We start from the raw sequence: 144179 nt of genomic DNA on the forward strand, positions 1-144179 counted from the left end.
CTTGTTCTTGCAAATTCAGTTCTTGGAAATTCATTTGAAGCTTGAAAGTTTTCCATTCTTAAAAGTATTTGACTCTACTCTACCCTTGAGTAATATTAACAAAAGCCTTGTGTCTGTATGTCTTATATCACATGATCTTCATTTCTCTGAAAAGTTCGAAATTGTTCTGATTCAGTTTTTGCTCTGTGATGACCATTATATTAGGGGCAGTTAAATGAAAATGAGACAGATGGGAAAAAAGTAAGTAAACTGTTTATTATTTCAAAAGTAATTGCCATAACTGTTAATACATTTATCCCACTGTGTGACAAGATGGTCAATGCCTTTATAGGAAAATGTTTGCAGTTGCCTACGGAACCATGATTGTACCCAGGTGTGCACCTTTTTGTTTGAAGCAAATTGACGGCCACGAATGTCTTTCTTCAGGGCTCCAAAAATATGGAAATCACATGGGGAGAAATCAGGACTGTATGGAGGATGTGTATGATCTACGCTGCAGAAGTTCCCAGCAAAACTTCTGCAGCATAGTCAAAACAACCTTGGTAACATGTGGGTGGGCATTATCCTGGAACAGAATAATGCTGTCTGTCAGCATTCCTGGGTGTTTGGATTTGATGGCACGCTTCAATTTTTGCAAAGTTTCTATGTACCGCTGTGCATTAATTGTGGTGCCGTGTTCCAGAAAGTCAACAAGCAGCGGACTCNAACATGTGGGTGGGCATTATCCTGGAACAGAATAATGCTGTCTGTCAGCATTCCTGGGTGTTTGGATTTGATGGCACGCTTCAATTTTTGCAAAGTTTCTATGTACCGCTGTGCATTAATTGTGGTGCCGTGTTCCAGAAAGTCAACAAGCAGCGGACCTCCATAGTGATGGTGGATGCGCACATGACTTGCTGACCTCACTTTGAGCACGTGTAACAGACAAATGGCACAGCAGTGAACGTTCACGCTTTTCCTTCCTGATTCCCAATAGAGGGCACTTCTATATATACACCTAACTTCTGTGCCACACTTGTTATATATTCTGTCTCATTTTGATTTGACTGCCCCTAATATTTGAAGTGATTTTACTTATTTGTTCAGAAGTGTAATCTTAATTTTTTGCTTTATTCAGGTTAAATTCAGTTTCGTACACCAAAAAATCTCTTCTGTTTCCACATTTCTAGTGACAGCTTATAGTAAAATTCAACATAGAAGAATACTCCATTCTAAAGTTTTCATGTTCTATGGGTTTCTGATTTATGCAAGTTCTGTTTTAGACAGGTTTTATGTATTAATGATAGTCTTCATTTAATTTTAAAAAATTTTAATATTTATTAATTTTCTTTGAGATTAAATTATTGCAGAAAGCATTAAACATTTGTTTATGAATAAATTTTATTCATTCAGAAACTTATTAATTTTATACATTCAATAATAAATAAATCATTATTGTAAGAATAATAAATAAATCATTATTGTAAGCCATATTGAAATTTTTATGCCATGGTGTGATACCATAATGTATGAATAATTTCAGTATTAAATAGTAATGATAAAAAATGACATTACATTTAAAAAAAAGCTAATTTAAGAATAACAAATTATATAAGTTAAAAGAAATTCAAGTAAATAAGAAATCATAAAGAATATTTTTCAAATATCATAAATATTAGTTAAAATCAGGGTTTAAAGTTATTCAGTTCAAACTTTTTTAAAGTTGAGCCTCGATTTTGGGGTCCGACGCATATGTGGCCAGGGCTGTGGTTAGCCTCCCGTGTCGGATATCCGCTTGGTGTTCACGCAGGCGGGTGTACAAGGAGCGTTTGGTCGAGCCGATGTATAATAGGTCTGCGTTCTGTCTATTGTCTCGGAGTGGGATAGAATATATTCCGGGGAGTCTGGTGCGATCAGGAGGGTCTTCTCTAGTTGAGCCTCGATTTCGGGGTCCGACGCATATGTGGCCAGGGCTGTGGTTAGCCTCCCATGTCGGATATCTGCATGGTGTTCACACAGGCAGGTGTACAAGGAGCGTTTGACCCTCCTGATCGCACCAGGATCCCCGGAATATATTCTATCCCACTCCGAGACAATAGACAGAACGCAGACCTATTATACATCGGCTCGACCAAACGCTCCTTGTACACCCGTCTGCATGAACACCAAGCGGATATCTGACACGGGAGGCTAACTACAGCCCCTAAACTTTTTTAAATATTTCTTTATCTTCAAATTGAGTTCTCAGAACTAAAATTCCATATCAAAGAGATTCATTCATTCATGTATGTTCTGTCCTAGGACAGGTCAGTGGAAAGCAGTCAAATTATAGAATTCTCTTTCTCCAACATTCTCTATTTCAGGCTTCCTCTTTTATTTCTTTATAAGTTTTGCCTAGTAAAACATCATCTATCAATACTTTTCTTTTTCTTCCTCTTTGTTTCCTTGCATCAATTTTTCCTTCTAATGCCACTCGCATTAATCCTTCTCCTCGCAATATATGACCTAGTCAGTTATTTTTTCTTCTTTGTATTGTTTTTAAAAGAAATCGCTGTTCCTGGATTAAATTTAAAACATCTTCATTCTTAACCTTTTCTGTCCACTTGATTTTCTCCATTCTTTGCCATAACCACATTTCATATGCTTCAAGGTAATTTGTTTCCTTTTTCCTTAAGGTCCAAGTCTCTGCTCCATATAAAGTTATGCTCGAGGAAAAGCATTTTATTAACTTATTTTTAAGTGTTTGGTTCATTTTTCCAATAAGAAGGTTCTTCTTCTTATAAAAAGCCATTTTTCCAGCCCTGATCCATTCTTTGATTTCTTTTTCACATCTGCCATTTCCCTGAATAATGCTGCCAAGATACCTAAAATGTTGAACTTGCTCTATTTTGTTTCCATCAATTAGGATTTTCAAATCTTTGCTAATTAGCTTTCCAACTTTCATCACTTTTGTTTTAGCTATGTTAATTTTCATTCCAAATTTTTTGCAAAAGTTTTGTTGAGTTTTGTTACCAAACATTGTAGAGTTTGTTCATTTGGTGCAAGTAAAGCAATATCATCTGCAAACCTAATACTTTGTATTAATTGGCCTCCAATTTTAATTCCGAGGCTGTCCTCACTTATGGCTTCATTCATTAATTCCTCAAGATAAATGTTAAAAAGAGTAGGTGAAAGTGTACACCCTTGCCTGACTCCTTTTCCAATACTGCATGGTTTGCTTTCTCCAGTTTTTGTTCGGATAATGGCAGATTGATTCATATAAAGTGAAGCAATGAGTCTTCTATCTCTCCAATCTGTTCCTATTTTTCTTAAGATTTCCATTAGCTTTGTCCAGTTAACCATATCAAAAGCCTTTTCCATGTCAATAAAGCAAATGTACGTATCCTTATTAACCTCAATGTTTCTTTCACAGATTGTTCTCAAGAGGCCAATAGCATCCCTTGTTCCTTTTCCTTTTCTGAATCCAAATTGTTCTTCACATAGAAATGTTTCAGCCTTGTTGTAGAGTCTTCTGTTAATGATTTTAAGAAGGATTTTTGAGGCATGTGAAATTAAACTAATTGTTCTAAAATCACTACACTTTTTAGCTTTTGCTTTCTTTGGTATAGGTATCAAAATACTTTGAGCAAAGTCTTCAGGCCATTCTCCTGTTTTATATATGAGATTGCATAAGTCTGTTATTTTCTCGATTCCTTCCTTGCCTAACCCTTTTAGAAATTCAGCTGGTATTCCATCTACTCCTTCTGACTTTTTGTTTTTCAATTCTTTAATTGCCAGTCCAACTTCATCTTTTATGATAATAGGTCCTCTTTCATCATTAGCTATTTGAGAAGATTTTTCCAATTTTAACTCTTTAGGTTTGGTGTTCTTTCCATAGAGATCTCCAATATATTCTTTCCAATGGCCCATTATATCAGTTGGGGTTAAAAGTGCTTTTCCATCTTTGTCTTCAATACTTCAATAATCAAAGAGATAGGACACTTTAATTTTTTTTTATTTTTTATTTTTTTATTTTTTTTCTTCTAAATTTTTTTTTATTAAACTTTACATTATGAAGATTGTTTTCCTTATCTATATTTGTTAAAACATTAATTTTTTCTTAACAAACTTTTATATTCTGTTTAAGACCTCATCTGTTAATATATATTAGTTTCTTTTGTATAAATAGATAGATAAAAAAAAAAGGAAGCTTTGACCTACACTTTTAGCAGATATTACCTAAAATAGAATGTAGAAGTATGCTGGAAAGAAGCAGATATTTTAGGAAAAACTAGATCAGGTGAAAATTTTAAAAACAGGGCTGTGGAGTCGGAGTCATGGAGTTTTGATGTTTTAGCTGGAGTCGGAGTCGGTAGATTTTTACGCGACTTCCACAGCCCTAGCAGGGCTGTGGAGTCGGAGTCGTGGAGTTTTGGTGTTTTAGCCGGAGTCGGATGATAAGGAAGAGTCGGAGTTGGAGTCAGTAGATTTTTACACGACTCCACAGCCCTGGTTAAAAATAAAGCTGTGGATTTTTAAGAAGTCTAAAAGAAAATATTTTTAACAAAGATGCCATTTGCCTTCTATTCCTTTGAAAATGATTGATGGATTAAAATAAAATCTTAAATTAGGGAAGATAAATGAATAATTTATTTTTTAGTGGGGCATGTTCTAACTGTCAAGGCTACTGGCATAACAAAGTGCGCAGGAAAAGCACTTTTTTATCTGCATAAAATTTAAGTGTTGATTGATTCTGACTAACTTAAGGCATTAAAAAAGTTCATATTTGTTTTAACTAATATCACCAGAGGTAATAATAATAATAATAGTAAAAATGCAATATTCTGCACCAAAGTGGGGAAAACTACCAATGAATTGCTCTAAACCAGAAGTAAAAAACAATCAACCATCCTTGTCAAACTCCAGGCTAATAACAGATTTTAACTTAAGTTTCAAAAAAACTGTCCTGAAGATTTCAGAGGATGTGTACCCTAACCAGAATTTGTCACAATTAAGCACTCATAGTCTCTCAGGTGAGTCAACTAACTTTGACCCTACTTAACAAACTGGACAATCTACAAGACATCTCTACAACAGTCCTATGAAACAAAATCTCCAACTTGATTAACACTTCTAATGATATACTTTTTAGCCAAATGATCATTATAAAAGAAGATCTTGACCTTATATCCGTGAAACTAAAGAACAGCAGAAAAAAAATGGAAGAACAAATAAATAACCTAAAACAACAGGTTGGCAAATTATAAGTAAATAAGGACTGTATTCAATTTAAAATGGACTCTTTAATTAATGATCATCACATTAATTTTACAAATAGACTTTTATTCTGATAACATTTCATTGGGTAACCGTTCTGTCACATCTGAAGAAGAACTCTGAAGAAGTTGGAAAACATTTGAGCCATGTTCATTTTTTATATTATATGCACTGGAAGTTGGTTTTGTGTCTGTTCTTACATATTTCTCAGTGTGGAATGGTGTATAAATTTATACTTCATTAAAAGCAAATTTTCTTTTTTAACAGGAAACATTTGTAATGGTTAAATTATTTTACATAGGTAATTTTAATATTAAAATATAATATAATCGTTTTTTTTTTTCTAATTTTTCATATTGATATATTAATAAATACTACGGAGAAATATCTTCACATAGACTGGAAAGTAACTTATTAATGGAAGCATCAATCCACTTAGTCTTAAACTATAAAGATGAATGTTCCATTTTTTAAGATCTCGTCTTGATTGAAAACGTTCATCTTTATAGTTTAACAATACTGGAAATAAAAAAGGCTCTAAATAGATTGATGCTTTAATTAATAAATACTTATTGACAAATTAAGCTGGCTGGCTGATCTTAGAGTACTGAGAATGCTCTGCTTGCTCCTTTCTGTTTGACAGGTCAGAGTAGAGAAGTTGTTTGGATCACTTGCCTACTGTGATTAGTTGATTGCTCTCTTTTATAGTGATTATGTCATTAATCTATTCCATATGCTCAATAGAGCAACCAGCCAAATTTGCAATATGTATGATCATAAAAAAACTTTACATAATCAGCAATAATTTCTTAAAATAATATAAAAAGTTTAAAACAGTATTACTGATTTTGTAAAGATTCCTTAGTTTTGTTCTATATACTGTATAGTAAGTGAATTACTAAGCTAAAAATATCCTAAAAAATTATTTGAATTTTAAACTAAATTTAGTACATTTGCAGTAGCTGACACTGATGCCATTTGATATAGCCTGATTCATAGGATCAAGATGCTTTCAGTAAATTTTTCCTATCTTTTACATCTTTCAAGATATATCTCTTTAAAGTTTTTAATTATCTGATAATGATATCAGACTACTGTTATTATATGGCAGACATCAAAGCAATTATGCTTGACTCTGACCAACACAAATTTTATTATTTTATAATTATAAGTTTGAGCTATTAGGAAGTTTGCACATTGATATTTTCCATTATAAAATGCTTCATTATAATCTTATGAACAGTCATAACAGGAGAATTTGCTTATACTTATATGTTTACATTATAAAATAAGTTTGTAATGGTAGTCAATTAGAGTAATCATTTGCTTATAATGGAGCCAATAAGATGTAGTGAAATGTTCATATAACTTTATCAAACATGCTGATTAAGAAGTGATTTTGATTTTTTAACACTGGATAATGTCTGCAAGGATACTTCAAATGATGAAAATGAATTATGGAGGAATGTCCATGCTGTATTATTTCAAGATGTACTGAGGTAAGAAATACAAACTACATATGATAATTAAATTGATAGAAGCTGATATATATTTGTATTTTCAGATTAAAATTTTATAATTTAAGATTATCAAAAGAACATAATGTTTAATCAGATAAGGAAGTGCCTTAAGATCATCCAATTTCTTACAACAAAGAGTGTCAAGAACAATTGAACATTGTCAATGGTCTCATTTTCAAAATTTAATATAATAAGTATAATAGAGTTATTTATTATTATGCAAATACTATCTATGATGTTTAATGTTAGATTATTTATAAACTTAATGTGTATAATGGAAAATATCAACTTGCAAACTTGCTATTTACAGATTTGTTGTTAACTTTAAGTGCCATTTAGCAGTCTGAGTGTCATTCTGGATAGAATGACTGACTTTCAGGTATAGACTCTAAAAACCATCTTTTATTTTTTCTGTTTGATGTCTACTGTTCTGTTTGAATATCTACTAAAGTTTTAAAAATTAAATGAATTCTGATTAATGCGTTTACATTCTGCTGAAAGCCACAATTGATTGAAATTTAAAATAATTTCTGTTCTATTAAAATTTACAAAATTTTAAAAACCAAAATGTGCATTACATTTATTTACTAATTGTATTGTATTATTGAAAACAGAAATGAGAATATGATTGTCATTGTTTTTATATTCAGGTGTCAATGTTAACAGAATTAGTTTAATCAAAACTTATTCTGAATGTTTTTATTGCATTTTTTTTTTAAGACATGTAGAGTCATTTTTTTAAGGATAATATAAGATGACATATATAATTTTCATTAAGTTGTCAACCATATTCTAGGCAATTATATTCTGTAATCTGTTGAGCATAAATTGATTATTGCATTTGTGTTTTGTTACTACTGCTATTTTATCACATAAAAATAAAATTCACAACTGTAAGACAAAAACCTTAACAGTCAATTCAAAGAATACTTAACAATCAAAAATAATTTCTTCTGGATGCATTTTTGTTGTGATGAAAAGTTTCATTATAAAAAGTTGTTTTGATGATTATTATTCTATTAGTGTTATTATTAATGAAAATAATCTTCAGAACATAAATTTGAAATTTTATCTATTTATATGTTCAAAATAAGAAAAATTGTAATTACTATTTAAATTTTTAATGTATTTTTAATGTAAAATTGCTATAAGTCAAACTATAATAAAATAGATTTATGTATACAGTTAAATTTATTTGTTACAGAGATTTTTTATAATTTATTATATCTTTATTAATACTGAAAATAATTCTTATATTATTTCATGATTTTTGGTGTTAATAAAACCTTTGTAATGCTGTAATATTGTCAGTTCACTATTTCTTATGTTGGCAGCACAATCAATAATTCCTAATTTTGAACATTAAAGTTTTGACTTATATTGATCACTTTATTGATTTAATGAAAGTTTTTGACTCTGCTTATTGCTAAGTTAATCAATCAACTTATGTAACTTTTGATGGCAATAATTAACTAAAAAAAATTACTTAGGCATACAGTTGAAATTAAATTATATTTATCTTTTATGTAATTACTTTGCTTTCAAATGCTTATAGTTGTGTTATTAGCTGTTTATTTTTTCAACTTTTTTCCATTTCATGTATAAAAAGCAATGTATGTCATTTACTTCAGTATTTGTTAATGATAGAACCAACAAATTTAGATTGTATTGTTTTACAAAGGATACCTTTGCTATATGCCATTACAACAGCTTTTAGAAACTATTTGGAACTCTCAGAGATCTTATTCTTTTTTCTTAGCTTGAAATAAAAAGGCATAACTTTAAAATTGACTGTAACAAGTTTATAAAATGTTTTTGCACTGTTTACAAGTCGTATTAAACCAATATTTAATCTAGACCTTGATTTCTTTATCTGAACTTGCTTAATGACTTGACTATATTTTAATTCAAAATTCACACCTACTATTTTTATAACTGTTTAGTATTTTTAGTGTGTTTATTTGCCAGAAATTTTTATTCAAAAAGATTATTCATTGAAATTTATTGTAGAATTTTGGTATCCTTATCAGTTTATATCATTTAAAATAACTTTTTTTTGAACATTCATATAAAGAATTCTGTAATCTTGAAAATATATAAGTTTACATATAAATAGAACATATCTTTACTTTTATGTTGTGTATTTTAGATTTGAGTTTTGAATTATTGATCCATTGTTGTAACAATAATATAATCATTTCTAAAAATATAAAAGATTTTCAATAAGCATGTTATTTTATTATAAAGTAAGCAAATTATTGATGATAGTTTTTATGAATGAATTGTGCATAGCATTGTGTTCTCACATAGGAGCTGATGACTCACTATTGATCTTCCACTGTTGGGAAGTATTATTTAAATTGTTACAATAAATGAGAAACCTTTGAATTGAATCCTGATACTTACATTAAATCTTTTTGAAAAATCATTGCTTGACTATAGTTGTTACTAGAAGACCAGAAAATACAAAGGAGGAAAGAAATACTATGTGACGGCTTTTGACATAGGGTTCTTTTTGATGATTAAGTATTTTTTAATGTTGTTGTTATTGTTGTTGTTGTTGTTTTGTAAACTTTATTGTCAAATTCAAAGAATACTGTATGGCCGGCACATTTGGTTTGTTATGTTTTCTTTTAGCTAATGTTAATTTAAATGTTAATATATAGAATAATATATAAATTGACAGTTTTGTACACAATCTTTATTAATACAATATTTTAGCTTTTTTGTTTGTAATAAACCAAATTATAACATTTTATTAATATGTGATTTTTTTTTTTTATTTTGTTGGAACAAAGAGCAAGCCCACTGTTAAAATTTTCATAGCTTACCACTGCCTTTAAGCCAACTGCTCCTTAGATGATCAGTGTTTCTTGAGACAGAATTTTTATTCCATACAACTCATTGTTTTTAATCCACCTTAAGCCAACCACTCTTTTACATGACCACCTGAATTCATAATCTCTTTGTGTAAAATATCCTTTTTGATATGACCAGTTTTATCATCTTATCTAGGATGATGAAACTTAAATAATGGGCATATACAATGATCAATGTTGGGCATATTGCATTGTAGCATTAGGTCTAAAAGTTTCTCTTAATTTTTTTCCAACTTCAATATGTCCATTTTCTTTTATTTGGTCTTATTGTTGAGAATAGACATATTTTATTAATATCATTAGTAACAACTTAGCTTATGCTTTATTCTTTTATGCTTATTAAACTAAATAATACAACAAAGCCAATGAATTTAATCATTTCATTAATACGGATAGATAAAATGATAAGTAATGATGGGCAAATTTGGGTGGGATTTGGACAATAAAAAATTATGACAATTTACGTGACAAAATTTTTTTTCTGTTTCTTTGATAAAAATAAACTTGGTGCTTTGAAACAAAATGTAGAAAACAGTAATAAGGGGCTGTCCATAAATTATGTAAGGGCGATTTCGGCCATTCTAGACTCCCACCCACCCCTACGTAAGAAACGTAATATTTTCTTTGAACCCCTCCCCTTCCCTATCTTATGTAATATTTTGGCATGATTTTATAGAAAGATTTTAACCAAAAAAATTTTTTTTATGAAACCTTAAAAACCTTAGGTCCAAAATATATAATTATTAATTAGTTAATTAATATGTATTATTATTTATAAAAGACTTTATATGAACAAATTTAAAAATAAAAAAATTTAATGAATTCGAATGAACTATTTATTTTAAGAACTTTATTTTTTAATTATCAACAATATTATTATCATCATCATTATTCAACATCATAATATTTATTTTTATATTAATTTTAATTTTCGCAAAAGATGCAAAAAACTTTGTCAGATCGACCAGCTAGTGGACATGTGAACAGAAACGTCATACAAAATAAAACAAGAGAGAACAGAGAGAAACCACATTACGTTGTCATATTGATTACATCTTGGCTAAGGCCAAGAAAATAAACTACATGCTGCTAAAATGTGTTAGGTGCACCTGGGGACTAAATAATAAAGCTTACAAAACTCTATATAATGAGGCAATACAACCAATGCTACTTTACGTGGCCTCTAGCTGGGGTCACGTAACTAGTAAAAATTCAATAGCAAGTAAATTACTCTCTCTTCAAAGACAGTTTGCCATCAGAATTTCAAAGTGCTGCAGAACTCTTTTTACTAATGCCTCTCTGATACGAGCAGAGCTCCTTCCTTTGCCACTGTGTATTGAAGAAACAGTTCTAAACTACTACATCAGAACCACAAACATCAATGTTCAACAACAGTTTCTGCTCCTATCTACGCTGTTCATATGCTTCCACACTGCAATTACCCTACTAACTGCAATCATCATCCTGTTAGCAGGGTTATCCCCAGGGTGCATCTGGTGTCATCTGCTTCCTCCTTGGATAACCATGCTGACATTAATATCTACACAGATGGGTCCAAAGGCCCCCTTCATGTTGGTCAAGTGTCTGTATCTTCCCTCAAACTGACATATTTTGTCCAAATATGTCAAAAGGTACAGATACCCCCACATGCCTCCATCTATCAAGCTGAAGAAGATGCTGTGTACCAAGCTGTTCAGTGGGCCACTTCACTACCTAACAAAACTCTTTCTGTCAACATTTACAGTGAATCTCAATCTGTCCTAAAAGCCCTGTTAAATTCCAATTGCAATAGCAATAAAATCACATATATCCAGCACCATATTAAAAATCACATTAATAAGATAACTTTTATATGTGTTCCTGGCCATACTGGCAAAACTAGGAAATGAAAAAGCTGACTTTGAGGCTAAGTCAGCTGCAAAGGACACTGACTTGGACTATACTCTCATCCCTCTCTCACACAGCAGCCTTAAAAATTATATTCATGTCAACGCTATACAAAAGTGGAACCAACAATGGTTGAGCAGTAAAATTGGTAGAATAACAAGAGTTTATTTTCCTAGTGTTGAATGTAGGTTCTCATCACTACTTAGAGATTTAATGTTTGCTACTGCACAACTACTTATTGAGCACGGTAATTTTAGAAGCTACTTGACGATGTATAACCGGGCAGAAACTGTTTCTTGCTTTTGCTCTACAGAAAACGTAGACATCGTCGACCATATGATCTATCATTGTTCAATTTACAATCAAGATAGACTTATTCTGAAATTAGAAATCTTTACGCTTGGTTTCAGGAGGCCATGTCCACTCGATAAACTTGTTCAGAAGCCACTGTTTGATGCCTTTTACAATTATGTTCAAAAAATATGGAAGAAAAGACTATTTATAATTTCTTATATCTAGTTTTACATTTTAGTTTACACTAAAAGCCGAATACTAATTTTATGTTTACTTTGTATCATGTATTTTGGTTTATGTATTCTTAGTGTTATACACTGATAAGAGTGGTGCACTTATTCTAATAAAAAACAAGAGAGAGAAACCACCACATGGCCTTTCTCTCATGACAAAAAATGTGTAGAGTGTGAATCTGCTAGCGTTATTACTCTATCACGTCACATGAGACAAGAAGCGTTCTTAATAGAAACAGTCAAATTGAAGCCAAATTCAAAACGCCACCACTCAACGAGATCAAAAAATAAAAATAAGAATATTACATAAGACAAGATCTATAATCCCCCTACCCCTTAGTAAGAAATTGTAAGAAATCCTTGACCCCCCCCAAAATACCTTACGTAATTTATGGATGGCCCCTAAAGATCATTTGGTATTATTTCAAAGTTCCAAGCTTACCTTTACCACAGAAAAACTCCTAAGAAAAGTAATTTGATTGTCATCTAAATTGTCATAATTTTTTACTTGATAAAATTTTTTATATTTCAGATGTTTTTGTTTGAATATCAATTGTTTTTAGGTTAATGGTTGTTTTATTACATCAAGACATGAGATGATGGCATACGTTTCAACTTGCATTCTGTGACAGCTGCCCACTGAACGCTTTTAGTACACTGTTAGAAAAATTGCTATAAAAGTTGTAATCTGCATAAATTTGAGCTTTTGTTATTCTAGATAACACTTTGAATAAAAATAATTTGTTTTGATACAATTTTATTCTTACAAATATTAAATTAATCAATAAAAGTAAAATACATCTAAAGGGTAATGCCCATGAACTTTTGACCTATTGACCTTGAAGTTTTGTGAGCACCTTAATGATGATGAAAAATGATTCGGTTTAAAATTTGAGCTTTTTAAACCATTTAGTTTTTTCTCCAGGAGAATCTGTAGTACCAGGTAAAGAAAATCAGCTTTTTTAGTGATTATTTTGTACTTTTCAATTACTTATATTCCAACAAATTTTTTATAGAAAAACCTGAAATTTTGCAGTCTTCCTATAGAAAAACAATTATCTTTCAAACAAGATATTTAGATTTACTTTAGGCATTTGGAATGGAGAAAATGACCCCTGAAAATTGGCAATTCTGGTTTCTGTATATACAATCAATCAGTGACTTTTTATTTGGAAGTCATCGCCATGACTCTCGATAAATTTTCTTGCAGTGTAGTTTTGATCAGTACATAGCATTTTTAAATAGTTATTGCTATATTGCCTATATTGTACATGTTGTATTGTATAATAGCCTGTGTAATGTTACACTAGAATGCTACATAGGTATAGCATAGAATGCTATATCAGTGGGGGGAACAACATGTGGCTTGTAGTGAATTCTGGCTCCTGAACATATGTCCAGCTTTTTGTCAATTTCAAAATATATATATATAGTAAATAATCCATTGTATAATACATAATCATTTAATTAGGTTTATTCTAACATTTTATTATACACCAATTCTGTGTGCTTTCCATTGTATTATTTTTGTGTGTTTGTAATATAACCTTTTCAGTCATTTTACAGTTTTTTTATATCAACTAGCATTTTTAACAGTCAGTCAACAAATGTTTTTCAATCCTGGACAACAAGTTGATTGTGATTGACTTGTTGACCAGGCTAGTCATGAATCATAAAAACTTAGAAAATTCGGTCTCTGTGCCAAGCATGTTTACATTTTATTTGGCGTACCATTTAAAAAGGTTGCCCATCCTTGGTCCATACTAAGAAGAACTACTGTATAATATTACTTACAGAAATCTGAATCTTTTACTTTTTTCCATTCCCTTTAAGACCATCATTCCTTGGTATGACCAGTTTTTCTAAGTTTTGGAGATAGTTGGCTTAAAGAGGTTTAATGTGTTATAATTGCAAATATATCTTTAACAATTTGCTTTTGATATGCTTAATGCTACCAATGTATATTGTAGAAAAGTTGTACATTTTCAATCACTATGAATAGTTTTTACAGTCTTAATCTATAGTCAGATTTGTATACAGTAGATCCCCCTATAAGACGGTAGATACGTTCCGTTCTTTATGAATCAATTTTGTAGGAATCATAGTTTACGGACTACGGCTGTTTGAAAGGTTTTCTTTCATAAAATTAATCGATTCTAGACTAATTCGACTCAACATTTCCAAAATACGTATATTTTTTTGAAAATAATCCGTATAAACTACGTTATAAACAAAAAATTGTAGGATTACTTACCGAGTGTGTACCCTTTGACTACGCTCGTTGCTAAAGCTTGGTTTCGTCGCGGAACAGCGCATCAAATTGCGGCCGCGATTTCTGATATTATTTTTCTGCGAAAACTTCGTTGACCTTTGGAGACATCATTAATATAAATAATTTTTATGGCCGTTAAATAAGAAATGTTTCTTTCACAAGAAATGTATAAAATTACAGTACTAAACAGACGATAGGTCGCCTAACTCGCCGTAGCGTGACGCTAGACGGCGAAAAATATATATTTAATTATAATAAAGTTACAATAAATTAAGTTAATATATAATTATATATACAGTACCTAATTTATATATAATTAATATATAATTATATGTACAGTACCTAATTTATATATAATTTATATAATACTGTCCAGACGATAGAAATCTCTCCGTAGCGTGGCGCTACGGACGGCGGGTAAGTAGTTCGGCTGCCCGATGACGTTTTACGTATTATAGGAGTTATTTTTACCGTTGTATACGGATAATGCCACAATTTTTATAGGAATCATAACTATAGGAAACGCTTTTATAGGGGGATCTACTGTATATACATACTTGTCTGTTCTCATTCATTTATATCAGGGTCCCAAAAGAGGAGGGCCACACATTACTAATTTTGACAACAGCAGTGGACCAGAGTGATTTAATATCTCACTCACTCACTCACTCACTCACTATATCACTATACAATTCAATAAAATAAAATAACTTACTGGAATATAAACTTAAAGTAATCAAACACCTTAGTATTTCCAGCAACGAAGTATTTAATAAAATAAAAACGTTTTCGACTATATTTAATAATCTTCTTCAGTTAAGCCAATTTAAAACGAAAACGAACGTAAAATAGAACGCAAGCGATACAACGGTTTAAAAATTAACATTAATTACAACAAAATAAAATAGAACGTAAAAAACAAAATTAAATTATAAATAAAATATTAAGAAATTAATCGTGGTAAAAAATTAAATTTAAAAAAAATTAATCATCATGGTAAAAAGATTTCCATGTGCAGGATAGACTTTCTGCATCTCTATGGTTGATGCATCCTTTGTTAATATTGCCTTGTAAATTTCAAGTTTTTCAATATGTTTAAGGACTTGTTTGTTGGTGGCTGTCCTAATTATGGATGCTTTGTCCCAATGTACATTAATATCTTGATGTTAAGCGAAGGCTGCAAGGACGGTATTGTCCACGTTTTTAGTAATAGAATACAGTAGAGCGTCGTTTATCAGAATCAATTGGGGACTGGGGTTGTTCGGAAGATCGATGTTTCGGATAACCGATTATGTACAAAAAAATATATTAATTTATCCCATCTTGACATTTTTCTCCATTGCATGTCGCTTCGCATTGAATTTTCGTCGATGTTAAGCCTAACGAAGACTATTGTATTATTAAAAATTAATTTTTTTATTTTGTACGAACAAAATAAATATATTGAAAAATATAAAAACAATAAAAAATTATACTTCAGTAGTTAATTTAGTATCAAAAATGTAAAATATTTTAGTAGCCCAAGACATGACCAAAGATTGCAGAGCACTGGCGAAAATTTAAATTTGTCGACTGGAATTCTTTTGGATAACCGACGCTCTACTGTACTTATGTTCTTTAATCCTCTGTTTTAAAAGTCTCATAGTGGCACCAACATAAACGAGATCTGAATTAAAACAGGGGTCACTTAAACGAATAGAATAAATTCCTGTACTATTGTTACAGTTTCCTTTCTTCTTATCATTTTGTAAAATTCCATAAATTGTAGGATTAACGACGATAAATAATTCTTAAATTATTCTTGTGAGATACTTTTTTAATCATCGATTGTAGAAAAGGTATATAGTTGAGAACTACTCTTCATCCTTGGCTCTTAGTTGTAGGTTGCTTATTTGTTTGATTATAAAATTTATCAATAAGAGCGTTAATTTCACTTATACGATATCCCTGTTGTACAGCTATTGTACATATGTAATTTAATTCTCTGTGTGTGTCAACCATACTCGTACAGTAAGTATAGGCCTGCTTTATCCATGATCGAAAGGCTGCATTCTTAAAATTCTGAGGATCAAAGGAATTTTTCGGTATAATAATAGGTAGATAGCTAGGCTTTCAATAAATATCTGGCCATATTTCCCCATTTTTACAAGTTATGGACAGATCCAGAAAATTTATGTTAATATCACTTTTCTGTTCCAATGTTAAAGTCACACTATATGGGTTGTTATTCGTTTTGTTAAGGAAATATTGAGCGCTATTACTATTCCTCCAAATGATGAAAACATCATCCACATATCTTGCATATACAAGTATGTCATTTATAAAGACGGGCAGTACATTACTTTCTAATCGTCGTAATACTAGTTCACATAATAATGGGGATATCGGGCTCCCCATTGGAACCCCTCTTTCTTGTAAATAAGTGATCCCTTCAAATACAAAAAACGAAGTATAACAAATTAGGTGTGCAAGCTCTTAAAATATGTTGGTGATACTTTGTTGCATTATTAATGTTAGTAAGAAGGAAATCTCTCAGCTCACAAAAGCAAGGCGGTAATTTTATAGATGGAAATAAAGATTTAAAATCCATCACGGACATAACTTCATTATCTTCAAGGTTAATGTTTCTGAGCTTGTCCACCAGTTGAATAGAGTTATTAATAGCATATGGGTAATCTTGAATCCTTGGTTGGATAAAATTAACCAGTTGTTTCTCAATTGCAAAAGTAGGGGATCTGCATTTCTCTATAACAGTTCACCTTTGGTTTACAGTTCACTATACCCTTGGTTTACACCACAGTTCTGTTCCTACAAAAGCCGGCGCAAATCGAATTGGCGTAAAATGGACCCATATTTACAGTGAGGTGTAGGGTTAGGTTATACATAAGTGAAAAATAAGCAAATAATTTTTTTTATTAATACGATATAATAGAAACTACATATAAATTTAATTTTTAAAATGTATTTTATCATAAAATAAAGTGAAATGTTTTTATTTAAAAATTTTAGTTTCGGATCTCTTACATTTTCGGAAAAAGTATCCATCTTTAATTGTTTACATTTTTGTTTTCTTTCATTAAGAATTTCAGAATATGGTTGAATGGATGCGATGATGCTCCTTTTTACATTTGCTCCATTTATTGTCTAACTCACAAAGTTCATCTGTCAAACTTTTCATAGTTGAACGGATACATTAACCTAACGTAGAGCTACAGATGAGTGGAGACACTGATTTGTCAACCACCGGTCGCCGTAGTGCATATATAAGGTCAGTTTGAGTGGAAAAATTGAAGGTGGCTAAGGAGAGATAGATATTGTCTGACTGACAAGAAGTAGATTTGTCTCACTATTGATAGTTTGTGATCACCGGAAGTGCTACTGCATCATAAGGTTTTTTCCTGAATGAACTGATACGGGATACATTCATTCACGCTATGGATTCGGACGTCATTTATTGGACTATTAAGTTTAATAATTTGACTCGTGTGTACCTAAATGTTTAGTATTTTAATATTAATTTAATGCAAATGTATACATACCCAATAATATTAAACAGAAAAAATAAATATATTCAATAAAAATCTTTGTTTTAACAAATGTACAATGTCACAGCTTGGAAAATACGTCAACACTGAAATGAATATCACTCTAGCATAGGGAAAATCGAAGAATTACATTGCAAAATGGCAAATTGTGCAGTGGCAGTATTGTGAATTGGCATAAATTGAGCCAGTGTAAACCGAGGGCTACCTGTATATATGTAAATTAGAATAATCATAGAACTTCATCAAAAATCAAGAAAACACAATGAACACAAATAAAATACATTACAAATTTTGTTCATTTTGGGAAGTACAGATTAGAAAACTATGACAACTACCTTAGGAAGTAAATAAATGTTTGATTTTGAGAAAATGGATCTCTGTTTTTAAGTAAATATTGCCCTTTTAAGTAAATATTGCTTACTTTTCTTTGCTTTAGTTTGAATTATTGAATGCAAGTAAAATATTTTTTTAAATTGCCATTTTTTTAATTGTCTAGAAGCAACATATGCTGGGTAATGCTTTGCTGTGGGCCATAATTTGAGGACTGAATTTATACTATTAATATTTCTATTATCACAGTTTTTATAATAAATGCGTTTTTAATGAGGGAAAAAATTTAATTTTTGAATTGCTTTTAAAATGCATATTCTTTCTATATTGAAATTATAAAACAACAAAATTGTGCAGGATTTGTGATTTATTAAAAATGTATATAAAAAAAAATAGCCTGAATTAATTTACATATATAAATACATTATATCAAATATAAATACTTGTTTACTTAAGTTGAAAAAATCAGAAATTAGTAATTATTTTTAAAAAAGTAATTGGTAATTGTCAAACTATTTTTCATCTTAACAAAGATTACTTTTCTTTTTAATTAAAATGATGCAGAGTAATAGAATTGAAAAAATTTAATAAAATTGTTTTGAAAAATTTAAAATTGTTTTGACTTCAATTACATTTTTTGATTTTGGTATCACTATAAATTGTATAGTTTAACTAATATTAAGGGATTTTAGTTAATTTTAATTGATATGAAAAGAATAAAATCATGCTAATTGATAAAATAAAACTTTTAAAGAAGCTTGATCTGCAAAATTGAATAATAAAGTCAGTTTTTCAGGTCAAAAATAGATTGTAATTAGACCTTACTTATCTGATAACTGATTGTTTTTTAGCTAGTACTGTAAAGCTATTGCTTTATTAATATAGTGTTCAGAAGCATTAACATTTATTTGAGGCTATTGTTTTTAATGAAAACAGTAAGAAATAGCTTGTATTGTTGTTGTTAACAAATTTCTCAAAATTTCAGAGACAAGAATTTCTACTTTGTTACCATTGTCATGCTTGAAATCTTCAAGCATATCTCTTGTTAACATTTTTTTGAAGCACTCTGCACAATATATAATTTATTATTATTATTATTATTATTATTATTATTACTAATTATATAATTTAAGAAATGTAAAATAATAATCTATATGTAAATTTGATATTATTTATTTTAGTTCCAATGGTCAAGTGTCATCAAGGCTTTGCAAGTCAGCTCTCTATGAAAGTTTTAAAGAGGTTTGCCACATATTTGAGAGAACAGATTTGCTCAACAAAACATATGGGGAAGTGAAAAATTCTGCAGCTAATTTTCAAAAAGCCAAAGAAGTTCTTTTTGAAAGATTTCAGACTCTAGGAAAAGGCACCTGGATTCGAAAACCACCCGAAGAAGAAGAATTTATGTAAGATGGGTAGTCCATCCTCCAGAAAATTTCATCGGCATTAATTTTTTTTGTTCTCTTCTGTAACAGATCATCGTTTCAGATTTGAATCCTTAGGGCAAGTTTACTTGACTTTGGTAGCTCGAGTACTTGCTAGTTTTAATCTCTTTGCAAACATTTAGCGAATAAAGGTTGGCATTGCCATAAAAATCATCTGAAGGACCGCATGTTGAAACTTCTCGCCATCCCATCGTAACGCCAAAGAGATGTGTATATATATAGTAATATATATATAAGGATCAAATTACTGTGATTGCATTATAAATAGGAGAATGAGAAAGAGAAAATTGAATGCAACTACAAGAAAGTGATCTCACTAACTAGCAATCTTGTGATATTCCATGGATAGCATTGCAGGTGACCACAAAAATAAACAAACAGGACCTGTGAATGAAGCAAAATAGGGGTAGGATATGTTGTCACAAATAGATTTCTAAAATCAGCACTACTTTCCTTCCTTGTAAGTAGATAATATATTGAAAATTAATACTTTAGAAATTAAATTTATACATTATGCAGTATAAATGTGCTTTGAGGGAAAACGTGCCAACCTTTAGCTGGTTATGATTATTGCAGTTCAACCTATACTGTCTTTTGATAATTATTTGGGGGGTGAATAATTCACAGTGACAATATATTTAATATTATTAAATATATAAATATAAATTACTTTCTCTCTCTATCTCTCTCTCTACGTATATATACATACATATATATATATATATCTACACATATGTATCTTCTCTCTATATCAATTTAGGTATTTTAAACAAACATAATTAAAAGAGAGATTTTTAAGAAATTGCAAGAACTCACAAAAATAAATCACATGAAAAGGGCCAATATTCAGTCACCAATTAAAAAAAACAAAAGGTTGGAATTTCGATCTTTTATGTTCACTCTGTAGATAGTTACTTTCTGCAGTTGCCAATTTCAAATTTTGACTCTGTGGTGATGGTTGTATTTTCCATTTCATATCACAGCAAATCTTTCCCCATTACAGCACTTAAAAATCATTTAAATATATCAAAACATTAAAAAAACTCATACTAAAAATTATACATTTTACATTTTTATTTATCATATGATGTTCCTCCTAAGATCTGCGTTTTTGCATTTTTTTCTGTAAATAATGTTTCATTTCGTTCAACAATTTATTACTGTGATAAAGTTAAAAAAAAAAAGAAATTCGAGATTTTTCTTGAATCCACAATTAATATTTTTTGAAACTTTCATTTAACATTTTAATTAGCAGAAGATTATGTAAAATAGGTTAATACAAAACAAAGATATAAAATCACAATTTACACATGTTGTATAGTATTTTTCATTGTCTTTTTATTTAAGATTTCATATTTGATATTTTCCATTTTGTAATTTTTTGTGTAACTTCATTGCAAACGATAAGCACAATTTTGCTCATTTTTTCTGTGTGTTTGTGTAAAAAAAATTAAAAGTTCTCTACGTGTATATTCACTCGTTAATAATAATTTTTTTATTATTATTATTATTACTTGTTATTAGTTACGAATTTTTTGCATCCATCTCTAATTATTTATATACCTTAATTATTGTTTTCAGAACTATTTCAGTATTGTTTTCACAAGAAAATTGTGTATTTCCTTTATTTCTTTCATACTTTTTGCTGTTGTTATTCTAATCTTTAAAGAATTGTTTAATGATATGTTCTGTGTGATTAAATAGATCAGCAGAGATCTACGTATACAATCCTGAAACATTTTATATCATTAAAAGAACCAAAAAAATGCCAAAAATAAACAATCAACTAATCTTGCATTGTCTTGAATTCTCAAGAATACGTCGGTATGCAAGTAGAAAATAAGTTTTATTCCACATTAATACTGTAAAGTATATTAATTAAATCATTTAATGTGTCACCCATTCCAAATAGGGAATATATCATACAGAAAAAGCCGTCACATCATCATTATTCTGTAAGATGATAATATTTCTAAGTGGAGATTTTACATATGTCAAAATAAAATACGTCCTTTGGTTATTTGCAGTTAACTGCAACACACTGCAGATATAAAGCTTCAGTTTACAGGTAGCCATTTTTCCTTGACAGAAGCATGCAGTTTTTAAGAAAAATATACTTGTTAGAATTCTCCACTTAGAATACTACTCAGCGGCCTAATTTAATGGAACACGTTGAGTTTAAATAATATACTTTTAACTAATATCGCGGATATTCTGATTCGAGGATGTAGATAATACAATAATAATAATTTTTTTTTAGTTGAAAGCTTATTAAATTAACTAAAAGTATTAACAGTACTTGAAAGATTAGAATACAGCAAAAATAGAGGAAAGGAATAGAGTGAAATCAGTTTTAAAATCGTTCCAATGAAAAATAAATTGATTTAACTTTTTAAAGTTAAAAGGAAACTAAGAATTAGAGATCTTTATTTGTCATTATTTATATATTTTCGCATTATTTGGACGATTCTTTACAACAGTTCAACTGCTTTTTGTGTGTCAGATATTTGTAATCTGTTCCTTGCATTTGAATGATGGGCTTAAATTTTATTCAGTATCTATAAAAGAAGCTATTTTACTTGTTCTATATTATAATCAAATATACTGGTCACGAGTTAACGAAGAAATCATATTTATTTAATAAATTAATTGCTTGGACTCAAAATTTGAAGCTATATCAAAAAGTTAGCATTTTAACAAAAGATACACTTACAAGAAAAGTAATCCCTCATGATCTGTCATTCATTCAGCAATTTGGGAATTTCTATACGCTGTAAAAGCCTTTAAAATACGTTCTAAAAGTTTAAAAATTAAATAAAAATTTATGTTAGTCGGTGAACAAATTTAAAAACTACATTAAAAATAGTTTTGTTTGTTCCCATAAATGCGGAATTATAAGAGCACCGAGTTTGGACATGTACTGTACATAGAAAACAATGTTGTATCATGGTTGTATACCAACTAATTTTTATATTATTATTATTTTTTTTTTTGGTTTTGTTTTGTTCTTGTACAATCTGTATTATTTGTGCTTAACGCAAATTACTTTTACTGTATAACTTAAGAATTTATTCAATTTTCTGATCCTTTGTTTCCTTAAAAAACAAGAAAAAGAATTATATATTATATATATATATATATGTATNTTGTGTAACTTCATTGCAAACGATAAGCACAATTTTGCTCATTTTTTCTGTGTGTTTGTGTAAAAAAAATTAAAAGTTCTCTACGTGTATATTCACTCGTTAATAATAATTTTACAGTAGTACTGTACTTTCACAATTTTGGTATATAAGACTCAAAGGAAACGAAAAGGAAAAAAAAAGTAAATTAAAAAAAATAAATTAAAAATGTCAGTGACGTGGAAGAAGTGTAAGTCATTGTTAAAATATTAGAAAACTTGTAGATTGTTGCATTAAAGAACTTAAGAAACAATTTTTTTTTCTTTGTCTTCTATATCGATAATATGCACTTCTAACATGTAAAAAAGTTATCGTCGGTGTAGCTAATTGCTTGAAAGCAATTTCACAGTAATAAGTGGTTTAAAAATTTGATGAAAATCAAGTTAAATTATTAAAATTTTAGGCATTTTTTTAAAACAAATTTTCAAGTGCTTCGTGTGCTTTAAAAATGCTGAAAAATGGGTCCAGATTTTCTTTAAAATTGCCCGATAAAAGTGTACATAAATCGAAACAAAAACATCTGAGATGTAGAAAATTTCGCCAAGTAAAAACTTGTGACAATTTAGACGACAATCAAAATTTTTTTAGTTTTTCTTTGGTAAAGATAAGCTTGGTGCTTGGAAGCGAAATGTAGAAAAGAATAATACAAGTAAAAATCTTGTTGATGCCACTTCGAAGCGCCAAGCTTATCTTTACCAGAGGAAAACTAAAAAGTATTTGACTGTCGTCTAAATTGTCACAAGTTTTTACTTAGCAAGATTCTTTTTACGTATCGGATGTTTTTGTTTAATACTTGTATTATTACGTCAAGACATAAGATGAAAACATACAATTCGGTCGGCGCTCGGCGGCGCGAAAGTTTTTATAAGGATTTTTCTATAGGCGCGCCTGTAGAAAAATCCTTATAAAAGTTAATTCGCATAAATTTGAGCTTTTGTAATTCTGAGTAACATTTTGAATAAAATTTGTTTCTATGCGATTTTCTTCTTATAAGCATAAAATTAATCCGTAAAACTGAATTAGCTCTACTCTTCCCCATAAACTTTTACTTATCGACCCGGAAGTTTCATCAGTCCTTACTGAAAACAAGAAAGGCGTAAGTTTAAAATTTGAGCTTTCTAGACCCAATGGTTTTTTCTCTACGAGCGTCTCCAGCTCTTGATGAAGAAAACATAAGAAAATACAGCTTTTTTGGAGATTTTTGCACTTTTCAATTGCTTATATTTCGGGAACCACATTATAGAAAATCTTGAAATTTTGTACACTACCTAAGAAAACAGTTTTTTTTTTTTTCGAACGAGATATTCGGAATTACTTCATGTGTTTGGGGGACGGAGAAATCGATTTCCGAAAATCGGCAACTCTGATTCCTGTATATATAATCAGTCAGTGACTCCTGATTAGTATAATTTAAGAAAGAGCACACAATGTTCTTGAATATGCTTGAAAAATTCTCCAAAACAATATTTTTGTAATTTATCGAAATATTGTCTTAAAATTCCCCTAAAGTTATTCTCAAATTGGTTTTAAAAAGTTTAAGCGCACAAATTTTTAGTTAACCCAAATACACTAAAAATCTTTTCAAATATTCACGTTTAAACATATCTGAGCTGCTAAAATTATTCCGATAATGTAAAATTTCATCTAATATTGTTCGGAGATATTTTCATAAAACGTAAAGACCCACAGACGGGCGAAGAAGTAGCGTAAACTTTAAAGAAAGTTCATCATTTAGTCTGTTCCCTTGTTGAAAGCAGAATGATAAATTGCATAATTATTTGAAAAGCATAGAATATACATAAAATTAAGAACTGAATAATTTTCTTTATTAAATAAAAGAGTTTTATCGATTTAGGAGAATACATTTACATTTTCTCTGCTTTTTTTGAATAATGAACGTCGTAGAATTTTTGCATCATTTAAAATTTTACTTCGCTCGGTTAAAAAAAAGAAAACTTACAAATTTTATAACTAAACGTATTTTTATACACATAGTCATTTATGTTAGATTATTTATTTTTACCACGTGAAGTATTTGTAACGCTTTTTATATAATCCGCTACTCATCAAACAACCAATATTTATTGAAAATAAATCCGCTAGGTTGTCGAATGACGTTGTTGTGTAGGATACGTCAATATGACGCGAACGGTATTTCGGCGTCACGAACTATATGACATCAAAGCAGACGACGTTTTCTTTTTCTATTTTTAGAAGTATTGCTAGAATAATGTGTAAAATGAAATAATAATAATAAAAACGGAAGCGTTCCTAACAGTTTATTTTCTTCAAATTTTAAAATCAATTAATTAATTAATTAATTAAATTCGATGGAAAATTAAATTTTTAAATTGGCGAAAATAAGTTTTCTACAACAATTATTTTTTGCTTTAATTTAAAAGTAGATAATTAATTTATCATTCTTATAATCGCGCGATAAATTTGAAAAATTTCGTTTGATAAGATTGTCGTGATATAAGAAATGGCAACTCGGCAGATATCGATGATAATTTGAATATCACGTGACACTGGATAATTTTTAAACGCGAGAAAATAAAAAAAAATAAAACATTTTAAAGAGCAAATTATGATATTCATGGAAAGAATAAATAAAAAATCGTCGACCTGAAAGAAGAAAACTTTACACAACAATGATAAATAAGGAAAATGCGAAATGATGGTGGAAATATATATATATATATCGCGAGGTTTATAAACATAGCGGGTGGATGACGATTAAATCATCGTACAAATGGTTATACGTTAAAATAAAATTTTCATAGCGAAGATTAGTCATAACTTCCGTAAGAATCATCACGCTTCCTCTCAAGTCATTTTATTCAATTTAAATTTACACTTCTTGGAATTTAATCACTTCTCGAGGTTGAGTCAGTTTTTTTAAAGTTAAACCGGCGTAGGCGATATCGACACGTCATTCATAAAAGTTAAATCATTGAAGAACGATCGAATGATTAATGCATTCGTCATCTAATTACAAAATTTTTTGCTGCCATCTAGCGATGACATAATAAAATGATTAAAAAATCTTGTTTTTATGAATTTTAAACTTTAAAATTTTTAAAAATTTATCATTTATATTTGAAGAAAATTAAAAATTAAAGTAACTATATATATACAGCAAATTCAAATAAAATATAAGTTTTCGTTGAGAAAGTCATGAATAAATAAATATGTAAAATTTTATAAGTTTAAAATGAAATACACACGTAAAAATTTTATAAAATTTTAACATAAAATAGAAAGGTAAAAATTCAAGAAAATATATCCGATCTGACGACGACGATGATGATTGTATTGATGATAAATGCATTGATTAAGCATATTTTAATATTAAAACATATTTGTCATTTTTTTTAAAAAAAAGTTAAAATGTAAAAATGTAAAAATTATTAAATTATTAAAAGTTAAAATGTGTATGTAAAAATTATTTATAAATTCGTATTTGTTTAATTAATAATTAAAACCAATGAAATAAAAATAATAAAATATGATTTTTCTTTCTTCCTTCAAGATGGCGCAACAAAAAAAATTATAAACATTTTATTTAATGCCAATAAACGCGTATTCGCTAAAAAAAATTCAGATATAAAAATTAATATTAAATAATTGTTTGCAATTTTAGCGAATGTAAATTAATCTTTTGAAATACTTTTTTAAAAATATTTTAATAATATAAAAATAAAACCCAGACATGATTTTTCTTTACACCCCCCAGATGGCGCAAGTACGTTAAAAAAAGTAAAAAAAAAAAAATGCAATTTTTATAGACAGGCGTTATAAGGTAAATGTCTACCTCCCCCTTTCGTCTGGAAAGTTTTGTTTGGTGATTTCTGTCTGCTCTCCTCTCTCTTTGCAGATATCGTCTAGCCAAAAATGTTGTTTAAAATATTTTTAAGTGTATAAAAATAAATTTTTTTAACAATCAAAACTGTCTAGAACTGTACGGAAAAAAAAACCATAAAATAATTCTAATTTAAAATACTGTTTATACAAATGAAAGACGGGTCATTGAACTTAAACTTTTTTCTTTTAGTTTTTTAAATGCTGAATAGGGGCAGAATTCTGCAATATTTTTAAAAAGGAACGAGTGTAAAATGGATATTTTATATTTGGCGCCTTTCCGAGTTCGTTGGTTTGCTGTTTTAAAAGCTTGAACAGTCTGTACGTTTGTCTGTCTGCTGCTAGAGAAAGTAATGTTGAAGAAGCGATGAATTTCTATAAATGCCAGCTGTACTTTTTAAATTTATTAATGAGACTTGCAAACGATTAATCGAAGTAAACCAGACGGATGGGATTTATGTGCATAATACTTTGAATTGTTTATTCTTGAACGAGGTCGTCTGCGAGTTGTATCATTCGGCGTGATCAATCGTTAAACGAATCGATTTCTTCGATACGACGTTTACGTGTATCAAAACAGGCGAAAAATTATATTCCCATATCACGACCAAACACAGGAAATGGTAGGATGTTGACGACCTTTGTTTACCGAACGTCTACACAACTTTATTATTCATAAACTAATTTTCTATACTCTAGATTTATATTATAAACTTTTCGATTTTTAAAGCATAAAATTTAATTTAAAAATCTGAAAAAAATTTTTTTTGCGTGTTGTTAACTTTCGATAGTCACGTGAAGCAGTTTAATGGCGTTAGAAAAAGTGCCAAAAAAAACCCCCGAAATAAAAAATTCTGTCGTCAGATGGAGACACTAATTCGTAAATTCAAAAAGCGTCACAAACAGTTTAAAGTTTATTTTAAAAATAAATTAAAATTGTGAGTTTTATAACACGATGATTAATTAATATAAATTTAATTTAATTAATACATTTTTAAAAATTTATATAAAATTTTCATTGTTTATTACTCTAAAAGTTCCGCCCTTGTTTAAAATGAATGTAAAAATTCCTAATGAAAGCAATACCGGATGCGATACGAAATTCTTACTTTCGATTAGTCATAAAATATGTGACGTAAGTTTAATTTTAATTTTTTTTTCTTATATCGCTTCCTTAGAAAATTCAAATTGTACGTGGAAACGACCAATGAATGAAAATATCACTGCGGGAATTATTTCCTTTTTTTATTTTTTATTTTATTATTTTTTTTACCTGAAGTCCTTTCTTCTGATCGCTTACTTCCGGTGCACGTGACCAAGGTGAGTCTTTCATTGTCTGGCACGGCGCGCCAGAGTTAGTTGGCCTCTACGTTCGTTCCGTTAACGAATCAATTTATTAAGAAACTATCGAATATATTAGTAAACGCGATCGGTAAAGAGAATCTTTCTCGTTCGAAATAGTAAAAATTTTTGTTTTAAATGCCACCACCAGCTTGACCGCTACGACCAATCAGATTGTTGATGGTGCGTCACGTGACATCTCCCATCTCCGTCCTCTGCTGTGCTGGATGTATGCGACAGGGGCAAGGTTTGTGTGGCGTCCATTCGGTGGTAAAATGAAGAACGTCTAATTGCCACAGTGGTAGCGGTGTCGTGGGAGTCTGTCCTAGAGTGGACGATGGCACTGGAATTAAGACTTCATAGCCCTTCGGGGCGCGAACCAGCAGTGTATCAATGGCCGTTGTCGGCATCGGTAAGTCAACGTCACTTTCAATGGATATGTTCTTATGTGGGGAATTAGCCCTTTTATAATGCATCTATCCGTTCTCGTAGGACAAACACGACGGGGCTATCGAAATCGTCGATACTATCAGGTGAGTTTCCTTCATTTTTTCTATCCTCGTTTTTCGTGTCCGAAAGTTGCGCGCACATTTTTTTTAATGAGCTTTTGGTTTTGGATTAGGGTGCACGCGCGTACAAACACAGGCACATACAAGCATACACATACATTTATATATATATATATACATACATACGCATACACACATACTCGCTCACTCACTCACTCAGTTCGCGCCCCACTGCTCCAGCTCCAGAAACACACTTGTCTGGATCGATTCTAATGTTAGTTTGGAAGCCATGGTCAGCTGGTTCGAGATGGATATTTAATCCACTTGGCGCTTCTTAGATTATAATTTTTTAAAAATTCATAGCGAAAAAAATCTATATATGTTTATATACAAATATATATCGCCGCCTCGATTTTTACATGGCCCGAATCGCTCTGTAAGAAAATCAGAAAAAAAATGTATTGTAAATTTCTGAATTTTTTTTTATTAATTAAATTGATTAAAAGACGCGAATTCGTTGTAAATGCAATTGATTAATCTATATTGGAATTTCTAGATAAATTTTTTATATATAATTTTCGTTTGCAACTTCCCCTTCCTGTCTTTGCTATTGTTTGATGTTTGTTACGTCAAAGATGGCGGTGCAGTGACGTCATATGACGTAACGACAGAACATCGAGTTTACTTTGCGTGATTTGGTTTTGCGAAAGTCTTATGAATGAATTCCCTTCTTCCTTTATTATTATTATTTTTTTTAATTGTATTTTTAAATACGGAATTTTTAGCAATTTTTTGTAATTTTTGAGATTTTAGTTTCATCAATCGGGGGTCGTTGATCTATTTTTTCAATGGTCGAAAGTTCGTTGAAGATGCTCCTTAACAGAAAAGGTCTGAGAAGATGAAGATAAAGATTTAAACATTTACCAATTTATGTTGTTCTCTATGAAATGTTCATTAGTTACAGTAATTTCTTTTATATGTTAAAAATGGTCGGATTTTTGTTGAAAGTGCAAACGTACATGGTACAGAAAAAATAAATAAATGCACTTCCTAGGCTAATTTTATCCAAAGTGTCATCGGCATCATCATTACACACACATTGTGTGTATATATATTAAAGATGATTTAAGTTTAATTTTAAAGTCTGTTTTTACTCAAGAAAGGGGGTAATATTTTGAAAATTGGAGTGCCAATCACGTTTATCGATTTTTCTCGTTTGATCTCTCATACAAAATTAAATTGGAAAATCCGGATTATACAAATACTCGAAGAATTTAAAAACGAAAGGGGGAAAAATTGTATAGGTTAATGGAACAAGTTATGTCAAGGACTGGGAATTTGTGGGATTTTCCAGGATTTCATAGGGAAGGATGCATATTTCCTTACGTTTTTTCTTTCATTTTTTTTTAAATTTTCGTCAGCTGTTTCCGCAAAGGTTTGTTTGGGTTTTTGCCAAGACTTGTTATTTATATATTTACTTGGACCGTTTCTATATATATAACAAGTGTTTATTTACTGGGTTTAAAAAGAAGAAAAAATCAGGGACGTTCCTTTCGGAGATTCACCTGGCCGTTTCAATTTTCATACTTCCAGTTTATCGCATTCTTTACGAAAAAAATGCGATTGCAAATGCATTTAAATGCTTCACACGTCATATTTTTGTCTATAAAAACTTCACGAAATCCTCTATCACACCGTTGACATTGGAAAGTTATGAATGAAGGACTTTCCCCTTCCAAGGTCTTTGAACACAACCCCGTATGCCCCGTTCGGAAAGGCTATAAACCTGCTTTGTTAAAGAATGTCTGGTGGTGGTTTTTCTCTCCTCGCATTTTTTAAATCATCTTCATAACCTAAAAAACAAAAGCGAGCGTGAATTTTGATACACATCTCCGTTTCTATCGAAACAAATTTGAAGAATAAAATAAGAATGGGGCCAAGGTTTGTACTTGGTGTAACATTTTTTCCTTCCTCATTTTTTTCTCGTGTGTATGTGTGTGTGTACGTGTGACTTGACTTAATTCGATCGCCGCTCATCATCATTATTATCATCAGCAGCAGCAGCACTCGATTTGATAGAATTTTAATTAATTATTTTTTCCGCCTCCAAAAAACCTCTAAAATGTATTTTCAAACCGAATTTTTTTTGGATTTTCTGTGTGTGTGGTGTAGACGATATTGAATTAGATATTATTTAACAGTTTGAAAACATTGAGGGTGGTCAACCGCCGATACAATCTAAACGCGTAAACGTTCTTAGCGGAAGAGTAAATAACGTTTATACTAAATATAATCGGTGCAGGAAGTATAGTCGATCACGTGTCGTATTTGCCTTGCTTACATCTCTGGCGCCAGTACGCATCAACGACTCAACACCAATCAATACCAAATACCGTACACTCTACTAAACGCAAAGTGGATATTTAAAACTGGGTTTTCGTTATCGTCTCCTCCCTCCTTAGGTCTGTCTGCCCGTCTCTAACTGTTAAGAACGGAAGAATTCGGTTAAAGAAATGTAGAAGAAAAAAAAACAAAAATAGACAAGTAGCAACACGTCTTGGCTCGCCTTTTCTTTACTGTTACACGACTGAGTCAGCCAATTTCGTTTATTTCAAGCGATGCAACGATTGTGACTAACGAGTAATCTTTACGAATGACGTCCGGAATATTCATCTCCTTGTCGGGTTCGATAGCTAATGACGTCATGGTAGTAGAGAGAAAGATCTGACGTCAGTGATGACGTCGTGCAGGTTTCCAGCTGATTCCACCACCGCTGGCAATAAATGTCGAGGTTTAAATGCGAAAATGTCTGTTTGCTCGTTTCCATAAATAGCCATCGCTTATTATACCGATAATTTGGCTTTTCGAATTTCGATGGAGTGTGGGCGACGTCGAACGCTTGACGACGCCATTCGGGAATTTGGGTTATTTTTTATTTTTATTTTAGTAATTTAAAGTACTGTATGTATTAATTCGCAGTTTGAGTCGAGAAACGACAAAAGCGGATCCTACGTGATTGTATGGCGGATATTATAATTAAAGGGTTTTTACCAAAGCACTCTTCGCTTCTCTGCGCGTCACTAATTCGTCTGAGTGACGTCACGCTCACGCCTGGGCGAGAGAGTAATTTCGAATGTCGTGGCCCTCTAGTTGGCAACTATTAAAAGGCCACCGACCACCCTTCCTGTTCGATTCGGGTTCGAATTTGTCATTCTTTTAAATAATTTTTTTTTTATTTCCAGTTCAGATTTATGAAATTAAAAACAAAAGGCGATGATACGTAATGAATTGTTTATACAAACACATGTTATAAATCAATACACATTCGAACACTTATCACATTCTCTAATATGTCAGTTTGACATATTGGAAATCGATGGACGACAAGTTTCTTTGCAATACTCTTTAAGTTTTCAAATTTATGAATGATTAGGAAACAATTAATTTGTATTCGATTTAAATTTTTAAATATGATTTTTCAGGTTTGCAAAAAAAAGTATTAATATTTTCCTTTTGTAATTTTGTAATAAATCCGTTATCTCTTCCTGGTGTCATTGAACATGGATGGTCCCATCCGTAGAATTATTTATTGTTAAACTACCACACCCCTTCGAAAGGTTAATCGATAATGTTCGAAAAACGTCATTAGGAAAGTCTACGCGTACGTTTTTTTTCTCTTCTCGGAGTTTTTTTTCTGGCATTTGACCTTATTAACGGGGTTATATTGTATAAACCTTAAAAATATTGTATCGAAGGTCATTTGACTGCACGGAAGTAATGCCGATAAGACTGTCTGTATATACAATAAATCACGTGTGAGAGTCGATAGGAAAGGAGGAATTTGTTTTTGTGTATAAAAAAGTACTGTGTGAAGTTGTGTTATGTTAACTGAATTCTGTTTTTACTCTTAAATGAAGAGCAGTTTTACTGTTACGACTCGAAGAGAAAAGCCGGATTTTTATGTTTAAATAGCATGGCGAGTAACATTATAAGGATTGCCTTGTGTGTGTCGGTTGCAATGTAAACAGTATACGAGACACCTTAACCGTGTAAACGCGTTTGTAAAGAAGCCTGCAAGTACGTTATCGTCTTAAAAAGAAGGAACTAAAGATGGCGATAGCTGTGTGAAGGAGTCGCAAAGTGTTGCTAATTAAATAAAATTGCAAATGATTAATCCAAAGAGGTAGCCGATAAACTGTGTATTTTCGTTCGGAAGCAGCGATGTTTTAAATGTTACAGTGCCGTCTAAAATAACCCTTGACGACGTTCTACGACATTGGCGTATGTACACAGACCCCTCCCGACGTAAACCGACTCTACACTGACTATCGGAATGGACTCGGTCGTGTTGCCTAGGGTGACGCATCCTCGCACACATGGATATTGTAGTCTTTGCACTTAAACGATTGCGATTCCGTCTAGAATAATGTAATAATTTTAGAAAATTCCACACGATTAATATTAATCCGTTATTACTTTATTAAAAAGAAGAATATTTTCGTTCGCTTTCCCTTAACTACGTCACGTATTACGATTACGTATAAACGAGGGGAAAATTCGGTAATAGAAAAGCAGATGTCACCGAAAAATAATAATAATTACTAAAATTAGACAATATATATATATATAAGGGACTAATTTAAATTTTCAGCATGATATAACATCTGCCGGAAGTGTTTAAAGTATTTTGAATATTCTTCCTACACGTCGTTCTGAAAAAATAATAATAATACAGTAATATCATTTTTTAGAGATTATCGATAAACGAAAATGATTAAATTAAATTTTGTTTTTCGATATTTTATTCCTGTTGTTTTTATCGTGCCGTATTTTAAACCTCGCCCGTGATATCACGTTGTTTGGTTGTTTAAGTGAAAGATCAATTTATTTATTTCTTTTTATATTCTACTTTAAAAAATAATAAAGAAGAATATTCGTATTATTTTAATAAATTGAAATTTAATCTTTTAGATAAATAATAATATCGCATTTCCTGCATTATACACATAACTAAATATATTGTAGTTCAAGGACGTTGTACCGTTTGATAATTTTCTTGTAATTGCTTTAAAAATAGATCGTGGATTGTTGTGTGTGCATTAAAAAAAAAGTCTTTTCTTTACTTCATTAAAATCGAAATCAATATAACGGCGAAGCGTGTCACGTGACCGGGGCACCCGTCGATCCTCTCCGATCACGTGACCGGGTCGAATGGGGAGGAAAAAATAAACGAAAAGTCGAAAGTATCGCTAACGGCTTTTTGAATATTCTTTAAGAATTTAAGTACGTTCGTTAATTTAGGCGACATCTCACGAATCGTACCGGCGTGTATTTTTTAAGTTCGTCACGTGATTGCACGCCACGCTTTCCTGAACGACACGTGAATGGCCATCCGCTTTTTCGACCTACAAATTCTTTACAGAGGTGTCTAGTCGTTTATATCTATTTTATATGCTGCGAAAGGTCTAAATATAGGACTATTAATCAGTACTTTGAATACGTTATCGTTAATAAGCTGCGACTGTCACGTGATTCGCTATCACGCTACTTCATTTTCAACACCGTTACGAGCACACTCCAGAAATCTCATTAAGATTTTATTGATATATAAATATATATAGGGAAATAAGTCGGTAGCCACGAAGATTTCGCATCTCGAATCTTGGTTAATTTTTCAAAGTACGAGGGGCCCAAATTAAAACGAGTGACGTGTCCAAAATGCCGAAACGCCATTTTGACTATTCATGAATGTTTTCCGATATAAATCGTATCGTTTGCAGAAACGGCAGGTGTTCGTTAGCAGCTGCCCTCCTTATTTTCAAAAAAGAAGTACAAACAAAGAATCTCTGCATAAACTTAATTGCACCGGACGTGACGGTTGCCTTAGGTAATGAAAACGGAAACTGTTTTCCTGTCTCACGCCGAGTGGTCCATAAAATCTCCCCGATAATCATATACTCATCGCTTTATCTTCCCGCCAATAATCTCATGCAATAAGGATATTTTACACGTATCACGTGCCCATTCACCTATAAAGTTTTTCCCGCCATTTTCGTTTAACTTCTGCAGTGTGTTTAATTAGAGCCGACCGGGTTAAAAACACGATTTAACACGTAATTAATTCACGTGGCTTGTCTTCCCCATTCTGTGATCGTGCGATTCATCGCTGGAGTAGTGTTTTAGTTTTTGCCAAATTCCTAATCTCTTTCATTCTTTGGCATACTGATGGCTATGGACTTAGGCATTAATGACTCATCGAATTGGCATAATTTTAATTATAATATTTACTAAGGAGAACCTGATGTTTAACGTCTCCTTTTTTGGTTTTCCCAGTCGTTTACTTTATGGCACACGAGAAAATTGCTTGTTTGTAGGTAACAAAACACACCTTTATTTCGAGGACAGAAGACGCTATACACCTTTGTTGGGGGTGGTAAAATTGTAAAAGACTTTTCTTTTTGTTCTTAAATCATTTACCTTTTAAGCGATCGCCTTCTAAACGCCTACTAACAGCCAGGTGCGATCCCTTTTCCTACACGCGATTGCTAACGCGACAGTCACATATTGTATACGGTGTTCCGACGTCAAACGTAACTGACCGCTGCACGGATTTGGTGACAAATCTATCACCGTGTTTCTCAGTCGTTTGGCACGAATGCCATTCGATGTGGTACAGCTGTCGGTTTTGTATAGATACCCGTTTCTTGATTTTTCCCACGGTTTTTACATATTGAATATACGCTCTATTTTTATAATATTCGTGTATTAAAAAATAAATGGCTGGAAATAAATCTTAATGAATGAATCAAACGTTGGCTCAAAGAAACCACGATCCAGTATTTTGGATCAACATCACCGTTTTAGTGTATTTGAAATGTTACTGAAAGACGTGGGATCAAATTCCACAGCACCAAAACAGCTTTTGTCTCAATATTTACTTTCTTTGGGTATACTAAATATGCACGCGGTTCATTCACAAAGGCTTATGCTATGCTTTGGGCATTACTACTATATTAATTCTAGATTTAAAATTAGAAAATTTTAAATCAATATAATAATATAATATAGTAATACAAGCAGGAAAATTATGCCGTTGTTTCCAATTTACTGACCGTCGCTAAAAATTTTATGCGATATTCGTGTCTAGTACCATTATAACGCTTACTCCGAGACCGTGTTGAGGTTAATCTCTGCGGGAGAATTAAGAAAGTTAAACTATTACGTCCCCCGATCGCCCTTTGGAGAAGAGGGTTCAGTTTCCTTCAAGGTAAAAAGATCCCGCTTCCAGATAGAATATTCTGATATACGTGATGGTACTTTAACGCTCGCTTTCGTTTGATGATAGAAAGGAACCGAAAGGCAATACACGTGGGTTAAAGCAAGTACGTTCACTTTCAATCATCGCCTTAGGTTTAAAGATTATTAGATTACAAAAATGATAAACTAGGTATAAACACAGAGTTTAATGGAGATATTCTAAACATTTATATTAAAAGTTCACTACAAACTTATAGTCGTGAGTAGTTTCGAATTACGCTAAACAAACGATTGAATAATGTTTGCGTAGAAGATACAAGAAAATTTCGCGTTGTTTACGGACTGTGATCCTTCAATGGGGATCACTGGACAAAGCAATGTCCGGTGTGACGAATAAAAGCCGAAGAACCGATGTCGAATGAGGGAGAAGTGGGGAGAAAAGAGAGAAAGGAAAAAAAAAAAGAAAGAAATACTAGACAGGTTAGTGCGGGCATGACAACAACCCCCCTACCCGTTAAGTGGTCTGCCTTGAAAATTCTTCCCCCATTCTTGTGTTCCAGACGCTGCAGCTGGTCTTTCACCCCCGTCAGTTCCCCCACCACCGCTTGTATGCCAATATAATTTCATGGTCGTCTTTAGTCGAAGGGGGAAAAGGTCTTTCAACTCAGAGCGACGCTCGCAGGTTCTCACTAAAACCGGACGTCATTAGCTTCTTGTGTTAGGGATTGTCGTCCGCTCTTTAAAGTGCTGATGAATCGTATACGGCATTTATATCGCCACTTTCGTGATTTTAATGCGCAGAAATATAATTATTGATATACAAAATTCTTTAATCAGTTTGATACTCTTTGCTTGAGAGTAATTACCTTCTTACCGTCCATGATTTAGCATTATTCAATTATGCGTTCCCCCTTTTTTTTGCTTCGCGGTTGTTTGCATTTTTTTACATTCTTTAAAGTCATTTTCACTTCGTCTGCATAAAAAGTCATTGATAATGAAAGTTTACAAGTTTTCGCACCATATTTATTGAAATCTCGCACGGTTTCGATTTTTTTTTTTTTTTTACATTGTAATTGTAGTAGTTTTTGTTCTAGCCATCATCGCTTTTAAAAAAGCCAGATTATACGTTATTTTTGAAAATCGCGCGATTTGATTCTTCCGCTCTGGAATTTAAAAGGTAAAATGACTCAACATTTCTTGCTTTAAATTTAATTTGCCATGAATATATATTCGAGGAATGTATTACGCTATGTCATCTTGCCAAGAATGTATTATTTTTCTTTTCAGCACACGAAAAATGCAATCCAGGATGCTTTTTTTTTTAATGGACATTAAAGTATCACCATACCATTATCTCCTCTGGGTTACTATTCTATTTAAGTTTCTAATGCCGAAAAAAAAATCCTAATAAAACTAGAACTGCCGTGAAACACCTGTCGATTCTTTAACAAGATCTATTGTTTGATTCAGTTTTTAAAATATATTTGATTAATATAAATATTTGTTACCAAATTTTTAAAGAGCTCTTAACAAAGAAGCGCTTCAATAAAATGCCCATTAGAAGTCACAAAATTGATTGTAACGTTTCTAAAGCTTTTGTTCTTCGTAAACCCCGAAGAAGCTTAAATTGTTGTCGAGCGAAAACGTTTGTTGCCTTATTAGAATTATAATTAATTATTGAATTAACATTTCTTATGTGGGGAATTAGCCCTTTTATAATGCATCTATCCGTTCTCGTAGGACAAACACGACGGGGCTATCGAAATCGTCGATACTATCAGGTGAGTTTCCTTCATTTTTTCTATCCTCGTTTTTCGTGTCCGAAAGTTGCGCGCACATTTTTTTTAANTTAAAATATATTTGATTAATATAAATATTTGTTACCAAATTTTTAAAGAGCTCTTAACAAAGAAGCGCTTCAATAAAATGCCCATTAGAAGTCACAAAATTGATTGTAACGTTTCTAAAGCTTTTGTTCCTCGTAAACCCCGAAGAAGCTTAAATTGTTGTCGAGCGAAAACGTTTGTTGCCTTATTAGAATTATAATTAATAATTGTAGTAACATCTGCGTAGAAGTATTTTCTAAAAATGCAATTAGAATTCTTGAGGAATTGGTCAGTTTCGGGCTTTAAAAAATCCCCAAAGCTATTTATTACAGAGTATTTCGCACAGTTTTTTTTCTAAAGAAATCTATCACCGTAACAGTAAATTCGTGTCTATTATCGGTTTTTTCATTATTGAAAATTATTATTATATTTTTTCGTCTACTCTCTGACGCTCCTATGCCCTTAAGACAATTAAAATACACTTATTTTTGTAACTGTAGCGACATGCCCTCTTGCAAAGAACATATTATAACTGCATGAAAATGTTATTAATATAATAACATACGTATTTTAATTATTCTAAATCCGTTTTATGATATTTATATTCCCACATTAACATGTTGAACCGAGGTTCTTAACCGTCCCGGATTCTCCTGGACAGCTAGGAATAGAATTCTACCCGGATACTTTACGGTACCACAAAAATGCTCCGTTATTTTAGTTGGTTTATATTTTATTAGTTGCATTTTTATATTATTACTTGTAGTTTATTTTTTTTAAAAAGTAATTATTATGTTTAGTATTATTTTTGCCTCGAAAACGTTCCGCGATAACACACAGATTAGTTTCGTATTGCACAAAAGTACCGCCCCATCTTTAAAAATAGAATTTTATTCCGCTACTTTAACGCCATCTGTTTGTGTTATTGTTATTTAAGTCTGAGGGTCTCTCTATTTTTTTTTCACCTTGTGAGTATTAAAAATTATTTCGAACGTTTCCTGTAACTGGACACATTCTAATTTTTCCTAGAATAATAATAATATACATAAAAGATTATTTGTTTGGCAAACGTTACTTGAAATATTTGCAATTCGTAACGACCATTAACAGATGTCTGTATTTGATGTTTATGATGTAAACAATAATAATAATTTTTGCAAAATAAATTGCATTTGAAACGAATTCCATTTTAAAAATAAAATTAATGTCAGAAGTGTTTAAAATATTTTATACAAATTAAAAAACTTTTCTGTTTATTCGTCGAATAAAGTTTTAAAAAAAGTTTAATTAAATATCAATAGATGGCGCTATTATACATATAACATTTTAACATGGGAAGTTTTATTTGAAAATTTGAAAAGTTTCAATACATAAATGTATTGATTTGATTTTTTTAGCTTTAATGTTAGTTTTTCTTTGAATCTATTTAGTGTTCATGTTCATTTATGAAAGATTGTGGTTCTATGTTAATTTATATAATTCATCTTATTTATATACAAACTGGAATATGAGATGAGGGATAAGAAGTATGATTAATTTCTTAACTGTTTGAGTAACATGATGCTTTTAAGCATTCTAAGAAATTTAACCCTTCAATAAGACATACTGCTTTGTTGTTTTACGGTAGCAGATTCTGTGCGTCAAGTGGTGCAGAGATGCTAGAATGAGGATTCATTCCACTCAGTTCTGATTCAGTTGAATATTGAATGGTCTTGATTGAATCTGTGGTTTTTCTGTTTACAGTAAATTTAATTTGTAACCTCTGTTCTTACAAAGAGTATTTGTATTAGAATTTTAATTCATAAGCCTTCCTTTATGATTTCAGATTGCTTTTCCTGTTTTGATAACTAAACATTTGTCATGTCCATATTTAAAAAAATAATAAACATAAAAAATTTTTAAAAATTTTAGATTTTGTAACCTGAAATAATAATGCATTTAATTGTCAATTCTTTCATATAAATTATTTTTAAAGTACAGAATTGTGAGTGTATATAACTATATAATTTAATGGGTTGTTTTTCATATTTATCATGACATGTTTTTTAGTATTATAATTGGAAGATATATTATATTAAATGCTTTGAAATATAGTATTCTTAAAATTGAAATTTTATTATGTAATTTTCAATTATTACATTAATTATCTCCTCGACCATACAAATTAGCAAAACTTGATATTGAGGAAGATAATTGAAACAAATTGTTTTATTCAAAAAACAGAAGTAAGAGGAAAGAACTCTAGTTTTGTTATTTGTATATTCTAATCTAGTGGTGCCCAAACTTTTCAATTAGCACACCAAATTACACACAAGTTGCAGGTATGTGGGCCACAAATATATTGTGCATTCTATATATTGCTATATTAAAATTATGCCTATTTCTGTCATTTATAAGTGATATGTCAAATATGTTTGCAGGCTGGATTTAGCTCAGAGGCCATAGTTTAGACACCACTGTTCTAAGTAAAACATTGAAAATTTCTGATATATTTTTAAATGCATATTCTTTGGAAATTTTTTAAATTTTATGTACAATTTTAAGTACCAATTTCTCTGTGTTTTGCTCCTGTTACCCATCTTGTTCCATGATGACTTTAAGTTAATCAAAAATGTTTTCAGAAATCAAAAATTATTACATTTAGAAGTTTTGTCTAGACACAAATATATTTCATAAAATATTGTATTAAAGAAGTAATTATTATTGGCATTTCTGAAAGTTCCTGCTTCCATATGTAAAGCTGTTTATGCAATACAGATGTTTAGCACTTTTTGTTTTGAATACATAAATAATAATTTTATTAAGACAATTTTGTGTTTAATAAAAATAAAAAACAGAAGAAATATTTATTAAGACATTTACATAATTAAATTATTTAAATGAAGACTGGAATTTAAATAAATAAAAGAAAAAGTAATTAAAAAAAACACCCTTTCACAAACATTTTCGAACTTTAGAGATAGTTCTTCGGGTAAAGAAATTCTGTTGGAATGCTTCGAAAAATGGAACATGGAAAAAGTAATTAAACAGTAATAATAATAATAATAATAATGATGTTATAATAACTTTCAATCAATTTGTTATAATTCTTCTAGAAAGATAGGCAGATATACTAATGAAATAAGAAAATAAATTATAAGATATTCAAAAATCAATTTTTGAAAATAAATTATTGATAAATGGAAAAAACAAATAATGAAGGAAGAACTATTTCTATATGCCTTTGTAACTATATATAATTGAAAGAAAGACAAGGTTATTAGAGATATAAAAACTTGTTAAAAATGATTATAAGATATGTCTAACGTTCAGTGTAACAGGCACTCTAGTTTTGATAACAGCTGTTTTGTCTTCTTTTGACTCATAAATCTGAATGCAGTTACAGCTGGTTGGTATCAGATTCAGTTCAAAATGTTTCTAATAGGCATAACACAAAAAATTTTTAGGTTAATTAAATATGTAATGTACATACTAGTATACCGTATATATAACTAATGTTTTAATTAAAAGTATGTTGTGAAAAGAATATCTAATATAATAATTAGTTTCATAATAAAAAACTTTCTTAGAACAAAGGCTAATATACTATGCCTGTTTTGGATTCAGATGAATGTTTAATTGGGATATGTCAAAGAAAGGCATTCAATTTGCTTTTTTTCTTTATTTTTTAAGCATTATGATTCTTTCTTTCTTGTAATTAATGTTATGCAATTTGACCAAAACACTTTAATTGATGCATAAAATTAAAATAGATTTACTTAAACATTTTTACAAAAACTACAAAATTATATGTTCTTGAGTCGCAAAATTAATTTTTTTACAGTATATGTTTATAATATATAGTATATACTGGTATATATAGGTGTGTAATAATATATACGGTATGTATGTATGTATGTATATATAAAATTATATTTAAGAAAGAGAGATTTAAGAAATATAACTTAAGCAATGTGTGTGGTAGCAGCTTGAAGAAAATTAAAACATAATTTAGAAAAAAAAAATATATATATATATAAATTTTCTTTTAAGTTTTAAATGTATGTAAGTTTTATAACTTTTATTATATAGCTTTCTTTTGAAAATGTTTTTTTTTTTTTTTCCATATATTTTTCCCCGTTTTTAATTTTCTTCAAGCCGCTGTCACACTGCTTATGGTATACAGGTTCCCCCTTCGAGTCACTGGTTCAAAGATTACTGCAGATAACCAGTTTTTCATGCACTTTCTTGTTGTATCCAAGTTTTGAAATTAATGTTCATTCGTTGGCCAAGGATTTTTTTAAAAGTTATTTTAGCATATGCTTCTGTATATTTATATACTATATATATAGTAGATGTACAGTACATAATAGATAATGATGATCTTAATTTTGCTTTATTTATTAAATAAAAGAACATATTTTTTTATTCAAAATTGTACAGTTAATATTAGAATTGTTATTGTTTATTAAATAACAAGCCATAATAGATTACATAAACCTTTATATGAGTTAGTTATCTGTTGAAACAACTTTGTAGTTTGATTGAGAAAGTGGTTAACTCTTTACAAGGTCAACCAGTATGTCAGTGCCCTCAGTAGGTATTATGTTTTTTTGTTTTTTTTTTTATCTATATATAAACATGCTATGTTTTTCAATTATTTAATTGTTTAAAAGCTGTTATGTTTACAAATTATGAAGACAATAACACTAATTTATGATAAAATCTCAAAATTTTGAATTACTTGTGTATAAAATCATTAAAATTTTTATAGTTGTTTTTAGATTATTATCAGCATCAATAATTTTTGGAATATTCCTTTTAAGATTAATTTTAAGTTTTTTTTTTGTTTTGGTAGAAATTGTGATATAAAGGTTAGTAATAAATTAATTTTGGTAAGTTTACAAGCAAAACTATCTTAAATCTAATAATTTAATGAAAATTTAATCTGATTTATAATAGGAAAGTTTTGTTTGTACATGATAAAATCTTTTTTAGTCTGAGGATTAAAGACAATAGAAAAATAAACGCAAATGAAAAAATTCTTGGAATTTTAATGTTTTATTTTAAATTTCAAGTATAGGCTAACTGAAATGGTTTTCAAAATTGGGCTAAAGTTTGAATTTTTCTGACAGTAAATTGATATCAAATAGTTGCTGAAATAATTATTATTAATGTTGCTCTTTTTTCAATTTTACTTCTTTATTATTTAAATTTTGATAAATAATAATAATAATAATTGTTGATAAATAATCAGAAATCTCCAAAACTCTAATCCAAACATAAATTATAGGAAAATTATGCTTTATTAGAATGAAATTTTAAATATTTAAAACTTAAACTGTGCTTTTGATCTTATTGGCCCCATCTTGAGGGTACAGTGTTGTTCTTTGAGAAGTAATTAAGCCTCTAAGGGTAAATTAGATATCCAAAAACACATTTGGTTTGTAAATATTTAAAAGTTCAATTGAATAATATGATTGTTTTTCTTGTAATTTGATAAATAATTAAAAATAATAAAACTTTTGTAAACTTTTGCATTTAACACTTTTTTTATTTATTAACTTTTACTTTAAAATTTTACAGAAAATCTATTTTATTGTTTAAAAATTGAATTACTTTTTCAGATAATTTACTGGAATTAAATTAAATTATCATCAAATAAATTTTATTTTTATATTTTTTAATTGTGCATAAAATAGTTGCATGATGCTAACATAGTAGATTTAAATTTCTGAATTATGATTTAATAGTATTATTATTATTAATATAGAGCAATTTATAAAAATTAAATTTATTATGCAGTAAAAGAAACAATGTATTTTTAGTACTAGTAGTTAAAAATATTGATGTTATTGTTACAAATAAATATTGGACATCTAAAAAGTTTATTCACCTTTATAAAGTGTCAGAAAATGAAAGGTGGTTTTAGATTATGCAATATATTTCTTTGGTTAGATTTAAAAAGTTTTTTGGCTTGAGGCATGACTTGGATATTTATGGTATTTTAATTAATATTCAACACTTAATATATTGCAAAATTATAAAGTTTAATGATTTTGTTATGACATTATAGATACATATATGCTATGTTTCTATATTTTTTAAGATAAACTACTACATCCTGAATATTTTCTTTTTCTTTTTTTGCTTTATCTACAAAATTCAATTTTGCTCTATATCATTATCATTTACCACTTTCAATTTTATTTTATATTTTCTTAAGAATCTCAGAAAAAATTATTTAAGAAAATTGGAAATGTTCCAATGCCTTTGGCACAATTATAAACTATAAATCAGTAAATAAAAACTACTAAAAGTACATACCAATTCATTATTCAACTTGGCTCTCCCTCCATAAGAACATATGAAAAGAAAATATAATCCTCTTGAAAAACAGCATCAATGGCTTCAATATCTCTAGAAATTATCTTGAGCAAAATTTATTTTCTAGTAGCTATATTGCATTTTGAAAATCTTTTCATGACATTTTTTAGTTCATATAATAAAGATATTTAACTGTTTTCAATCTTTTTCCTTACAGATTACAGATAGATAGTTCTGTAATAATCTGCCATTCTATAAATATAGAATATGTATTATGTTTCTATTATTCTGTTTATAACTAAAGATAATTTAGATTTGTTTATGGACTGAATGCATACATAGTGCAGATTGCCTATTTTAATCATTTTAAAGAAAGAACTGAGAATTAATCTTTTTTGAAAGAAATTTAAAAAAGTAAATGATAATACTGTATTTTCAGAGCTTTTCTTTATATTTACTTCAGGTAGGCCTATTGCTTTTAAATTTTCTGTTTTTGGTTCATACTTGACCCAAAGTATCTGCAACAAGGATCTTTTTAATTTTGAGAGACCTGATCTGTTTAAGTTTTAAAGCACCAAATGTTAAAAACTGTAATAAAATAGTGTTAAAAAGTGCATTATACTTTTTAAAGTTTTTTTTGTCAAATTTTATTATTTTTCTTTTTTTAAATATACTAAGATGGATTTCCAATTTGTGGGGTTCTGCTAATAAAATTGGGTTTCATAATAAAATCTGTTGAGTCTAGTGATGTATGAATGTGCCATTGCAGATTTGGGACATTAGGTATAATTGTTCTAGTCTCAGATATAGTTCTATTATGACATTCTATACACATACTAGAGTTATTTATAGCTTTAACAGTGGGAACTGATTTATTGGTAAAGGAATAAACTGAAATCACGATAAAATGTTTGAGTAGGTAATGAAAATCATCAAAACGATAAAACTTAAAGCTAGAAAATCTATGCACCCACTGTCATTTTCTATCTATAACTGCATATTAACTCTTGAAGTTTTCTAATTTTTTAAGAAGATTTTTTAAAAAATTGATTTTTTTAAAAAGAAGTATAAAAATCTGTACCATAAGTAAATATATATATTTGTTACTTATGCACCCAGTTGTGAAGTAAAGAATAGCTAGAAAATCATTAAAAAAAGCTTAAAGTGTATCCAATGTATAAATAATAATACAATCATTAAATATGTATTTAATTTGTTGATATTGCAGTTTGAGACTATTGAATCTAATGATGAGCATCACATCAGATGTCTGGTGGTATATACTTTGATACTAGTGATGGGGCGCTCGTGTTAGACAATTGTTGCCAAAGGCTTCCCATCATCTGTAGTGTTAGAGTTTTGCACTGCACTCGTTTTGTAATACTTTAAGTATTTTTCATATAAAAAAATATGGTGGGAATTATATAAATTTATAATGATTTAAGTATTGTGTATACCTCAAATTAAAATATCATGGAATGAGGAGTTTTGAAGAAAAATGTAACAAGTATGTCAAATGTTTCTAGTGACAAGGAGACCTTAAAAGGTACAAGATGCAAATCCAGCACTAGTGCTATTTAAAATATTGAAAGAAATGAATTTTAATCCTTCACATTAATTACCAGTTTGAATTAAGTAACAATAATTGCTTTCCATTATGAATCAGTTTTTTTTTTCTTTTTGCATTTTCAATAAATTGTTTTTGGCATTCTACTTGCTGTTTTATCTATAATCATTAAAAATTGTCAGGGTTCCAGCATTTTTTACTAAGGCAAAAAGACTTCCATTACAAAAATAAGTTTAAAACCATTGTACTAAGAAAAACAATAAAATAAATAAATTATACCAAATGATTTTGAGAATCCTATAAATGTGACTTGGCCAAATGATCCTGCTGGTTTCCATGAGAAGACCTGTTTTTAATATACAATCAGGTTCTAAAGGTGAAATTTAGACATTTTGAAAAAAAAACTTTATTGATAAGTAATGATGATTACAGTTCAGTCTTGTAGCTAATCACAATCAATACTAGTCATATGTTGCTACCTTTGCTGAAAACTTTCAATCTTGTGAGCAAAGAATGGCTGGGGGGTTTTTTTTTTTTTTGAAGAAAATCTCAAATGTTGTTCTCACATGGATATTGAACTCAACGGGTCATTGAACTGCATATTAGCAATATGGTTCTACATGGCACAAAATAGATGGTAATTGGTGCCATGTCTGGTTTGAGGTGGATGAAGCAGAACTTTGCAGCCCAGACTGGCCAGCTTCTGATCATCTTTGTTCTATGTGCTGGCACATTGTCATGGTGGTATTGGTTCTTTGTCAATTTTTGGAGTGAATGGGAACATTCAAGTTGTTGTATTAATTCTCTGGTGTCAACCATGCATTCTATCAGTTGTAGGAGAATGTCATTATCAATGATGGAATCACTGCCTCGATAGGATTTGTCTTGAAGCAAGAAATCTTCATCCCTGGATTTCTTGAATTAAATGTATTCTGTTGACTGTGTTCTTGTTGAATGCCTAGGGGGTGAGATCTTGAGATTTCATTGCATTGTGACCACTTTTGAAGCATATACTGTATATTCCATTGAAAATTTCATATAGTCAAACATTGCTGATGTGTCTATTTCCAATGAAATATGTGATGAAATGCCCCATGGTTACTATACTTATATACCGCAGTGAACATTTTAGAACATTTTTTCCAGTTGTTTCTAGAAAAAATTGAAATGTGTAAATTTCACCTTTACAACCTGATATATATAAAATAAATAAGCTTTTACATTATTTACACAATAAATAAAATAGTAATTTAAGTATAATTAAAGAAATATGATCATTATTTTTTATACTGAATTATTTTAAATTCCCAAACAATATGCTTTGAAAGATGTGGATACAAATTAAAAATTTTGCATTATAATTTATTACATTGCATGCTAAAATTAATAATAATCAATGAGTATTAATAAACACAATTAATTGGTAAGTGATAATATTAGTACTGTAATACTAATTAAAATGAGTCATTTAAACCAATATGTAAACATCATCAGATGATTTTTATAGTTTTTTGCTAATGTAATATGTTTATTTAAGACATAGTGGGCCAAGGTTGAACCAAAACAGAGTCAAAAAATGTTACCAGACAAAAAGTCATTGCTTATAAAACTACTTTCTTTATAGAAATGTACAGTAATTAGTACATTTCTACAAACAAATATTAGTACTGTTTTATTTATTATTTAGCTTACTGTATATGGTTTTAATGTTATTCAATATTAATTAACAATAAGGATGAAATTTTATAAAAAACTTAAGTATATTTTAAAAAATTATTTGTTCACAATGCTGATAAAACTTTTAGCTATTAATATTTTATGATTTTAGTTTCATTTAAATAATTTTTATAAGATTCCTAAACACAAAAATTCACACCTAAATTCTAACTCCAGCAGTAATTGAACAAAAATTTTAATGTTCAAACATTTTTGGGCGTCTTTTAGAGGCCCTTTTCAGGAATGTATGAAACACACAAAAACAGTTCTATTATTTGAAAACTTTTAACCATTGAATACAGCTGTGTTCCAAATATTTAAATGACGTACAGTACCATGCAATATAAAATAATTATGTTTACAACATAAAAATTAATTATTTTTAAATAAAGCTATAAATAAATGATTATTATAGTGTAAAAATTNTGCTAAATCCGCATTCTGTAAATAAATGATTATTATAGTGTAAAAATTAGCACAATGTAAACAATGTGGAAATTGTTTTCTTTTAGAAAGCAGAAAGATGAAAAAATAATACACATACAATTATTGTTGTGCTTTGTGGCAATGTAAATAATACTTCCACGATTGTGGAACTGGAATATAATTGGAGTTAATGCAGTTTCCCTTCATGGTTATGAGCATAAGTCGTGTCAGTTGAAGGCCCTATTCAAATGAGTAGCTTCATCCCAACCTGGGGAAACCCTGGGTTTGGTAGCATACTGGGCTAGAGCAATACTATACTTTTGCTTGGACACACATCATATTTGTGGTTCTGTACTCTAGCCTCAAGGGATCTGTATGTTATCCAATGATTGAAATGTTCGTCATGCAATGGGATGCGGTACATCCCTGGCACTTTGTTGTCATCGGACTTGTCTTTAGCATTAGATAAAAGTCAGAGAATATTCTGTTTTCTCTTATATGTTAAGCGCACGTTCAACTCCTTAGCGATTTTACTATAAATTTGTTGAAGGGACTGTTTGTAAGATAAAGCCACCCGATTGTGCTGTGCAACATTAACCCATGTGTTGGTGGTAGTTATCATAGATTGCTGGTTGGCAGCAAGCCTGTCTGGTGGTACCCATGTGCCAATGCTATATGTTTGACACATTTCAGTTCGCTGTAGATATTGGAAGTATCAGAGCAGTGGGAATAAGCCCTTGAGACTAGGGCCTGAAAAGCTGATACTTTAAAAGGCCAAGGGTCTGCTGAGTTAGCAGGTATGAAGAGATGACTGTATGTTGGTTTGCAGTAAATGGTCATGGTTATATTTTTATTTTCCGTACTAATCTTGACATTTAAGTAGTTAACTTCTATGCGACTTTCCTGATCTAACTTTAGTGTTAGGTCATAGGCGTTGTTGTTAAAAGCTTCTAACACTTCCTCTATATAAGGTTTGGTTTTTCATATAATCAAAATATCATCCACATACCACATGTAGCTAAGTATATTGGATTGTAAGCTTAGTAAGACCTTTTCTTCTAATTTTCGTAAGACGAGTCCTCACAGATCCCCCAGGATTCGGCTACCCATTGGTATGCCCCTTTTTTGGATGTACATTTGACCATCAAAGTAAAAAAAGGAAGAATAATAGATGTGTGAATATTTGGGAATGGAATCTCTGGCTGTCAGGTGTAGTAGTGAGAAAGAAATCTCTTAGTGCACAAAAACAGTTCCAAACAAATGGAAGGGAACATTTCTCCAAAATCAAATACAGTAAGATATTCGTTCCCATTTAAATTTAAATAATGGAGTTTGGCGAGTAGTGCGTTGGAATCGGACACAGTAAAGCCGTATGCATCAAGATGATTTTGTAACAAGTGATGGATATGTTTCTCTAACAGGAAGGTGGGAGATCTGGCTTTATTGATCACAGGTCTTAATTTTTGCCTGGGTTTATGTGTTTTGGCAAATGCAAAAAGGCAGGAGGTGTCAGGGGAGCTAACTACTGAATGTTGAAGGCCTAAGATTGCGGCAAGGCCAGTGCATGTGAATCTACCGACACTACAGTCGACCCCCCTATAAGATAGAGATACGTTCCATTCTCTAGGAATCCGCTTTCTTACGAATCCTTCCAATCACAACCCGACACGTATCAAGTTTACGGACTACGGCTGTTTGAAAGATTTTCTTCCATAAAATTAATCGATTCTAGACTAATCCGACTCAACATTTCCAAAATACGTATATATTTTTTGGGAATAATCCGTATAAACTACGCTATAAACAAAAAATTGTAGGATTACTTACCGAGTGTCACCATTCGACATTGCCATTGCTCAACATTGTTTTCGTCGCGGAACAGCTCAGCAAAGAGCGGCCGATTTCTAACAACTTATTTTTCTGTGAAAACTTCGTAGAACTTCGGAGACATCATTAATATAAATAATTTTAATCGCCGTTGAATAAGAAATGTTTCTTTCACAAGAAATGTATAAAATTACAGTACTGTATTAGACTTACGGTACCTAATTTACATACTGACAGACGATAGTTAGCGTAAAAATCTCCGTAGCGTGGCGCCACGCTAGACGGCGGAAATTATATATTTAATTATAACAAAGTTACAATAAGTTAATATATAATTATATATACAGTACCTAATTTATATATAATTAATATATAATTATATGTACAGTACCTAATTTATATATAATTTATATAATACTGTCCAGACGATAGAAATCTCTCCGTAGCGTGGCGCTACGGACGGCGGGAAAGTAGTTCGGCTTCCCGATGACGTTTGAAGTGTTTATAGGGAACTTTTACTATTTTTTACGGATACCGGTAGCAATTTTTTCGTAGTTTTATAGGAATCGTAACTATAGGGACCGTAATTATAGGGGGGTCGACTGTACTTTGTAGCTTTGTTGTGTAGGAGGTCTCAGCGGGATGACATTGAGTGTCAACTATATATTGGTGTAATGTACTGACATAGGTTGCCCTTAGCATGACGACGATTGCCTTGCTCTTATCTGATTTGATCATTGTGATGATAATAGATTGGAGCCACTTCTTACTGCGTTTGACGTAACTCCAGAATTTATATACATCAGGTTCAGGCTTGTAACTTTCAGTTGCCATCAGCATCTTCCATCGAAGATAGTCCTTGCGTGTATCTAGAAATTCATTATTTTCTCTGGATAGTAATTTCTCCATGCTGGGAATTAAGGAAAACAGATTCCAGTGCAGCTGATTGAGGCACAAACATAGGACCAAATTCGAATGCCTTACAGAAGTATTATGGAGATGTGTTGTCCTAACATGTTATAATGTTATTGAACTGAGATTTAGGATGCAGCTTTTGCATTTTTAATATCCAATTGAGCTTTTTTTCATATTTACATTGCAAGTTACTGCATTAACTCCAGTTATATTCCGGTTCCACAGTCATGGAAGTATTATTTACATTGCCACAAAGCACAACAATAATTGTATGTGTAATTATTTTTTCATCTTTCTGCTTTCTAAAAGAAAAGAATTTCCACATCGTTTACATTGCGCTAATTTTTTACAATGCTATAATAATAATTTATTTATAGCTTTATCTAAAAATAATTAATTTTTATGCTGTAAACGTAATGATTTTTATATGGTACATTTGTATGGTACATTGTTTAAATATTTAAAAATTTGGAACACAGCTGCATTCGATGGTTAGAAGTTTTCAAATGGTAGAACTGTTTTTGTGTGTTGTGTGTTTCATACATTCCTGAAGAGGGCCTCTAAAAGACAGCAGAAAACATTTGAACATTAAAATTTTTGTTCAATTACTGCTGGAATTAGCATTTAGGTGTGAATTTTTATGTTTACTATATATAGTTTCAGTTCACATGTGCTAGTTTTTGTCTGATATAAGATTTCTTTTATTTTAATTAAAATTTTAAAATTTTTTTAGCTTCAATTAACTGAGGATGATAATTTTTAATTAAAAAGATATCGTTGTCAAATTTATGAAAATTTAAAATATTTGATCAGTAAGTTAATTTAACTTAATTATAAAGTTTTTCCTATAGATTAAAATTTCAATAATGCATAAAATAATTATTAAAATTTATTATATCAGTATAAAAAGCTTTTCAGGTTGAACTCTAATTCTTATTCGAGAAGTTTGCATTAATTATTCATTAATTAAATATAGTGAAGTCAATAATTTATTAAACAAGTTATAAACCAACACTTTTAATTTTTAATTTTTTTTTTATAGAAAAATAAATACATAACATCCAAATGCAGATATAATTAAATATTATTATTAATGTAAAGATTTATCTTTATATTTATAGTAATATTTAATTATTTGTTGTATCACTTATTTTAATTATTATTTAATAAAAATTTAATAGTTTTGGCATTTAAAATACTTTTATTCACATTAAACTTTAATATAATTCAGAACACTTAAATGATTAACTACTAGGGCTATTTTTTTAAATAAGGTCTGTTTTTGAATGAGAGCGAGAATGATGTGCGATTGCAGCAGTGTGCATGAGCATCTGCTTTCAGCATGCTTTGTGCGTGTTTAGATGCCATTTGCAGCCGTATCGTCTGTTTATGTGCTGAACTGTAGAAGTTTATAATGTTTAAGAAAATTGAGTCGCCTGCTGGCTGTAAGATATGATCTGTTATTCGATTTTAGCACAAAAGATCATGGCAACTGTCTTTTGGGACAGGAAAGGGACTTTGTTAGTGGATTTTATGCCATGAGGCACAACAATTAATTCTGATGCTTATTGTGACCTTCAGAAAACTCTGCTGTGCCATACAAGACAAGCGGCGTGGCCTAATGTCTTCTGGCAACAGGCGGCAGATTTCTTTGAAGTTGGAATTTGAAAAATTTTTGAGCAGTATGACAAATGTTTGAACAAAAATGGAAATTATGTAGAAAAGTAGATAAAAGTATGTAGAATATGAGAAAAAATATATTTTAATGATATTTACAGTATTTTTCTTCTTATTAAAAAACAGATCTTATTTAAAAAATAGCCCTCATACTATTTATTCATCATTTTATATGATTTATATAACTGTCAATGAAGTGATAACTTGAAAATATTTTCTACTTCAAAAATATTTGGGCTCTTGTGTGTATACAAAATTATATTCAGTGTAATTGTAAGTTACTTTCAAGTTTCAAAATGAAAAGAATCAACAAATATAAGTTGCTTTTGGTTGGAAATGATTTAATTCTGGAGATCAAAAATTGAATAATTTTAATTTTAAACATTTCTTTTCTCATTGAAATACTTATGAGAAAAGTTAACTTCAAACATATATTTAATAAAAAACTGTAAAACAATTCAAATACTGTAATTTAAAAAGATTTATTTGAAAATACTTTAACTTACTATACACTATAAATGTTTTGTCATTCTTTAAATAGAATGAGAAATGAAGGGTTGCATGTGTTTAAAAAATTACTGAAGATACTTATATATAGTAAGTGAAAGTATTTTAAAATAAATCTTTTTAAATTGTCAAATATGTATTTGAATTTATTTAATTTCTTTTTGTCACTTGAAAATAGGAACAATGTAAATAATAATATTTATTCCTAAAATTCTTAAATTTTTGAAATTTGTGTGTTTATACTTTTAAAATTTTGTATGTAAAGAAATTGCTACAGATAGCCTGAAATAGAACATAAAATGTTTTATAATGAATATTTTGCTTTCCTGAAAGTTTTATTTTTGATTTTATACATAATGAAATTTAAGTGACTTCAGTAAATGAATAGACTTTTCTATGCATTATGATTGAGTTTATTGATTGGATAGTGCTAATCTCTTCCACCTAGAATGTATTAATTAATTATAATGTTGCTTTATTGATTTGTTTTTTGATCCAATATATCTTCAGTTTTATATTTCTTTTGTATTTAATTATAAGTGAATGTTCTACTTTTACTAGTATAATATTAAATAACATCACCAAAACCTTCAAAAATATATTAGCAAATATAATTTAATATAAATATGCTATGACACATTTTTGATTCGAATAGGATCTGCTTAAGGTCAAAATGTTTGATAGAATTAGAATGTTAAAAGATCAAATTTAAATTTTTAAAATTGCTGGAACAATTAAATATTAAAAAAAGTATAAAAATCATATCTGTGTGTGTTAACACATAGATGTGATTAACACTAAAAATTAAAATAAAAAGTTAACATAAAAATTTAACAAATATATTAGTTACAAAGTTTAAGGGAATTAATTGATTTTTATTTCTTATTAATGTTGTTGAGATCATCAAAAAAGGACTGCCAAGCATGTGAGATGTTTGCTTCCTTCTTAATGTTGATACATTCCCTATAGTTTGGCTTTATATTTATTGCTGTAACAATCAAATTTCAAGACCTTCCAAAATACAGATTTCAAGACCTTCCAAAATTTGGATCTGATCAGTGTGAAGGGTGTGTCCAATGAGACTGGCTTGCTATAGTTTAGCTTCCATGCCAGTTTCAGAAGCATACAGGGAGATGCAAAAGTAGGTGTACACTTGAGAATCTGAGAAATACAAATGTTTGGTGTTTATTGTTTTTATTTTTATTATCTTTTATTAGTTCATATTCCTTATTTGTGATTTAATTTGTACATAAAAATAAATGTTTTTTCTTCTTATTTTCTCTCTGTATGTTTTTTCCATAATAACAATGGTATACCTACTTTTGCACCCCTCGTGTATATTGTTAGGATGGTAAGGGGGAGGTGAACCTCTCACTTGACGATCCTTTTTTAACAGTCCTGACAACATTAATAAGAAATAAAAATCAATTAATCCCCTTAAAATTTGTAAGAAATATATTTGTTAAATTTTTAGTGTTAATGTTAACACACAGATGTGATTTTTATACTTGTTCTAATATTTGATTGTTACAGCAATTTTAAAAATTTAAATTTGATCTTTTAACATTCTAATTCTATCAAACATTTTGATCTGAAGCAGATGCTATTTGGATCGAAAACATTTGTCATAGCTTATTTATATTAAATTATATTTGCTGGTATATTTTTGAAGGTTTTGTTGGTGTTATTTATTAGTATAATAACCAGCTGTGGGAAACTTTAGAATAATATTAAATATTATAAATCTTAAATCCTATTTTCTTTTTAAAAGTTAGTTATGTTAGTGGTTATTTATATTCTCTCTATTCCTGTAAATAGTCCTCAATATTGAATTTAAAGAACAGTTGAAAAATGCTAAGCGGAGATGTGATTACATAAATTTCACTAAATATGTTTAAAGCACAATGTACGTGTAATGACAGTACATTTAATACATGAATGAATGCTTTTGATCATCTTCATTGATCATTGTTAGATTAGTCTCTAAAATTTGGATTTGTATTATTTAAACTTAACAGATTTAATGACCATCATCAGATTACATAGTTGATAGAAAATATTTGTTCACTTATGAATGTATTTCTAGTGTATATTATATAAGTTATTTTAAACTTAAAATCTTCTTACGTGAATACTGGAAAGTATATAAATTAACACTCCAAAACCTTTAAACGTCCAGTAGTAAACAATTTAATAGTAAACAAACGTTTTCGACCGTACTTTCGGTCTTCAGTTTAAAAACCAGTTAGATTCGAACCAGTGCAAGCGTAGAACAATGATTATGAAATTATTTTGAAAAATGGAACAGCATTTTTCAAAAATTATTTTGAATTTGAATCAGTGTAAATTTTGAGCTATTTTTAAGCTTTGAACAGACCACGTTATATAGAATCAGCATTAATTGAGGAATCGCTAAATGAGGTCTTACTGTAGTTTTTAAAATATCTGTAGTTATTTGTTTACAAAAAAGCTATATATTTTAGTGAAGAATTGAATTGTAATTATAATATAAGAAAGATATTTAATAATGTATACTCTAAATACTTTGTTACATTGAAATTTCATAATAAGTGAATAATTTATGAAAGTTCATGACTTTATCTACATTGCATGGCTTTACATATTGTTGTGTGTTCCTGAATGATTTGTTCTCTCAAGCAATCTTATGCTTACTCCTAACAATTAAAATGAGAATGAGGCAATCAAGTACAAATAACTTTTTTTGAATTTGCCATATACAAAATTTTTGTTTCAAAATGTGATAGATATACAAGATCTTCCACTCTTTGGTATGAGAAAGATCATTTGAAATTAAAATCATATGCCAAAATTGCATTCTCTAAGCTGCAGGCTACAAGGAATTATTAATTTTTATACTTTGTTGTACAGATAATCAACTTTTTATATAATTTGTGTAATATTTAAAACTACAGTAGAGCGTCGATTATCTGAATGCCGATCAACCAAAATGTCGGTTAACCAAAAGTTTTCCAGTCACACTGTGTTGTGCTGAATTGAACGTTTTTGATACTAGATTAACTTCTAAAGTATCATTTTTTTTGTTTTTATATTTTTCAATATATTTATTTTTGTACAAAATAAAGAAATAATTTTTAATGATACATTATTAATTAATATAGTATATTACTATATCCCATATTTAAATTTTTCTCCATTGCATGTCGCTTCATGTTGAATTTTCGTTGATGTTAAGCTGAACGAAAATTTTTATAACAATAATCATCACTATTGTATGTTTTTGTACATAATCGGTTATTCAAAAAATGAATTTTTCGAACAACCCCAGTCTGCAATTGATTTGGATAATCGACGCTCTACTGTATTATATAATTTATATAATTGTACTTATTATATAGTAGTGCAATATACTATTACATTTAACCAGTTAGTGCGGTAGTGGATGTATTGTACTTTTTATTGCCAGTAATTGTCTAGTAGGGAAAGTCAATATTACAAACTTATTATTGTTCAATTATGATGAAGAGAATGAAGATTGAATAAATGCTTAAAAGTGCCACAAGTTTTATCTATAATCTTTCTACAAGTTGTTTTATTTATCAGCCTTTAATTCCAAAATCAGTCTTTCTAAGTCTTCCTCATATATAATCTAATTCTAGCAAAATATGATGTAGACTTACTTGTTAGATTATATTTTATGCATTGATGTTTACATAAGAACTATAGAAACAAAGATATGTATTTTATTTCATGACAGTTGATTTTTTTAAAAATCATTTATCATCTTATAATGAAAAACTATGCACGCCAATTATAAATTGGCAATAAGTTTATAAAGCTTGCATAACAAATTTTAAATATAAATATTGAAAATGGTATGTAGATATGCTTCATTCTGACATTAAATAACTATATTGTTTAATTTATTTAAATTTTTGATTCAAACTTTTATGCATCTGATGATGGGACAGAATTCTGAAAAACATTCAATCAAATAAAAGCTTTGACTCTTAATCTTATAATCTTCATAGTGTTTTTTCTGGTACATTGTTTAGTGTAATTTTTTGATGCTTTCAGAAACAAAAAATGTATTTTATCTTACATTTTTGTAAAAATGAGGCAAAATACGAGGGTTATGTTTTTTCAACCTCCAACAACCCAGAATAAAAAAATAAGAATGAAAAACAAAACCACTTTACTTGTAGAAGGTAGCTAGTCTTCACCTATTTTTCCACATAATTGACTGTCAATTCAGGCAGACATCATACCGTGACACCAGCGTTTGTATACTCATGTCGAAGAACATTGCTGCCAAGCCATTCAACCAACCTTTAACACTGTCAGTCAGCAGTATACAGTGTGGACCTTGAAAATTGAGGAAACTCCTCACTGAGCTCAGAAATCATGAACTGACACCTTTCTTGCACCAATTTATCCACTTTGTCCACCAAATTGTCGGTCATCACACACTTTCTCCCTTGATCACCCTCATCATGAACATTGTCATGACCTTGTTGGAATTTCCTTCACCATTTACGCACATATCTGTAGCTCACAGGGTTCTCACCATATGCATTACACATCCTTTGATGAATTTCATCTCCATTCAGCCCTTCAGCCTGTAGAAATCAAATTTCTGCTCATACTTCACAGTTGGCAGGAGACTGGATTGGTGGCATTATGTTTGTGTTTACTGCAGAGTAGCAAATATTTAAAATAGCTTGGCACAATGCTAAGTAGTGAGGGAATATACTACTTACTAAGTGTGCACCCAGTCCCTGTCTGACATGCTTTCAATTTGTTTTTATGCATTAGTGGAGGTTGAAAAAAAAAAACCCTTGTAAATTTTTATATTCAAAAGTATATTTTTGTGCATAATACAAGAAACAAGAGTAATACTTAGTAAATCATTAATTAACGTAAGTAGATTAGCTAGGTTGCAAGCAAAATATGGTACTGAGTACATTCTCACTATAAAGTGGACACTTATTTTAAGAATTCTACATTTTTGTAATCTAGTTTGCTTTTACATATTATTTGACTCATGACACAAGTATAAATATACTGTTTTAAATATAATAAAATGGAAAATGTCATTTCTAAGTTACTTTTATACATTATCTTGTATGTTGTACGTAATCAAATTGAATAATTTATTTATTATTTTTTTAATGTAGTTGAATAAAAAAATTCAACTATATTAATAATTGGTTTTGTATTCTAACTAGATATTATTTTTTATATTGATGTTTTGAATAATTTTCATTTTGATCTTAATATATAGTTTCTAAAACTTTGTTAGATTGATAGGACCTCAAGATACAGGGTGGGGCAGAAAGGACAGATGTTTTTGAAATGGCTAGAACTCACCACCAGTTAGAGTGGCAGATTTGTGACAGGTAGCGTGAAAATAGTGAGGTTTTAGCATTGTCTTTTCAGTTGAAGGCATGGAGCTGTGGATGATAGAACACTGTGTATTTGCGTACGACTAAGGAAACAGTCGAACGCAAAGGGGATCCTGATGGGAATACATTTCTGCATCCTTGCATATGATGGAAACATGACCCACAGCTACAATATCAATTGACGTTATTTGTCTCTTCCCTGGTCACCTCATTTCCAGGTTCAGTAACATTCATTAGTGAGGGTGCAGCCAAAGTTTTAAATGCAAAACATATATTGGATGTTCAGTGCCACCATCCTGTAAGCCTAGAAGTTTGACAATGGCGTTTGGAATGTCAGTGAAATCATGCTCGATGTTCCGAACATCATTGTCAAACTTCTAGACTTACAGCATAGCGGTACTGAACGTCCAACATACATGTTTTTGTGTTGAAAACTTTGGCCATAACCTCGCTATTGGCCTCCTTGTTTGCCTGACCTATCCATGTGCAGTTATTTCTTGTAGGGACACCTCAAGGCATGTGTATATGAGCATAAGCTCGTTCTTTGCAAGAACTGAAGGAAGCTGTTCATGTGGAAGTCGCCAAAATTGCCTCCAGAAATGCATCACTGATAACAGACACCAGATAAGAGATGTTTTCTACACTTGATTCTGTAAAATGCTAATTCAATATAAACTCACATCTTTTGTAGTAACAATTACAGATGTGATTTTTTAAAAACGTCCATCCTTTCTGCCCCACCCTGTATTTGTGGTCCTTTGCTGTCTGAAGAATTTACAGTTTGCATTATCTTGCAAAATATTTCTAAAAATAATAACTTAAACAGGCTCTGGGTTATTATTAAGTTTGAATCCATGTACACACACACACACACAGCATGCTCAAGTAAAGCTTAAAGTTGGCAGACTGTGACATCTTATGTCACAGTCCTCCACAGCTAGTATAGCATCAATTAATTTGTGTGGTTATATGATCTTAGTATAGTTTGGAAGAAAAGATTGAATGATAACTTATGTAGTGTAAGTGCTAACATTACTGTAAAGTAAGCAGAAGTTATGGGCATTTGGATAACATTGGGCAAGTTATGGGCAAGTGAAAACATTACTGTAAAGTAGCAATCTTTCAAGTTGGTCTTTTCAGGATGGTAGTTCAGTTGTTTACCTGCAGACTAAAATCTATAATTGAATAATAATAATTTAAAGTATTATATTAAACTACTTTTTCTTTAAAACAAACTTTATCTAATTGACTCTCTTTTTTTATTATGGGTTTTTCTGTATCTTTGAAGCTCCAATTTATTTATGATCTTGATTATGTCTTATACATTGTTCTATGACATTCAGGATTTCTTTTTGTCTTGGCAGAATCACATTGAGATTAGATAAACATATACAGTCAATCCCTTTATAACACTGTTGATAATTCTGTTTTATATGAATTCCATGTTGTAGGAGTCACTTAGAGTTTACAAATACATGTGCCAAGCTGAGAACGGCTCACGTATTTGTAAAATCTAAGTGACTCGTACAACATGGAATTCATATAAAATGGAATTATCAACAGTGTTATAGGTGGGTCGACTGTAATAGTTTCTCTGATAGTATATTTAAAATTACATAAAGACAGTCTTCAATAGTTTAGTAATGCATATGAAATTTGAGTCAAAAACAGTATTACTAATACTTTATTCATTAATGATGATCACTAATTTATACTTAAATTCATCTTAATTGATAAAGTATTGTAATATGGTAATTAAAAATTGATTAAATATTTATTAAGAATTTTCTAATTAAAAATGGAATTTGCAGTGATTTTTATCTATTCAAATTTATTGGATTTTAAGTTTTAAAACAACTTTGTTTAAATACATCAGAATAGAAAATATACAAGAAAATTTTAAGACTTTTTATTTAAATGTCAAGTCTTAATTAATATAAAAGTAAACCATTAGTAAAATTCTATTTTGAATTTTATTTTGTTTTAGGAAACAGTCACTATAGTAACTGACAATGATCTCATTTTAAATTCAAAACTTTTCTGTAAATAAATGTTTACTTTGGCTTCCTGAAAATAGCAATTTGTCTTTTGTTTGACTTGAATATTTAATATGATGCCAAGTTTCATGGATTTTTGTCATTGTTAAGTGATTTTTTTTTTTATAGGGGAAAAAAGGTTATAAAATAGAATTATAAAGTCTTTCAATTGTGTAATTCTCTTGAAGAAGATTGAATTAAAATCACACATAGCATACAATCTTACATTTTATTGGTATAATATAATGTAAAATGCAACTTGTAGGTGGTTTTAGCTTGCATTCATAGATATTAACAAAATTGCAGTTAAATGAGATATTTATGTATAGTATGTACTTTTTCAAATCTGGCATTATATAAGGTTTTGTTTGCTTATTTAGCCTACTTAGATTACAATTTATTGCTTTTGTACAGAGATAGTCTTGCACTGTTTTTACAGGAGCTTGTTTTATTGCTAATAATGGACATGACTGTAAGGAGGGTTGAGCTTATGTATTATTATTATCAGCTACAGATGCAAGAATTTTTATTCAAATAAGTTATAATCCTCTGAGTAACATTCATAGTCAAAAATCTTAATACTTTTGGCTACTAATCTTTCCATATATATAATGTTAAACAGTATAAATATAATGTATACAAGGTGAAGACAAAGGGTTGTGCCAGGTTATATCTTGTTTCTATGTATTAGCTAAATACAAGTGCATGAGAGTATAGATAATTGGAAATGGTCTATTCAATACCATAATCATGGATTCGTGACCCTCTTCTCATCTCTTCTTCCTATCTCAGCTCCTAAAAAGATAGCAGCACAGTTTAAATTAAAAGTCTTAGAGCATCTGCCAATATTTTTGTCCATTTTGAATCCATTTTAACATCACAATGTACACTGTATAATGTGTACATTGTGATGTTAACATAGACTATATCACTAAGTTTCAAACTAGTTGTCAACTCTAACAACTAGTTTAAACTTTTGAATAAGAAATGCTTCTGATATTTATAATTTTTAAATATCTTAGATGAATATTTTGAATATTAATCTGATAGAATAGGATATGTATGGTGTAAAATTTAAAAATTATGCCAATAGAGATGGGAAAAAAATCGACTGCTGCAGATGATACATACAGCAACTCAAATAATAGTTTCTTCATGTTGACAACACTAGCATTCCCAACATTTTCCAGCATCAATTGCCAGAAAATGCAGACACCCACAGAGAATGCAATGTGCTTACTTTGGCTTTGGAAACAAAGAATCCAGGCAAACAAATGTGATTTTTCCAACAGGATGAGGCATCTCCACACTTGGCAAAGGAAGTTTGGTGTTACATATATAAACTTCCAGAAGCCCAATACATTGATATTTAACCAAACGATTGCCATAATTAATTGGGCTATAAATTTGCTATTATTAATGATTAGCTATTAAGTATTTGGTGTTAGAGGTACACTTTTGGAAAACGGTCAACTGTGTCTGACTGTTTTTAATATAAACTGGAATATTTTTGGATAGAAGTGGACAAATTGGGACATTCCAGGGAAATTTTCCAGTCAGGATGAAGTGTTTCAAATTGGGACGTATGGCAACTCTGTGTAGTTTCTCCCACAAGCTGGCTAGAAAGAGAAAGACTCTTGATAAGTGATTTGAAACTCAGAATTCATTCAAAAATTATTTTTCTTCTTCATTACTGCAAAATTGGACATTTGTTTCTTTATATCTAAGTTAAAATTATTAAGGTGACCAACCATTCTCCTTTTGTAAATTCTGTTCTCCTTCGAAAAGTGTCCTTCTACGTCTCCTTTTTGATATTTGAAGACTAATCTGTAAATCTCCATATTTGATCAATGCCGAACCGATCTGTTGCATGTAATGTGATATGATGTGTTTATATTTAACATGATAATTCATCAAGGCTCTGTACAGTGTGACGAGATGCAGTTATGAGATGCATGCTCTTCGCAGGGAGACCTTGAGAGAAAGAGAGCGTGCAAGTGGCTTTGTTTACTTCTTATCGAAACATGACATGGCACCAGTGAAGATCTTAGTGAAGTTCTTTCCCAAACTCCATCTCGTTGAGTTGGTTTCCATGTGTATCATGATTCGATGTAGTGATCTTGGTTCATTGGAAAGCACACCTCCACACTCAAATTGATAATATTTACAGTTTATTTACAGATTCTATATGTAGAAGGTACAAGTTCAAAAAACATTATATATATATATATACATATACAGGATAACAATGCGTGGTGACTCACGTACTAGATTGGTTTCCGGGAACTGTTAAACTTTGAAGTGGCCTCAGTCAGCCTGTGGAGTTGGCTCAACTGCACGGTCAGTCCAGTCTCCGCACTAACCCATCCCTGAGATATTTACCAGAGAACACTCTCTCTACGCTCAGCGGTCCTTCCAAGTGCCTGAGACTACCATGTACCAGTCTCTTGCCCTTCTCTCTTCCTCTCTCGTTCGCCCTGCAATTTAAGGGTTTTTGGACGGGGACTTCCGACCAATCACAACCCTTTCTTGCCCGAACAGCTTACACTCAGGTCCGCCGTCATCCGACAAGAGTGGAGCTTACATGAACGTCTGCTACTTGTTTACATTCAGTTGTTTACCATATGGCAAACGGTCTAATGTCTGACTACAGGTGGGTCCAATTGACAAAGTCTGCGCCTCCTTTGTTTTCCCTCTTTTTACAAGTCAACACCTTACAGGTAGTATTACCCGACCACACGTGGGTCCAATTGAGAAGGTCACGCCTTCTTTGTTCCCACTCTGCTAAAAGGTCAATACTTTATAGCACCTATGCATGCAGTAGAGATTATTATAGTGTATTATTGTTGCAATGAATAAAATGTTTTTTATTTATGATATTTTTACCTTCAATTTATTAGTGTCCTCCTTTTCATTGTAAAAAAGTTGGTCACCTTAAAATTATATAAGAATAATTTTAACTTAGATAACCTCACAATTATTTTTCATAATTTTTAATGTTAAGTAGATATTATATGAATATTTCCCATAACTCTTTATGTATCTAAAAATAAATATTAAAAGAAATTATGCTTAATTATAAAAATGTTTTTTAAATAAATATTGTTACTTTGTTTTTGTATAGAAAGTTACATTATTAATTGTATTTCCAACAGGAACAGATTAGAATGACATAATATTTTCATAGTCTTTGTTTTTATTATGCATTTTTAGTTTTTATTTTATATACAATTGCTTTATTTTTATCCTTTATAGTGTGTATTTTTCTAAATAAGTCCAAGGACTTATTCAGTGAATCTGAACTATGAATAGATTGCACTAGTCCTTGGACTTCATACTAAGTAATTTAACTATACTATTTAAAATTTAATAATCATTTAAACTAGAATTTAAAACAAATAATCACACACACACACACACACACACACACATTATATATATATTTTACTTGTACTTGTAAGTTATATTAACAATTATCAAAGAAGTTAATTTATAAATTAAAGTGAACACTGGTATTGGTAGACTATATTTACANGAGGGGTTGGGAATTTAAGCCAACCCGAAATGCATATGAATTAGGAATTTTTTAAATAAAACGTACGTTTTCTAACCAATTGCTGTCCGTTCGTCTACCAACTCGTTTTGGATTACACAGACGCTACACACTGCATTTGATGATACAGCAACCACGTCCTCTACATTAAGAAGTAATTTTTTTAACTTTCTGTTTTTGCTCAACATTCTTTTTACTATAGAACAAATTCAAATATTCTAGTTTCATTGAATGATTAACTAGAAATATTATCACAGACAAAAATTTTGTTCTTATATATTTTTGTATTTAAGTTTAAATATTTGATAAGGCTTTAGAATTTTGTAGCAGTTAAAGATTGTTTTTCTGTGCTTGTTCATGAAAATTTATTATTTTGAAAGTGTTAGGGTTTAAGTTTTGTGAAAAATATTTTAATCAAGCAAGAGCATACTTTGTTGTTTTTTGAACATTTGAATTAGAGTTGTAAAAAATTTTGAAAAAAATGATGATAAGAAAAGAAAATATATAATCTTTTATTAGGAGTAAAACAGTATAGAAGTTATGAGTGTAAATTCTTACATACTATACAGTAATACCCTGAACTTATGCAATAGGTGGGACCAAGCGATAACCGTGTAAGTCAATTCGTGTAAGTCGGGATATAATTTCACATATAAATACATACAAATAATTTTTAATTGGGGCTGGAGACTAAAGAAAACAATAATTCAGAAAAAAATGTTTAATAAAATCTTAGATAATATAATATTATTATACAATTTTTCACATTTACTTGATTATCACACCATAATTTTAACATTGTTTCCATCTCAGGGATAATACCGTGATGTTTATGAATGATGCTTGAATTTAAAGATTGAGCATTTTTTATAGCTTCAAGAATTTTTTCTTTACCTTTTATAATTGTTTTGACCATCGATTCTGGTAGATCAAACTTCTTTGCCACATCACAAATTTTCATTTTTGTGTTGAAGTCTTTAATAATGTTAACTTTACATTCCAAAGATGAAGTTTTTATTTTCTTGTTTGATGCAGGAAGAATCAGTTCTACTTCGTTTAGATGACATAGTAGAGTCTCTCAAGTCTCCGTAGATATAACAAACACAGAAATAAATAACACAAAATAAACTGTCGATTCCGTGAACATGTAAGCCATCCGACACGTCCGAACATATAAGCCGAATAATAGTGTGGGGGGAGTGAGTAATCAAGAATTGTGTGGAGCTCAAACAAAAGACGAATCAAAGAGATTTGAAAATTGCGTCACTCCGGGTTCGTGTAAGTCGAGGTATTACTGTGTATAAAAATTGACATACATGATACAATGTGGAACAAAGCCTTTTACAACTTTCTAAAGAAATTACAGGTACTAATAAATATCACCACTAAACCTTTGGGCTTCCAGTACAGTTTGAATGTAGTAAATGAACAAACATTTTTGATCCTTTATCCAGAATCTGCTTCAGGTTCTTATTGTTCATTTACTACATTTGAACTGTACCAGAAACTCAAAGGTTTAGTGGTGATACTTATTACAAAGCCTTACGTAAATAATTTGTCTTTGTTCTTTAGAATGATCATATTACACAGAAAGAGATAAAAATGATGAAAAAAATTTTCACAAATTTTGTATTTTTGAATTGTTATGTCATTAAAATTAATTAATTTAAAATACTGTTTGTTCATATACAATATTAATTATTTTTTTTTATTTACCTGTTTTTATATTCAACTTTCTTATAAACTAAACCAAAGATTTCAGCAATTGTAAAATTACAAAATTTAGCAATTTGAGCCAGCTTTATTTAAATTATCCATTTTGTTCAGATCTAATTTTAAAACAGTTTTCTAGTTAAAGCTTAATAATTAACATAATTTTATTAAATTTTATAAGGGTTTCATTCTAATTTAAATTGTTTTATAAATAGAGTAATGTTTCAAAAACGTTTTAATTAACACTTTTTACATATTAAATTACTTGCAACTAATTGGAAAGCTGAGAAATCAAACATTCTTTCTGACCCTATTAAATTACCAATAACAACTGACAATTTAAAATCAAATTACTTATTATAGTAAGTTCAGAGAATCAAATATATCTTTGGAATTTTGATTTTTTAAATTTTAACTGTAATTTAGATCTATTCTAAATTAGCATAAAAGATATTCTATAATTAATCAGTTGGTGACAAACCTTAGTATAATAAAGTCATCTATTAGAAATCAGCTCTTCTGGTTTTGATTTTCTGCTGAGCTTTCATTTGGGCTTCTGTTGTTATCTCATGTACCATACCTTGCTGTCTACAAAAAATAAAGTTCTGTTTTATTTTTAATAAAATTGAGTTAATGCTGGTCTGTTTTGAGGAAAGTTTGACATGCCATTGCAACAAAGCTCAGAGCTAGCAATGCTAAATCAATTTTTTTTCTTCACTCATGCTCAGTGTTAGTTAGTAGGGAAAACTCAACATATTTTATCCAAATAAGAGCACTAGGAAATTTAATTTATTAGCTGAATTAAATTAATGTATCTTTAACAGTGAGTAAAGTTAGTGTTATTTTAACTTCAACCACTATTAATGATACATTAATTTAATTCAGCTGAGTTAAACACACTACAGACAAAACAGTAAATTAGAAAAAATAATAAAATATTTAATTTTATAAAATACATGATTGCAATATCAGTAGTTATCTTGTATGATTTTCTCCTGTTATTATTTAAATACAAAAAATTATAACTTTGGATATATAATCTAGTGTCAAATTANCTACTGTACTATTTTAGATGCAATTTTTTGTTTTTATCTGAGTTTTAGTAGGGTATACCATGAGAATGCACACTAAGAAGGGGTTTTTCGAAATTCCCCCGAGGGGAGAGGGAGAGCATTAAGGCTTAACCGGAAGAACGGCTTCTACTGTACTATTTTACATGCGATTTTTTGTTACATTTAGTCTTCATTAAGTGCTTAAGTGTATTAAATTAATAACATTTCAGACATTGTTATAAATATTTTTATATATTTCGATTTTTTAACCAAATGTTCAAACCTTTTTAAATACGAATTTGTTATTGCGTATCGGTTCGATTATAGAACGATTGTAAACATTCCAGAAAATTGATCAAATTGAAAATAGTTTGTTTGATTCTCAGCAATTCTCATCATTCTCGGTGGTAGGTGTTATATAACAATTACTATGGTTGTTGAAATACTGAATATAAATGGGTTTGCTTGCAAAACCTCTGCGGACGAAGTTGCAGGTAACAGCTAGCGATAAATAAAACTATGTTTTTATATTGGAACATGGTGTACACTGCTTAAAATATTTAAATACTTCTCACCTGTTAACGTGTAATAAACATGCTATCACATGTTTACAAAAACCAGACAGCCCCGCTTTGCATGTGCATTCTCCCTGTAATTGAGATGTATTAAAATGTCAATATCTGAGATTACAACACTAAAGCAACAATGTGAACTTCGGTGTTGTTGTTAGAGTTTAATCCACAAAATACAATGTGTCCGGCATCCAAAACGGCTTCATCTTCTACAAGATAACGTTTCCTGTCGCTGATATAGTCGTTTCCTGTAGCCGATATTTGACATAAATTCAATGATTTGTTCTCCATTTGGTCTTCATGGTAGCCGATAGAAACTGAATCGGCTCAGGCACTGAACAAACACGTGGTCAGTTCCTTACCTGTTTCGGCAGCCATCTTGGCTCAAAAACAGCGCCCTCTGTCGGATTTGGCGCTTGCCAATACTAAACAAACAATTTGACACCAATGATTAAATATTTAAAAAATTGGAACACAGCTATATTTGATGGTTTAGAAATTTTCAAAAGATATAACTGTTTTTTGTATTTTGTACATTCCTGACGAGGGCCTCTGAAAGACTGCCGAAAACATTCAAGCATTAAAGTTTATTTGTTCATTTTATTGCTGGAATTAGTGTTTTGGTGTCAAATTGTTTGTTTAACTAATACTTTGAGTTAAGTAATTATAAGTTAATATTTAATTGATTAAATTATTAATTGTACATCAGAATATAGTCATTTATAAAATTATCTGCTNGCAGGAAGAATCAGTTCTACTTCGTTTAGATGACATAGTAGAGTCTCTCAAGTCTCCGTAGATATAACAAACACAGAAATAAATAACACAAAATAAACTGTCGATTCCGTGAACATGTAAGCCATCCGACACGTCCGAACATATAAGCCGAATAATAGTGTGGGGGGAGTGAGTAATCAAGAATTGTGTGGAGCTCAAACAAAAGACGAATCAAAGAGATTTGAAAATTGCGTCACTCCGGGTTCGTGTAAGTCGAGGTATTACTGTGTATAAAAATTGACATACATGATACAATGTGGAACAAAGCCTTTTACAACTTTCTAAAGAAATTACAGGTACTAATAAATATCACCACTAAACCTTTGGGCTTCCAGTACAGTTTGAATGTAGTAAATGAACAAACATTTTTGATCCTTTATCCAGAATCTGCTTCAGGTTCTTATTGTTCATTTACTACATTTGAACTGTACCAGAAACTCAAAGGTTTAGTGGTGATACTTATTACAAAGCCTTACGTAAATAATTTGTCTTTGTTCTTTAGAATGATCATATTACACAGAAAGAGATAAAAATGATGAAAAAAATTTTCACAAATTTTGTATTTTTGAATTGTTATGTCATTAAAATTAATTAATTTAAAATACTGTTTGTTCATATACAATATTAATTATTTTTTTTTATTTACCTGTTTTTATATTCAACTTTCTTATAAACTAAACCAAAGATTTCAGCAATTGTAAAATTACAAAATTTAGCAATTTGAGCCAGCTTTATTTAAATTATCCATTTTGTTCAGATCTAATTTTAAAACAGTTTTCTAGTTAAAGCTTAATAATTAACATAATTTTATTAAATTTTATAAGGGTTTCATTCTAATTTAAATTGTTTTATAAATAGAGTAATGTTTCAAAAACGTTTTAATTAACACTTTTTACATATTAAATTACTTGCAACTAATTGGAAAGCTGAGAAATCAAACATTCTTTCTGACCCTATTAAATTACCAATAACAACTGACAATTTAAAATCAAATTACTTATTATAGTAAGTTCAGAGAATCAAATATATCTTTGGAATTTTGATTTTTTAAATTTTAACTGTAATTTAGATCTATTCTAAATTAGCATAAAAGATATTCTATAATTAATCAGTTGGTGACAAACCTTAGTATAATAAAGTCATCTATTAGAAATCAGCTCTTCTGGTTTTGATTTTCTGCTGAGCTTTCATTTGGGCTTCTGTTGTTATCTCATGTACCATACCTTGCTGTCTACAAAAAATAAAGTTCTGTTTTATTTTTAATAAAATTGAGTTAATGCTGGTCTGTTTTGAGGAAAGTTTGACATGCCATTGCAACAAAGCTCAGAGCTAGCAATGCTAAATCAATTTTTTTTCTTCACTCATGCTCAGTGTTAGTTAGTAGGGAAAACTCAACATATTTTATCCAAATAAGAGCACTAGGAAATTTAATTTATTAGCTGAATTAAATTAATGTATCTTTAACAGTGAGTAAAGTTAGTGTTATTTTAACTTCAACCACTATTAATGATACATTAATTTAATTCAGCTGAGTTAAACACACTACAGACAAAACAGTAAATTAGAAAAAATAATAAAATATTTAATTTTATAAAATACATGATTGCAATATCAGTAGTTATCTTGTATGATTTTCTCCTGTTATTATTTAAATACAAAAAATTATAACTTTGGATATATAATCTAGTGTCAAATTAATTTTATTTGCTTGTTTTTAATTTAAAAGTATTATATAGATTTTTTTAATATTTCAAATTTGATTTTAATTGCAGATGGGTGTGTGAAGATTTTCCAGAACTTAAGTTAGCAATGGAAAATTATGTACTCAATGATTATGATACTAGAAGGTAAAATATTCTTATTATTTTTTGTTAAAATAATCTAAAATTAACTTTAAATATTATATATTATTGTAAAGACAGTTAAGTAAAGAAATTAATTCATTTAATATGTTTAACACATTCCAAAGATCTGTTCTATCATCTTCTGTCTTCTAAGGATGATGATAGATGATGATGATGATAAACGTTACACAAAAAAGTTCAAAAGATTTGAATTTCCTTATTTAATATACATACTTCTAAGGATGATGGTAAAATAGATTTTTTGATAATGCTAAAGATATTAAGTGGTTGACAATGCTTTAAAATGCAAATTTTACAGATTATGAAGTTGAGTACTGGATTATTTAAGATTTTAAATACTGTTCAAAATAGCTAGAATTAATGAAAGTAAATTTTATGAAATTTTTAAATTTGAATATTTACTACACTTCAATACCAAAATACTGGTAATTCAAAACTTAACAGTGGATTAAGTTAATTTAAATGATAAAATTAATCATCATCTGTAATAGTTTACTTTTTATTATTATTAATAATTCTAATTATTACTAGACTTTAAAAAGATGTAATAAATATTAATTTATGAAAATAAAATTAATTATATGTTGATTTATTTTTATTTAAAATTTTAACATTCAAATATTTGTAATAATTAATGTCTAGAATATGCTATAGCAAATTTTTAAATAAAAATTTTTATTTTAAAAACAACTTTTATATACAGTAATCTACTTTAAGTTAATTGTTCTAAAAACTATTGAGTTTACTATTATAATTGAATTAATTTTCAAATAATTTTGAATTTATTATCTGTCTATGATGATAGTTAATTGCAAGGTTTGTGAGNAAGTAAAGAAATTAATTCATTTAATATGTTTAACACATTCCAAAGATCTGTTCTATCATCTTCTGTCTTCTAAGGATGATGATAGATGATGATGATGATAAACGTTACACAAAAAAGTTCAAAAGATTTGAATTTCCTTATTTAATATACATACTTCTAAGGATGATGGTAAAATAGATTTTTTGATAATGCTAAAGATATTAAGTGGTTGACAATGCTTTAAAATGCAAATTTTACAGATTATGAAGTTGAGTACTGGATTATTTAAGATTTTAAATACTGTTCAAAATAGCTAGAATTAATGAAAGTAAATTTTATGAAATTTTTAAATTTGAATATTTACTACACTTCAATACCAAAATACTGGTAATTCAAAACTTAACAGTGGATTAAGTTAATTTAAATGATAAAATTAATCATCATCTGTAATAGTTTACTTTTTATTATTATTAATAATTCTAATTATTACTAGACTTTAAAAAGATGTAATAAATATTAATTTATGAAAATAAAATTAATTATATGTTGATTTATTTTTATTTAAAATTTTAACATTCAAATATTTGTAATAATTAATGTCTAGAATATGCTATAGCAAATTTTTAAATAAAAATTTTTATTTTAAAAACAACTTTTATATACAGTAATCTACTTTAAGTTAATTGTTCTAAAAACTATTGAGTTTACTATTATAATTGAATTAATTTTCAAATAATTTTGAATTTATTATCTGTCTATGATGATAGTTAATTGCAAGGTTTGTGAGAAAAATAAATATTAACAAGAAAAAAAATCTGTTAGGAACTACAATTAACTTCAGATTTGAGAATTTTAATAAAAAAATTAATAAACATTAGATTATTGTAATGTGAGCTGTCAATACATATATAATTTAACTGTAAATTTTTAAAATATATTTTTCAATTCTGTGCTAATTTCATTAGTAATTCTTTTCACTGTGTTAATTGATTTTATTGAAGTAGGCAATCTTAACAAAATAAGTAGACATTTTTTTTGATTTTATCAAATTGTTATATGTATAAATTTTATGCTTATTTTGATTTGCCTCTGAGCAATTGTTTCTTGAATTAATTAAAAAGAAAAAAAGATTGAAATTAGGTTTAATATTTTTAAATTCAGTTTGTTAAATCATATATTANTGCTGAAGTTTGAAACTTTACTGGATTATCTTTAAGATTATATATTCATTAATTATGATTACTTAAATTCCTTTGGATTTAATTTTCTGAAATTTTAAACAATTGTTTAAGATATAATTGGTCTAATTTTTCTTTAACTCAGTTTAAAGTATATGAATTAGTAAATTATCAGTCATAAAAATTAAATAATTTAACTAGAAATCTACATTAAATTTTAATCCAAAAGCAATTAGATTAATTGCATCTAGTAATCTATATGCTTATATCTTCCAAATTAATTGGTCTGGAAGCAAAGATTGGACAAGAGTCTAGGTAGCTTAATTGGTAAATCATCTGCACAGTATGCAGGAGTTTGTGTTCAAGTCCCCATGCTGAATTGCTATTTTCTTCCACAATATTTTCAATTATTAAATTTAACACAAGATGACAGCTTAATAACCTTTAGTACAAATTACATAATATCTAATTAATTAGCACATTTTAGTCCTCTTAAAATCTGGCAGTATTATTTGTTTATTCCTGTATGTTGGATTTAATTTATATGTAATTAATTAGATAAACTTACTGTAATTTGATATGAATAACTTGTGATGGTGTACACACCACATAAAATTGCTAGAATGGAAATTAAACTTTTGCATAACTTGCTTCCAACTGTTGAAAGCAAGACACTTGGATACTGGTTCACAGTTTAGAACGTACCAGTTCTCATTTATTCATTGTAACATTAAAATTAGGGATAGACTGAATAGAGTTTTTTGGCTGAATACTGAATAATCATTTGGATATTACTGTTGACGAATACTGTATGCTAAAATTCTGTTTCTTTCAGCAATTATTAATTAATAATTTAAATTTTATATGAATCTTACTTTCATGTAAAATGAATTTCTATGCTTTGTTTAGAAAATGAAGCAAAAACTATAATTGTAATGATCTCATCTTTAATTCCATTAGTGAAATGACAAAAAGTAATGCTGTTATGTGTAAATAAAACAAAATATTACACAATTAAACTAGGGTTATTGTTTTAGATGTATATAATTATTTTTAGCCATCAAAATTTACTATATAATGGCAGAAAGAGCAATTAATTTACAGCTTATCAGGATGATGATAATTGCATTGCAAGTCTTAACTGTGAAAGTTTTCAGAAGTGATATCATTAGATAGAAGATAATATTACTGGAAACTTATCAGCTTTCAAGATACAAATCCAAATAGGAATGTCTAATAATATCAATTAAGGTATAAAGTGGATTTAAAGAAAACAAATGGAGAGAACTATAGGTGTATTTATATGTCTTTGATAGTCTTAGGAAAAATTGCAATGACAGAAGAGTGTGAATATGACAGATTTATTTTCCCAGACCATTCTTGATAATTTTAGATCAGGGCTTCTAAGTGGAGTCAATGAAAGTTTGAAAGTGGGGTAGATGAGCCAATCCAATGCACATACATTAGAGCAATTGATTATCTAAAAACTGATTAAGCAAAATTGACTTCATAGCATAAAAATACATTGTTCAGTTGTTTGTATAGTAAATTATTGAGTTAAAATTTATAAAGTATTGTCCTGTGAAAAGTCAGAATTGCAAGGATTGGAAAGTTTCTTGCATAACAGGTTTTCCATCTTAAAACAAGCTTCAAAATGAAAATATGCTTTTTTACGAAGTTTCAATTTAGATATAATAATAGCTATATTTATTGAAATTAACTCAAAATAAAATATATATTCTTATACAGTCAAACCTGTCAATAACAGAACCCCAAGGGACCAAACAACTCTTCCGCTATATACAGGTTACCCACTATAGGTATCCCTTGATTAATGCAAGTAATGAATTTCTCAATGTTACCATGTATATCAAAACTACATTAATCAAATACAGTGGTACCTTGGTACACAACCAATCACCACCTGCTGGAATAAATTTTTGGTTAATAATAATTATTTTTATTTTAACTTAAATTTTTTTCATTCATCCAAAAAAAATTCTCTAAGATAAAAAGAGTAACCAATTTAAAAATAAAATGTACTTTCTCACTACACTGGGTTATATATACTCCAAATACACAACGATCTACAATTAACCAATAACCAATAAAATAAGCCTGAAGAAGATCCAAAGAGGGAAATCGAAAATGTTCCCCGATTTTTTTGAAGAATTTCACGCCGGTTATTGGTTAATTGTAGATCGTCGTGTATTTGGATTAAAAATAAAATAAAACCTTACAGCTGCCTACCTTCATCAGACAAAATTATACTCAATTCAGTTTGTTTTTTTCGTGACTGAATAAAAAACAAACTGCATGTGGAACACAATTATCAGCATGTTTTACAACTATTTCAATTGGATGAAGTGTTTCAACAATACATATCTGTGATACACTAGGATTTATTGCAAATTCATGAGTTGTTATTCGTAAGTCTTTAACAATTTCTTCCTTCAATTTCTCTTCAACAGCTTAAGGGGTCCATACATTTTGTATCTTTTAGTTCCAAAATTTCCCAAATGAAATTTTTAAAACCACATTTGACACATTTGGAGTTTAGAAGCATATTTTCCATTCATAGTACGAGTATTTTTTTACTGTTTGTATAGAATATTCTTTATGAAACTTAGAAAGCATGTATAATATGCCTGATGTGCATTTTATCTGCAGACATTTTGACTTGACTTTATTGAATGAAATGTGATGTAAGAAAGTTTAAAATAAGCTTCAAAACAAAGAATACAATCTCAAATCAGGAATAATGTGTTAAATTTCACAACTCATAATTATATCACATATTTATGTTAAGTAAAAACAGCTGTTAATAAAAATATGCAAAAACTTTCCATTAAAATTGTTAAGTAATACTAAACTAAAGCAAGTGTCAATACAACAAATTGTCTATGAACTGGAACATCCATGCAAGACCACTCGAAACAAGAAGAGACCTGTCTTTAGTTGCCTGCCAAGTTATGGATGTGTGAACAAGTTCATGTATAGTCTTAGATTAGAATAAAGTTTAATTCTAAATTAAAGGACTGTCTCATCATTGTTCTAACGTAAATCCCAATAAAATTACTGTAATACAGTTGTATTTTGCTATTCTGTATTGGATGTGTGTATTTTTTGACTTTTTATGATTTATACATGCTAGGATTGTAAACTTTTAAATTTGTGTTAAATTGAATAAAGATACTGATTTTTCTGATATACAGCCCAATTTTCCCTTCCATTTCCATGCTGGACAGGTTCCACTATATACAGGTTAATTTATGTTATTTTTTGCAAAAATTCAAGGGAATCATTAATGGAAAATTCAAAGAAATTTTCCATTAATGACAGGTTTTGTTTTAGACAAGTTTGACTGTATATACTGTTTATACATATATATATAAAGGGAGAGTGAGTGCCATGCACAAGTTTGAAGCAAAACTTTTTTGTGCTTTTTTTCTGAAAATTTATAATTTTACTTGTTTGGATTCAAGCTTCATATTCTCAAGCTCTCTACATCTGTCTTAGTCATAATTAACAATGAAGTATTCAATATTTTCAATAATCTCATTTTAATGAATTGCTCTGGCTGCCAAAAATCATTCATTGTTCCAAGAATTTGTTATATCACAAATAATGGATTTTTAAAACAGTACTTAAAATTATTCAGTCTTTTGAGATCTCAATTCTTTATTCTATTGAGACATGTGTTACAAGATTGTATATTATACTATATGTATATATGACAAAGAAGATGGAAATTATGTATAGTGTAATCACAAAAAGAGGCAAATTATGTTTGCTCATTAGCACTTCACTTGAGTTCTTTTTAACAAATCATGAAGTCATCTAGTTTTGATTCTGCTTTTCTGCTTATTGGATACAACCCCATCTCTTGATAGTAGTAATGTCATGTACAGTCTGTTTGTTTATGCTGAAATTTGTCAGTAAGATCTTCACAACTGGAAAGACTAGATGGTCTCACTAAATTTTGGCACTACACTTGGACCAACATCATAATATTCACTAGGTAGCTGTTCCTTAATCATATCAGCATGCTTACTCTTTTCTCATAATTCTTGAATTGTATATATCCCAGATTTAATGAGCAATTGTTTATTGTGATATCATCACAATGCTGGGCTGCAAATTTTAATTATATTATTTAATTTATTTAATTAGTAGTGTCTTGCCCTTGTATGTAATACTTTTTGTTAGTAGACCTGTACATCATACTTTTCCTGTTAGCAAGAGTCGTGCTGCCATCCATCTAACTCCTTACAGGGGAAAATTTTTGAATTGAAATAACATGACTTTTAGTTTTCATGGCAATTCATATACAGTTTACCAGGGCCTCCTGCCCCTAAACCCTCCATATCTGGTCTCAAATTTTATCTGTCTAGCTCCATTCTCGAGATTAAGAAAAGACAGACAGACGAACAGTGGAAATTTATAGGTCTACAATTTTTTCAAATTGCAGCCCAACAAGTGCATCATTGAATTCTACAAACTCTTGGAAACACCTAAATATTAACTAAACATTAGAAAAATGTAAAGTTCACAATAGATGGGGCTAGATAAAATCTGTTATTCTGAGTTAAATATCTGCTAAAAGGTGATAAAATTATATTGACTTGTCAGGACCAGGGAAAAAAATTGATTGTTCCACAATCTGTTAAAATGAGATTATACTGTAATATTAAAATAATATAGATTCAGAATTGAATTCATATTATCAAAATATGAGTTGTATTATTTGAATACTATATTGTTTGGTTTAAGTTATTAATAACTGTTTAATATTAACAATAGTTTTAGAAATGACATTTATTTTAATTGTAGGAATATATTGAGATAAATTTAAATTTAATTCCCAGATAAAAGCCAACAGATATAATTATAAATACAGATACATTAGTAAAACAAATAGAGTACTTATGGTCAATTGATTTCTCAAGTTCAAGTAGAGCAGACTTTTGCCCTCTTATGTAATTACAATAATAAACAAAAGAAACAGTACACCTTGTAACTCCAGCAGTATATTTAATAAATTATAATATTTTCAACCTAATACCATAGGACTTCTTCAGTGAAGTACACCATTTAAAATAAAATGAACATAAGCATATTGAATTCAACAGAAATAATTTAAAATTAAAAGGTGTTTTGAAGAGAACACTCTCACAGAAAAAACTCATCTATTAAACTATCTCCTTGTTTCTGCACTCTTGGAGACTTCCTACTCATCAACGTGGAATATGCTCCCAAATATCGCGAGCACATTTTGAAACTTGCCCATTTGGTGTGTTACACTTCCTTTTTTTTTATTTGATAATATTGTTTATGTACAAGAAAGGGGTGTTTCCATGGGCAGCTCCACCACCAGGATGCTTAATGGACTTGTTCACCAATTGGAAAAAGATATTCTACCCATGTTTTTATGTATCTTGGTTTACACTAGGTATGTCAATTATATTTTTATTTTCTGGCACAAAAAACTGTATCTGAATCTATTTCTAAACAAACTTAATGATAACCCATGTTTTCCTTCTAAGCTTGGAGCAAGAAAGTGATATATTGAATGATTGCTAAGCAGCATGGATTTCCTACAAGTTTAATTCATAAATTAATTAGCATATTTAAAAATACAAGAGCTATGTCTTCCCAAATGGCATCTAAGAGGAGAAGTGCATTACATTATTTTTCCATATTAAGATGAATACATAAAGAACTAGCCAATATGAGCAATGTAAATATTGTATACAAGTATAATCCAATGGTTTTTGGAATCTTATATAACGACAAGGACTCTCAGCTACAATAACTCCAGTGTTTACACTATCCAATTGAGGAGGACCAGCATTTTGACATGAATCTAACATATGTGGAAGCTACCAATTTAATTCAATTCAATTTATATGACTATCTCAATACCACTAGGCATGATTGAGATTACATATAAAATAGTACAATTATAAACATATAATTACAGTCGACCCCCCTATAAGACAGTAGATACGTTCCATTCTTTAGGAATCCGATTTCTTACGAGTCCTTCCAATCACAGCCCTACAAGTTTACGGACTACGGCTGTTTGAAAGGTTTTCTTCCATAAAATTAATCGATTCTAGACTAATCTGACTCAACATTTCCAAAATAAGTATATTTTTTTTGGAAATAATCCGTATAAACTACACTATAAACAAAAAATTGTAGGATTACTTACCAAGTGTGCACCATTCGACATCGCCGTTGCTCAAGCTTGTTTTCGTCGCGGAACAGCTCAGCAAACTGCAGCCGTGATTTCTGATGTTATTTTTCTGCGAAAACTTCGCTGAACTTTGGAGACATCATTAATATAAATAATTTTTATCGCTGTTGGATAAGAAATGTTTCTTTCACAAGAAATGTATAAAATTACAGTGCTGTATTAGACTTACGGTACCTAATTTACATACTGTACAGACGATAGTAAACTCAACTTACTCGCCTAAACTCTCCGTAGCGTGGCGCTGGACGGCGGAAAGTATATATATAATTATAATAAAGTTACAATAAATTAAGTTAATATATAATTATATATACAGTACCTAATTTATATATAATTAATATATAATTATATGTACAGTACCTAATTTATATATAATACTGTACAGACGATAGTAATCTCTCCGTAGCGTGGCGCTTGACGGCGCGGAAAGTAGTTCGGCTGCCCGATGACGTTTTATGTAATTATTGGAGTTTTTTATGGATACCGTCGCAATTTTTTTGCTGTCTTATAGGAATCATAATTATAGGAACCTGTTTTATAGGTGGGTCTACTGTATAATACATAAATTGTTAGACATTACTATACATGGGCCTAATTTGTTTTACATAAACATATCATACCTACATGATACAGTTAGCATCAATTATATGCTGTACTACTGCACTCATTAACCATTACAGATTAATCTGCAGAATCTTGATGTGGTTAAGATTGCTCCTGTAGTGGTTCTACTATTATTGTTTTACTTTTCATCACTGCACTCAATAAAAACAAATGAGACAAGATCGTAACAAAACTGAGTTTATTGTCCTTCTCGCTATATGGTACATGTCTTGACGATACAGCTAACAAAAGAACAACAGCAAACAGTCTTACTGGGTGAGTTCGAACTTGTTCCAGGAAGTGATGACTCATACCACCCAGGGTTCGTTGCTTGTTTTTCACGATGGTTGAGATGTGAAGGGTGGCATTCGCCACACTCCACATAGTCAGTCCTGTTGATTGAGACCTTCTTCTTTTGTAGGACATTCATTTCTTGTTGAAGGCATTGTGTGTTCCTTTCCCCCTCTTTACTAGAGTTGCAAGTAGTACATACAGGAGTGTCCTGTCTATTAGGGCATTCCTTATACTATAGTTGCCCATGCAGGTTTCTTTAGACTGCTTACAATGACTGCTGAGATGTCCAAACTTACAGCATTTGAATCACTGGAATACTGAAGAATGGTCCTCAACAGGGTATTGGAACACTCCATATTGATGCGCCTCAACCCAAGCATGATCTTACTTAGGGAAGGTGAAGTGTCGGTCAGCCAGGCCACCATACCTGATTTCTTCCTCTTTAAAGTGAATCTAGGTAGAAATTGTTTACCAAACTCATTGTAGTTTAACCTTGTCTGTCTTTCCTCATTTTGACCATAACTGCGTCAATGAATTCCTCCTTGCTTAAGTGCTTAGGGATAAAAGCAATCCTAACATGTGGCAGGTGTTTGGATGGGACCAGCATTATCAAACAGAAGGCCTATGGTATTATGTTGAAAACGTTATGATTTATTAAATATGAGATTTTTTATTGTACTTCAGTTTAAACAAAACATACCAAAAACAATTAAATTCATAAGATAAATTACATTACATTTGTAATATGAATTATAGAAGATAACAAATGCATAGGAGAGATATTTGTTATATATATATAACAAATGCATACAATATATATATATATATATATATTGTGATAACTGGATGTTATACAGATAAGGCTTAATATTTTAGGATAGTGTTTGAAATTCTATTGTCTATTACATTTAATACTTATATATAATGCTGCATAAATAAAAATAGAGATTTTTGATGCAATGAAAATTTTATATGTTATCAATATATATGATGTAATAGCAAAGTTTTAAAATTACTGTAATAGATGGCATATGCTAGAAAAATAGTAATTTTATTAAGTGTTATTTTAATAATTGAATATTTCTTTTTTGTATAATTTAATATTTTGAAATAGTAAGAGAGCCATATTTCAGAACCCATTTTTTTTTAGCTATCACTTCATAGCAGATAATTCATTAAAGAAAAGCAAAATTCAATAATAATTGTTCTATCACAATTAATCTAAATATCTACTAACTTAATAAGCATATATTAAAACAGTGACAAAATATTATGTTTGTTGGTAATTTACTCAGTATTCAATTACATTAGTAGGTGTTCTCTTAACTAGAACAGAGACATCTGGATTTGTTATTCTTTACACATGATATGAAATATATATATTTAAGAATCAGCATTTATTCAGAAAACGTTTTAACATATAATGGCATCAAATATGAATTATAAAAACAATTAAAAAAATAAAAAATAATGTCTGACTTTTTCACTTTTATTAAAGTAAAACTATAATAAAGAAGTTAGAATATTTGATTTTTTCAATACTTGGATATTAGAGCCTTAAAATTCTCTCGTTGAAAAGGAAATTAGTAAAGATGAAAATTTAATTTACATTTTAAATGTTCTAATAAATAATTTTTGATAATTCTATAACAGAGATATTTATTAAAAATATTTTTATCTTAGGAAGTTTTTGACTTCTATATTTAAAATCTGAATGTGAGATGATGATATTATAAAGCATAGATACCATTCTTCTATATATTTACCAAATATAAAATGTATCTCTAAGATAATAGGAACAAGATACATCAACAGGTTCACTACTAGGATTGAGATTTTTTATTGTACTTACCCAAAACAATTTTATGCATAGGATAAATTATATTTGTAAGATGAATTATAGAAGATAATTAAGAAAATACACTTGAAAAACATGACAAATGCCTAGGAGAGAAAGGAGACAAATGAACTAAATGATATATTAGAAAAAGCAAGAATAAATTATTCAATAAATAAAAATCCAAATTGACTGAACGTATAAAAAATTGGATTTAAGATATAATTGGTCTAATTTTTCTTTAACCCAGTTTAAAGTATTTGAATTAGTGAGTTTATATATCATGTGTTGAAATAAAGCTATGTATATGCTATGTTGAATATACCAATGAATTGTGAACGAAAGCTTATTCACAAATTTGGTATTCTTAGAGTATTACTGTTGTGAATGATTTTCAGATATAAATTTTTTTAATATTTTGATATGTAATAATAGCAAATGAAATAATTAATATATATCATTTTTAATTTTAAAATTTATAGCAAGTAAATGTAAATATTATATTATATTCAAAATCTTTATTTGTAGTTAATGACTATGAAAACAAAAAGAAAAGTTATTGCTTTTTTCTTAAACCATGATGAAACCTGGCTACTAATATTGATATAAAGAAAATTTATAAGTGTACAAATTTAATGTTAGATGCAGAAATAAAAAAAAAAACTAAAAATTTGAAAATATGCCCAATTTTTTCATGGCTTTTTTAAGCACAAATAAGAAAATCATGTGGAATTCAAGCAACTAGATTTTAGAGCAGAACAATATTTGGAAGAACAAAAAAAATAGTAATATGAAAATCTAAACACATCCTTCATTTTCAGCAAACACTTATTAAGAACACAAATGTTTTTGGCATATTTTATAATCCTGCATCATGTTTTCAATCTAGCGTAAATTTGATAATATTCAAAATTGGAATATTACTTGATAAATGACACTATTTTATTTTAAGATATAGAACATTCCATATTTCTCATGTGTTTGTATATAAGTAGTAATAAATGATTGCTATACAAGACCAAGTCATAAATGTAAAAAGCTACAGAAAGCATATTCTGAGGAGCACAGTCCTCATAGATAATGCTTGTGGGAGGTGCCACATCATTTGAAGGACTGTGAGGCACATCACATTGGGCTGTACTGTAGGCTACACAGGCTAAAGTCGGATGCACACATGCGGCACAGCAAGGAAAAGCAGCAGAATGACGTCACTTTTTCTTACCACAGAAGTTGATTTTGTTCCGCTTTTCTCATGCTACAAAAGTTGGTTGAATTCTATCTTTTGCGGCGACCGCCACCAAGACGGGTTTCTATCAGCCTATTGTTTGTCTGGTAGTCTCATGAGAAAATACAATTACGTAGTGTTTTAATGGCGGAAAGTTTGACGCAGTTAACCAAGATAACTAACATCAGAGTAAAGAGGAAAAGATAATAAATTTAACACAAATTCTACACATATAATCATATATAATTTAATCCAAAGAACAAAACAACCGAATCTTACTCGAAATAGTATTCTTTATTGAGGAATAAGCATATTTTGTACACCAGTTCTTTATCGATCCAAGAAAATATCTCTAATCCAAATTCTTCATTTGAATCTTCGACAAAATCTTCTAACTAAATAAAGCAAGCCGTACAAAACAAAATTTGTAAACACGTGTATAGTGACAATATCGGTATCATTTGCCATCTTGAATACTGAATGCATGTGCCGAAATGTAAGCAGATTGCTGCTTGTGTGCTTGTGTTGCCGCGCGGCAAAGATGTGTTTGCGACACCGCTTTTCCTTGCCACGCTGCATGTGTGCATCTGGCTTAACTGTTTAAATTGATATAGCCAAGTGGCAAATATAATACATTGGGGGTTTGTGCATCAACACAGACTGTTGTACAACTAGGAACCATGTCACAGATGTACATCTCAGACAGTTAGGGAGGGCAATATATACAAAATATGCTGTGGTCCTGACATAGTCACAGGTAGGACAGTCTATCATAATGGACTGGATTTTGCATTCATTGACAGACTGTGTAGGATCATCTACAATCTACATCATGGACATGGTAATTCCAAACAGCATACAGGGTACATACTTACACTGAAGGAATTGGCATGTATTATGAACTCATATGCAAAGTCTCTGTAGAATGCATGAAGTGTCTATTATACCTATGGTTCTTTCTTGTGTGAATTTCATGCTACAAGGATCTGATAACATTGGAACTTCACTGCAGCACATGCATCACATTGTAGAGGACTACCATGCTGGACATGTCATACGGTTGTGAATATAGATACTGTATATGCATGAATAGTTTGTTTTAGTTATGCCTTGATGTTAATCTGGCATTGCATTGGGCACTGGTATAATATAGGATAATAATAATCCCAAATTTCAAGTTTTTCTTCTGCAGAGAAAGCATACTATTTCAGATTTTAAAAAAAGATCTTTTGTTTATTACTTTTTAAGTTTTCTTCTGTGAAAGAAGTATAACATTTAGATATTGTTCTACTCTGGAATCTGTTGGTTTGAATTCTGTTTGATTCTTTTACTTTGTGCCTGAAGAAGCATAAATAAAATGACAGAAATACTCATATTCTCAATATTTTAGTTTTTTATTTACATAATCCAATGCTGAAGTTTGAAACTTTACTGGATTATCTTTAAGATTATATATTCATTAATTATGATTACTTAAATTCCTTTGGATTTAATTTTCTGAAATTTTAAACAATTGTTTAAGATATAATTGGTCTAATTTTTCTTTAACTCAGTTTAAAGTATATGAATTAGTGAGTTTATATATCATATGTTGAAATAATTGTGTATAAATAACAAGTGTATTTAAACAATAATAATTACAATTAAAGTAGTTTAAAAATACAATAGAAAATCAAATATGTTATTGTTTAATAAATTATTATAAATTTAAAAATAGAATCAAAATAATCAAACTGTTACATCTTTTAGGACAGGGATGGGCAATCCACAGTCCACATTAATATTTTGTATGGCCCACGTCATACAAAATATTAATAAATATATCAATTTCTCACCTTAAGGAAGTATGCAGCAAAAATTCTATCATTACTTTCTACAATTTACATAGAGGAACAATTTTTTCTGCATTGGATTTAGTAAAAAACTAAAACAAGAAATTGGCTAACAGACTCACATCAAAACTAATTTAAAACTAGCAGTGACTAATATTCAACCGAGTATTTCGGATATATTACATTCACATTAGTTCCAGAAGTCATATTAAGTATACTTACATTAATTTATCATTATACATGAATAAATAATTGTGATTTACCCATATTTTCTTTTCTTTTTTCTCTTGTGTACAGCTTGTGTCAGTTCAAAAGTTTTAAATATGGTCATTACATATTGCCCATCCCTGTTTTAGGACATTAAAATTTTTTTCAATAAATTATGTTACTAATCATATTTACTTTGAAAATATGATTATTTAAAACAAATGTATTATTTTTTAAATAATCACTAATTTAAATTATTTTTTTATTGAAAATATAATTTTCACAAAAGGGAAAATATCTCGCAGAATATCTCAAAAAAAAATGTATACATAATTCACTAATTCAAATTCAAATAATTTTTATTTTTAATATGAAAACTGCAATATTTACATGTAGAATTAAGGTGAGCAAGTAGAGATGTAAACAATAATCTTAACATACTTCTTGGTAAACATTTCTATAACATTTACTCAAAAATATCAACAATGCATAGACAACAGTACTTTATAAACTAACAGTATACCTTTAAAAGTGATAACAGTTTGGAGAACATGAATATTTCATCTTTGGGTAAGAAGATGAATGCTGATGTGTTATAAGATGGATTAGGATATGTACCAAGAGGAAAGAGAGAATCTTTTGCATTATCCTCTGATGTCATAAAGGAGAAACTGCCAAGCAGGAGAGGGAGTATTGTTCCTGCTGTTTAAGCACATGTTGGTAATAGTTTTATTACAGATTTTGCACTCCAATACATCTTTCTTATCATACCTCTTTTGTTCTATTATACCTGAAGACGACACATGAACTGGGTTAAAAGCATTTATGTTTCCTAGGGTTGCCAGGCTTTCCTCAAAAGGCAGATTTTGTCAACAAAATTATGCATTAGTGAAAAAGATTGTTACCAACAGTTGTTGAATAGTTACAGCATCATCTAATGGTTGTGTTTGCAACCAATTTTCAACTATATTTACTAGGATATTTAAAATATAATTCTCATCAAAGAAAGAAAAACAGGAAGAACATGTGTGGGCAAATTGAAAACAAATAGTAAAATAAATGAAAAAATGTAAAGCTTATAGTAAAACATAGGATCTGGCAACACTAATGATTCTCAAAACTGTTATCCACTGCTAAAGGTATTTATTATATATTGTTTGTTTTATTATGTTAATTACAGTTTGACATTAATTATATTATATTTTATTGGAGCACTTAGTTATTATATTAAGTTATTCATTAATTAAAGCTCAGATATTTTCAGAAATTTATACATTTTCTATAAGCATCTCAATAGTCCAATTAATTTGGCTGATAGTTGGATGATTATACATTTTCACCTTCAAAGATAACTTCTTCATAGCAATGAACACTTAACAAGACTATGGCACTGTATTCGTTGCTATGGAGAAGTTGTCTTTGAAGTTGAAAAAAAATATAAATTTTTTAAAACATTTGGACTTAAATTGTAATATATAAGTACTTCATTAATTAATTACTTAATTTAAAGCATATAATAATGTTATTGCAATTATATCATGCATGAATGATGAATTTGAAAACTTGAAATAATGTCATATATTCCAAGATTTATTACATATTCTTTATATTGTAACAAAACACATAAATAATGAACTATTTCAGTGATATTTTCCCAAGTAAACTAAAAATTTATGATATATTATTCATTAAAGTATACATATTTTTTGAGATACTGTGTGTATGTTTATATATACATATATATACAGGAGGTGCTGAAAAGTTTGTGACTTTCCTAGAAGGAAAGAGAAATTTGATAAACTAAATGTATTTTATTCAACATAATCACCTTTAAACTCTACACAGACTTATTATAAAGTTCTTCAACTTTTTTAACCCCTAAAAAGAAAAAAATTTCTTGAGTTGGTTGACAAGTCAGCTATCTACAGTCCTGATGATCTTCTGATTGAAAGCAAATCTTGTTCCTCTGAGTTGCCAGCATCTCTGAGTGAATCTACTATAATCTCCAATACATCTTTCTTATCATGCTTTAGCATTCCACTTTTGTTCTGTTACATCTGAAATTTTTACAACAGTTCTATTTCTTCCTCTGCAAGAACATAAACTTAATGACCACATACTTCTTAGTGTTGCTGAATTCCATCTAGTCTTGTTGCAGTTATCAAATTGAATTCAAATTGTTGAATTGAGCAAAGTAATGAATATAATGGACTCTTACAGTGCATGAGTTTTAGCAATGGCTTTTCTCTATCAATCTCATAGTGTGGCTTTTGCTCTCTTGCATCTGGGTGAAGTTGTAAACTTTTCAAGAGCATCCTATCATACAATTTGAACTTAAATCTTATTATTTTAACATGTCATTCATTATTAGTAATCATAAATTCACTTAATTCAAACATTATTTTTCTTTTTATTATTTTAAAAGTGATATAAAGCTGTAGAAATAATATTCATTTCTATAGTTCTTATATTGTCTTTGCATTTATAATAATCAAAATTAATTATTTTTTTTTTGTAATAAAGTTCTGAATAATAAATTAAGAAATATTTTATATCAATTTTAGTAGTAAAGTATTTTATATTATTTAAAATATTGTATAATAATGTAAGATTATTTTCACAAATCAGTTTTGAGAGCATGAAGACATTATGTGATAAATATAACCGAGCCATTGACAGTGTCCTTCAACTGGTAAGAAGTCTTTACATTTTTTATTTTAACTCTCACTAAGATGTAAACAGATGTCCTTTGACTCATCCTATTGAGGAATTAGTTTTTACTTTTCTGATTATAAAACAAATTAAAATATTTTTTCTCATTAAAATTTTTATTTAATATATTGTTGTTATTCACATAACTGGATAAGTTTATCAATTTTTCTATAAATTTAAGTAAATATTGAAGAAAATTATATAAAAATTTTAATCAAAGTTTATTAAAATTAATTGATATTGATGTATATTCTTTTCCAGTTATGATTTAATTTAAAGTTTATAATTATTATTAAGCTATTTTAAAATTTACAGTAAATTTTTTTGACAAATAATACTACAGCTATCCAATTGGCAATATTTCAATATATAGTTTTGATTTTGAACTTTAAAAATGTCATTTTGACTTTTACACAAAAGATCTGGCAAATACAAGTAAAAATTATGCTTTAATAGAGGAAATAATTAAAAATACAAAAAGAATAGTTGTTAAGTTGTATTGAGTAATCTCAATTCATTGTCACAAATGATATCAAAATATTCTCTGTATTTTTAGTTATTTCTTCTATTAAAACATAAATGTTTTTTGCAGGGTTGCTAGTAAGTCTGACAAATATATAGAAATGTTTCAATTTTGCATTATATTCTATAAATTTATATGAAGTTTTGGTATTTTTAAACATGCTGCATGAAAGATAATTCAGAAAAATGAAGTAAACTTCATCTTAAAAATAAAATCAAAAATAAAAATTGATTTCTGCATCAAAAAGTCTTTTTGCATCTAAAACATTTATTTATAAAAGTGTAATTCGTTCCTTTTTATTAAATTAATGATATTTTATCATCTTTGCTTTGGATTTTTAGTTAATTAACATATGCAATATAGTAAGAGCTATTATATTTTATATTTTTATTAATACTTATAGTAAATAATAATCTGTCTAAAATTTTAATTTATATATATATATATCTTGGATAGTATTGCTAAATTTGAAACTGAAATTCTTGTTCCAGCTCTATTTTTCAAATTATTTATATTTAAAAATCAATAAACTATAGCTTTTTTCAAGGAATCACCTCTATCAAAATCTTTCATCTTCAGGACTTATTCACAATCAATCTAAAACCCAAATTTAAAACCCAGTAAGTACTTATGTATTGCTCAACATTCAATTAAACCTTACGTACTTATTAGGCTTTAAAATATTAAAATATTTAGGATAATTGTTATTGAGTCCTGAAGATGTATTCTAAAGAACATCCCCAAACATATCTTATAAATAAAATGGAAAATTTTGCTGTTTAAGGCTTTTGTAGATACATATTTGTGTTTGGATTTGTAATTTCATTGAATTTTGTCTTCTTTTGTCTTGATTATTCTTTGAGAAATTTATGTTTATTTTATTTATATATCTTCCTATGAACTTGTTTTATTCATTGTGGCATTTTTACATTGCCAGATTGCAAAATTTTGGTTGATTATTAAAAGAATATCAACATGAATTTTACTTTGTGGTCTTATTGAATATGTCAAAACACATTGCATTCATTTTTGAAAGTGCAATGACACAAAATTTGTGTTGTGACTGGATCTTAGAAGTTTGAACACATTGTGGTCAATTTTTTAGCTCAATGAACATTTTTGGTTGAGCCTAAGAGATATAAATAGATTTGAAAATTTATCTTCTTAAAACAGCATTTATTAAAGAAATGTCTGATACAAACATAAAGAGCTGATTACAACCTTATGTTTATGTTGGAGACTATAAAATTCATTTATTAAAGAAGTGAGTTTATTAAAAAATTGTATAATTATGACTAGAAATGGATCATCAGTAAGGTTTAAAAGTTTTAAAGTTATTAAAAATTAAATTATCAAAATATATTCATATGCTGAAATTTAATGCAGATTTCAAAGTATCGAATATGCTTGTAAGTGTCATTAGAGATAAATGGAAATACTATTCTTCAGATGTTACATATGTAAAATAGATAAGAAATAAGTCAAAAAAATTTTCAAGCATTTTGGTAAATTATTATATGATTTATTATTATTATTATATATGATATGTTAAATTATAATATTAAACTTAAAATTAATTTTACCTAATACATAGAAAAATAATATGTTTATTTCAAAATTCTTGTTCTGTATATTATGTAAAAATAATTGTAAATCTTAAAATCAGACAATATTTCTGACAAAAATACTTGAAGAAATTATTGGCATGTTTCTTGTTTATTTTGCATAAAGATATTTTCAAATGTTACATATTACTATTTATAATTTTATATGAAAATCCACTTTTGAATTTTATTTTTAAACATTTCAAGACTCCTTAGTACTCATATTCAAATTCCAAACAGTTTTTAAATATGCTATTTAGAATCCAAATATGAAGTTTAAAGAACTTTGAAAAAGTTTATAAAAGAATTTTTGACTGCTAAGAAATCAGTTTTACATTTCTTAAGAAATAATTTAAATAGTAAGGTGTCATGAAGACATCAAAGTTCATAAAAATATATTTTAGAGTGCCATAATTTAAGTGTATTACATATATGAGGTTTTATTTTTTAATTGTCTACTTGGACATTGCTCATTAGTAGGACTTTATACTGGTGTTTAAAATTTGATACAATAATGACAGTTCAGAAAAAACAAAAATTTTTTATTAAAATTCACCTGTAGTAGTAATTTTTTCTGTACACATATACGTGTTTCATGCTAACATGCCCCTCACCAGCAGTATTACTACAAACCACTAAAAATAATTAAATAAATAAATAAGATATTGTGTATAATAAATACCTGACAGTAAAAATCATTTTTTAAAAAAACTTACAGTAAGAACATATCCTAATACCTTGTACAAATGGATTATATTTCCAAAATTAACTACTGTAAGGTCTCGTTTTATGCGGTGGATACGTTCTACAGAAAAGCGCATATAAAAAATTCGCATAAAAAAAGACTTTACTTGCCTTGAAAAAGTAGGGATACATTCTGTAATTTTCTAAAATCGCATAAAACCAAATTAACTTAAAACCGCATAAAAAAGTTTGCAGAAATTAAAAGAAATAGGCTGCTTAATAAATTACTTCGAATGTCTGAAAGAAATTCATATAAAAGCTTAAAATAAACTTGTATTCAAACTTAATTCAGTTTATTTTATTGAAAAGTAATACAAGGGGAATCCCCGAATTGCAAAAAATTGCTAAAAACAAATCACTGACATCTGGATGTGAAGATTTAATTAAAATTTCTCCTTTAGTTCCTTGCCTGAGTTAACTCGGGAAGGTCACATAGCGTTACATAAAACACGGTCCTTAAGACCATTTTTGAAAATTTTTTTTTAATTTTTGGAATGTTTTTTAAGTCTCCAAATTTTTTAAAAACATTTAAAAATGTACGGCCAGCTAGTGTTCACCCTACTTTAAACCCTTGTCCTCCCGCGACGTCTATAAGAATGCCCCGGGAAATCCAACTCCAGCTGTGTTCAAGGTCATCCAGATGTGTAAACAATGACTCATCGGTATTAAATTTCACAGAAGGGCGAGACAAAGGAAGTTAAACTTTGAAGCTTTTTCTTCAAAATTAACACATTTCTTTCATTTTTTTTCAGTTTTAAGTATTTTTTATGTTTAAGTACATTTATATCAAAAATTGCTAGGAACTAAAGCAATTAAGGTAGATCTAGCTGTCCTTTACATCCATAAATGTTATATGTCAGTGGAACAAATGGAGTGAGCTTTGAGCCTTCCACGATTTTTGGAGACTGTCTATACGCGGGCTTCCTAAACAAGCCTATATGTATGTTTGTCCAAGAAATTTTTGGATGAAATACAAACCGCACAACTTCAAAATCGCATAAAAATAATCCACATAAAAAGAGACCTTACAGTATTACCAATTTACATAAATTCATTCTTCTGTATAAAGCAAAATTACAATAAATTAATGATTTTTTTAAGAAAGATTACAATATCAACCAATAAATTTTAACTTAACATCTTACTTACTACTTAATGTAAGTTAAAATTTATTGAGGGCATGTTAGCCCGAAACATGTATATGTGTACAGAAAAAATTACTACTACAGGTGAATTTTAATAAAAAAATTTTTGTTTTTTCTGAACTAACTGTCATTATTATATCAAATTTTAAACACCAGTCCTACTAATGAGCAATGTCCAAGTAGACAATTAAAAAATAAAATTAGAAGTAAGTACAGTAAGGCATTTTTAAATTATCTTTAAGATGTATTTCTTTTTAATCTATATTGATTATTGAGAAAAATAAATAATTAAAATTGTTTAAAATATAGTAGACACTCAATAACTTACAGTGGAATGAACAGAAAAAAATCTGAATGAATGAAATTTTTTTGTTAAGGAAATTACTATTATTTTAATGAGGTTATAAATAATATAATACAAACAATAAAATATGACTAAATTTAAATATATTATATTACTTTTTAGAATTGTTTCAGGGGGTTTCAAAATGTTTACTTTCTTGCTCTTTTATATATAACAGAGGGAAAATATGGCAGTAGGTCAAAAATATCTGATTTTTAAATTTTTGGACTCAGGACCTTGAAACATTGAGAAATGCAAAAAAAAATCAGGGATTTTTCTGTATATATGGATGTGTGGGAGAGTCATGATTTTGTTCACCTTCTTTGAAGTTTAATAACTCCTGTGCTTTTTGTCAAAAATTCTGAAATTTTGCAGAGAGGTTTGTTTATTAGGGAAATTGATGTTTTTAAATTTTGGTGGTTAAATGTTGATCACGTGGGGAGAAAAAGGGTGTTGTGTGTCATATCTCAAGTAGGTTGGACTTAATGGTGATTTTACTCATTATTAGCATTTGCAATTTTTTATAAAATCCATCCCTATTTTCAAAATTAAGCTTTTTGCCATTTTATAATAATTAAAAATACAAAATGTTTTTTAAGAAAATATTGTAACAGATGGTGCCACACATGCAGTTTTTTAAATGTTGTTGGAAAAGTTAAACAACTCATTGCCTGATTTCTTTTTGGTAAACTTTTCACCTATTTTGCACAGTTTTCCTCTTGCACTTTGTACTTCCATTACAGATTTTATTAAATACTACTTTGTCTTTTCCTAAATTTATACAGCCACCTGCTGCTTGCATTGAATCTAGTATGTCCCAATTATTGCTTGAATTGAAGACGTTTTCCATCAACAGGAATATTTTGTCTTTACATTGTACAAACTATCAATAATTCAGCATGCACTCTTTGGCATTTAAGCTTCATTTTCTGTTGTTTATTGAAGTTTTCCAAAATCCTTTTCTTCTATTTATGTATGTAGAGAGTACTCACTGGGATGTCAGATTCTTTTACAATTCCTGATTTAATCTGTTTTCTTTCTTCCATAGTTTTTATGATGGATAGTTTTTCTTCTATTGTCAAAATCCTTAGTTTTCTCTTGTTTACCACTTCTGTTTTGGAATGAAAATGATTAATACACTGATTTACTGGCATTATCAGCAATGAAAATATCACAATTTGAATTTTATGAATGCTTAATTCCAAGTAAGAAGACATATATAGACAAACTCATAAATTTGATTGGCCAATAACTTAGTAAGTTGTCAAATCACAGATATTTAAAATTGTTATTTTTAAAATTTTTTAAATCTGAAAATTTAAAAAAAATAACAATTTTAAAGTACTTTGATTTGATTTGGTCACTTTGTGTTTAAGAATAAAATATTACTTGAGATATAAACATTATTAAAATTTTGAATTTTATGTCATGCAATTAGAAGCATAATTCTTTACAATATCACTTTTTAACATCAAGATGATATTGTCAATTTCCTTGAAAATGCAAAAGAAAGTAAACAGAATTAGACACAAAAAAATAAAATCTCTGGATCTTAAAATTCGAGCTAGTAAAATGTGATCCCAAAACTGCTTTGACTTACAGAAACATCAAATTCCTGTTTATGAAAGTTAAAATAAAATTTGAGTTAAGGAAGTTTGACTTATTGAGAGTCTACTGTATTACACCACAAAGAATTTTGGATAATCATACAGAAGGTCCTATTTTATGCTCAGAGTACAAATATTGATATCATTAATATATATCAATACTTCTTATAAATAATATGGATATAATTGTTCTTTCACATAAAATTCAATTTATTTTTTAAAATTGTTATGTTAAATGAATAATAATGCATTTAACATAGAAATATATACTGAATTTTGTTGCAATAGATTTTTCTTTGCAAAGCCAGTTTTAAAAAATTTCTATTAATTAAAAATTATATATTTTTAATAAGATTTATTGTTTCCTGTCTTGATAAAGTATATTCATAAATTCATGTCAAGTTATTGCCCTTGGCTAGTCTCGTATTATTTGTCCATTATTAAAATTCATATTATTATTATAATAACTTTTATAATTAATTTTCTTACATTATAAACATTTTTGTCTTTAAAATATACAGCTGTTTGAAATTAAAATTTGAAAATCATTTTGATTTACTATAGACACAAATAACATTCAAATGAAAATTGCAAATATAAAATGCATAACAGTCTTGCAGCAGATTGCTATTTGAAATATGTGGGCATCCAGTACAAATATTCCTTAAGCTGTTAGTATTATTTGAAAATGCTTTTTAAGATAGTAGCATTTTTATAATATTGGAAATTAAAATAAAATAATTTTTCATGAAAATTTTTTTGCTGAAAATAAACTGAATCAAATTTTTCTCTGAGAGGTGATATACAAGGTTTTTCTTCTTGGAACAGAATTTGTCTGTTAGAAGACTTCAAAAAACAAAAACGAGAAAAAAAAAATGGTTAATAGTCTCAAATTTTGAAGAAGACGGGCTTTGTTAACGGTTTGGTTCACTTATGACTATAAATTATAAAAAAGTGAAGTATTTGTTCAAAAATAATTTGAAATGAAGGAATTCAGTTCTTCAGTGAAAAAAAAAAAATAAAATTGATTGAAATTTATTGCTGAAAATCAACTCAATAAAGTATGCAATCAATACAGTTTTATGAACAAATGAAGAAACCCATTAAAAAGGATGAATATGAATAACATCTCCAAAATTACAGAATAGCAAATAAAAAAACTACTGAAGTAAACAATATTACAAAACTAAAATTTTGGAAAGTGCTTTTGAGCTCAGTTCATCATCAGGCAAAATTAACTTGAAAGGTTTGAATGTTTTAAATGCTTAATCTGTAGCTTAGTTCATTTCTCTAGTGGGGTATACAAAGTACTCTTTTAGACATGAGAAATGATTGCAAATTAGGATATGTATGTGTCATTTCTCAATCACTAAAACGTAGATTGGATGACTACTATAATGATATTAGAAAAGAGACCATGATATGATGGTACAGTGGAATAAGATTCAACTTCTAGAGAGACTACATTGAGGTAACATTAAAATAGCTAAATGAACAAATAACTAAATGCTTACTGGAAATATTAAATAAAAATAAAATAAACACCTTTCTCTATTCCAGCACAATTTTAATGCGTTGAAAAACATTTTTGATCATTTTAATCGATCATCATTAGTTCAAAATTCAAACTCTACAACAAACAAAGTATTCGAAAAATACAAAAAAAATTTTTACATCGCTTATTTACGACTTAACGCTAAAGCGCATGCGCGTACTTATAAAACGTATAGTTTAAACCTAAGTAATTAAAATATTATATATCAAAAAATACAAAAAAATTTTTACATCGCTTATTTACGACTTAACGCTAAAGCGCATGCGCGTACTTATAAAACGTATAGTTTAAACCTAAGTAATTAAGAATAACAATATTATATATCAATTAATATTATAAAAATGCTGCCTATGCGGTTGCAATATTTAATCCATGTTATCATAAAAGGACTTCCAGGCTGTTGATAAACTTTCAGCGTCTCTGTAGTTGATGCACTGTGCGGTCGTATGCGCCTTGTGTATTTCAACTTTTTCCAGGTGTTTCACCGCTTGTATCGATCTTGTAGGTTTAATAATCGCTGCCTGATCCCAGTATACTTCAATTCCTTGTTGCTTTGCAAACGCTGCGAGGACCGTGCTATCAAGGCTCCTATTTACTGCGTATTTGTGCTCATCAATCCTTTTCTTTAGGTTCCGCATAGTTGCTCCTATATACTAGGTCGGAGTTAAATCTATGGTCCCTCATAGGTATCGAGTACACTCCTGTCATGCTATTACGTTCATATCTTTTCTTATCATTTCTTAGGAGCTTATATACTGTAGGATTACGTCTATAAATTATTTTTACATTTCTATTTCTGGCCATTTTCTTAATAATTTTATTTAGAGACGGATGGTAATTAATTACAATTCTTTCCCTTAGTTCAGTTGCTCTTTGTTGCGTGTTCCGTTTTTGCATCCTTGTTATCAGTGCATCAATTACCTTTCTTCCGTATCCTTGTTGCTCAGCTATGCTCCATATATACTCCAATTCCTTATAAGTGTCATATATGCGGGTACAATGTGTGTAAGCCCTTGTAATCCATGAACGAAATGCTGCCAATTTGATATGTTCTGGATCTGAGGAATTCTTAGGTATGATGATTGGTTGATAAACTGGCTTATGGTATATATTCGTTTTGATCTCACCTTCTTTGCATGTAATTGTTAAATCTAAGAAATTAACAATATTTTCACTTTCCTGGTCTTTTTTCAACGCATTAAAAGTGTGCTGGAATAGAGAAAGGTGTTTATTTTATTTTTAGCTAAATGAACTTCAGATTTATGGCCAGGGTCTGTATATTAATGTGATAAATAAGGATGACTGTGAATCCCTGCCTAAACTGTGAAAATGGTTGTCTAAGGAAAAATTAAAATTATTTACAAAGAATTCCATGACGTGCAACATATGAAGCATTATCTAGCAAGGGCTCTACATTCAGAACATTCAAATCTTTAAGTTAATTTAGCCTGATAATGAGCAACGAACTTTAAAATGCTTGCCAATGTTTTAGTTCTGTAATGTTACTACTATAATAAAGTAGTTTTGTTTATTGTTAAGAAAGTATTGGAAGTAATGATTAGAACCATCAGAAGTAATGATAATGATTCTTCACAGCTATAGAAAGTATAACAATTCAAAACAAACATTAGTGATTTTCATTCTTGGGTATATATCTGCAAGGTGATAACTATTTAACAGTGAAATAGATATAGGAAGTGAAATATCTTAAATCTATGTCAAAATAATCATTTAGAACTAAGTCTGATAAATGAAAGGATGAATTAATATTTTTTCCAATTACTAAAAGATGCATTAGGAGAACATTCTTTATCATCCGAGAACAATGACAAATTGCTTCTAACATCAATATTAAAACTTATCTCAAAGAATCTATTAATGGCACATTAGAGTAAGTATATTAAAGATAGTGGAACCATGCTTAAGATTGGTGTGCATATTTTTCTACTTGCTTATATAAAACAACTTTTATTTAACTTCTGCAATTTTTATTTGAATAACTTTTGCATTCTTGTGAATAAAATTTATCCAAAATAGAATATGATAAAGTTTCAGAAGAATGCATTCTATGAATCTGGCATTATTTCACATACAGTAAATGAATATTTTCAGGTACAAAAATGAATCGGCTTCAGATTAATCATTTGCACTTATATGCATGTTTGAGATTGACTAATGTGAAAAAACAAACTTTCAAAATGTTTATTTAAGCATATGGTAAATTCTAATAATAGTATCAAAATATATTTTTTAATTTTATATTAATATAATTAAAAACTCTTAACTTGCTTGTATTAATAAACTTTATTGGATATTGATTCAATGCCTTTTGTTATGTTTTGTTTGTTTTTGTACTCATGCATTTTCATGCACTAATTTTATAGCAGAATTTATATAACTTCAAATATTTTGTATAAGAATATTCTATATCAAGAAAGTAATAAATCCAAATTATAAAATTATATTAAATCTAACTAATAAAAGTGTGAATCAATATTCAGTGTATGAAGATTTATATTAATTCAAGGAAATAAAGAATTTTTAATTATTTAATTGTTTTGCAGATGCTATTATTATAATTTTGCTAATACAAATTTTGCAGTCTATGTTATCCAGATATTGTTGCAAACCTTTAACATAGGTTATTTTCTTCATCAAGAAAAACATTTTGTATTTTGAATGTTGATTTGAATATTGTAAATGTTGATTTAATAAATTCTTCATTAAATCAACATTTTGACCACTTAATATTTTTAGATCTTTAAAATAAATTAGCACATATGCTAAATCTCTAAACTTGGAGTTTGTTTAATTAGAAAACTCCAAGTTTATATTTTTAGTAGTTTTATCAATACAATATTTATAGTAAATGATGTTTTTAAAGTATTTAGAAGATAGAAAAGGAATTCTTTCTAAATATTTTGACAGTATTGTTTGCTACAACTGCTGCATTGATGATATTCTAATTATTTGGAGACAGAAAGTGGTTTTAGTATGTCTTAAATCAGAAATAATATTTTGGCTCTTATTTTGCTATCAGAGCAAAATTAGAGCCAAAAATATTATTTTTGAGTTGGGACCCTACTACATATTGGTTGGCCATATTATGATGCTTCAGTAACAGTTGATAGTGGCTGGATTCTATTCCTGCAAAGTATTCATTTTAACTGCAGATAATTTCAGATTGATTAAAGATTTGTGTGCTACTAGAGTGTGATGATTTTCTTGCACAATGCATACTAGTGTTATAATTACAATAATAATCAAATTTCTACATTACATATAACTGTTGAAGCCTATCTGTCTGAGCAAAAATATTTTGTTTTTATTAAAACAAATTCATTTTTAAAATAGCAATTTGTTCATTATTGTAATTATTTTACTAGTTAGAAGTTTTAATGGAATAAAAAATTGAACTTATTTAACACAATATGACTTCTAACTTTAACACTGCGATGAGTAATAATAATCCACAAAAACCTTTGTATAACAGTGTTAGGTCTGTTACAATATGCACTAACGTTTTTGACCTCCATCAAGGTCTTCTTCAGGTGCTACTGACTAAGCGGTGTCTCCTCCTGACCATCGGAATGATGACGTCCGAGATGTAAATAATGCACATATCGCATTTCACCCCTTCACTTGTCCCAGTTCAAATTCTTCGAATAATTATCTCCACGCCTGCGTGATTGACTCTCCGTCTTTAAAGTTGATGCAGGTACCCCCAACGTTGGCTTTAAAGATCTCCCAGGCCTCTAGGTGACGGATGTGATCAATGCGAAATGCCTGTCTGATTACTTTAGTGTTTTGGAAGTCCACCTGAATTTCAGGGTTGGTAACATAGGCCAACAAGGCAGTGATGTGCCTGTTATTTTTAATATCTGATTGCTGCTCAATGTAAACTAAGTCTCTATGGAATCTATTGTCCCATCAGGGACAATAGATTCCATGGAGACTTAGTTTACATTGGCTCCACCATCCACTCTACACAAAAACAGTTACGTGAGCATCAATCGGATATTAAAAATAACAGGCACACCACCGCTTTGTTGGCCTACGTTACTGACCCTGAAATTCGGGTGGACTTCCAAAACACCAAAGTAATCAGACAGGCGTTTCGTATTGATCACATCCGTCACCTGGAGGCCTGGGAGATCTTTAAAGCCAACGTTGGGGGCACGTGCATCAACTTTAAAGATGGACAGTCGATTCTTAGAAAGATTCTTATTCAAAGAATTCGAACTTGGACAAGCGGAGGGGTGAAACACGATATGCGCATTATTTACATCTCGGATGTCATCGTTCCAATGGTCAGGAGAGACACTGCTTAGTCAGCACCTGAAGAAGGCCTCGGTGGAGGTCGAAAACGCTAGTGCATATTGTAACAGACACAACACTGTTATATAAAGGTTTTTGTGGATTATTAGAACTTATTTAAGGCTGATTGTAACCTCTGTAGTTATGCATGCGCTCTCTAACATATGACATTAAAAAACTTAATGCTTTCTCTATGGGAAAATTCTTTTTCAAAAATTCTCAAATGAAAGTAGATAGAACCAAACAGTTTTTTGTGTTAAAATCCTATTTAATTCTTCTATTAATGTATTATTCACAATTTTGAAAATCGAATTCGTTAATTTTCTACAAATTTTTAGTCAGAAAATTGACAAATTCAATTTTCAAAATTGTGAACAATGCATTAATAGAAGAATTAAATAGAACCAAACAGTTTTTTGTGTTAAAATCTTATCTACTTTCATTTGAGAATTTTTGAAAAAGAATTTTTTCATAGAGAAAGCATTAAGTTTTTTAATGTTGGAGATTGCATGCATAACTGCAGAGGTTACGATCAGCCTTAATGGTTTTACTTTATAATATTAAAGTAAAAACATTTTAAATAAGTCCAATTTTTAATTCAATTCAACTAACAATTGTATTTTCAACTTAAATAAATTATAGCCACATCAAACAATCAAATATTATCAGATTTTTGTCTCTGTGTGTTCTGTTCTCAAAGTTCAGCAGTGTGCAACTAACATGATGAAGCTATTTGTCCTATAAAATGACTAAAAGAAAACAGTTTTGTTATATGTTGCCTTTTGTAAAGAAATAAAAATTTTATATATACCTTCAGTTTTAATATTGGCTCTGAGTTATTTAATTAGTTCAGAAAGACTAATACTTAGAAAATAATTTTCATTATTAAATAAACATTAAAAGTTAAAATCATTTCACCGGTGTCACATTGTACATATTTGAAATGGTACTTTAATCACCAAAAACAAATGTTTTTTCATTAATACTATTTCAAAGCTTTTCAATAAAAATACAAAATATTTTAAACTAATAATCATTAACATTTGGATCTATTTGCATTATGAGAATTCAATATTAGATAAAAATGTTTTGAATAGAGGCTTTAGCTATTTCTTCTAAAACTTATATTCATTTAAATGAAAATAAAATTGAATTAACTTACAAAATTTTAATTATTATTTTTTTAAATTGAACAAATTTTGATTTTATTTAAATTTTAGTCTAATCTAGATTGGAATATCTGTACATAAAGTATAATTGACAAAATATTTGTTTCACACCTAAATAATCATTTTTAGAAATATTAGTATTCCTATAAAATATATATGTAAACTCTAAAATTATCACAAGAATAATGTAAAAATATTAAAACTGGACTATTAAGTTTTACAAGAAGTTAATATTATCATTGGACATAGTAAAAAGCTCTGCTGAAGAGGATTATTAAAATTGATATCTTGCTAAGTTTTAATAATTAAGTTTTTTTATTAGTCCCATTATATTGTATTGCACTCTGATATCTTAATGGGTTTTAGAATTCTAAAATGAATTTTTCTACAACTCAGTATGATAGACTACATAATTTCTAGAAAGTGAATCAAATTTTAATTGTAAATCATCAAGCAGATATTTTAATTTAAAGATTATTAAAAAGAAATTTCAGATTTTGTACAAAATATAATGTTTTAATCCAAATAAAAGTACATAAATATATATAAACAATACCATATATATAAACAAAATAAAAAAAAAAGATTAAAAAAAATGATATGCTTAAACAGGATTATAGGAAGGAACCATAAAAGTTTTGATGCAATAAACATTTTTAGGATGATTTATCCCAACTTCAAATTTAACTTTAATAAGTCAAAAACTGAGAAAGTGTTCGATTTATTAAAGTTAAATTTTTATGCGTAATGGCCATAATACATTCTAGAAAATTAACTTTCTAAAATGCATTATGTGCAGATGGCTTTATGCACCAGGTGATGATAATTAAAGTATTTGTATTCAATTCTGTCTAGAGAGATATTTAGCAACAAAAATGCAACCAAACTAGTGGCATGTTATCCTATAAGGAAAAAAGGCAATTACCTGGGGACCCCCACTAACAAAGTCCCAAACAAATCTTTTATAAGAAATATTCCTAAAAAAATTCTATTGAAGAAAAATGTTTGAAGTCAACACAGTACTTGGAGCCCTGTAATAAAAATTTGCCTGGGACCCATGACGCTATAATGCACAGCTGAACACAACTTAGTTTGTGATATTTCGAGACATGTTGAAGACATTTCTGTAAAAAGAAAAAAAATTAGTACCAACACTTTGATTGAGGGGCAAACATGGATCATCATTTGAATATTTCCCGCAAAGCATAGATTCTTGTAAAGTTATACCAGAAATTAAATAACTAATACCAATACCAATACTCACTACCATGGTACTTTTGGCATTGCAAGCAACAAGCATTTTATATATAGAAGAAACTCATGTTGTACAGAAACCTGAACAATACAGGAAATACTGCTTGATATGGTTTTCATACTGAAGCTAACTGTAATTGATCCTTATATGCAGTGTGATACTATCTTTCAAGGCTGCCAAATTTGCAGATCACTTTTGATAAACTACAGTATACTTTTTAAGTGTCCCCACAACGAAAAATCATATGAATTAATATTCAAAGTGTCAAAAGTGTCATAGTGGTGAGTTTTATGTAAAAAATTTGATATCAAGTGTTTTTCATATCTAGAAATGTCCATGTACAGTACCAAATTTGATTGTATTTGAATTGCTAAATCTTTTTCTAGATAGCATTGAATAAGGATTTTTTAAATTATAATCACTTCATATTTCCTATTTTTGTAATTAGTATTGTCTCTGTTCATTAGAAACATGCATTTAGATATTATAATATATCATTTCTTTAAATTTTTGAGAAATTTTATCGTCATTCTCAGAATATAAGGTAAAAATATGAAATAAATATTGCAGTAAAGGATAAGATAAGATCAAATAATTATTAAGAAGCTTGAAAGATGAAATCCTGTTACATTTCAGAAGTGAACATATGTTATAATAGAAAAGATACAAGAAATCAAATATAAATAATAACAACTAAAATTCCTATATTATGCTTATTTTTAGATCATTTTAATTAATAAATTTCTTAATAATTAGATGAATTTGGTACTATAAATACGTATTCAGTCATCTATTATTAACTTTAAAATAATCAAATTAATTAAATAATTTAAATTAAATATGACTAGTTTTTCCAGGATAAGAATGGAACTAATGTTCATTATTTTCTATATACAAAAGGAAATAATTCCTCATTCATGAAGAAGTAAAACATAATATACATAGAATATATATTATAAAACTATAAGATATGATTAAACTATTACAAATGATTTGAACTTTCTAACATTTTTGCAAGAAATTTGAGATTATAGAAAGACAACAAATATCACACAATGTCATTGATGTGATATTTGAATTTTTTAGGTTTATTTTGAAAATTCAAACATTACTTTTTTAAAGAATTATTACTGCTTAGCTATGATGGTAAATCTTAAGTGTGTATCAACACATTCAAGATCTAGCACATTCTTATTTTGGAAAATATTATAGTAACACAGAACTCAACAAGATTTGATTTGAATTTCTGCAAACTAAGTTGATATTAACAGGTTTAAATGTTGTAATTAGTAATATGTGAAACACTTCAGCTAGTATAAATTTTAATTTATCCAATAGGCTTGAAAAAGAAAAATCATAAAGATGGACAACAAATTCTGGTTATAGCTCATAAAAATATATCATGTGTTTAATGATGAACAGAATTCATACAAATAGAAAGACATTATTGTTTGAATAGCATATCTAGTATTTGATGATCTCACTTTTTACATGAAAATTGCATATTCGAATCTTGTTCTGAGCTGTTTTTTTTAAATAATTAATTAATAAATTAAATAATTTTTAATAATGATTATAATAGATGGTAAGATACCTATCTAAAATGCTAAATTGATCTAATTATATGAATTTAATAACCATATAATGGTAAGCCTGATTGAATTAATTAAATATTCAAGCAATATAATTAACTCTTGTTAGGACTTATCACTACACACTATTGAGATTGATGAATATGAAATATTTATTTGTATGCATTTCAGGCAGACAAGCTGTCCCTCTTCAGCCGTTACAATCATTAAATAACAAGTATGTAATTGTAAATCCATTTATCTTGTATCAATCTATTCTTATTAACCATTTGGTTATTTGAAATGTAAAGAATTTAATCTATAGCTCTATAGGCATTAACCATACAGAAATTATTTCCAAGCAATCCATAAACCTACACACATAAATTCATATACATGAATATATCTGCTATAGATTAATGCCTATATAGCTGTAGATTAAATGGCCAAAAAATTAAATTCTTTACATTTTGGGTAACCAAATCGTTAATAGGAATAGACTGATACAAGATATATGGATTTACAATTATGGATTACATACTTGTTATTTAGTGATTGTAACAGCTGAAGAGGGACAGCTTGTCTGCCCAAAATGCATACCATAGTTACAAATATTTCATGTTCATCAATCTTAATAGTATGTGATAACATGAGCTAATTATAGTGGGACAAGAAGCATAATATTAACCCTGATTGAATTAATAAATACACCTTTAACAGTAGATGAAATTTAAAGAATGCTAATGTTTTCAACCCTGTTAACAGACTATTTTCAGGTGTGAAGTTGAAAATAGTCTGTTAACAGGGTTGAAAACATTAGCATTCTTTAAATTTCATCTACTGTTAAAGATGTATTAATTAATTCAGTTGATTAACTACAGTGACTAGTTTATCATATGTTCTGACTTATATGCAAAGCTGTATTGTCCTTACTGATTGACTTATTAGCTGAAATGAAACAGTTGTATGGAAGAAACTTCTTAATAAAAAACAAAATGATTCAGTAAAAGAGGATATTGAATATGTTACCAGAAAAATTTAAAATCTCAAAAAATTACATTTATTTTCTATGAAACATTAAAATTAATTTTTTTAAAATCTCTTACATAACATATTGGAGTAGAACATGACTTGTTGTTATACTCTCTTTGAGATGTTAATACTCTTTTGGAGTTCACTCTAGCTTGAGGCATCTTTTGTACATCTAAATGTAAAATAATAAATTGACTTCCTAAAGTTAGAAATCATGTCATTTAGAGCATTGCAAAATGATAAAATGTACTGAAGTAAGTCTGCTGAAGATGATCACAAACAAAGTCTCTGGTATATAATAAAAATTAAAATTAACATAAATACCCTCTAAACCAAAAATAAGTAATTACCAAAAAACCATACTAACTTTGTTTGACTCTTACTAATTTTACTTTTTCAGATATTACAAAATATTTTTTCATATTTGACAGAAAAGAAAATCTTCTGAATCTAAACTACTATAATATAATAATATAAGAAATCTTCAAATCAAGCAAGTATTCATATTAAATGAACATTTTTATTTTCATCATTCATTTTCAGATAAATAACTTAACATGGAGTGAATGGAATAAAATACATTTGAAATACTGAATTTGATTTACAAAGTTTTTACGATTTTATTAAACAGAATAGTGCAAAACACAATTTAAGTAAGAATGTATTTTATATAATAAGATTTTGTGTAATTGTCACTCTTTTACAAGTTATTTTATATGGAAAAAGTTTATTGTTAATAAAACTTTCATGCTTCCACAAAGTTTCAAGTTTTAGCATATTGTATGTGTGTGTGTATATATACACACATACAATATATATATATATATACCTTTTTTTTATTTCTTATAATTCTTTATATCCAGCATATTCCACTCTGATTATAATCTTATTGTTTGAATATAATTGTATCTTGAAACTTCACAAAAGCCATTAAGGATTGGATGGCCTTTCTGCATTAATGTTCCTTAAGTGTTCATTAATTTGTTCACGAGGAAGTCAAAACACTTCTTAATAAATACGAAAAATTACTTGCTAGATTTGAAGGTAAGTTATATTATATCTGATAGTAATTTTGCTTTCATATAATAATTTTAATTTTATAAAGAATATAAAATAAATTTGCAATAAACTCAAATGATTTGCTTTCATAGAGTTTAAATAAATACTAAATTCAAGTATAAGTACTTTTGGATAAAGAGTCCATCAAACACCAAATGAAGATAAGTTCTAATGGAATTTAGAATTTAAAGTTAAATTTAGGACTTGTTTGGACTTTATTAAAGCAAAATTTTTGAGTTAATTTGTAATTATGGAGTATTCTTTGGTAAATTTGCATTGTTTGATAAATCTTCAAAGGACAACTTTCATATATTAATAAAAACTAAGACATAATTTACATAAATAATAAGACATAACTTTCAGTGACGGAATTAGTCTACTTCATAGTGTAATTCCTGAAATTGAAAGTGAATAAAAAGAAAATAATCTTTGATATAGGGAAATGATTATTCCATGTTATATATTCATTTTTGCACTAAAAACAGACCTTTAATTGAGGAGCTTACTTTTATTTTGTTGGAATGTTTTTGACAAATATTATCTTTTTATCTTCCATGACCTACATATATTACATTCCAAATCAAATAGGATATTTCAAATGTTACATTTTAAACTTTAAGCATCTTACATTCAGTTGTATAATTTACAGCTTGAACATTACATTTAAAACATTTCAATCAGCTTATATTTAATTATCAAATTTAAAAATTTTTATTCTAAAATCATTTTTAATTTCTTAACCAGTCCTACAAACCAACTAAAATCCAATATGTGTTTTAATACTACTAGTTTTAATCTCTTCAAAATTATTCCAAATTCATTGTTCTTTTTTCATTGAGCCTTTCCGTATTTATTATGGCCTTTCAAACATCTGACATTTTATCTGCATCTTTATTTATCACATTGGGGATACATGTGTTGTTATTTTTTTTGTTCATTAAATCACCATTATCATTTTTATATGATTTCCAATGTACAGTTGAATCTCTATTGCAAATCTCTTTGGCTGAACTCATTGTAAATATAATAGATACAACCAACCTGATAATTACTTCAAATATCAAATGAACAGTCCTATAAATAAATTTGACTGTTTGCTTGATACTCATTGCTAAACTTCCTTTATTTTAGCAATATAAGTTGTAGATTATGTAATAAAATGTAAGACAAAGTTTCAAAAGTAGCATTTGGAAAATCCTGTTCAATTTAGAATGTAATATGTATAAGTCACTGAAGATGAGAAAGTAATAACACTAGAAAATGCTTTGACAAATAAGTGTCAGCTCTTTTGTTGAGGGTTTGTTTTTAATATTAGAGTTAAAGTATCTAGTTTTGATGGATTTTGTCTTAATTTTTATTAAATTTGCAATGTTTATAAAAATTATTCATTTTAACATAGTAAAAATATCAAGATTTATGAATATGCTGCTTATTTAAGACAACCAAAAAAAATTTATTTCAAATATTTTCAGTTTTCTTGAAGCCATCTTCAGCTATGCAATTAAAGCAGATACTGTACAGTACATATTCTAAAATAGAACATTTGTTTGAAAAATATCATAGTTATACATTCTGAATTGGAATACATTTTTGGAACAATTATCTATTCGAAATTAATATAATTTATAATTTATTATAAATTAATATTTATTTATTAATAATTATATTTATATAATTATAATAATATAAATTATAATTTCAAACAGTTATGAAATCAAACAGCTAAATTGGAATATATGTTTGAAACTCTAAAATAGATAAAATATTTTTTTATTTTCAAATAGATAATTGTTCCAAAAATGTATTCCAATTCAGAATGTATAACTATGATATTTTTCAAACAAATGTTCTATTTTAGAATATGTAACTGCTCTAATTGCAGTAGATGAAAAGGTCTTCATGAATGCAAAATCTGTTTATGAAATAAATATTTTTCAGTTGCCTTAAATAAGTAGTTTATTTGTGTTTTGAGATGTTTGTGATACTGAGTTTAATGAAATTTGCTTATATTACATTAATGAAATATTATAAAATATGTTTATAATCATGTTCTGCTTTTGATATAGTAAGAAATAAAAATTTTTTTAGAATAATTGCCATTTTTTAAAACTAAAAATATAACAAACAATCAAGAACCTTTAAAAACTAAAAATATATTAATTCAATAAAAATAATGAATTTCTTCTTTCTTTGTTTTAAAATAGCATTATTTATATTATAAATCTAAATGCACAGTATCATTTTTGAATTTTAATATGATAATTGTTTCAATTTTAAAAATCATTCAAAAGTTAATGAAATTCTTTGTAGAACTGAAAATCATCTTAAAATAAAGTATGGTTCCTTATGGCATTTCAAAATTTAATAAAATCAATGAAAAGATTTTTTATAGGGACAAAATTATTTTTACTAATCATTTCTTGAATTTTTTAAAACTATTTTCACTGTTAATTGTAAACATAAACTATTCTTTATATAATCAACTTAGAATTTTTACATATTTGAAAGTGTTCTGGTTCCTTCAGATCCAGAAAGCTTAATCTTAATTTTTTTTTAAAGACTAATATTAAATGTTAATTTAGAATTTTTTAATAGGTTATTTAAAAAATTCTTAAGTTAAACATTTTTGTGTTCTATAACTAACAAAAGTCATTTAACCTGCATTATTGTGATTTCTGCATGATTCTAAAATGCAAATAGAACATTTAACTTTAAATTTTTATTTACAATGTTTTTTAAACCAACAAATTCCTAGTTATTTCCCTGTTTAATGTTGTAAACAAATAATGACTGCTAAAAACTGGTTAATCTTAAATAAACTACTGTCACAAAATCAAAAAACCAGCAGAAATGGTAAAAAAAACTCACATTAGCAAATTTTCCTCTATATTAAATGGACATCTTCAGGCTCTTAACATTCTAAATCTGAACTGCATGAGATGGAACACCTCTTTTTGAAATGCAGAGGTTCATTTATTGGACTGGGTGCCTCAACAGTTGCCCAGAGTGTTACCTGAACAGTGTCTTTATAATATCTAACAACCCCAGAAATCTGAGTCAACTCAGATTTCTGGAGCTATTAGATATTTTATAAAGCTTCTGCGTGAGATGCAGCTATCAACTTCAATAATGCAAATTCATTTTCATAAGCTTGGAAGACCTGCTCTTCATTATAAATATATGGTATATGACACTGTTGAGTCACCCAGTCCACCAGTAAACAAGCTTCTGTATTTTGAATCTAGGCTTTCCATCTTGTGCAGTTCAGATTTAGAATGTTGAGAGTCTGAAGAGGTATTTAATATGAAGGAAAATGTTTCCTAATGTGAGTTTTTTACCCATTGTTTCTGCTTTTTTTTTGTGATAGTAGTTTATTCAATGTTGTATTTTTTTTTAAAAGTAATTAAATTCCTGCAAATGAGAAAGGCTTAAAAGTATACATATAATAATAACAAAATCAAAATCTACTATGATTACTATATATATAAAGCCATGTTTTATTGGACTAACTTTTGACTACAAATTAAGTTAAACATTAAATAATTTAGAGTAAAAGTATTTGACAGATGATTGGCCATCATCTTTTACTAATATTAATAATTCCATTAATTTAAATTAATCTGGAAGAAAAGTTTGTCCTAGAGTGGGACTTGAACTCAGCATCATCTGCATATCATACATATATGGTATCAGTTAAACTATCTAAATGTCCATCTAATCTTTACTTTTTTACCAATATCTACTATATAACCTAACATATATAGAAGGGTTGGGCAAGCAAGAGGTCAGTGGGAGCCAAAATGTAGGTTTTGCAAAATGCATTTGAGCTACAGTTCTGTACTTTTTATTCTGTACTGCAGTTCTGTGCCACGACTTTATTATATAATATAAATATAATATAAAACAAATATTGAATTTTTTTAATAAACATATTTTCACAAAATTGTGGAAATAAAATTGTAAAAATAATAGTATAAAGCAGAAATTAACACTTTCAGCAAGAGCTACATGTAACTCAAAAAGAGCCGCATTTGCCCATGGTGGATATATAGTTAGATTATATAGTCAACACAATAATACATAGCCTCAGGTCCTTTTGACTTAAGACTGTGAAGATAGTGGTTTTGAAACTATGTGGATTCCTGGATTCAGATGGTATGAACAGTGGACAGAAATCTGAATCCAGGGATCCAGATAGTTTAAAAACTGCAGCCTTTAAGGCCTTGGTCAAAAGGGCTTAAAGGCTTTCAGACTCTTCCAAAATGTTTGTCAGAGTAAATGATTCTGTATATTATTATGACATATCTACAGTAATTACCAAATACAGTGGTACCTCAGGATACAAAATTAATCCGTTCCAAAACTAAGATTGTATCATGAAAATGTCGTAAGGTGAATCATTTTTCTGCATACAATTATATGTAAAATCAAATAATTCATTCCAACATGAAAAACACACTTAAATTAAAGCTAAGTAGTACATTAAAAATAATAATAATAAATATAGTAAGGAAAACACTGAAAAATGAGTTTTGTAGTTGTAAATGTATAAATAACCATAATAGAATAATAATTGATAAAAAAAAATTTTATTTTATTTGCACTTTACCTTTGAGGATAGACGATGGTAGAGGTGTGTAAACTGGTGACGGAAGAGAGGGATAAGGGAAATGATACTAAAACTTAACTTACATAACATAATGTAACAATAACTTAAAAATAACTTAGAAAAGATTAAAAAAAAATTAGTGTTGTTTTATATATTTCTTTTTTAAATTTTTATTCACTGCTTTTTGCTTTCTTTCCTTCACTTCCACCAGCACTTTCACTAGATAGAGATTGCTTGGTAAAATATCTATCCAAAGAGGTTTGGCTTTGCCTACTTTTTAAAATGTTTCTAAAATGACATTTGCTTAAGTCAGTGTGAACCTTTTCGGGATGTTTCTTTTCAATAAAATCGGTCACTTTCTGATAATACCTCAAGATTTCCTTTATCGAGTGAGATCCTTTCACGACGAAGCAAACACACGGACTGAGACCGAAGAACAGAAGTGAATAAAAAATGGCGCTGCAAACTAATGTAATGTCGTATGGTGAGTTTTTGTTTATATCATGGAGCAAAAATATGTTTGAATTTCATGTCGTATCTTGAAAATTTTGTATGCTGGGGCGTTCATATCCTGAGGTACCACTGTATCTAAAGTCTGATTTTATTATGCTGTCTTTGGCTAAACATAAAATATGTATATAACATATTTTATATTTATCCAAACTTACTTCAAATATTAAATAAACAGCTGGATTCCTTTATTGGGTTATTAAGATTAAATAATTACTGAGTAATACGCTGTAATTATTGGGTTGGTTGTATTTATTATGTATCATGCTATCATGCTTGGGTTAAAAGTGGGTGTGTGAAAAAATTATCTTCTTCTCAATAACTGGAACAAATTACTAAGCACAATCAACAAAACCTTTAACATCTAGTAACAAAATTTTAATGTAAAAATGACATATGTTTTTAACCTTAAACAAGATCTGCATCAGGTCAACAATGATATTCTATATAGTTCATCAATTTTTACATTAAAATTTCATTACTGTATGTTAAAGGTTTTGTTGATTGTGCTTAAAAGTGTAAACTGGCTGAGAACCCTCAAGGGCCATAGGTGATAAGTTGCTTTCATTCAGCACTGTGAGCAATCAATATGGTTAGGTCTAAATTAGTTAAGTAATTAATTAGTCTGGAAATGAAAGCTAGATAGAGAGCTGGATAGTGTAACTGATAACACATCTGCACAATAAACAGGAGTTGTGGGTTCCAGTCCACACCAGACTGATCTATTCTTCCAGAATATTCTAAAATTAAATTTATTTCTAATTATTAAATTTAACAAGAGATGGAAGCCTAACCACCTATCTTAAATACTTTTAAGCTGAATATCTAAAACCTTATTTTATCAGGTTTTAAATATTTGGCTTGGAAATATTTGTATTTTAAATAATTGAATATAGTTTTTATATAATTTGATCTAATTCAAACCTTGGAAGTTTTTCTAAAAGTAAATGTGCTTTTAAGCCAAATTTCAAATCATTGAATGGTGTGTAATGTAAATGTACCAAAAAGAAAATAATTAATTACATTTAGAAGTGTTTCTGTAATATGTATTAAAAATATAAAACATCAAAAATTCATTTTTTTTATATATGTATCAGTAATAAATGTATATTGAAACACAATGAAGTATTAATATTGTACAAAAATATAAAATACAAAAATTATTTATGTATGCCAGAAATATTATTAACTAGGCATTTATTAATTCCTTTGCTGCATATACTGTCATATTTATAACTTATGATTAAGAATATTTTAATTTTCTTGCTCATAAATTATAAAAATATTACTTTATTTTAACTTAATCATGAACATGCTATAATATCATTATTCTGACATTAAATATCTGCTTTTAATGGATTAACACATTACAATATTTTAGACTATGCACTTTATTCATCCATCATCAGAGTCAATCTCAAAAAAAGAAAAAATTACAGAATTTTTTATCAGACATTATAATGAAATCAAACTTATTTCATAAAATTTAAATTCAGAATTAAATGATCAAATTTCAAATAACACACAGATATGTACAGAAAAAACATATTTGATTCATTGTATGGATTTGTGCATTATTTGGAACTTGACCGTTTGAATTTGAATTTAAATTTTATGAAACAAAAGATTCCTTATTGAATGTTTTAATGAAATCAATTCTGTAATTTTTTTTAAAGATGGACTAAGATGATGGATGAATAAATGTCCAAAAGTGCTTAGTCTATAATATTGTGCTATTTCATTAAAAGCAAATTTTAACTTAAACTGGATTCAAATGAATGTTAATTGATGAAGATTAATTCATTAACTAACTACTTAATCATAAATTACAAATGCAACTATAACTTCATTCCTGACTGCAACACTTATCTGGAAGATGAAACATAATATTAAAAGTATACAACATCAAAATAGTTATATTACAATAACTTTTAAAAAAAAATTCTACACTCTTCTGTGTTTTCAAAGTACAGAAGAGTGTAGAATTAAATTTTTTACATGTAATTTTAGTTTTATATTATTTTATGAAAATTTATGGTATAATGTAAAAGAGTGGTGAAACTTTTTTTGAAAATCATAAACATGCATTTTAAAACAGTGAAAAATTATTATTCAAAGTGAAATTATCATCAATTTAAATAAATAATACAAATTAAATTATATTTTAAAGATAAGTGATAGGATATAGATACAATTTCTTTCATTTTATCATTTAGAATAGTTTGTGTAATACACAGTAAAAGAAAATGTATCTAGTTCTTATCTTTATGCTATTGTATAATTGTTTTATTTCTATAAATACAAAAATTAGAAAATTATACAACATGGATAGAAACTAAGCAAATTTTGTATATTTTAAATAATTTAAGTCTTCTCACTCTCTCTCTTTCTTTTTTTCAATTTCTTAATTTTTATAATTTTAAAATAAAAAGTTAAGAAATTGAATGATTTCCATATTAGTTTGTAGAATAGATGTTAATGAATTAATTTTAAAATATTCACATTTTGAACATATTCAAGAATAATTTGAAGCTTTTGCTTAAATATTTTATATTGCTAATGTGAAAATTTTTGAATACTTGAACAAGCTCACCCCAAAACTAACCATTGCTCAATTGATTGGATTTTTTCCTCATGAATATGAAATTACTAAACAACTATGTTGTATATAATTTAAATCTAAAATTATATAAAATAAAAATTTCTTTTACAAAAAATTTTATAACAAGAATTTTTAATCAATCGCATACTTTAAATTGGTGTGTGATAAGAGCTGATTTGAGTTGAATGATTTAACATTTTCTACTCTGCAGATAGGTTTTTTTTGCCTATTATGCTTATCATGCCAGACCTACAATGGGGTACTTAAGGGAGTGATGGGTGAAGATGCCTGGCTAATTTGGGTCAAGTCACCTATGAAAGTTTGAGGTTCCAAATCAGACCTTAAACCCAGATACCTAGAATAATGATGACTTGAATAATTCTAATTTGACATCCAGTCTTTATATTATAGTCAGGATATTTTTTAATGATATTATAATCATATTTACATAAATGCCAATTATAGTGTAATTTTATGTTATGTTACAATAATTGGTTTTATGTTAATAACTCATATTCAGATTAATAGAATCTTCAGTTATAAAAACTCTAATGAACATTGATAAATAATAATGACAATGATGAAAAAGACAGAAAAGAAATGAAAACATATATTTAAAATTATTATATTAAATAGAAGAATATAATTATTTAAATTACTTCAAAAAATTAGATTGAAATTTAATTTTATCTTCTTTATCTTGGATTCCTTCAGCTTCAAATTATTTTTAGATAAATTTTTAAGAGGTATTTTTCTATTTATAATTTTGAATAACAACATTTCTTTTCATAACAGTTTTGTTTCTGGTTCATTTGTAAATAATTTTAAGTGAAGAGAATTCTGAACCTTTGCTTTAATATATTTTGTAAGTAGCCTATTATATGTGTAATAATTATTATAGTGGAAAGGAACATCACGGCCATCTCGTCTTCAAACTCGACCATCTACTGGATTACTTCGTCATATCCTTCAACAAGTTTATAATCATTCTGTTACAGATCCAGAAAAATTAAATCAGTATGAACCTTTTTCTCCTGAGGTAGGTTTTTGAAATTGTTATGTTGATGGTAAATTTTTATTTTAATTTTTATTTTATAAATAATAATTAAAATAAAAAAAATCAGAAGCTTATTTAGAAGCTTATAAAAAAAATCAGAAGCTTTATCAGAAGTATTATATTAAAAAATCAAAAATGATAAAGATAAAAAATGGTGAATTTTTTCCCTGGTTTAAATATATACTCTCATGTAAATTGTATTGTATTTTTTTGGCATCTCATTCACGTTTAATAATGCACTATGAGTAACTCTTGTCATTTACATAAAAATTTCTGCATTCTTTAAAAGTTTCTTCTTTATACTCTTATTATTATTATTATGTTTAATTATGTGATGTCAGCATGATCTTTGTATTCTCTAAGTTTATATTGCTTTGAATTTTTCAATTTTAGTTTGCCTTGTTTGACAGAAGTCAGAATCAGAAAGTTCCTGCATTTTTTTACAGAGATTAGACTTTTGCAAAAGATTTACAGTGAACATTTTAGATTAAATTGCTAGGCTTTTACTCACATTTTCAATTGACACTGACACAAACAAACACTGTACATACTTACTCCAGCAGATAGCATTTCATGGAAATTACAAATGTCTTTGGCAGCAGTGAGAGGTCTTCCTCAAGTAAAAGAGCCATTCCACAGATAGAACAAGGGAGAACATATTAAAAAAAATGGAGAAATGTTCCAAACAAAATATGATGCAGTTTGAAATTTACAAGATAAAATAAACGGCCAAAAAACATTTAATTTTACAGAATGTGATTGAGTTAGACCAGTGTTTTTCAATCTTCTTCAATAAGCGACCCCTTTACAAGTTAAAAAATTCTGGCGACCCCTAGGGCCATAAATATCGATCAAAAAACCAATGGTACTGTAAAATAAACAGGCACAGCCTTCTCACTGAGATTGTAGTTTTTTTATTGTAGTGTAGGACCTACAAAAACTTGTCTTTTTCTTTTACCCATGATCCCCTGTGTAAGGCTTTGTGACCCCCCTGGGGGTCGCGACCCACAGGTTGAAAAACACTGAGTTAGACAACTGATCTCATCTATATATATAAAAATGAATGTATGTCTGTCTGTGTGTCTGTGTGTCCTATGTCCTTCATGCATTACCACACCGTTTATCCGATTGCCATGAAACTTTGGGAAGTTGTTTAATATACTCTCGCGCAGGTTTGTGGCATAGTACGATTGCCATGAAACTTCGGGAAGTTTTTTAATACACTCCCGCGAAGTACATTTATCCTACGATAGATGGCGCGCGTTTACACGAGCATTCGCGCATAGTGTGTTTGATCGATTTCAAATTGTGAAGACCATTTCCCCCCTTCAAAAATATATATGTCTCTATATATGCATTTGTGAACTGTTATTTACGATATTTGTAATCATTTTTGTTTAATCACTTTATTTCGACTTTTTTTGCTAATTATGTTTTCGCTCGAACTTCGTTAAAATCTTAACTGTACCCCGAACAACGACCGAAGTTGTAGGAAGAAATTCGCCTATTTTACCGATCTAGGTATCGCCCTTTTTCAAATTTTAATATCGACTCGAAATAATTTAAAAAGACAAATTACAATAAAACGGTTTATTATCTAACTATCAGAAATTTCCCAACATGCCAAGGAAGAGAGGAAGGAGCAATTAAATAATTAAAATTATAAAGGATTTAAAAATATATATATATAAATGGGGAATATCGCGCTTTTGACAATCGCTGCAAGTGTGTGGGCTAAATTTGGAGAATCCGTGCTTCTCGCATGGACAACTGTATGTGGCCAGCTCACGCGTCGGAAAACCTTCCGAATTATTCGTGTACGCACCAGACGAAAAAACAAAAAATATCGTGTATCCACGAGCACTCCAATAAATAAATAGAATTGAAACGACACTTTGAAATGTTTTCCCGATGAAAACGAATAATAATAATATATTTCAATAAAAATGATAAAATGAAAATTTAATTTTATTATAACGAGTTTGCTTGAATTTCATCTCTTCTGAGATCGCAGCAATGCGCGACGGGTAAGCTAGTGCACTATAAAATTGCAGCCTTCCATACATTTGTTAAATGAGCATACACTCATAGTATCCACTTATCAGACACATTACAAGAACTAAATCACATTAAAACATATTGCAGTTAATCATGGGTACAGTGCATCAGTAATTACTACAGTAGCATACCAGAGAGGCCCTGCTAAATACCAAGGTGATTAAATACCTCATTCTCAATTAGGAATCAGAAATGCACTGATTTTACACCAAGTTTGCTAAAAATTTAAATCTCCATCTTACTTAAAAAATCTCCTACTGTATACTTGTTACATACCAATGATAAAGATGCCTTAAATGAATTACGAGCTCCCAGGGAATACATTGCTCCTTTTGTTGAATCCAGATTCAACAGACTATTAACATACATTGGCTCCTCTTGCAGATAGATCTCTGGACATGAGAATTAAAGAACATATGTACGATATCTCCAAACATAACTATGTTATAGTATGTATTGGCCCAATAAGTGTTGGAACACAGGGTGTTTCTCTGCTGGAATGAAGCCAGGCTTTTGTAAAAGATATTTGGTAAATTACAAATAGTCAAAGTTATAGAAATATATAAAGTTAAACCCAATAGAGGTTGCATCAATAACAACATCTCTTTACCTCAAGCATGGCAAAACATTCTATGTACTTGTAATTCATAAAACTACAAGATATTTGTTTAACTTTATTTCTTACATTATTTTTAGTATTTTTGTTTTCATTTTTAAAAATTATATACTTGAAATCCTTGTTAGTTTGATATTCAAGAGACAAAATAATCACAACTTTGAATTATTGAGTTTTGAATTATCCAAGGTTTACATATTTCTGTCATGTAAGTTATTAAGGAAACTGAATACGACTACATATACAGAATGCTATTTTTGTTAATTAATAATAATATGAATAAGCTGCAGGTAAACAGCACATGTCTGGTGAGAACCTCACAGGTTGCCAGTTAAGTTTTCTAAAAAGTAAAGGAGAATTCTTTGAAATGTAGTCCAAATTATTTGTAAAGTGGCCCAAAAAGTAGTAAATTACCCAAATATAGTAGCCCAGAACCTACAAATATCTCAATCTGCTACTTGTAGTCCAATCTTGCAATCCCAGAAACCATCCTTATTTTATGAGATAATAAGAGAGGAAAAAAGGTAGTCCATGTGTAAGGTGACACCCGAAAATGTGTTAATGTAAAAGCAAAGCCATGTTTTTGGTCTGTTGTTCTGTTACAGCATGGAGGCACTTTCATCTAAACCAATGGTTCTCAACATTTTTTTACCGATGGACCCCTTTTCCTCTTAATTTTTTTTTGTGGACTCCATAGATATTGCACGGGAAAAAACCTTATATTTTTCACTAATAAAAAAAAGGAAAACGTTCAGAAATGTCACTGTCAAATGACATGATGCTGATGATATAATATTCTCCTAACAAACCCTGGCTTTGTAATCTCTCTTTGACCTTTGAGATATATATGTCATATATGTATTCAATATTTTAAATAATCTATATTTTAACTCTTATGCAAGAAATGAGTAATAAAGAAATTGACAATATAAATCAGCGTTTCTCAAAGTGGGCGATAACGCCCCCTTGTGGGCGCTGGAGGCTTTCAGGGGGGCAGTAGAAGGCTCAAAGAGAATTGGGGGGCGTTAAGGAAATATAGAGGGGCGACGGCAGACAAATTCTATATATAAAAATTCGACGGAATATATATAAAATGTTGACATTTTATATATTTTTTATTTTTTATTGAAGGTCACAACTTGAATATTTCTAACACATTGACTTTTATTTTAGCTCAGCGTTTCTCAAAGTAAGCAATAACGCCCCCTTCTGGCGCGATGAATAGATCTATGATAGAGGCAGGATATTGAACGGTGACCAAAGGCAAAATTGGGGCTGATAAGAGGAAACATTTTAATGGTTTCCAGATGATGAGAACAATGTACAGAAAGGGCACAAAGTGTGAGATTCATAGAAAAGTTTTCCTAAGAATATTTCCAATCCTTTTCTCACACAAGAGAAAATGGGTTAGGGGGCGTTGGGTATAACTTTATGGAACAAAGGGGGCGGTGGTTCGAAAAAGTTTGAGAATCACTGATATAAATATATATACTGTAGAAATTTAATTCTCAATAAAACAATTGTTCTGAAGTAGAATTACCCTATAGACCACTAAAATATCACTGTGAATCCCCAATTTGGTATTTTTTTTTCGTCGTTCTCTTCTTTGGTATACGTCGTTCTCCTGGAACCAATTACCGACGTAAGGCGAGGTATACCTGTATACATTATAACAAAAATTTCAATAATAATATTTTTAATGAAAAACAAAATTTTTTTTTTTATAAAACTTCTTTCCAAACTACATTTTGAATTTCACTTTTACTTTGAATTTTGATACCAGACTGATCTACATCTTAATACCATATTTTTGTAGATTGTCCGGCATGTCAGTCTATCCAGGGAGACCATGAAATGAAATATTTTATTATGGTAATCTCATTCTCACTTAAACAAACATGCTAGTTTAAGTGAGATTATATATCCCTCTCTAGAAGGCACATTAAAAAACTGAGTGAGTTGTCATGTAAAAATGAACATGTTTTTATTCTAAAACTGTAAAACTGTCAGCATTACATCAAAAACTGTGATTATATGTTTAATTTCTTCATTTTGTCCTCTTTCTAATGATATAAAATACTTGTGAAATACTGAAAGTGCTTTTTTTTATGTTTATTTTATTGTAATTTGATTCAAAAATGCAAAAAAATAAACACATTAAATTTTAGAACTCCCTGTAAATTATCTCAACTTACACTTATTAACATCCCTTTTGTGTGAAATAGAGAGGAAGATGTTATTTTTAAGGTCAGGGTAAATGGTTAGTTCAGCACACACTAACTGCTATTGCTACCACTACTACTAATTGACCACTACTACTACTAAGCCACTAATTGTTTTATTGTCTGTAAAGGAAAACTCTCTTCCCAATTTTAAGTCAGTCAAATTACAACATTGTTATTTTATTGTACTTGGAAGAATGTTTTCTTTAACATATATTTAACAGTTAGTTTTGTTAAATCTGATTTTGTTTTATTATGATTAATTTTGTTTTTTAGTTGCAGTTTAACCAGCATGCCAGTAACTCTGTGGTTCCTGGCATGCTGGTCTCCCTAGTTATATGTGGCATACCAGTCAATCCACAAAAATATGGTAGCATTATGTATAACTGTCCATGACTAAACAATTGCCTATGTATATTTTGACATGATTGAAACTTTGGAACAGTGCTAGAAACCTCTACTAGTTGATATTGACAGTTTTTGTTGTTGTAATATTTGTTTTCTTTTCCTATATTCTTTTAAATGTTTTATGGAAATTTTCACTGGTGTTTTTTGATTATGAAAGACTTTTTTTTATTATGAAAGACTTTTTTCAATAACTGAACTATGATTTTGTTTTTTCCCTTATTTTTATGCAAAGACATAGTAAAATTTGATGTCCCCCCGTAGTGAGGATTCCATAAACATAAACTAAGTTTGGATCTGTTTTGAAATACACTTTCACACTCAAATTAATTGTGATTTAATTATATTTTGAATAAAAACACATTTTTTATTCAAATCACATAAAAGAAACAACCTTTTAATTTCAGGACAAAAAAAAACAAAAACATTCTTTTGTTTTATTTTATTTATTATCAGTTGAACATCCTACAGAAAAACATTCCATTTCCATGGTTACATGGTTTGCTTCACTGTATAAGGTCTTTGTCCACTTGCTAAACATTTTTTGGGTAATTCATTAATTTTCAGGGCCTCTATCTGTAGTTTTTTCCCAGCCAGTGTAAGTAGCCTAACTTCCTGCTTGCTTTGCTAATTCACTCCATCATTTTACAGACTTGTTTCTAACATAGACTATTCATAACATGAATTTTGTGACGATTCATTGATTCTCAGTGCTGCTGTTTTTAATTTTTTTTTTAATGATTTTAAGCTAAATAGATTAGATTATGTAAACATGCAACTCTATTGTTATTTAATTAAGCATCAATATATAATGTAATATCCAAATACTTAACAATTCAATGTAATAGTCTTAAATATTAATAATTGCAAATTATGTTAATGTTAATGACTATACAATACTAGACAGTATACCATTCAGTACAATGTATAACATTTGGAGCTGCTCACTTAGATACATATTACTAGAAACAGAATAATTATTTCAATTGTGGACATAAACTTGAGCATAAAATATTAATTTTTTCCTATTAAATTAGCATGTTTTCCCATAAAACTAAAAATAAAATTATTATTTTTTTAATAAGTTTAAAGTTTGTGGTTTTATTTAACAATTAGATGTGGCATTATTTTCTTTGTAATATTATTTCTACATTATTTCAGGTCTATGGTGAGACTTCTTATGAGTTTGTTGCACAGATGATTAATGAAATTGAAATAAATGAAGATGACATATTTATTGATCTTGGAAGTGGTATGGATTAAAACTAATTTTTTCTTTTAATATTTAAAAACAATTAAATGTAAAGATTTAATTAAAAAATAAATTAGAAAAATTTATTGAAATATTTAGTTGAAATTTAAAACATGCCTTAAAGCTTATTGGAAAAAAATATACAAATGACATTGTATATGATTAGGAAATAAAATTAAAGAATCCAAAAATATAAAATGTTTGATGATTTAATTACAGTAGAGCGTCGTTTATCCGAATCAATTGGGGACTGGGGTGGATCGGATAACGAATCATGTACGAAAAAATATATTAATTTATCCTGTGTTGAAATTTTTCTTGTTTGCGTATCGCTTTACGTTGAATTTTCGTCGATGTTAAGCCTAACGAAGACTATTGTATCGTTAAAAATTATTTTTTTATTTTGTACAAACAAAATAAATATATTGAAAAATATAAAAACAATAAAAATTATACTTCAGATGTTAATTTAGTATCAAAAACGTAAAATATTTGAGTAACCCAAGAAATAGCCAAAGATTGCAGCGCCACAGCACTAGCGAAAATTAAAATTTGCCGACTGGAATGCTTTCAGATAACCAGCTTTCGGATAAACGACTCTCTACTGTATATTATTAATTCTAGGATTACAGAAAATGCATAATGTATTTTGTTTTTATTCTTCAATTTTGCTTTTAATTTATGTTTAAAAAAAGGTACAATGAAAAATTGAAAAGGTACAAATGAAAAGGTATAAAGATAAATAAACTTAATATAAAAGTTTTTTTCTTGTAGTTATTTATTTGAGAGAAAACTAAAGAAAGATATCCTACTATCCATATTAAAGCTGCTATACCAAACAGTCTAAAAGTTATCAAATATTAAGTGTTTTTATAATGCTTTAACTTCAAATATGTATCTTATTAATATTAAGTTATTATTATTAAAATTTCCGTTCTAAAATATATTTAATTCATTATTATGATTATATGTTAAATATATCATTATAACTATTGTTCTTAAAATTTTATTGTAATAAGTTACTCTGAATTAAGAAATCTTTGAACAAACATTTCTTTTCCTAACCTGGCACATAATTTTAATTTTTAAGGAGTTGGTCAAGTAGTGCTACAAATGGCTGCAACAACAATCTGCAAAATGTGTTACGGTATTGAGAAAGCAGATGTACCTGCTAAATATGCAGAGGTAAAAATTATTAGAATTTGTATTTTTTCTTATTCTATGATACATATGTAACATTATAAATTAATTTGTATAATTAATTAATAATAAATTATGAATTACAAATTTAAATTCTAATGTTTTAAAATATTTTAAGCTTATTAAGCATTAAATTTTAATATATTGAATAAAATGAAACAATAGATCTAATTGTTCATGTGTTAATTGTGATAATTTAGTTAGATAACTAGATTTGTTTTATAAATGTTTTATATTTATTTTGTTAAATTTCATTGGAATTATTTTAATTTCATACACAACTCTACAGATAAAACAAATATGACAATGTCATTCAATTTGATTATTTGTAGGCATTTCTGATAATGAATCATGATAACTTTAAAATACCCAAAAGCTTATTATTTCTGGTTTTTTTTTTTTTGGAATTTTCATCTATTAAAGCATTATTTTTCATCAATCCTTAAAACGGATTTGTCATCTATTTAATATTTCATAATGAATTTATAATGGTTTTAATTAAAATCATCAAATTTATAAGCATTATTTACAGCAATAATGAGTTTGTGCATTAATATTTTCTGTAAAATAAATACTTGCACAAAAATCATTTTGTTTATTTGTTGTTGGTCAAGTACAGGATATGATTAATTCAAGAAAGTTAATTTATAAAATTTAATCACTCAAATATTTGTATGTATTAAAAAATTTAAAATTTCAAAATTCAAATCTAAAACGATTATGTGAAATAATTAATTGATATCTTTTGCTACAACTCATGCAATTAGGAAAAATATACAAAGCAATTAATAAATCCTTGTGTAATTCAATAAAAGTTTAACAAATATTTTTATTAAATTTACTCCTAGTTTGTTAGCATGCTTATCTTTTGAGCATCTGATATCATGGATTAATGAGTTAGGTCCACTGTATTGAGTCTGTCATCTCAGCAATTCGTGAGTTAAAATCTCCAAATAGGAGACTATATGGAGTGATGTGCTGTCGTAGATCAATTATTTTGAAAATTTCATTGAGTTTTACCAAACAACTGGGAGGAATATAGGCAATCATCAATTGACAGTTTTTGTTTCTGAGTATAGGTTTATTCATTGACAGTAGTAATAGAATGTAGTTATTGGATTTTTTTAACTTGGAGTATTTTACACAGGTGTTTTTTATTAAAATGCATAGGCCACCACTTGGACATCCAGGGCCAAGTGGTTTACATGCTGACAATGTTTCAGCAATACAAGCATTGAAAAAAGTTTATTTTATAAAACGATTCAAGTGTTATCCAAGTTTCAGTTATTCCTATGATATCTGGTTTATGTTTTAATTGTAAGGAATTCAATGATGGTAGTTTGCTTTTGAGGCCTTGGCTGTTCTATTTTATAACAGAAATTGGTTGCTTGTTTATGGTGTCTTTTTTTCTGGTGAAATTTATTTTGATGTGTTGTGTATCAACTTGCAGTTTTTGTTGACATAAGAAAAGGCATAAAGGTATCTGCATAAACCAGTTTCCCTGTAACAATACTGTATGTTATTCTGTCCAGCTTATTAATAAAATATCATTTTGTAGTTTTATTTGACGATTTTGTTTCTTATGTCATAATAGGATGGAAGTAAGTGTTTTTGTCTTATTCGTGATTCTTTAGGAGGTCTGGGAAAATTTGCATGTGTTTCCAATTTTCCAATAGGTTTTGCTGTTTCATTGTTATAAAACCATTAAAAATCTGGTCTTGGATCTGTTTATTATTAAATGTTAATCTTATGACTGGATTAGTTGATTTGGTTATTTGAATATCATCTAGCACATCATTTTGTGATACATTATGTAAGTTTAATGTAAAGTTGATAAATTTGTGAATTTCTATTTTGGAGATATTTTTTGAAATAGGGGATAGTTATTATATTGCTATAGTGAAGTTCATTGAACAAAGCATCCATTTTGTACTGCGTGAGTTCTTTTTCCGTTTTTAAATTATTAATTTGCTGATTTAGGTTACTGGTTTGGCTTTCCATTTTTTGAAACTGTAGTTTATTTTCACATATACTTCCATGAATTAGATCCAAGTCTTCTTCTATAGAAGACATTTGGGTAGATAATTTATCATTAAGAGATATTTATCAGTTCCAGGATTTTATATCACAGAGCTGTTGTTGGAGCATCTAGTGAGTCACCTGAATTAGTCAGTAAGATTGGATAAAGTTCATTAGACTCACCTGGAGAGTTTTGTAGACTTTGTGATATTGTGTCCGTCTGAAAGTTGTTAATCATTAAAGATAAATCTTGTGAATCTTTATCCACTTGTAGATTTAAGTCTGTTAATAGCTTGGAGTTAAGATGGGCTTGATTGATCCTTTTTACTTCCCTGCTTGGTTTGGCTTAGTGGAGGTCTACCAAGTTTAATCGGTTAACATTGCATGTCAATTAATTTTTAGTATTTTTTCAAAAGATAGTAATTTGTGATTAATTTTAAATGACTTTTAGTTAACTTGGTTTAAATAAAGAATCTTCAAATATCGAATAAATATAAAAAACAAAAATAATTTTTGTAACTTCTTATTTTTGTAACTTGGTTTAATTAAGGATGATAAATACACTAATTTCTTGTTTTTTGTCGAAGTGTGAAGAGAAAATCACTAGCAGCCATAGCAGTCAAATTTAACAAATATTAAAGAATCATTCTTACAATCAAATAATAATAATACATTTTTCCATATAATTAACAATGTAAAAACTAATAGTTAAATAAACTAACTGTTTAGAAATCCAAACAATTTTTCATGCATTAAAAAATCGTTTTATCTTTTTTAACATATATTACAATTCATCTTTACTGTTTACATATTATTTATTTTAATAATTATTTTTAAATAACTAAGAATCATTTCTATGAGGAAAATTGATCTAGTATGCTTAAAAATAGTTCTGCTTGAGAAAATAATTTTAATAGTTGACTAAATGTAATTTCGTTTTGATTATAAATAATATATTATACTGACCAGTTAAAATCTTTTAACTCTTTCTGACTTATTTTATGTGACCAGACCCACAAGAGGACTGTTGAGTCCTGAAAATGGGATCTGATGTATTTAAATGTAACAAGCCAAGAAAATTTGAGAATCAAACTAGTCTTAATTATTTAATTAAATCAGGTTCTGCAGAGTAGCAGGCTGATTCATTTGTCATTTTGGCCATTCATTTATCAATTTAGTGTTATAATGTTATGATTATCTGTAAGCATGTAACAAAGTTTCATAATAGAAAATAGCAACACGAAAGCTCAGTCATCAGAAGTTTTAAAATTTTCTAAATATTATGATGATGTAAATGATCGTAGATGATGAGTATATATACTCCAAATAAATTAAAATAATTTCAAAAACATTTAACAAAATAAATTTAAGGTAATTTCTAGAAAGTATTATTAATATATAGCTGAATATATTGTGACTAAAGTCAATTTTATGTTTTTTTATTACTATAAGCATATGCCAGACTTTTTTCAAATATTATTTGAAAAAATTTTTTATTACATAAAAAATATTTTTATTTAGATTTTAATATTGCATTTGTTTATATGTAAAAATTAATATAAATTAAGTTACAAATGAGACTTTTCGATAAAAATGAGAAATTAAAAAAGCTAATTTGGTTATTTACTAAATTAGAAACGGAAATAGATTTTAAACTAGAACTTTTATTGAATGAATTAGTTAAACACAGAATAATAAAAGGTGAGAAACAGAAATTCTTCAGGTTTAACATGAATATTATATTAAAAAATTGATAACAATTATATCATTTATCTATCTGGTCTTTTATTATTGACTGCAACATAATTAAAATTTGACATTTCCTTAATATGATAAATATTATATGGAATTTCCAAGTATATTTTAAATCAAAAATGTTTCAAAATTAACAGAAAGAAAACATGTCTAATTAACTTCTTTCATCATTATTATTTAAAGTAATTCATCTTTTTCAACCAATTAAAATCAATGAAAGTTCTATTTTTATATTTGGTCTAATCTTGAACTATCACATGGCTTATTTTGGTGATTATATAAAATATAACTGCTTTAAGAGAAAATACTAGAATGGAATACAATAAATGATAGATTTGTCTCTTTAAAATTTTATATTTTAACATTATGATTACTTTGTTATTGTAAACAGTTTTTTAGTTTAATTTTGAATTATAAAATCTAAATTTATGTAAAATATATGCTGTTGAAATTAACAAATTACTTAATTTTTATGAAAATATATTTATGAAGAATTATTGTATGAAAATAAGTTGACAATATTGATAAATTATTAAAAGTTAATTTCTTTTATTTTGAATGTGTGATATATAATAATTTTTTCTACTCTTTGAACACTAAGAGAGCCTGCTATTGTGCATGAGTTCAATCACATTCACTATGGGACAATTTGATGGTAAGAAATAGAGCCAAATATATTGTAATCAAATCATCCATGAAAATTTTTCACCATCACTTGGAACATAGATTCCTCTGAGCAACAGACCTTTAACACTTTGGCCTTGACCATTCAATCATTGATTATAATCAGTATTATGGCATTTATTGCTATCAGAAAATCTCAACATAACAATAAGCAGATGCTACTGTGTCTGTAGTCTGTTATTTAATTCTGTCAGAATTAGCATGTCTCAAGACATAATTTAAAATAAACATTACTGATTGTAATCAGAATTCAATTATAGTTATACAAAAGTTTGGAAATTTTGTTTATAACTTGTCTTTTAGAATATTAGAGGTAGAAGATCAGATTGGAAGACAGTGGTCAATTATTATTTGGAAATTTGTAAAGAATACTTGAATGTAAGACATTTTTTGAGGAAATATGTTTGCAGTTTCTCCATAGTATTATACCTTCTGCATACAGCCAAACCCATTATGATGTTTAAGAGTAAGCTTCTTGTCAAAATTAATGCTTAGACCTTTAGTGCTGTTAAACGTCTTTAGTATTTTAATTGTATATTTTAAATGTAAAATCTGGCTGAGTTCTGTATATATATATATATAAGCTGTGAAAAATATTACTAAGAATAGAACCCTATTGTATTCCCTCAAGGAGAAAGAAATCGCTGAAGTACAGATCATTAATTTTTATTTTGTAGGTATATCAGAGGTAGTAATTGTTTAATTAGGAAACTATTGATAAGTTTATAGCAAATTCATTAACAGTTTATTTGATAAAATGGAATCAAAAGCTTGAGATATGTCTAGGTATCCTGTATAACTCATTAGTTTTTTTCTCAAAGTTGTTTATTAGTTCATGATATGTGTTTAAGAGGTTGGTAACAATGGATTGGTGAGGTAAGCTATAGTGTTGGTTAAAGAATCTTTTGAGGTTTTTAGTTTCCAGGTCATATTTTCTGTGAAATCTTGTTTATTTATACTTTCCTCTTTGTGATTAGCTCTACAGATACACAATACATTGATGCCAGTAATCTTTAGTAAGTAATAAATAAATAAAAATAAAAAAATTAATAACTAGAGAACTATAACTATAATTAGTACAAATACATGATAATATTCATTAAAAAATATAAATAAATAATAAATATATACATCAATTATATATTTTATCATTATTACAAATATTTATAATAGACAATTTTAGTTATTTAAACATTTGCTGTTAGATGTTTTCTTTTTTAATTCTGTAGACATGTGGAAGAACCAAATCTTGCCTGAAGATTTCAGTTATTTTTTCTTTTTGTCTGTTGATCAGATCAAATATAAATTTGGTTTTAAAATTTAATGTTTAAAATTAACTTGGATTTTTTATTATCTTATGGACAAGAAATTTTATATGTTTATTAGTTAATACAACTATTTAAAATAAACTGGTATTTCTTAACATATGACATTTTAACTTTTTAATTAAGCAAAGTCTTAATAGTTAATTACTGAATAATTTTGATTTTATTATGAATTAGCATCAATGAAAAATGTAAGCTTCTATTATTACAGAATAGTGATAAAAGGAAACTAAAGGAAAATGATTCATAATTGATAAATAATTGTAAAAATGTAAGGCAAATTCTTCATTTGATCTTTCTAATGTCTAAATATTGAAAATTTTTAACCTACAAGCTTGTAGTAAGTAGTTAGTTATATAATACTAAACACAGAATTATTATTTGTAATTTATTTTTATAAATGATGAATCATACATAGATGCTTATTCAGAATTTTCTTAACAACTAGGTGTTTAATAAACAGGTTGTCAAAATTAAACATCCTCAACTCAGAGGGCTCTGGAGAGTGTTCTGCTGCTTGAAATGAAACAACAGTTGGACAACAGGTACTTCAAATGTTGTGCTTGATATTTATTAAATAAAAACTTTTTATACAAGAAGTCACTGATAGATGACACTGGAGCTATGCAAATCATGGTTACAATTGTTCAATATATGTTCCATTTGCAAAAGCATGTTTTCCACTGCTGAATGCAGTGAGTCCTCTTAATCACAAGAACATGCTGATGAACTCTGTCCTTTGGATCTGACACAAATGCACATCTTTTATGATAGACCTGGTCTTTCAAAAAATCCCATAGCCAGGTGAACAAAGAGACCAAGCTGTTGGGAAGTAACAACTGATTATTTGTTCATCTATGAAAGTCTGCTTAACACACATTGAACAGAGCAATGGATGTGTGATGGTGCACCATCTTTCATCAATATGATATCTTGAAGACTTTGTTGAAGCTCTGGGATCAAAAAGTTGTTAGTATGTTAAGATACCATTCTCTAATAATGGAACAGGTTCAGACCTAGTTGCATAACTCCAACTATTGGTGACTTTTTATACAAAAAATTGTATTTAATAAATGGCAAGCACATCATTTGAAGTACCTACTGTCCAATGCTGTTTCATTTTGAGCTGTAGAACACACTCCACAGCTCTGAGTTGGGGATGTTTAATTACAACCCTGCATATATTGTACTGAAGAATTTTTTGTTCGTCTTGAAATATCAGATGGTATATATCTCTATATCTATATGCTACAGACATTGCTATTGTGTTTCTAGATATGCTTAGGATTATTCAGTAGATGCAAAAAATAAATTATATTAGCCAAATCATTGGTGAATTGATTGTTTCTCTTGACACTAAGGCAGGCAGCTCTTTGTTTTACCAAAAGGGTCTATGAGTTAGACTCAGATATAACATCCACTGAAACCCGATGCTTAGCAAATAGACAACCATGATTGCTGTAAATAATCAGGCTATAATTTGGAAATATTAATTATAAATTACAAATAAATTTAGCACTAGAGGGAGGCATTAGGTGTCATCGCATATTAAATTTACTAATTATAATATTTAATTAATTAATTTAGAATAATATCTGCATGGTAAATGAATGTTTATTCTAAATTGTAGCATTGTGACAACGCATCTGCATGGTAAGCAGGAGTTGTGGGTTCAAGTCCCACTTCAGGCCAATTCTTTCCTTCCAGTTTATTCTAAGTTAATTAATTAATTAAATATTATAATTACTAAATTCAATACAAGATGGCACCTAACACCTCCCTCTAGTGCCAAATTTATTTGTAATTCATAATTAATATTTCTGAATTATAGCCCCATTATTTACAGCAATCATGGGTGTCTATGAGTTAGACCCATAGAATTTTCTAGGGAATGAAAGAAACTTAATGTTTTGTTTTATGATTTAAGAAAAGTATAGGCAGTAGAGATTTCTATTTAAGGAGAGTAATATTCTGAATCTAGAAATGGGATCATACATTATTAGTTTTCTGGCAATGCATATGGCTTTATATATATTATAATTATTTATTGGTGCAAAATCATATTGTTTTCTTTTAGACTCTCCTGTATTTGAATAAAATTCTACATGTTTATATAATTACTTTAAAATATGGACAGTTCAAAACACTTAATTTAGTGTTTTTAGTGTAGTTTCATGTTATATGGAGTAAAAATGTTATTTAATTAATTTTATAGACAAGTGTATTATATTACATAAGTAACCAATAAAAGTAAAGTATTGATAAAAATATTGATTTATATTTATTAGTATTAAAATATAAAATATTAATAATCCTGATTGATAAAATTTTATATATATATATTTATTTATTTTACTAATAGTACAGGTGGTTCTTGACATTCAGACACGCACTTCATATGAGATACTTTCTTACTGTTAACTTGCTTTTTGTATGTCAAATTCATACTTTTCAGCCAATATGCAAAATTTTAAGTTATCATGTAGTGGCACTTTCTGCCAGTTTTAGTTTCAGTCACATCAAAATTATTTTTATAAATTGATTTTTAATGTTTATTTAATTTGTGGTTTTAAGCTTTTAAATAATGTTTTGTTTTTTAGTATATATTCACTGCAAAAAACTGAAACTTTCCTATTTTAATTGTGAATTTTATAGCATTTCTTTTTTAACTTTGTGAGAATGGAACTCCCTTTATATCATAAAATATTCAACTTTCGTGTTCATTTTTAGGAACTCGCTACATCTGAAAGTTGAGTACTGCCTGTATATCATTTTTATTTTTTAAAAAACACTTTAATAATGAAGTTTATGAACTTTTATTAGTGTTAGATTTCTGATCCAGATATGAATTTTCATGTGCAACACACGGAGAGCAGTAAATTTAAATACCGTTTGCCTGAAATCCAGGAAAATATAAGATGACAAATTGTTTCAGCACTAAATGCTGAAATGACTTATCATCTTAACACTTAGAGTCTTCTACAGTTATCAGACTATAAAACTGAAATAGCTCTTTGAGCATTTTTGAAACAGTTTGATTAAAAATTCTTAAAGTTTTTAATCAAACTGATATTCTTGCAACTAGAAGCCTTTAATTATTTCAATAAGATAATTTCTAATAATAGAAATTATCTTATTGAATTCCATAAGATAATTTCTAATAATAGAAATTATCTTATGGAAATATTTTCTTGGATTTTGAGTAGTAGTATTAATATTATTGTAATCTGGGAGGAGGCGTGTTAATATGACATGGAGAGCAGTCTGGCAGAAAGATTACATCATCAATGGATTGAAATTCCTTTTCATAGAAGCTGATTTATTAATATTAAAACAGAAAAAAAGAAACTTTTAACTGTAACATTCTAAAAACTGTTTTAAAAAGCAAAAAATTAAATTTTTTTTTATGTTTACTAATTAGTGGCAGATATAGCATGAAAAATATAAATTTTTAATGAATTTTTTTTAATAGAAGTTATATTGTAGTTACGAGCATTTATTATTTATCATCCCATAAATTTTAATTATTTGCTAAATTGAAATAAATTAATAATTTAAAAAGAGTTGCTGGGAAAGATTTAATACATAATAAATAAATTAATTAATGTAGATATTTAATTTTTATAATTTAATAAATTTTATAAAGGTTATTAATTTAAACTTATTAAAACGTTTTTAAAATGTAAAATAAACTAATATTGGATTATGTCAAAACCAGTTCTTAAAGAATAATATATATTAAACTTTAATTAATAATTTTTAAAATGGTATTTTCAGGTTGACTTATTAATAATGTTCATTTATTTCTTTATATTGATTATTAATTAATCTGAAGTAACTTGTTTCATTATCTTATAAATTTTTCAGTTTATTCTGTAAATTGAAAAATTCATTTATTTTTGATTGGTTACATTATTTTAAAATGTATTAAATATATTTTGTATTTTATCAATATATTAATATTGAATTATTTAATACATTATTCAATTTATGCAGTTTTTGTATATATTTTCCATTAAAATACAGTATATTTAAATTTTATTTTTGTTTAAATACATATAAAAAATTTGTAACAAAAAATGATAAAATTAAAAATTTAAACATTTTAAAAATAAAAAATAATAATTTAATAATTTCATTCTAGATCTGCCACTGGTTTTACAATTAAATATATGTATTTAGTAATAAGTATTTAAAAATTTATAAAATAATTAAATATAAATATCAGTGGTGAATCTAGAATCTACTGAGACATACAATAGAAAATAAATATTATTTATTAAAAGTAAACATAACTTGTCATTTCAGATGTTCTGAAAAGTAAATAAAATGCAAATAAAAAAATACATTTTAAAAAATGTTTGACTCTGAATTGGAGAAGATAGCAAAATCTATTAAATAATTGTTCCAATTAAAAGTTTATTGTTGTTAAAGAAGAATTTTAATATAATTATAAAAATTCTGTATGTTCTATATCAAAATGCTCTAGAATTATTATATTTTAATGTGTAACTGATGATGGTTACTAACTTCACTTCAGTTTGTTCTGCAGTGCTTTTTGATTGAATCTCACTTTTTTTTAACTTCTAATTGATAATTTAGCATATTTTCCACATATCTTTATCCTGTAGTTCCTTTTCTAATTTTCTTATTCCTTGTTTTTAACTTCTCAACATTTTTTGAAAATTTGCCACCAGGTGACAAGGAAGCAAATTTCAAAAAAGATATTGAGATTGTTATCTTTTTACCTTGGTTTTCTAACTCCATATTCTTCACACCAACAATGAGTACTATACCTATTATATGTCCCCCACTGATTTTGATGAATTTTGACATGCAGATAATGTTTAATATGGTAATGCAATCACCAAACCATTTCATTCTATGGGCCATAAGGAGTGATTTAATGAGGTTTAAAAATTAAGGCTATGTAATCCTCTGCCATTGACTAGTTTGTAGAGGCTATGCCCTGTCACAGACAACTTTTTTTACATTTAACTATGTTATATTTGTGAATTAATTTTATTTCTTTGAATGATGAACATTTATAAATAAATGCATCTGATACATTTTCCTGCTTGAGAATTTGTTAAGAGCAGATGCTGTTTTTGGATTTGGAAAATAACCAAACTCTTATTTAAACATCATTATTCCATAATCAAATAACCATATAGGAATGGTTGAGAACCTGATAGAGCCCAGAAGCGGTTCGAAAATGTCTGTTTTTGTTGTTTCATTATCACACTGTAATTGGTTCCGAGTGTGTCATTATTTGGAAAATAAGGAAATAGAACATGACAGGGCATTTTCAGAGAGATCAGGTTCATCTACTTGTAGTTGAGAAACAAAGAAAAAAGTAGATGATGAGAGAGAATTTTTGTTATTAAAGTTAAGTATGGAAACTCAAGTTGAGTCTGATCTAACATGGCTAACTTAAACTTCAGAGATAGTGATACATAGTTGCATTGTTTTAAGAGTCACTATAATATTGGTAATTGAAAAATAATATGGTTAGTTAGTAAAATAGCACTGCAATCAGCAGAGAATATTATGTGGAGAGCAAAGGCCTTTCAGGATGACACAAAACCCATACCAGAGAACTTTGATGACAACCAAACATTCAATACTGACCAGTATGGTTGGTTTCAGATATGAAATACTGCCTATCAAAGACTTTACTATTTTATACCTTCAAAGGTGAAAAATTAATTTTTGGGTGTGCTTAATCACTAAAATATCTGGCAACACACAGTTACGCTATACAGTATGATATTAATGGGCTAGTGATATTGGCAATGTTTTCTTATGTTTACAAGAATATGGAGAACTTCGGATCAAAAATGCAAGTAGAGACTGATAATTTTATGCCTTCTAACATTACTGTCACTTTTACTAAATGAGACAAAATGAGCATGTCTCTAAATGAACTCACTTTGGAAAAGACAAATAATCCCAAACTTAAAGAAAAGTTTCCCTCTTGTGACAGATTCATGGGACAGACATACAAGTATGGATTGATATACAAAATTCTTCAATCAAGCTGCCAATACATCAGAAATTACTTTAAAAATTGTATCAGAAACTGTTTTTCTAGGCATTCTCCTGACACACCACCTTTCATCAGCAGTTAAAACACCTTGCCAGAGAAATTCTTACAAGCCCAGTGGTATTCCTCAATGCCAAATGGGTACACAAGGATGATAATTGGATAACATGCAAAGGTGTTAAGTTGAATTTCATCTTGCACTTTTAATTATCTGCTGACATTTTCAAACCTAAGCTTCATTATTTGTGGTGGTCTTCTGGGTTTCTCACTAGTAGAGAAAAATTCCTCAGCATCAAGGAAGTGTACTTCACATTTACAGAGAAAGATAATCTTGCTTGTGATGCTGTGCATTGTGATCAAACAGATTTATAAAATGTGCTCAATGTTGCAAATGCTTGTGTGCACCATTTATGGACTGAAAGCCACTATTATTTCTGTACTGCTTCTCTCTTTCCTCAACAAAGGATATTAATATTATTGTAATAGCCAAAAATTACTGTTTGATAACAATGTAACTAATAATACTGTTTGATATTAATGTAATAGCAAATAATTACTGTTGAAATCTACTAGACTTTACTGGTTAGACTTCATTTGCCAAGTTTTATTAAAATATTAATATAACTGTTTACAAGTTTATTTGCAAGTTATTATTATTATATATCATTCATATTAGATATTTTTAGTACTATAGCACTATTAAATTCAGAAATTATTTAAATTAAGTTATCTTCTAGTAGAAGTATATTTAAATAATCAAATATAATATTGATTAAATGCAATTCAATAATGTAATCAGTGATGAATTATTAAACATTAATTTTTTATATTTACAATAAAATAGATCATTAATTTGTTTTTGTTTCTATTTCCAGAATTATAACTAATTTGTTTATTATTATTATTTAAAATGAAACATTATGCATTAAATATTCTTTTGTATGCTCAGAAGTTTTGTTTATTTTGTTTTTTAATATGTTTTTTAAATAATAATTGAAGTTACTGTAATTTTGGATGAATAGAAACACCTCTCTGTCTAAATGATTATGTAACTCCAATAATGTTTACACTGTGACCTCATAAGTGTGATAAAAAATTGGTCTTATCCTCCTTAACAACTTCAGTATTTGATGTAACAAGTAATTAAATGTCTCTCATTTTTTTCTTTTTCACTCATAGATAGAGGTGAATAGAAACAGTAAATGAAAGAGGCTTACAGGAATACTTAACACTTACCCATTGTGATAGGACAGACAAGAGTTGTATTGATAGGCTACACTCCAGAATGAGGCAGTTTGCCGTGCCCGGTCTCGCTAAACGCTTGACATTGGATATCTTAATGGTTGACTTCCCGGACGTCCCTAAATGATTTGCCTTTGCAAAAATGGATAAACCGGGCCAACAACTCCGCCCTGTCGTGGACAAAGCAAGAGCACCCTACACAGAGGTTGGAGAAGGCAGTATATACCCTACTCACTCCACAGTTGGAGGGTTACCCGTACAATATCGCTAGCCCTGTGGAGCTCCTAACACAATTGAAAGAGATCACTTCCTACTGGTATGTTACAGTTTTGGACTTTAAGTCCCTATACCCATCAATTGAGCTCCCTCCCGCTTTCTGCGCTCTAAGAGACATGCTGTTTCGTATAGTCGGAGATAACACGCTACACAACCTGGTACTTGAAATGGCACATTTAATATGTTATAGTTCTGTGTTCCAGTTCAAGGATAGAAACAGTAACTTAAAAGTCACATTTGTTTCTATTTTATAGCTATACTAGCAGATGAGCCCAGCATTGCTCAGACAAAAGTAACAATAGCAAAGATTAAGATTATTAGATTATAGCTGATCTTACCCATTTTCACCAAGTGCAAGAATTAGGTCCCCCTCTTTCAAGACTAATTAGAAAATTTTTAGATATCTGCTTACCACATCAGGATAGCGATAATTAAGACTCGCTGCAACCACTACCAGTGCGTAGTACCACCAAGTGATGAATAATAAACATTTTCATAACTCTTTCTGGGTTCTTCAGGTTTATAAATTCAAAAAGAAAAAAGAAAAAAAAGCTGGATCTTCCAGAATCATTCATAAATATAAATTTGAACATAAAATCAAACATTAAGACAGAGTTTGAATAAAGCAAACTTACGCACATGCACTCCCTGTGTCAACTTTATATACAATGGAACACTAAATATCATTGAGAATTTTTAGAAGGGTCTAAAAATATGTTTGATTTTCTGCATAAATGCAAGAAAGGTATCTAAAATAGTACAGTAGAAGCTGAGTTCTTCAGGGTAATCCTTTACCCCCTCCCTCTCCCCTGCATTGGGAATTTTGAAAAATCCTTTCTTATTGTATGTTATCATGACAAATCATAACTGTGTACCAAATTTCAACTTTCAACTCCTAACCATTTTGGCTCTGCACTTATTATTATCATCATTATCAATCCATCTCGATCAGGGGCGCCGGTAGCTGTTTGAACACCCATGTGCAATACCAATTATGCCGCCCCCTGTTTAACTACGACTACCTACGCTGAGCTTGCCAGAAAGGCTCTTTATTGTTGTCTCATAAGGGTGTGAAAAAAGAAAAGAAATACTTTACAAAGAAAAACTATTTATTATTACTAAGTTATTTTTGTTTACTTAAGTGTAAAACCATATAAATATTTATCTACAGAAATTGAACTCTTCTTGCCTTTATGTTTGCGAAATCTGCTATCAATTTTCTTGTATCCAAGCTGTCTAAGATTTCGTGTTCAATTGAAACTATAGCTAAATTACTTAGTCTTTGCTGGTGCATTGTTGATCTTAAATTAATTAATTAATTAAATAGTTTTTTATAATTTTTAACTTTGAAAAGGACCTTTCACCAAATGCAACTGAAACCGGCAATGTAAGTAATATTCTTAGTGCTATTGCTGTGTTTGGAAATGTTGAAATTAAGTCATTAGTAAAAAGATATTGTAATAGGGTTTGTGGATCATTAGACTGGTTTTCTGGAAAATGCAACTTTGAAGTATTGATTTCATTAAACAAATCAATACCGTCAGTGTCTGTTTCACTACTTGAATCATCTGTAAGCTTCAGATTTAAATCCTAATCAAGTTAAAATATCATTAATTATACTTAGACCCATGTCAGAAGAATTATTAACAAAATAATTACAATTTGATCTGCGATAGAACTGTTCGAATGCATACAAGTACAAATTGAGAAGGAAGCTCTGTGGGAATTCCCTATTTTCGCCAGTCCTGTCAACTTCTGTCATAGAGCACGACTATGGGTACTTGGCTTTCGGGCACCACCGGATGGTTCAACCTGCCAACAGACGTTTCGCATTGCATCTTAATTCTGATAAATGCCAATAGAGGCGCTGTTAACGCTATAATATAAATAAGAATATAGTAATTGCGTGCCGGTTGGATTTTTTTCTCCATGAGAAGACATTTCTTATGCTATAAGTAGGGTGGGTATTATGACAATGACTTTGAATATTACATGACTGATCGCTCAATTTGCTGCCCGCGTGCAGTGCACGCCTTGTATGCCCACTTACGGCGGGCCTGATCTCGATTATATTATGAGTGAAAGGAAACATTTTTCTTTGCAAAAACTGTTTATTAATTACTTAGATTTATCAGTTCTCTTAACCAGTGGTAATTTACACATGGCAATGTGCAATACAAAAAGAAAAGGTTGAACAAGTATTGAATTTTATTCTGCTGTACCTAGTGGCTGTTTTTCTATTCATCTAGTGTTCAACTTCTTGTCAAATTTTTTTTATGCTGTTTATTTTTAAACTTGAGTGCAGCACTAGGGACTTACAAAGAGTGAGAGGGAAGAACATTAGTATGTGAAGTGCTGCTCCTTATGGCTAAATGCTTGATCGTACATTTGTATATTATTAAAGTATTGTTACTATGTTTTTTCAATTTGGAAAACAGAAATGTTTTAAAAAGATAACAAGTGAGAGAATTTATCATCTCTGAGTCCAAAATTCCATAAGTGGAATTTATTATTATTATATTATTAGCAATGGAACTGAAAATAAGTTGAAAGATTTGAGAGTATGTGAATATGAAGAAGCTTGCTTCCTTTTTTATGTATGCAATTTGTCCAGTGTGGAATGTTAAGGACAAGGACAAAGGATGTGCCATCAGAGACAATTTTTAATACTAGACTGATGGTGCTGTTTAATTCCATATTCAGATCAAGCTTGGAACAGCAGTATAGGTACACTTGATTAGCAAGCAGATTTTATAGCTGAGGGGGTCAATACTAATAGGTTATTTAAAGAAATTCATTTTCATACTATTTAAAATTAGTGAAGACCTTAAGCTTATAGAATGTGATTCTAAGAAATGAGGTTGTAAACTATATTTTTAATATTATCATTTTATATCAAATTAGAATGAATAAAATGATCAAAGTATTTGGATATGGGCATATTTTGTATGTAGTTGTTGTTGTTATTAAAAAATATTCCATCTGACTATATGAGCAGTGTTTCTCAAACTTTTTACTTGCACGGCCCAAATGTTTATAATATGGAATTTCTAAAAAAACCTGCTAAACTGGAGTCACTGTATATTATATAACAAAATAAAATTATGGATTATTGATGATAACTTCTACGTGTGAAATGTAACATCGAGTACATTTCTATTAAGAGCAGTTCAGGCCAATTTCAAATTGTAACAAATAACTTACTTAAGTTTCAGTTTTTATTATTGAAATTTAACTATTAATAATGTAAGGCTGATGATTGTAAATAAAACACTATTTCAAAATTATTCAGGAGCCTAGTTTACTTTGAAAAATATTACAAGTTTTTTATAAACTTAATGAACCCTTTATAAAACTTTTCAGATTACAAGATAATTCTGTCAATTTCATTTTGTACATACACAAATAAAAATCTTAAAAAATTATTTATTGATCCACTTTTGCTAAAATTCATCAATTATTTATTTTTTATAATTTATTGTTATGCATGTCAATAAATCTAAAAGTTTGAATAAACAAGGAAATATTTTCAAAAACATAAAGCCATTTGGTTTTATGACTGTGACCTTACATAAAATATCTATTTTGGTGTTATTAAAAATAGAAAAGAGAAATTAATCTCATATATACACATTCTATAATCTTAAATTTATTACTGAATGACAATAATAATTATAAGGAAAAAAAAAAAGTTGTTAAAAATTTTTCGTTACTTAAGAGATGCATCTATTCTTCCTAGTTGTTACAGAATATTTCATTAATACAAGTATTACAAGTATTTCTGGGAAAGGTGGTATCATTTTTCTACCAAGTAAAATTTTAACGCGATCCAATTCTGGGTTACGACCCACAGTTTGAGAAATGATGTATATGAGTATATAAGTTGTTTTCATCATTCACATACAGTCTGCTTTTGATTTACTATAATGAGTTATTAATTTACTAGCAGGTAAATTAATAACTGGGTAGGCCCAGCGTTGCTCGGGCAAAAGTAACGATAGGAAAGATTAACATTATTATGTTATAGTCAAAATTACCCGTTTTCACAGAATGCAAGAATTGGGTCCCCCCTATTTCTGGACCGATTAGAGAATTTTTAGATGGGTCTAAAAATATGTTCAATTTCCCGCAAAAACGAAAAAACTGCATCTGCGTCTTGCATGTCGCTTTCTCTTAACAATTCCATTATTATGTAACACTTCCATTGTTGACACTTCTATTGTTACTTAAAACTTCCATTGTTACTTAACACTTCCATTGTTGATGGAAGTGTTAAGCCTTAATCCTGTCCCTCTCCCCGTGGGGAGGAATTTCAAAAAATTTCTTCTTAGTGTGCGTTCTCGTGACGTACCTGAACTGTGTACCAAATTTCAACTTTCAACTCCTAACCGTTTGGGCTCTGCGCTTATTATTATTATTATTATTATTAATATTATTATCATTATCAACTTGTCTCGATTATATATATAGATTTAACCTATTATTCTCATATTTATTAAAATAAAGTTGATGTTTCACTTAATACAAATGTTTTAATAAACGTTAATTATGAATTAAGTAAGTGTTACATAATTCTTAGTTTATTCTGTTTTTATATTTATATGAACTTTTAAATGAATAATACAATAATAAAGAGGATTTCTAATTTTGATGATAGGAGGAAGGATTTTTGCACATGGATGCAACTACTCTTGAATTTAGCATAAGTGTATTTTTCCCTACACATTTTCATATTAATAAATTGTAACTGTTTTTGTATCATATGTTGTGATGATGGTAATATGTAGGTCCTTTATATAATCAATTCCATCCCATATCTTGGATCTGTGTCCTTATGCATTATCAGAAGATTTCAAAAATTAGGATTTAACCTTCCAATAAAACCACAGTTACTTTTATGCAGAATATTTGGTATCAACAGGAACAATTTAACAGTACATTAAAAAATCAGGCATATATGTAATTCCCTTACAACACCAAAACAATGATGAAAAACTGTTATATATCAGGACCACAAGTAGAAAATTGTAAAACCAAATATTAGAACATCAAGATGACACTTGTAAAAAGTAAAATTTGTACAGAACTTTCTAAAAGGATTTCAATCATTACTTTACACCCCTGTGGAATGAATCTTCCATCCTCCTACAATGTGAGGACCACAACTGTTTATTTATCTGGGAAACATTATTAATTGAGAAATTGGAGCCATGTAATAGGCCCATGCTAGAGATCCCAAAAATATGGGTTTCACTATTTAATAATTTAAAAAATTAAATTATAGCTGCCAATAATTTTCAATTATAGTTTGACCATTAATTAAATGTATAAGTTTAATAGCGCACCATTTAAATTTAACATGTGCATTCTAATTAGTACAAATTCTAATGTAAATACATTGTAAAATTTGTTTTTGTTTCACTTGAAGACATTTCGAAAGTGCTTGCAAAATATTTTGTATTGATTTTGTGTTTTACTCATCAAATGTCAATGCCAATAGACAGTGCTCTTAAACTTTTATCTAATAAGAATTTGGCATGATAAATTAATTATTTCTTTCATACTCCATGGAAACTACAAGGAGATATTTCTTTGCACTTCTAAATGCAAAAGAACATTGGCACAAGGAACATACACAACTGAATTTTCTTTTGAAGTGTCACCAGCAAGGTTTGACACTGAAGTGTATCACATTAGATTACAAATTGCTCCCAAGGTGTATAGGTTCTTTAATACCAAAGGTCAAACAAAAATTCTTAGCAAAACCCATAAAAGAAAAAAGGAAGGCATTGGCATAGAATGAGGTATCTCTATATCTTGCACATATGAAATTTGCAGAAAGATGTAATCCAGTAATGTTATATGTACAACTAGCTAAGATGAATAATGTCATCTCACATAGAATAAAACTTAGATAGAATGAACAAAAAACTGCAATAGCTCAAGTATTACAGCAAGCATAAGAAAAAGCATATTACAGTAAAATGTGAGTATTGCAATTATTCTGTTGCAGTACCATAACAAGTCCACCAAATCCTACAGTGTGGTCCCAGCACATCCCTCCTCTGAAAATAGATCTAAGCCAGCTAATTCCACAAGTTATGGTAGAAGTAAGGAGCTGTTTTCAAGAAAATCAAAGAATAAACCTAGTAATCACTGCCATCTTGGAAATACACTTGTCCCAGCGATATCGAACACCTAAGCCAATCAGCAAAGAATGTAATTTAGTGAAACAATTTCTTTTAAAAGAAAACTTAAGATTGATTATTTCAGACAGAGGTAAACAGTTTGTGTTGTGCAAAAACAATGATTTTCTGTTTAGAACGTACCAATTTTTTTCACAAGCTGGATCTGTATTATTGACTTCAGACCCAGTGCTAATTGTTATGCATAAAACACGGAAGGTTATTGCTTTGCCAGAAATTATTTCATCTCTTACTGGCCATTTAGATCCCCTCACTAACATAGCATGTGGCTGCATTTCTTTATGTAGTTGAGAGTGTAGCAAAAATGATGTAATGATCTATTGCACCATGTCACTGCATTATAGTTTAGAAACACTTTCTGCTTGAGCTAAACATGGACTCTGTAATCTATTCTTTAATTCCATTTACAGCTGAAAGTAGTGTTTTAGTTAAACACCTACAGGATAATAAAAAAGGGATATAAATAATTTAGCATTTCTCTTTTTGAAAATGTGAACAAAGTAAAGAGACATTAGATGAATAATTATCTTTAAGATATAGTATTTTTCTATTTTTTAGATGACTTTCCAAGTCATTTTAGAAAATTTAATCTTTTGTAATCTTTCTGTAATATTTTAATCAACATGTAATTTGACTTTTTTATTTTCATGGCATAATATCACATTACACATATAAGCATCCATTTTGCTTCACACATAAAAGCTACTTTATCTTTGCTGTAGTGACCACAGCAAATGTTTAGAAATGGTTCACTATGTGATAGCATTTCATTTAGAAATGCTTTACTGTGTAAGTGATCAAGCAGTGCTGCATAAAGAAACGTGACCTGTCCAAGATTATTCTTTGAAGCAAAAGTACACAAATCAGAGTGGCCGTTGCACCCCTTAGTAAATAAATATGTACACCCTACATATTTCTTAGAAAAGGAAATTGCAAAATTTCTAAAATTCCTAATAACCCATTCAGATCTAGTTTTTACATCAGCCATCAAAGTGAAAATGATTATCAACAAAAATCTAGGTACTTTACCATCAAATTCATATTGGTTTTTCAAGATTGATATTGTTTCCCTTTATCAGTCAGTACCATATGTCGAGGCAATAATGTTGGCAAATGCACAATTACTTAAAAAAAGTTTATCTAGGCAGCTAGTTTTAGAAATATGTGAAGCTCTATTCCTAATAACAGAAAACAATTATTTTTATTTTAATAATCAAATTTATCTTCAAAAACAGAGAGTACCAATGTGCTCTCCACTATCAGCAATACTTGCAGAATAAAGAGGATTTTTTTTCACTTATAGATAATAATGAAATGCAATTCATGAAATCTATTTATTATATCATTGATTGGTTTTTAAACTACTGATAATTTAATAAACTCATATATTTTTTTAAAATGTTTAGAAAAAGTAATTAGATTCTGAAATCCACCACTGATATTTTATCATGAGTTGGATTAGGATAAATTACAAAGAATTTTTACCATGAAAAAAAAATCTTATTAAAATTTAAAATTATGATGATAAAATACTTTAAATTAAAGCAATAATTATATTTATCATTTAGCTGTTAATTTAATGTATTTGCTATTAAATTCAGTTTGAATCAATATATAATTTGTATACAGTAAAACATCTTTAAGAAAGCCACTCCAACAAAAAATGTAATGTTGATCAACACCTCCAAACATCTCCAAGACATAAGAAAATGTTCATTTCAAATTGGTAATGAAAATATAATGGATAGAGTTCTGTTTGTAGTACTAGAGTATCATATACCACTTATATATCCTTTTTAAAATATAGAGAAGTGAATTTCATCAACAGTACTAAAAACTGGCAAGTAAATGGAATATGCTGTACTCAATGGTGATATTTTCAACTTTCAATACTGACTGGAAATGGGCTATTTAGGCCAGAAGTTTAATTTACTAAATGGAACATGGTATTTTTTTAATTTAGATTCTGAAAAAATGAGAAAATAAGACAATTTTGTCTCAAACATTTTTCTGAAAATGCTTCCATTGACCATAAAATAATTTTGAAATTGTGGTGCACAGAAAAAATAAAACTACAAAAATAAATCTTATGCTATAAAGTATTATTAATACGTATAATAAGTATTTTTATTAATGTACTGTCAATGTAGGAAAAGCATAATAATCATACAACCCCATGCTAAAAGTATTAGATCACCTTTCAAAAACATTGATTTTGTAGTTTTGATTGCATATAACTACTTTCAGTTATGTTTTATAAATTTCCTGTATTTTTTTTTCTTAAAATTCAATATTTATTTAACAGGAAAAATTCACACAATAGAATTTTAATGTGTTTTAACGTTAGAAAAAAACTTAATCATTTGCATGTGTGAAACAAAATTTTAGAACAGCAATACAGGAAATTTGTAAAACATAACTGAAAATAATTATATGCAATCAAAATTACAAAATCAATATTTTTGATGGTTGGTCTAAAACTTTTGGCAGGGGATTGTATGTAATTGATGCTGAACTAAAAAAAATTGTTACTACTGTTACACAGTATTTTATTTATGTAAGCTCTTCTGGCATAACTTACTTGGGTTTGATTTTAACTGTTGTTCAATTGAAATGTTTAACTTGAGCCATTGTTTTTAGTCAGCTAAAAAATAGCACAATGAAACAGCTTATAAGGTTTTGCAAAGATTACTTTTAAGTTCATTGTATGATCAATGGAGGCATTTTCAGAAAAATGTTTGAGAAAAAATTGTCTTATCTTTTGCATTTGATCTAAATCTAAATTAAAAAATATCATATTCATTTCCAGCCAGTACTAGAATTTCAAAATTTTATCATGTGGTAGAGTGTACTTCATTTACTTTGATATAACTCATTTCCCTTCATTTTAAAAGGGGTGTACAGTGCTATGTGATACCTTGTATATAGTATTCTTCTGTAACATTATACAGGTTACTGTGTAACAACACAGCAGAAACTATTAAAATTCTATGTATTGATTAATGCTATACTGTAAGAAAATTTATTTAATACATCATATGAAATTCTGAAAATATAATATATAGTCTTAAATGTTTGATTTAAGGTACTCTGAAGTGGACATTTGCTTTTTATGTTTTAACTTTTTTAATGAGATGATGCTTTCAATATTTCTTTTCCATTTGGTCAGCAAATCCTGCTTTGAAGGTCAAATGAATTCCAGAAAATGGCCAAATCTCATTCAAATTTGTCATTATAAACCATTTTATCTGTCCCTATTAATGGAAAGATTAAATTTATTGGAATTAATAATTATTCATATATAAAGCATAGTCTAACTTATTGTTGAGGCTATTAACAATAAATTATGTATATTCTCCATGATAAGACCAGATTAGAAAAAATATTTAGAGTTGGGAAAAAACGATTGGTAATGAGACAAATTTTTATACTTATTTCGACAATGCAACATGCCCAGTGCTGTATGTAAAACATGCTCATGATTTCAATTTTATCATTCCATCCACAATGATGAAACAGAACATCTCAAAGAAATATTTCACACAAAGAGATTATGCATCCAGTTCAAGTATGAGTATTGGTTGGGTGAAGGTCTCAAAGATTAAAAATAATGAATCTTATGGAATAAAAACTCTGTTCTAAGAAAATCAAGTCATCTAAAGTGTTGGTTGGCCATCTAGAGAAGTTTTACTGTACAAAAATATAAA

General features: G+C 28.7%; 2 protein-coding genes across 2 annotated transcripts in view; both read left to right on the plus strand.

The window, feature by feature from the left end:
- Positions 1-22773, plus strand: part of LOC111639299 (double-stranded RNA-specific adenosine deaminase-like) — a 124133-nt gene extending 101360 nt beyond the window's left edge. The window contains exon 9 of the mRNA XM_023385147.1: positions 19377-22773. Coding sequence (XP_023240915.1) covers positions 19377-19605 — 229 coding nt within the window. The 3' untranslated portion in view covers positions 19606-22773. The remainder of the gene's footprint in view (positions 1-19376) is intronic.
- A 5251-nt stretch (positions 22774-28024) lies between these two features.
- On the plus strand, positions 28025-120923 carry LOC111639298 (histone-lysine N-methyltransferase, H3 lysine-79 specific-like; the record flags this gene model as incomplete). The annotated part of the gene is made up of 7 exons (XM_023385146.1): positions 28025-28436; positions 28517-28557; positions 69417-69491; positions 86381-86444; positions 113011-113148; positions 119629-119719; positions 120810-120923. Coding segments are annotated over exons 1-7 (598 nt in total), but the record flags the coding sequence as incomplete, so codon positions are not given.
- Positions 120924-144179: the final 23256 nt, after the last annotated feature.

This window comes from Centruroides sculpturatus, unplaced genomic scaffold, assembly GCF_000671375.1.
Source record: "Centruroides sculpturatus isolate CEXI.00-Female unplaced genomic scaffold, Cexi_2.0 scaffold1269, whole genome shotgun sequence".
NCBI classification, from domain to species: domain Eukaryota; kingdom Metazoa; phylum Arthropoda; class Arachnida; order Scorpiones; family Buthidae; genus Centruroides; species Centruroides sculpturatus.